We start from the raw sequence: 144,179 nt of genomic DNA on the forward strand, positions 1-144,179 counted from the left end.
TTTTAGTAACGAGGGGGCTAAAATAGGCAACATCTATTAATCTTGTGAGACATCCTTCTGTTACTGAACATAGTTATGGAAAAGCAGAATTTTTGGTACTGACTTGCACTAGGATAGACAAACATAGAGTCAGTTGTGTTTTGACCCTTTTGAAAGGCATTTGAGTCTTGGCCAAAATTCTTTTTGGGTGTTTTATATGTTAAAAAAATCCCCAAATTGGGGTTTTCACTGAGACAAAATGAAACTATTCTTTCCTGTCTGTGTCCGTGGAGTTCGAGTGTTTCCAGAGAGCGGCTCTTGTCATTCTTTGAGGTTTCACCTTCCACATTCTCTACGTTCCTGGCAGTTGCACGCCCGATTTTGATAAACGTGCTTGTCGGCATCATTCAGAAACACGTAGTAAGAAATTTATTCGCTTTGTATTTTAAAACCTGATGTACAAGCAATTCTCCCTCCAAGATGTGTGGCACCATTACATTCCAACATCCACATTTGCAATCTTTTCGCACTCAGGAAAAGGGAGGGGGGAATCACCCCGAACCTGAGGTGTGACGGGCTCACTGCAAAGCGCCCCGCGTCCGGCCTCCCCGGGGCTCCGCTCGCCCCCCGGCAGGGCCGCCCCTCGGCCTCCGCCTCGGCCCCAGCCGCCGCGGCGGGCCTGGCGCGGAGCCCCGGCGGCCCCCCCCGCGCCGCCGCCCCTCGGCCGGCAGGTGGCGCCGCCGCGCCGCCCGTTCCTCCCGCAGCCGGCGGCCCCCCGCCGCCCCGCACCCCGGCGATCGCCGCGCAGCCACTCCGGCGGTCCGCGCCGCCGTCCGCAGGGGCCGGGCCCGGAGCGGGAGCAGCGGCGACGGCGCCGCGCCTGGCTGCGTGCGCGTGTGGCAGCCCGTCTGTCCCCGTCCGCTCCCCCCCCCGCCCCCCGCTCCCTCCTCCGCGCCTTCCCCGCCCGAGCTGCCAGCAGCGGGGGAAGGCAGCCTTGAGGGCAGGGGGAAAGAGGGGCAGGAGGAAGCAAAGGCGGCGGGGAGAGCGGAGACGGGGCCAGCCTGAGGAAATCAAACGGCCCCGACATGAATTAGGCAGCGGGTGGAAGAGGGGAGGGCCCCCTCCCCTTCCTCCCTCCCCGCACGGCGCCCGGCGCCCGGCGGGAGCAGCGCCGCCCCGCACGGAGCCGGCTGCTCGGGGCACGCCGCACGCACGCACACACACACACACACACACGCACAGAGGCAGGCGGCGGGGGCGGGCGGGCCGGCCGGGGTGGGGGGGCCCGGCAGATGAAGATGGCAATGTCTGTGATCCAAGCGTGCCGCAGCCTGGCTCTCTCAACATGGCTGCTGTCCTTTTGTTTCGTGCATCTGCTGTGCCTGGACTTCACCGTGGCCGAGAAGGAGGAGTGGTACACGGCCTTCGTCAACATCACCTACGCCGACCCGGCGGCCGGCAGCGCCGAGCTCCGCAGCGAGAAGAGCGAGTGCGGGCGCTACGGCGAGCAGTCGCCCAAGCAGGACGCCCGCGGGCAGGTGGCCCTCTCCGCCTCGCCCACCGACCGCTACGCCTGCGACCCCGGCACCCGCTTCAACGCCCCGGCGCCGGGCAAGAGCTGGGTGGCCCTCATCCCGCGGGGCAACTGCACCTACAAGGACAAGATCCGCCACGCCGCCGCCCAGAACGCCTCCGCCGTGGTCATCTACAACGTGGGCTCCAGCAACGCCAACGAGACGATCACCATGCCCCACGCAGGTGAGCCCCGGCACCCCGCCCGCGCTCCCCGTGGGCGCACCCCGGGGTCTGGGCTGGGCGGGCGGATGGGCCGCTCTGCCGTCCCGCGTCCTTGGGGTGCGAGCTACTGCGGGGGAAGGTGTCCTCACACCTCCTGGCAGGGAGTCAGGTGGGCTACGGGCCTCACCGGGCGGTGGGTGCCCGTTCCGGGCACTGTGGAGCACCTCTCCGCACTGGGTGCGCTGCCATCAGCCGTGGACACTGGTGCTCCAGCGGTGAAAAGTTTGGGAGATGTAAAGTTTGGGTCTAGTTGGAGGAATGGGTGGGACCCTGCCCCCGCTGTGGGGCACCGAGGATTTGGTGTGTCCTGAGGATCCTCTGGCAGGTGCCGTGTAGGTTCAGCTGTGATTGAGACCTTCAGAAGAGAAGCGTAGTGTTTATGGTGCAGGCTTATCAGGAGGTGCAATAAAGTAGGGAACATAGCGTCCGCTGTCTTGCCTATGGTAGTGTAAAAGCTGTGGGATCAAGTAGTAGTGCCGAGTATGTGATTTGGTGAGAACATGAGGTATTTTGTCCAGGACTGTGCTTAGGGGAGGTTTCCCCTCTCCCCGGTCAATGCTCTGAGTTTGTGCTCACAGCGTCAGCATATGGGTGCTTGGGTGCCAACATGTGCTCATCAACTACAACTGAGCAGAAATCCAGTAATCGGAAACAACCCAAACCCCAGGTTATGCCCGTAGAAAACACTGGTTTTGTAACAGTGTTTGATCTGAAATAGTGTTGTTTTAAAAACAGATCACCAGATTTATATTTAGGGATGGTGTTTTCTTGCCAGAGGTCACTGGTCTTGTATACCAGCAGCCTATGCCATGGAGACTAAAATGCCACCTATTGTGAAATCTCAGTTTGGTTTGCATCCAGTAACTAATCATGCCCAGCTGTTTCATGGCAGTTGAATCTTTGAGCAGAGTTAGGGGTAAACTGAAACACAGAGAGGCTGCAAAACAGGATGTTATTCTAAAGACATTTTACATTTCCACAGTAAACTAGCGAGCATGGATGTGCTGAAAAACAATTTATTGCCCCACTATAATGCCATAATACTGCTGATGCAAAAGTAGCGCTTTTGGAACGTCTAGTGTGCAGCCTCTTTAAGAGATTAACTGTTTATTTGGACAAATTTGTGGGGTTTGTAGGATCTGTGGAGATGGGTTTTTTCAGTATTTTCCGTTGGTTTTGTGATACAAGCAACTCAAAACCTCTTGAGCTTCTTAAAACTGTGCTTTATAACCTACACATGGTTTAGTAGCAGTTCAGATCATACTTCTTGGTGCTTTAAGTATCACAGATTATATACTAAGCAGTATAAAGTAGTAGCAGCTTGGCGTCCTTACGCACCCTTAAAGTAAAGCTTAGACTGTTTCAAAACTTAAGATCGTTTGTTCTTGTCTAGTGAGTTACTCTAAAACTGCCAACATACTGGATCAATTAATGGTTTGCCTGTTTTTAGAGTATGTACTAAGCTGGTTTCCCACACAAATGGTGTTTTATTAAGAAACAGTGGGAGTAAAAAATGTGTCTAACCTTTTAAAATGTTAGAGCTTTTGTTTGTTTTAAAGTCTAAAATGAAGTAAGCCAGGAATCTTTCTACTGAAGGTGGCCTCAGCTTTCAAAAATCCGAACACTGTATCACTTATCTCGGGGGCAGCTTCTTTTATGTCATATGATTCCTTACAGTTAATGCTGAGAATCCTTTTTGAGTACGGAATTGATACTCAGCAGTGTGACTGTAGAGTACTACCAGAGGCCAAAATGAAAGGAAACTTGCAGAAAATAATCTGAACTTGTTGAATACAGTCAATGAGACCAAGGGGCTTTGGTGATTGATTGCATGAGGTTGTCTTTGTTTTAAGGATTTTTGTTCTGTGAAGTTGAAAAACAGTTGTTAGCTTTACCTTAGGGAAAACCCACCTTCTGTGTACAGTTAGAGCTCAGAGGAGTTTTTGAGCATAAATCTGCTGGAACAGGAGGAAAAATACTTAAATATTTGACAAACTAAGAGGGATTCAGAACTGGATTTGTCTTTACTCTTGCTCTTGTACTACTGTTATGCTGGGACAAAGTGAATGTACAAGCTGTGTAAAATTAACTTTCTGACTTGCAGCAGGACGTTTGCTTGGTCCCAGTCTAAATGACAGCACAAGATTCAAGGGAAGAATGAATCAGGTTCTTGGTTTCTGAGTTCAGCAGCATCTGCGGTGCTCTGCCCACGCCAAATCCTGGAGTGGGAAGAAGAAAATTCCATCCTGGAAAATACTTAGGGGGTGGGAGGGGAGAGTGAAATATGACCTAAAAAGCAATTTAAAAGTTGAAAGATATATGAGGTGACTCTGTTTTTCTTTTTACTTTTCTTTTCTCACACAGATTTTTTTTTTTTTGAGATTCCATATAAGCTTAAGTAAACTCTTTCTGTACAGAAAACAGTGTATATCCTGTTGCATAACAATGTGGCTTCTGCCCTTGCTAAAGAACTCTTACTCCTGAGAGAGATGTTTTTCCTTATGTACGTTCTTCTCTTCTGTATGCGTTGCCTTCTTTCTTTTACTGTCATTTTATCTCTCTTTGTGCTGCTTTTTCTGCTCCTCTCACCCCCACTCTCATTTCTTGATCTCTATGCCTGTGCTTCATTCCCCCTCTTGACCACATTACTGTGCTACTTCATAGTCCTTTGCCCTTGCCACTTTCTTCCCAAAGCACTCTCTTCTCCTGCCAAAGATCTTACATCACAGCTGTATGTTTAATTTTATTTCCTGTTTTCCGCTACGATGCGTGCCAATGACCCTTTGCTAACATAGTCCCTTCTCATTTTAAAATCTATCACAAGATACCATTCTTGAATTTGAAGGAGGGTTGGTAGACCTCCCTCCCTACCCGGCACCTCCACCACCCCCAAATCAAAACCAGGATGATATTATTTCAAAGCTTGTTGTGGAAATCTTCAAATATAACTTTCCAGGGTTTATTTATAGTGCAGCAGACAGAACAGGCAAAGTGTGCGATTTGAACCAGTTCAGTCACCATACTGAAAGCTTTTGCTGTCAAGGAGCTTGTACTTAGGTCACTGCTTGCACATCCAGAAGAGTGAGGTAGAGTTGTGACATCTGCGTTCACAGGGAGCACAGAGCTCTGTGGTTCTCGCGCTAGGACACACTTGGCTTTTACATCATCTGTTATAGCCTTTGCAAACCGGCATCTTTATTTTTATTGGCTTGAAGTATGGTAGGGGAGCTGTGAGTCCAACTTTGTTTGCTTTTTGACTAAGTAGGTTTTAACTAGAGAAAGACAAAAGCATCTAGAATTTCTGTTTCAGCTGCTTTTTATTTCTCCTAAATCAACTTTTCTAGTAGAAAAGTACTCTAACAATATAGAGGATGTTCTTTTTCACACTTTCCAGAGTGATAATCCATGGTGTCGGCTAGGGTTTCTGATTAGCATTTGCTCTTATTCAGAACACATTAGCTGTTGTTTAGGTGTGAAAAGGCTCTAGGCACTGCGTTTACATTTAGTAACTCAGTATTAATTTGAAGTATTCTTACTACCTGTTGTAGCACGTGTCCTAACACATCCTCTGAGCTCTGAATAAATACAGGAAGGGAGCCTTCCAGAAGATGATTCAAGGTGAGAACTTCCCTCTCTCCAACCATTATTTGAGGGAACCTAGGTTGACCACTTCTAACGGGCGTCTGTCAGGTGCTTGGGGCTAGGCAGGGATGTTAACCGCGACTCTACACACGATTTCTGTGTGGCTAAAAATCGAATCTTTAGCATTCAATACAGTTTGTAACATTCAGTTTGAATTCAGGGGTGCATTAAAATATCTCACAGAATAGATACAATTATTATGTGAAGTCAATTGCATCCTAAATGTTTTGCACCAGAAGCATATGGAGTCAGGCAGCTCTGCGTTCTCCGTATTCTGCTTTTCCAGTGAATGCCATCACAAATTTTAAGTCATGTGCTGCGCATGTGACGGCCTGTTTTCAACGCGGGGCAGATGCCTCGTTTTTTTGTAATGGCTCATACACACTGGCAGCAACTGTCAACTGTATCTTTGAGACATGAATCTCATATGTGGTCTAAGATGATTCTGACTTCTTCCTTTCCTCTTTGGCCCTAAAGTGCAGCATGCCTGTGCCAGGCTGCATGAGGAGGGCATGGCCATCCCACGGCAAAATCAGGTGTTTCCCTCCGCCCATGCTGTGAATGTGGCCAGCCTTGAACTGTGCCCTTTCAGTTCAATGAGTTTCTACCCTTGTACTCAGATTTTTGTTTGACGATCGATGACTGATCTTGCCTTTTACATATTTTAAGATGTGTCGGTAGTAGTTTTGGCTTTGGGCTCTGCTGTAGATTTGTACCAATGTACAAGTTAAACACCAAAGTTGAAGAGTTCTCTCTTTACAGAATTAATTCAGTGCTGTAGCTGCATTTGTTCCTTTACTAAATTGTTTTCCTAAACTTTTGTTGAATTCTAATGAGAAAAATGTGCTGACAGCATTCACACTGAATTTGCATATGGATAAGAGTGAATTAATCAAGGGTGGGAGATTTCAGGCTTCCAGGGCCTGCCATAATTATTTTCTGTTCCAAGCACCCAGGATTCATTCCTAATAGGAACTAACTTAGTGGGGGAGGAAGATGGAGGTTAGTGCATCTCTGAGCTTTATCCATCATGAAATTGAGGCATGGCTGGGGTGTGCTGCCATCCTGAGGAACTCAGGAGCTCATGGATCCATCATGTCATCCTGGCTTCCAGTAGTCCTTGAAAATCTGGTTCTCGATATTTACCAGGATCAAGGATTTATAACATTGGGTACAGCCAGCAGTAGTGCCCACAAGCTGTCCCACTGCGTTCGCTAGTGAGCCGCCCTTCTGCCTGCTAGTTCTGCTGTGGTTCTGTGCTAAACTTCTCTACTGAGGGTGTGTTTGGTTATGCCAAGCCAGGGAAGACTTTGTGATGTTAGGTTACCGGTTTAGCTTTAACTGAATTAAAAGGGATGCGTTTCACCTACAAGGACTAGAGCAACAAAATAATCTTAGTCTCTGGTACTACTTGGGACAGCCACTTCAGCGTTGAGGCACTGAGTTTTGTCGTTAGGTGAGACGCTTTTTGCCTTGTTTGAATCTTGCATCTTCTTTCAACCTCACAATGGCTTGTGTGTCTCCTTCAGAGCCCACTGCAGTCAGTGGAAAGACAGTGAGTCTATTGAGCTTTGGATCAAGTCGTAAGGTACGGCTTTCCCTACAAAGTGGTGAAGTATTGATTCATTGAAGGTTGCATTGATCCCCCAAGGTTACTGGCTGCAAAAGCAGTTAGATTTCTCCATGCCCCTTGGTTATCTGCAGCATTTTTTGTTTGCAGTGATATTCATAAAAGTGCTGTCTTCAGATCTGTGGAGTAAGAAGTGACACAGCAAGAAGAAAATCTTCCTCAGAAACAGATCTGTATCAGCATTGGTTCTAACTGCTGCCTGTTAATCTGAAGCACCTCATTTTGGTATACTGTCCTTAGGAGAATGGCTTGCTTTTCATAAAGTGATGGGTTGTTCTAGTCCCATTGATATTTTGGTAAGATGGTAGATGTTAGCTTGAGTGGTTAGGATCCTGTGGCAGTCTGTGGCTAATGCGTTAACTCCATTGTAGCTCACCAATTCATGCAGATGTATTTCTGTGCTGCACCCCTTCATGGTACATCACAGCACAGGAACATTTTTGGCAAAAGGGGAGAGAAACCTACAGGTAGTTTAGTGTTGCCACTTTAAGAGTCTCTTTTCTTTGTAAGAGAAGAGGAAACTTTCTACTTTTCTCATGTAAGCGAAGGACTAAAAGACCCCATTATTTTGCCGCACTTGTTTGACAGAGCTCATAGTGCGTTGTCATGTGAGATGAATTGAGTTTCAAGTGACCGCTGCCTCCCTACACCACAAGCCAGGCTGATGAAGAGTTAGATCTTTATGAAGGGAAGCCCAGTGACTTCTACAGTTCCCAATAACTTCTGCAGAGCTAACCTGCACAGGAACAGCATTCATTTCAAGACTTCTGCCCTTTTAGTTGTATTTGAGTGCTAGTCACTTGATGACTTCTTCGGTACAGAAGGGAGCAAACAATACAATCATTGACTCGTAGAAATCAGATATGGAAAAGACTGAGTAATCCATGTAATCTGTCACCTTGCTAATGCAGGACTGCTTCCTACACTGTTGCCATCTAATATCGTTGCAGTGCTTTTTGCTTATCGTCTTGCAAGGGAGAGAATTTTGGGGTGCTGCAGAACCAAATGCAGACTATGTAAGCAGCAGAATGGTGCTACGGCAAAAAATAAAAAATGTAGGAGGATATTAAATAGTGATATTATGTCTTGCAATATTATTTAATTCTCATAACTTCCACAGAGTCATCTTGGCAGAGGCATAACTGCTAAAGGGTAAGGTTTAAAACCAAATGTATCCGTTGTACCACACAGTTCAGAGAATTATATGGCAATTGCAAGAAGAAAGAGGAGACAAAATACTTTGTCAGTGGTTATGTCCAAACAGGCTTACTCTGTCCAAACAAGGCCTGTCTTGATTCCATAGTGGAGTGTGTGCCAGGACTTCTTAAGTGCCCAGCTCTCTCCTCGTTTCACCCCATACTGTTTTGGTTTCTCGGAAGAGAAAATCTAGATGGATAGGCCACATGTCAGCCACTGAACAGTTTGACCAGATCCTGAATCTGGATGACCAGGGGTCAAGGACCCCCCCAGGGTACCCACTTTTTTCATGAGTGCATTTAGATGCCGTATCACAGGAGGTAATTCTATTAAGAACTCCAGTTTCTGTTACCTAGAGCAGGAAACCAAAATCACTTAGGTGAAACCTCAACCTTTAAAATTTCCCATATTAAATCTACCAGCTTTATATCTACTGTTTGACCCACTGCCCATATTGTGGGATGCCAAGCTTCATAAACCTACAAGTTTGCTAATGAATTTGCTGTGATTTGAAGCTCATCAGTAATAGGCTTACTGTTCTTCAGTGCATTTTGTGGACCCCTTAGAAGCAATCCTCCAGCCAGGATAGGTTGAAAATTACTGATTTAGGTGAATTTACCACCCTGGTGGAAACAATGGGGTTTAGTTCAAAAATGAATGAGTGGTGAATTTTTTCACCAGTTCTAGTAGATGGAGAAAGGTTGTAAAGATTAGTTTGCTTATGAAACAACAGTACTATGCGGCTGTGTTTTACAAGAGAGGCTTAACAAGGGCATTGTTTATTTTTTTGGCTCCTCTTCAATAAATTGAGGTAAACCTTGGGAAACAGGACTGAGGAGAACTGAAGGAGATGATGAAAAGATTAACCTGTTTGTTTTATTGGTATTTTACATTGAAATATGAAAAGCGGGGATCTTTGATTCTTTGCTACTTAAAGATATAATAGCTTTTTCAAATGATTGTTCATTTCTTTTTCTTCTCGAGAGTGACTTCTAAGTAATATCAATAAAGTGCCTGTTCATTTGCTTCTGACAGTATAATCACAGTGATACTCAATTATACTGCTAGACCTAAGGGTCTGTCAAGAGTTTTGATCTCAAATTTGATGTCTTTAACTGTGTTTATGTATGTAATATTCCCTGCTGGAAATTGGAAAGGTAGCCAATTTATTTTAACCTTATTTTCAGTTTGAGACAAAATAGGAGGGAAAAAAATGTGTATCTTTTTAGTTCCCATTAGTTACAGAAATGTAAATTACAGCCCTGTAACTCCATAAAGTCCTGGTTTGAGTATATTTTGTATACTCCTTAAACAGGGATAGAAGCATTACATCTGCATATGAGTATAGTTCCTCCAGGACTCCTACATGGAATAGGATGAGTTGGCAAGTGCTCCCTTGTGCTACACGCTTAAAGAGACATAGCTCTTTAAAATTAATTTATATTCCATACTGTCTCGAAGCCTTTATCATGAGAGGGGACCCCGGCACTGGGGTGCTCCCTAACAAAGCAGTTCTCTCTGTATGCTCTTCTACGAAGACAGCCCCCTACTTCTGATGTAGTTGTGTATCAACCATCTTCATTTGTCCCTGATCACTGTCTTAATTATATAGATCTTCATAATTTGTTCCATCCCTTGGGCATCCTTCCTTTTTATATGCTCCTTGGTTTGCCTCGTACTGTTCAAATCTCTCCTTACAAGGCATCTCTTTTTTGCAAGTCATTGTAAGAACGTCTCACCAGATAATATATGTATTTTAAAAAGAATGATGCATCACACTAATCTCCGGCTTCCGTTTTATAAATCACATATCATTAATCTGTGCACTTCTACTTAGTGCTTGATCTTGCAGTCCTTGTCAAAAAATTCATTTCTAGCATGGTAACAGATTGTGTTGAATGTGTCTGACCTTACACAGCAGCACTAAGAATGGACTCAAGATCCTAGTAAGTAGATTCATTTTTAGTTAACATATATGTCTAATCTTAAGATTACTGTACAGTGTGTCAACATTAGTTGAATATGTGTTGTGGGTTGGCTGGGTTCAGACCCAGTACAATAAGCTGTATGGTTTTATCATTTTGCTTAAATTGATTTGTGGAGTACTTGAGCAACTTTTACACCTAGCTGTTACTGTTACACCAGCAGAGCAATTCCGGTTCCTCATGATCAAAGCACTGAGTGTCTAACAAGTTTCACTATAAAAGATTCCTTGCATTTTCCAATTATGCAAGAGTTCTGTATCAGTGTCTGATAAAGATCTCTGGTTTTACATCCTATGATGATAGCTAAAATGGTAGTATTCTTTTTTGTTTTTCATTTCACTGTTTTCTGTTAGAAGACAGACATTCATTTCTGCTTTTCCTTTGCCCTTTCAGAAGTCTCTGTATTAGAGAATCTTAAACGTTTGACCACATTTCTGGGGCATGTCTGTGTTTGTACTCAAAAGAAAATGCTTAAAACAGAACAGTCTGATGCTGCAGTCTCATTCATGATTGCTTCTTATACTTGTACAGAATATGCTTTCTCGTCTTGTGCCTTTTTAAGCTTTTGTTCTACACTCACGGTCTCCTAGTTCTACCTGCCAGCATCGTGTTCCCTGAGAAGAGGCAGCTTTCGCAAGATTGTGTAATCTCTGTGCCTGGTCTCTTACCGCTTTTTCTACGTCCATGTGTTTGAAGTACCATCTGGTTGTCCATGAAATTCATACCTTTACAAAAAACTGTATCAAGACTTTTCACACTGGAAAATGAGGAGCTGTCTGAGTAAAATCCATTATGTCTTGTTATAATATGGCCTTTGATGTCTCTTCTATTTTTTTTTTCCACTTTCTCCCCACCCCTTACTAGGTTGACAAAAACAACCAAAGGCTGTTGCTTTACATACAGAGCTGACTGTAAGGGGAAGCAGAGCAGGATTATCCTCTTTTGGTTGCTTTTCCTTTGCAGCTGACTCTGGGTTTAAAGAGCATCTGCTGACGGCTGTCTGCTGCTCGGGGTCAGCTTGGAGGAATGGGACACCAGCAATTGGGAAATGTGGCAGTGCAGAAGACTGCCAATCAGGCGTAGCACATTTGCTATGCATAGAATGGCTTTGTGCTGAACACTCCTAAGTCTTTTTCATGAATTCTTAAAAGACCAAATTATGGTCCCCTCTATGTAAAGAGGCCGATCCTGCTCTTTCATGCTTTTGCAGAAGAAGATTACGTTTCCCCCGCTGGGTGCTAGAAAAAACTGGCTGGGACTTTTTCCATCAAAACTGTTTTTCTTTAGTAGTGAAATGGTTTTTCAACAAAAAACAGTTTTGAATGTCTTTGCTCTCCAGAAAAGTCCTTACACTTCTGAGTTTCAAAAAAGATTTTGTTTTTGTAAATATTTAATATCTCAGAATTTCAGGTTCAGAACATTTTGGGTTCCCTTGCCTTTTTTGATGATATATTACATTTTAATCAGCTTCTACCAGCCTTAGACACTATTTCCACCCCAGAGCACAGACCTGACTTCCTCCCAACTCAGATGTTACTCTTCTCCAGGAATCAATGCATGCGTTTGATTACAAGTATTATTTAAAGAAATTGAACTCAGGTTTGCAATGCTGGATTTCTTTTCCCTATGATAATGTGCCAACAGCTTTCTGTCTTCTCATCACGCAGTCCCTAAGTTAAAAGATCTTTGGCCCTTGCTGTCTGTGTATATATCCTTAGTAGCAGGCTAGACGTGACGTCAGCACTGTGTCTAGATACACATGGGAACAATATTTGGTGTGAGATAAAGATTGCCCTCATAGACAAAGGCAAAACAAGGATCCGTAGTTGTCAGTGGAAGCGAGACAAATTCAGGCTTGTAGTAAGATGCAGTTTCCTAAATGGTTGCCCATAACTTCATGTTATTTGAATGGGCTTGGATAGCTCTCTGAAAGTCCCATCCTGGAAAAATTACACCAGTCTCTGGGAAAATTGTGGTAGTATGTGTACAAGGAAGGTTAGAGAAGGTGATCATGGTAGTTCTTTATGGTTTTAGGGACTGTACCTCCCTGGAACTACTACCCAGCTCTCTTCCACATTTGGAGACCATCAAAACAGCTCTGCAGAAGCTCTGTAAGTGGGCAGAAGTAAACACTATGGCCTGAAGCATCAGCTTTTTAAAACTGGATCTCTGCGTAGCATGACCTTTATCACCTGGAAAGAACTTAGCTGGGTGACAGTGATGAGCCAATTTCGGCTCGTTACTTCTTTGTGACTGTTGCTTATAGAAGAGGAGGCTGCAAGAAAACACACTTGCAAGAAAAGCATAGCTGAGCGACTTTTTGTGTGTTTGAAGATAGCCAACAAACGCAGAGAGCTGCCTGTAAACCTCCACAAAACAACCATTTGCTGGAGCATCTGTCTCTTATTGTAAAAGAAATTGAAAGCCTTTCTCTTCCAAAACTTCTATTTAAATGTTGAATGCCAGCACAAGGGAATAATATGATTAAATGCAATCCAGAGAGCAACAGTATCACAGGTGGGGATGAAATACTTCAAAAGCCAATAGTACCATCATTCACTTTGCCAGAGAAATGGCTAAAATAGCGATTAGATGAAAGTCATGTCAATGAACCTGAATCCTGGAGAGGTGAATTCATGTTGATGGGAAAATAATAGCCATGGAAGTAGCGTGTGACTCCTATGGCATCCTCACCAGGGAGACATTCTTCCTCTTAGAGACTATGAAATTTATGTGACTAATCCGTATATCTTAATCCCCATTTCAGGTCTGTACTGATGCCTATGTCTCACTGCTACCCACTGTCATGATCTTTGAAATTTTCTTGTTTGCTGCCTCATTGTTCTTTGTTCCAGTCCTTCCTTGCTGCCTTTACAGCTGATGGGAGCATTCCTTGAGATGATGAGGATCTTGGTCACCTTGTGCTCAAGTTTGAGCTTGTACATTTTCTAGTTGCCTTTAGCAGTTTTGCATGTTGCTTTGTGTTTGAGTATGGGGGATTGTGTTGCTCACAGAATATTGCCCAACTGGATCCATAGGTGAATTAGAGAAAGCTACCGAACACCTTAACTGCATGGGAAAGTAATGAGCTATGTCTAAGGCAGCTGGGATACTCTAATGTGTATGGATTCTTCAGAGAACTTATCTGTCCTTTTCACTCCACTGGCCTGCTAACCCCTGCTTAAGAAACCACATAGGGAAATTTCATTTCCTATGTTTTGGGGTATTTTTTTCCCTCTAGAGACATTCTCTTTTCTTTATCCATCTGAGTCCCAGACAATCTCTTTTTTTGTCTTTTTTCCCCTATCCTAGTCTACTAACCAGAACTTGTTGAAATGCAATTTATGAGAGTCCATAGCCTTTTTCTGAGAGAGAAATATGACCGTGTAACAATTTTTTTCTGAATTCATAATTTCTAATGGTTGATAGTTCAAGGAAATTTTTGGTAACAGAGAACTGGTATTATCTGGTTTCTAAATGTGCATGACCTATCACTTGTTTCTCCAATAATTAAGGGCTTCATCCTGTTAACTAATTTATATAACCGTCCTTCTGCTATTAGACTTATGAAAAATAAAGCAAGCAGTGAATTTTTGGTCTTAGAATATCTTCTACTGATTATCTTGTACATTTGATATGTAGAATCTGTTCTTATTTCTTAACCTGCATTTCTTGTACATTTGATGTGTAGAATCTGTTCTTATTTCTTAATACTGCATTGAGTCAGCACAATGGTTGCTGTTGGTCTTTTCTGGACAATTTCTTTTGTGTCCATAGATGAGAAATATTTTTCGCCAATGCAAAGATAACCCTGCTAGTTTTATCACAAAGCTGTTGTCTTTGGCTCTGACTAGCCAAATCTGTTGTGGGTTAGCCTGCAAAACAGGAGCTACTGTGCACATGTAAATCAATAGACTGTTTGGTAGTAATGATAGCAGGGAGACAAGTATAGCTGGGTCTCACCTAGACCAATACAGCAGCTCCTAAAATCCCTTGCTTGCTAATGAGACAGATGCATAAAAGTGACTTCTCACTTTACTAAGGTGGGTTTTTTTTGTTTGTTTTTTTGCTGTCTTAAAACTCACTAGTAGGTATTTCAAAATTTAGGTTAGACATTAATGTAATGTAGACATTAGAAATAAGGTAATTTGGAGAACGCTTCATGTCCCAGTTTGGGACAATGTTTGCACGAATGGTTATAGTTAAGCTTATGTTTAGTTCTTGCTAAGGGTGGGCCAGCAGTTGAGCACCTTAACTAAATGGATTGAAAGTGGTTTTATGAGAAAATGTCATCTATGAAAGAGGTAGAAGTGTCTGATGTAGACCAGAGATTACTAAGAATGTGATAATCTTGGGGGATCTTACGCCCTCCTGTAGTACTGTGAATAGTCAACGTCCTTGCAATAAGGCACTTTTATTTATAATTGTAAATGTAAGAGATATACTTTATGTATTTCATAGAATGGGTACTTTATAAACAACTATTAAAAGAGATGCTTTAAGTATTTTACGTTTCTCCACATAAATTGGCTTCTCCTTTCTGGGTTATCAGGCATGTCTGCATCACAGTGAGAAGCAAGGGTACCTCTCTCAGCTTCCAGTGACAACTGTTCCCCTTTCATCTGAGGAAAAGCTGGCCACCCAAGCCCTTTACAAGCCAGATGCTGTATCTTCTTAACTGTGATTTATTTGATGTCTGTTACCAGTGCATGCAGAGGAACAATCATAGCTGTGAGAAGTGTGGACAGCTGGTTAGTTATTTGCAGATGTCTTAGAGATTTATATCAACCAGTCAATTGCACTTGCTAGGTGAGCTAGAGGAGTTCATGGGATTTAGAATAGCCACACAGCATTTCTTGCTAATCAGGGAGTTGCCTGATTTGGAAATACATACATATCTATCAGATGCACAGCAGCTCCATACCTGATGCCCATTCCGGTTTGGGAGTAATTATTGTGATGGTTTGCAGATTTCATTCCAGTAGATAAAATTTTGCATCCTCCCTTGTGGCCTTATCAGTCTGTCGGCTTCATTTTGCTTTGAGAAATTCAGGAGAGGTTTCATTGATGTTCCCAGTGGTACATATCAATTTTGAACAGAGCTTTCAGCCTCTTGGACAGTTGTTGAGGGTATGTTGAGAGGATGGGAAACTGTAACCAAGGAGAAGCGTAAAATTGACAGATATTCCTCCATTAGACATTCCTAACAAGCTAACTGCCATATTGAGTTTGAGAGATCTGCCTGGAAATAATATTATTTTTAATAATCTTTAAGTATGTAAGCATGCCCCATGACAACTGTGTTAAAATCACAGTAAGACTTACCAGACCAGACAAATATTAATGTATAATACGCGAATATCATTGTATAATATGCAAATATGAATGAATACCTGAGGTGATTCAGTAGTGTCTTCAGTGGTCTGCAGATCTGTATTTATCAGCACAAGTCTCAGAGTTCCTCCATAATTTCAATGTGAATAGACATCAGCAGGAGTGGAAGTGATTAGTATCCTTTTGTGGGTGCTATGCTGTTCACAGGCCTGGGTCTCAGCTTGCCTTGTTTAATAAAACAGAACTGGAATCCATCCATCAGAAAATTATTGCAGGTTTGATTAATTTGAACATAAGCCAGATGTTATCCAACAGTCGTCTGCACCTATTGTCAAGAGTTTCAGGATCTGAGAGTGCGTTAGGCCTTCATTCAGGGGCACAATATTCAGTCGGCTGAAGAAAAAATAATTACAATTTCATTTGTTTTCCATCTTTAATAGTGGCAATGTCCCTATCACTGAAGGGGCTAATATACACAGCATTAAGTACTCTCAGGCTACAGCAATGAAGAGATTTTACCTGTTTCTCGTGGAAAGATGCTACGCTGTGCAGACCTGGTATCTTGGAAACTGAAGTTTTAAGGCGGATGAATTTTAGATCCACTTCTCTAGCTACTTTGAAGAAGCACACAAACAACTTGGCTGAAAAATTCACAAGAAGTTCACAGGGAAAAAATATTCTCCGACACCAATATGATGGTCTCCCTAGTTCTTATGTGGGTTATTGGCATTAGACTGGGCTTTAAAATGACTTTTCACAGGCCACATTTTCTTTATGCAGACTGCTTTCAGACCAGCTCAGATGCTGATTTCTGAACTTTAAGTTAGCCACCGTTACTTTAAGAGCCTCCCAAGTCCCCATTTAATTTATTTACATATTTTTAATGTTATTAAGAGAAAACAAATAATGATTCTGTAAAATTCCAACCCCTAAATCTTTCCTTTAGAAAAAGTATTGTTTGCTGATAGCCAGCAATGCACTTACCTGTGCCATTAATTTGTAACCTCTACTTCTGAAATCCTAACCTTGCTGAAGTCAGTCCCAAAACTGCCATGTAGTTAAGGCAAAAAGGTCATACCTGAACTCATTATACATCTTCTACTGCCCCCATAGTATTTAACGCATTGTTGTCAAGTACAGAAAAGCCCCATTCATCATAACCCAACATAAATAATACCAGTCTTTCACCAGCAATCTTGGTGAAGTATTAACAGTCTGCATTTTATGTGAATTGCACACATCTGTCGGATTCAAGTAACACAACAGACAACACCAGGGCTTTGTTAAGGTCATTTTGTAATTGAGTAAAATTATGGGCCAGCTTGTGAGTGCCTTGAAGCTGTAAGTACTGACTTGTGTGAGTTCTCCAGCTCACTTAATAAAAGGTCCACCTGGCTTCAAGTGATTGCTTAAATTATGTAGCCATTGTAACATTTATGATATAGGTAGAAGTTAATTTTCTTACTTTTTGAAGTACTTGAGAATAGTAGGTCATGTCTTACATATATTTCTGACAGTGGGCTTCAAAACGAATTTTTCTGAAATCTACTGACAGCTAAAATTTAGTTCTTGCAAGGCTTATGGCTTTTATGTGAAATGAAAGGAATCGGGGTGGGGGGGGGTGGTGTTAGAGCTGTGTTGCAGGAAGACACTGAAAAGCTTGGTTTGCAAGATACACGTACCTGCTAGCTCATCTCCAGGAACAGGGAGCAGCCAGGCTCACAAGAGCTCTGAGAAATGTTGCTGCCTGACGAAAGTCATAGTTGAAGTAAAAGCTTCTAAATCTCAAGCAGGTACTGGCTGCACGCACTGCAAAAAGACCTGTTCTATATTTGGAGGGTGAGAGCAGTATGGTTTTCACACCTTTCTTTGCTAACTGGTATGCTAAGAAGGAATGGCAATGATGACAGCCTTATCACAGGGGGGATGCTTCGGTGATGGTTGTTCAGAGAACGATCAAAATTAGTATTTGCAATTTCCAGTGAAAGAGTTTTGTACCACCCATCTATACCAAATAAATGTGGACAGTTGTCACAGAAACAGTTACAGAAACAAAGTCTATCCACATTAAGCCTAGCAGAGGTCGTTCCTTACCTATTTCTGGTTTGACCAAGTTAGGATGGCATTTAATACAGGCGAAATTTATTCCAGAGGATTAGTTGTTGGATCTTGGAATATGTGGTTGGTTGGTGTATTTTTTTTTCTTTTTTCTTAATTTTCCTGGAACTGTGGTTCAGTCAAAGAGACCACAATGCAGGCAATACTGCATGGCAATTTCAGTGCCTTTGTTTTAGCATGCATATTGTGTTTTGAGTGATGCTGATCTGTTTTGAGAGCTTGTGGGATTTTCAAAACCACTGCTATGTTAATCTCATTTGGCTCCTCTAACATGTTTCAGATCTCTCTCTCTTTTCAGGGTCTGATGACAAGATATTGAATGGTGTGATTTGTACTGCAAATGGTTTATTTTCAGTTTTCACTACACCTTCATTTTGGAAATCTGTGACCATTTAACTCCTTTGTAAGCATGCCTTATTACAGTGAATCTCTTTGCTGATAGAGATGTTTGCTAATGAGAGAGTCTCTGTCTCTCAGTTAGTGTAGGCATTGCTGTATCTTAAAGATGCTTTGCCTTTTGATCTCTTTGATCCAAATTAATTGTTAGAGGCTAAATGCAGACAGAAATATCAAATGCACAGCTATGCTTAACAGAAAAGTTACAATTAACAGAAAGTATCAGAAATGAAAGGAGAAATCTGGATAGGTGATTCAGTGTAGAAATAACAGGGTAGCTGAAGTTCATGATTTAAACTGGTAGTTCTGATCTGCTCGTACTTAGGCACTGAGTCATCCAAGGCATAAAAGCTAAATGAAGAGAGAGAACATAAGCTGTCATACAAGAACCAAGGTAAATAGAATTACCCTCTTTTCATGTCCTCTCACATGTGGGCAGAATTGGTCTCTGATGCAATTGAAACATAGGAATATTACCAGCAGAGGGAAACTTCTAATAGTTATGACTAGTATTCCTCCCTGGGAGCCTGGATGTGTTTTGTTTGTTGTTGGGGTTTTGGGGTTTTTAAAGGGAGGGGAGAGGAAACAGGCATGTAAAGTAGCATGTAAATGTCTAAACCAGCATGATACAGCATCCGAGTTACATATCCAGGGAATAAGTACAAGTTACCATTAAACTGAAGATTTGCTTAAAACAAACCTTGGTTTGGAGCCAGCTCTGTAGCTTAAATACATCTCCTTAACACCTTCAACTGTGTCTTGTGTACTAAAATTTGTTAAATTTGGTGCAAGATTTAGTTTCTGAACATCTTAGATCTGAACTGTTTCATATCGAACTCTGCAAGTCACTTAGAGTTATGAAATTCACATTAAATCTAGAACTCTAATCTGAAATTTCTGGCTCTGGTACAGATAATCAGATTTCAGTAGGCGAATATGGCACTTACCTTATCTATTGCAGATAGATCCTTCATGGAATACCCTTATAATCAGCAGGTACTGTAAAGAGATCTGCACTGATATTCACTTGAGTATTAAAAATAAAGGATTCAATTAGCAATGTACTGTAATATCAGCATTATATTAAGTGCATTTGTTTTCATCATTCTCAAAGCTTGACTGAATCTCACAGAGGAATGGTAGAAACCGTATAACAAACCATGTAAACAACATCAGTCACAGTTGTACAAAATACAGTGTGGGCAAAAATGGAAAGCCTGCAGGTACTGACAGGTAACTCTGACAAATGCTTTGTTTTAGAAATACAAGCAAATACAACACACTCTGAAGAGATTGTTTCAGTAGAGCATTGTGAATTTGCCTGGGAATTATGTGCTAAGAGGAATTTATTTACTTTTGACTGAATAGTCAGAAGCAAAGTCTGTATTGCCATGTTCCTATAAAAGGAACAGCACAGAGGAAGGACTCTGCCTGCTTAAAACAGATTTGGACCCATTTACGCACATAACTTCCTTCTAAGCATCTAAATACCATCTTTTAGGAGTAGATACCATGAATCCTTTGCCCATAGATGCAGATGTGAGCGTATGTCTATGTGTCCTTATTCACACACACGTATCTATAAAAATAGTAACTTCCTCCAGGGAGATGAGCTATAGCAGATAACCCTCACTTGGTCTTGAACTCACAGATGAGCCAAGGCATGTAGATATTAGATATGGTTATTTTGCCAATGAATGGTCAAATGATCTGTGTAGACATAAACAGCCCTATTTTGACTCCACATGGCAAGGTGGTAACACTCTTGCTGGTTGCTTTGGGGTTAATTTCAACTGCAGTTGTGCAGAATATGGAAAAAAAAAAAAAAAAACAAACCTAGAGCTTTTAAAAATTTCTAGACAGTTTTAAAGAAGCCCCCTTTCTGTGCTCTTTTTCTGATTTGGGCGGGACTGAGGAGAGAAGGTGGAAGAAAAATTATCTCAATGAGTTCTAGTCCTTAACCTTTCAGGTCTTAGAATTTAAATAAAATGTGTTATACAGTCAACTCAACGCTATCCTGCAGCTTGTCTGTGCATAGGTGTAACAGAGTAGGGGCAGGAATTTGTCTTCTATTCATTAGCATTTCAGAGTACTAGAAGCAAGAGATTCCATCTGGGGATGAGTTTCTCATAGTTTCTGGGTACAAAAATGAAATAAAAATAAATGTTGATCCCATATTGCTCCATTTGCTTGATTAGAAATGAGTCAGAGAGTGGTCTCCATCTGGACATGTATACTCTATGATAAGTTTGGATATGAAATGAAAGAATTTATTAAAGTGTTTAGCTTTTCAGCTAAAAAGACAAGGCTGGTTGTAGGAAAACTGTGGACATCAGTTTTACAGTCTTAGGCCCTCATACTGAAAATACTCATGCAGGCAAGTACTTCATGCATGTAATGAACTTGCTTGATCTATTTATAGCTTTACTCAGTGTATGTTTGTACCCAGATGGTGCTTCTTAGATTTCACTGGGCTGTGTGTATGAGCAGCAGTTCACAGTACAGATCACAATGCAGGACAGGAATCCAGGTAGCAAACAAATACACTTAATTAAGTAGATGTTGACAATTAGTTAATGCAATACTTATGACTTTTTTTACTGGTGTCTCTCTGCAAGAATGATCTATAACTGATAGAACCTGCAAAATTGCGTGTAGCTACTTTTTTAAAATTTTGGATCATTTTCTTTACAAGGGTGAATAAACAACATTCAATTTTAAGAATGCAGAAACTGACAAAAAGGGTGGAGTAGCCAAGTCTTGAAGTGTGTCAGGAGCAGATTCCAACCTTCCAGAGTCCCCTTCTCTAAGTAGTGACAGATCATTTCCATCCCCATAGCATCTTGCTTCTCCAAGCTTGTTCTTTGCCAGTTTTGGTTCTCTATTTACTCTTTCCATATACCACCAAGGTTGGTTTGGAATTCTTTTACAAGCAAGGTCTCTGAAATTTTCCTGTGATTAACTGAAGTCCATTTGTATTTGCTTCTTCCATAAGCTATTTGATTAAAAAAAAAAAAACAAAAAACAAAAAAACAACCCACAAACAACAAAACAAACAAAAAACACAACAACAAAAACCAAGCAAACAAACCCCACCAAAATAATTTTGATCTATATTATGAAATTCTACTTCAATCTACCAGTTCATAGTTGTGTAAGTCTCAAAAAAACCATAGCTGTGAAGGGGGAACATAATCCAGGCAGTGAATGCATACATTAAACTACAGTGGCAGCAAATGCGTTTCCCCTCCTATTGAAATAGATCTCATGTTAAATACAAAATTCAAATAATACACTTATTTTGGACACCTCTAGCTACTGAATGGTGTTTCATCTGCTGATATCCTGATACTTGTGAAGAGTATCTGGTACACACAAACTCACCTAGGATGGCTAATATTAACACTTGAAGGGGCAGATGCTATGACTGTGTATAAGGTTGCCTGCAGCTGTCTTTGGGAGGGTTACAAATGAGAGCTGACTCTAAGTCCAGGCTAAAAGTACAGGGGTTTTCGTTTAGTTTGGTTTTACTGTGCAGCAGCTGTCAGGAGACGGGCTTCCCTTGTGCAGTTTGTTAGTTTTAACAGCATTTGAAAATAGAAATGTAATGACTTGTTTGGGTGCAATGATTGCAAAGTATTTTCTATTACTTTTAAGAGGATAAATTCCTAGATTGGGACTACATCAGAGGAACTGTAGGATTATTAGCATGATAAATCTCCTTCTTGATCAGAACTATTCAGCACATTGCATTCGGGGTGGTGAGATTAATATATTTCTGTAACATGAATGAAACCCATCTCAGGTTCTAATACAGCCTCTTGTGCAGTGCATGTAACTTGACTCTCTAAGTAGCCAGATGCTATTAGGTGCTGATTGCCAGTTTTAAGCCAGTGGTGCCTTACTGGTTCTAACTTAGGAGACACTAAAAGTATACAGGGAAGCAGTTAAGAAGGGAATGCTGCCTCCTTAGTCATAGCACTCTGTTGTAATTTCTATACATTTGGCATAAAACCTTTATTTTTTAGAAGACCTTTTTTGTCACTGTTCTGAGAGGACAGACTTGAAATGGCAAATGTCCTTTGAAAAAAAAATCTGCAAGATCATTTTAATGAACTTTTCATTTTTTTTCACACACTTATATATATGTATGGGTTTTAATACTGTTAGAAGTTTTGCATTAGTCTGCTCTGTCTTGCTTGCTCTTCTGTCTATGGCACAGTCTCTGCTTTCTTGTGTTCATGAAGACCCCAGGTAGGCAGTATGCTGCAGACTTTCTGTGGAAAGCCTGAGACAACAGGAGAGTTAATGACCCAGTGTATTTTCTTCAGAAACATAGTTGTCTTAGCCTTTCCCCATTCTCCCTTGCTCTCTGCCTTCCTTGACTTTCTCCAAGCTACTTTTTTCCCACCCCTAATGGCAGTTTTCTGCCCTTTTAGCTGTTCCAAAATGAGCTGGGCTTTAAAAAGGTTTTTGAAAATTAAAAAAGAAACAAGTCTTACTTGGTTTTAGATCATATTGGACCTGGTTTACCCTGCAGTCCCATAGTACCATGTTGGTCCTGCTGAACGATAGGTGAGTGGTGCTGCTGCAGCAGTAGCAAGCAGCTGTTGGCGATGAGGGACAGTAACTTTGTAAAATAGCTTTGTTAACAAAGAAAGTGCATGGTGGAACTGCATATGGGTTATGTCTTGAGTTGAGCATCAAATGCAGCTGTGTTTATTACACTGTCTGCAAAATAGAGCAGTAGTGTGCAGGCAAAGCTCAAAAGCCCCTTAGCGGCTTCCTAATCTGAGGTCAGTCGAGACTTCCAGCTTAGAGGAAGGCCCTGTACGTAAATCTGCTGTATATTCAAATGTCACTTGAAGTGGTTTGGGCTACAGAAAAACAGCTGATAGCTTTGTTAGAGGACCAAGGGACTGGAATTAATGTAAATAAATGTAAATAAATTACACGTCATATGTGGGTGTGGGACTGCCCATATAATGTGTATGCCTCAGCTTCCCAGGCTCAGAGTGCTGACATAGTCCTTCCCTGCCATACATCCTTAGGCTGTTCATGTTGGGGTCTTTTCCGACAATACTTTTTACACCGGCCGCTGCTTCCTGCTCCCCAGATCTTGGCATACCCTGTGGTTTGGCTGGCTTGATGATATTCCCTGTTCCAGCAAAGCCATCTCTTTCTGTAGGACATCTATGATATTCTTGATGACTGTGCCATTATTAGTTCATCCTCACTTTTAGTCTCTTTCCTCTCTATTCTGACTGATTTTGAGTCATGTTACATGCCACACTGTTACAAGGCGTGCATTTGCTCTTTCTTAGCAATGTGCTTGCCTGACCATGTTTAATCAATGCTTTTCCTAAGGGTAGTCTTTAATCTTCTTGCACAGTTTCAGTAGCTGCGGCTTGTGATGAAACGGCTGTAATATTCTGACACGAAGTAGAACTAAATGTCTGTCTTTCTAATCAAAGCATTTTAAGGGTCAGGGGGAGACTTTCAAAGAAAAGTAGCTGACATCAGGGAAGAGCATTTACTTATGCTGGAAAACCTGTGAGTGCATCTTGGGTAAATCTGCCTGTGGCTTCCTTGTGGCAGTGGGGATGTTAATAATTCCCAATAGCATGTACAAATGCAGTGTTCATGCTCTTTCTTCACATGACATGGCTGGTCATCTCCTATCCATACTCCAGTCAGATGTGGAGGAGCTATAAGCTGTACAGTAAGTGCAACTCTTCCCAAGTAAGCTTTTCTGATCAAGGCTAAAAGTTCCATCTTCCTTCTGGCCTTTATGACTTCAGTGAAAAATCAGAAACGGTTTTCTTCAACATTTCTTTCATGTACATAACAACTTACTTCCTCATTGTAGCTTCAGAGAACCATTATGTTTTTCTGCTCCACCCTCCTCTAGTCACCAACCTCTGCAGATCATCAGATGCTCTTCAGACATACCAGAAGTTCGCTTAAATAGCAGAAACTGAACATTGCAAATTGTGTCAGGATTGTGAAAAGCTGCCTGAAGCTCAAAGTCAGGGTCAGTCCTGGCCTGGAGTTGTTGGCTGTCTCTTCTGCATAGGCCTGAACTGTTACAGGTATAGTTCAGTCAGTCTTTAAAATCAGGGTAGACTGTATTTTGTGGAGGCCTATCTAGTCTAGGTACATGAGTACTCAACTGCACATCTTTCACTAATAGCAATGAATTATCTGATTAAGTTTCTGTCCATATGACACTGTCTGGGCAGAGGACAGCATCTTCTCCTTATCGTTCTTTGCATCTCTATTTGTGAGTTTTCTTGTAAGTTTACAGAACTGATACTAAGTCACTGCAGACAATCTAGTTCTAAAGCTCTTACCCAACTTTGACTAAGACTTGGTGAATAAACATCTTTGGTTAGGATTCTGGATGCTTTTAAATGCATTTTAAATGATTAAAATCCTTTAATAAACTCCATATTTAGTCGTGCACTAGCTCCCTGTCACAGATGTACTATTAATTCATTAACATGATTTTCTCTGTAGTTTTGTTAGCACGCTTGGCAAAGGTGAAAATTGTAGCAATTGAAAAGGGGAGATAAAAAGTGAAAGTATTCACTGACCACAGTAAAGAGTGGAAAAGCAATTTTCTCAGCAAATGAAAACGGTTTTATTTTATTTTGTAGATGGGAGATGTAATATGCTAAAAATGCAACTTAATATGCTTCCACGTCTTATTTGAATAGATGTCAAGCAAAGCAGAAGATCTGTATGGCATCAGAGTACTTGGCTTTGGTACTGCATAAACATGGATTGTTATTTTTTGGCTGTTTTGGTCTCCCACAGAGTCCGGTACATACTTTACTTTTAAAATACGTGCCTGCGTTGCATTTGAGGTAGGGGTCTTTGTGTATTGGGAAAACTTACCAACAGGTCTGTGATAGCAGAGAATAGCAGCTACCTCCATTAAATGTTGCTTTTAATGCATGAAATGTTACAGAGTAGGTACAGATTAGGAGAGGAATGTTTTGTCTCTTAGGTCAGGGAGGATGGATGAGGGGTTGAAAACCTGGTACTGGATTCTTTTATCAATATAGGCTTATTGTCAGGCTGTTCATCACCAGCTGGAAAGCAGTATTGGTAAAAATATGTTATCACAAAATCTTGTTAAGATGAACATACTCAGGCTGCAATTATTATATCTTAATGCAAAAAGAATGCATTCTTTGGTTTTGGCTCTAGAAGAAGAATTAGTTACCCCATTAAAAGACACAAGGCAAGCATAATTAAATGGTATTCTGCTTCTGCATGCAGTATTAGCTTTCTAAGTGTGATAGGTACCAAAAGCATTGCGTACAGTGCTGGCAGCACTGGTAGGCTACTTGTAGGAGAGTGGTTTATGGTTCAAGACAGTTGTTTATTTTGTTTGTTTAAACTTAATCACTAGTACAGTAGACTGTCCAAGACAGACCTCAGTAAGGCTACCTGTGGCACAGCAGACTTTGAGCATTGAAATAGCCCTGTCTGAAGTCAGAGGCAGCTTGTTTCTAAGGTCAGGCTTATGGTCAAGTACCCTGTTGTATCAGGGCCTAAGGAGCCTTCTGAAGGAGGCTAATAACAAGTTTCCAGATTTCCTTATTGTGTAGCACATTGTCTCAAAATTACATGTGCTGTGCCATCGTTTCACACAGTTTCATTGACTCATCAGAGGCTTGTTGCCAACATTGTGCTTCATCTGTTACTGCCAGGAGAACAGTCTCATGAAAAGGCAGACATGCATGTTATGGAGCTATTCAGAGCTCCAAACAGGATGAGTGCTGAGAAAGAGGAAATAGAAATAGAAATGACAAAAAGCTACAGATGTTTGGAGAGCCAGAAGGCTAACGCAGGAGCTGCCAAAGAAAGAACAGCAAAAATAAGTGGAAGAGCAATACAGGAGTGTGGGATGTGGTAGAAATCCTTATGAAGGAAAAAGGTTTGAAATATTTGTCAAGATGGGAATCATCACCAGACCATGACTGGATTATGGCATTTCCTGAGGTCTTTTCTGTTTCAGCAGTTTGGTGATTTGATTATATTTGATGAGGTGAATTTACTTCTGTTTATTCTCATTTTCCCAGCTGAATGCTTGTGAGCTAGCAAAAATATCATAGGTTTGCAGCCTTACATATGATTATCTTATTGTAATGTTTGATAACATCTACATTTCAGTAGAAAAAGAAAGCTGATAGTCTAGAGTATTTGAAATATAATTTTCTACAAGTATTTTAAGTGAGGGTTTTTATCAATATTCTGAAAAGAAGTACCTGTTCTTTCCTAGATCTGTGGAAGTAAGTTCTGCTCTGCACATGCAGACATAATGCTAATACAATGAATATGCAATGACAAATCGGGGCCGAGCTTCGTCTCACAAACCAGCTTAAGGTACGCTCACCTAGAAGACAGAGGTGTATTTATAACCCCTGAGGCCAAGCAGGATTATTCTGGGCTGGTGATAACAGCAGTGAGTGCCCAACAGCATCAGTCGTGCTTGCATCAGCAGCAAGACTGCATACTCCTGGAGTCTCCTACTCTGTTTACTAATGCAGACTAACGCCCACTCCCCGTATCTTCACTGTTACTGTTATTTGTGCTAGCTGGAGTAAAGCGTGTCAAGTAGGCAGCTTCATGTCACTATATAGATGTACTTCTAGGCAAACTTTGTGGCTTGCCCAGCTGGGAGATGGCAAAAGGAGGCCATTGCAGCAGCCAAGGAGTGCCAGAGAGCACAGCTGGCTGTTAGCCATCCTCCTTTTTTCTGTATCTTCACGCTGTTGCTTCATGCTATGAAAAGGTCCCTCAGGTCGTGATTTATCCATGACTTGACCCTGACAAAGGCAAAGCACAAATAACACAACTGTCAGCATTTAGTCTTAGTATTTTTCCTTCTGTCCTGCCTGTACTTCTCATGCCAGTTGCAGAACGCTCCCTAGTGCCTGCTGAAGCCTTTGTTGAGGGCAGTGGTACAGATAGGTCCTCCAGTGCAGAAACATTTGGAAGGTGTCTGTTGTCCTCAGTGAGGAGGAAAATGCTGCAAGTCGCGTTTCCATAAAGCTAAATCCCAAACAGCAGCCACTTCAGGTTATTTCCTGTCTCTGCTGTGTAAAATATCAGTGTTGGCCAATCACAGACTCCTCATTTTCCGCAGCGCTTGTAAATATAACATGGTACATTGTTAATAAGAAGCAAATGAGTTTGAATTTCTCTGTGAAATATGAAAAGAAGGTAATCACGCAATACTTCAGAAATGGAGGGCTCTGAGATGTGCTCTAATGCTTCAGCTGTCAGCCTCTCTGTACATGTGAATGTTGTACTGTCAGAATTTAATAGGGTGAAATAGGTTTTCGTTGTAGATGAACAAGAACTCCAATTATAACCTCTTACAATTCCAGTTACTGTGCTCTGGGTGAGTGTCTTTAACAGCAATTCAGTATATGGCACAAAAGAAGTCCTTTGCGCATTGGCTGGAATTAGTGCTAGTTACAGCATCATGCTATCCATACAATAGGGTAAACAAGGCACTTTCATTAACCCCCCTGTATTTGGCTTTTGTAACTTTTTTTAATGTGTCTTTTAAGCTTCAAGCTGTCACTCTTACTCTTAGTCCAGAACTCAATTTCTCTCGATAATTGGTGAAGTTCCCACCTGGCTAATTTAGAGCTTTCCTGGTTTTTAAAAATGGAGGTTTATGATTAGCCAAAGAAAAGTAGTCTCGTTCCATGTATTTTTAACATTTCTGAAATATGTGAGATTAGAGTACTTAATATTATGAAAGAATTGTGGTATCCATAATTGTAAGCATAAAATTTCAGCTGGCATTTTTATTGTATTTCTGAAGGCGATTGCTTTGCTGAAAAAACGATGTAATTGGTAGCAAAGTCAGTAAACTGTTTCCTAAGTTGTACTCTGGTCCTGAAAAATCTGTTTTGCAAATAGGTCCTCACGAGAGAATGTTCATGCATTGAAGTTTAAAAAAAACCAACTCTGCTATTTGCATATTGAGCTAAAAAAACACAGTTCAAATATTTTAAAGAATTCCATTTCTAAAAAGAGAGCATTTCCATTTTCATTCCCTTTTGTGATAGTTTGGAATCACAATTAAAGTTTATGATAAATTTATATTTACAACCTCATGCAACTTCCTGTACTACTTGTGTAAAAACAGTGTTGTGTTTTAGCAAGATGGGCTAATTTGTTACGTTCAAATCCATGCAATTTTACGTATATATTTCTGTTGTAACAGCAAAAGAAAGCAATTTGCTTAGGAAACCCATGTACCTACTATGAGCTTGTCATTTGTATAGCCTAGCAGCCTTGGTGTGTTTGTATAGGTCTGTGGTTGGTTTGCAGAGGGTGGTTTTTTATATTATTTAGAAAAAAAAAATATAGTATCAACATTGTTTATTATGTATATATCTATTTCATGATCTACTACCTTTTTAAAAAATACATTAAATGCAATACCTATAAAATAATGTATATAGCTATAATAGATTGAAATATGTAAGAGTATTATTTATCGGACATTTCATCAAATTCAGACCTGAAAAAATAATCCATATCTGGCCTCTGTGATAAAAATAACAGTGGGACATATTTTGATCTCGAACTAAAATGAAATTCAGCAGTCTGTCAGCACTGTTGATCTATTTCTGAATGCCATTTAATCTGGTAATGAAAGCCACAGTATCTTTTTTTTTTTTCCTCCCCCATGCTTAAGTGGAACAATTTTCTCAGGTGCTAAGCACCTGTGGCTCCAAATCAAACTGTAAGTGCCTTGTCTAGCATAAACTGAGAGTTCTGCTTCAATCAGAAATGCTCTTCAACAAGTCCTTTTTATTGCAGAGATGACCGTCTGCCCTTGTATGCTCTTGACAGTGCTATTTTAGGATGGTTTCACTAGTCAGCTCTGGAATGATCGGAACACATCTTAACAACAACAAAAAAACCTGATCTAAAACAAGTGCACTTAACTCTAGCTCTGACATGCTGGTAGACAATTCAAAATCATATAATATTTACTTCAGAGGAAAAAAAACTTTGGAGAAAATAATGTGAATGAACAGTGGAAGTGGATTTAAGGCACGCTCACAGACTTTAATTCCGGATTAAGCTTTACTGTCTGAATGCCAGTGCGCTCACTTCCTTGCCATAAAAAGATCCTGTCTATCTCTTCACTTTAGTTGATTGCTGGAATGTAGAGAAAATGCTCACTGATGGAGTGAGATACAAAATAAAGTGCTGCAGATTAGTGCAGTCAGAATTTGGAGTGCATAGTGACTTCTGTATCTGAAACATTATCCTTTTAGGCATTTAAATGGGGCTTGCGGCAGAGAGGTTGTTTTTTGGTTTTGTTTATTTAATGACAGTATTCATTTTATTGATAGAGAAATATGTTTGAAAGCAGGCTATGCTTGTCACAAAATGAGTGTTTAACTTGTCCTAGAGTAATAAATGCCTGGCTTGACCATGTGCTCACACCAGTCTAAAATTACCAGGAAAAATGCAAGTGGAGTTGAGGGCATAATCTTCTGCAGATTTACCCTCCTCCTTCTACCCCCAGCTGGGGCTCTCCAGTTAAGAAATGAACACACTTGGAGAATTTGAAGAAGAAATATTAAAGTAAGAGCCAATCAAATGCAGAATGTGTCACAGAGAGTAACTGATGCTGTCTTTTAGGAACAGCTAAAATACAGCGAGTTATTGCAGCACAGATAGCTTCAGGAGAAAAAAAAAAAATAAATCCCCAAACCTGGATCATATACTTTGACATAAATGCGTTTTTTTCTAGTTACGCAGTAGATTTTTGTACATGCCGTTCCTCACTGACTCCCACTGAAGCAGGAGCTTACTCTTGAGTCTCTTAAAGTGGGAAGAGTCAGATAGGGCATCTGCTCTGAGTGGATGCTGCAGTGTGCTTCAGTTATCACTTAGAAGGGGGTATGCAGTAAGATGCATACAGCACAGCCCCTCACCACAAGTGACAAAAAGGCACATTTCGGTGACTGAACCTGTTTACACTTACAATAGGTGCTATTTTTTGTTCAGTGCTGAACTGAATCATCAGGAATACTGTCTTTTGCTGAACTGCTCTGTCCTATGGAACAGCAACCTAGTAATGAGGTATTTGGATTAGTTTGGTTTTGCTGTGGCCAAGTTCAGGTTAAAAGTTTGGCAGTTTTCTGTGTGTGGTTTTTTGGTTTTTTTTTCAGTACTGGCTGAAAGAAAAAAATAAATGCAATAAACTTTACATTTTAAGTGCACGTCCTTTTGCATAGGTGTGAATCTTCATTTGGTTTCTTTAACCACATTAAGCCATTTTAAGTTTGTTCTGTTGGATATCACTGCTCCAGATTGTGTCAGTTTTAATGAGATTTACATTACGGTGCATGGTTTAATTTGACTAAAACTTGAAAATATTTAACAGCTGTGACCGTCAGTGATTTCAGTCTGGCTGCATGCATGGTCTTTTTTGAGAGATGCTAAGTACTTGTGACTCTTCTTTTCCTTTAGTGGAAACAGTGGCTACTCAGGACCTTTGAAGAGCATGTCACAAATCTACTTGAAAATAGCCATGGTCCTCGGAAGTCCATTTCTTGTCGTTATTCAGAACTATTAACAAAGTAAAGGTGATTATCTCAGTGCAAATGCTCCAGTGTACAATTAAGGGCATAGTTTTGAGTGTTTCAATGATCAGAATGATTTTGATCCTGAAATATGCTATAGCACATCCCCAGGCTGCCTTTTCCCAGAAAGCGTCACCGTAAGTTTAATAATATCAAACCTTGAGCAACAAAAGCATTTTAAACTGTACGTTTTTCTAGCTAGTTCTTTGCGCTGTTTGGACTGAATGGCTCCTTTTTTCCCCATCCCTGAGCACACTTTCCTTAACACTACTTAGCTATAATGATGTGCTCAGTGATTCAGGCCTCCTAAGGAGGTTATTACAGCAATGGGATAATTTTCATTTGAACTTACCCAGAGGCAAATACAAACACCTATAAATAAGCAAAATTCACTTTCTTCATCTATCATTGCAGAGGCATCTAAAAGCCAAAATACAAACAAGAGTGGGTGATAGGAGACACAAGATCATTTTGTTTACTCGAATTCATGAGATTCTGCTCCACAGAACATTGAAAATAAAAAAAAAAAAAATCTAAAAAAAGGGAGTGCAGTTAACAGGAGACCAGAATGGAGATGGAAGGTTGAAAATGAACTTGACTATGTGCATGTCATTGTTGGAAGAGTTTCTGTAGATCACCAAGTTATGGACTCTTTGCATCTTTGGATTGTCCCTTTTCTTTAATTTTAACATTGACCAAATAGCCTTTTTTAGTGGGTCCAAGGAATGTGCAGTGCTTAAAATTGTTATTGAAGATGCAACAAGGCCTGTTAGTATGGAGGCCTAGCTAGGTACCAAGAACACTTGTAACATCATAGCAGTCGTAATGAATTGACCTGCATATTCCCTTCGGATGGAGTGAACACCGAGAGCTTCCCAATACTTATTGATCTGTTTTTGGAGAGTTTCCAGTGCAATAGCTTTGTCCCATTTTCAGAGTACTTCCTGGTGCATACTGAGCATCTGAGTAACAAGTAAAGTGCTAAGTGATTGCAAGCCCCATCGGGATAAAATTAAAACCTTGTAAGCCTGAGCTCCCTTGTGAGATATCCCATACTTTGAAATGGTAAGGATGAATCTGGAAAAGATTATCAAAAGGATGGGACACAGACAAGATGAGACCTTGGCCGAGAGATGTACAATATATTGATGGTCATGAATAAATGTCTTGAGTGTATTAAGAATCTGTTTTTATAACACCCTTTAAACATTATTAACATGGAAGAATAGGCAGATAGAGGTAAAGGATCTAGCCTTCTCTGAAAATGCCAAAGACATGCTATCCGTTTTTTACTGGTGGGTACTTTGTCTGATGATAGTGATGGATCCTTGATACCATTTAATTTTGCACTTTGATAATTCCTTTGAAAAGTTTGGGCAGTAGCCTGTAATCAGTAGCTCACAGAGCACCGAAAACTGGGGAGGTGTGGACTCAGGAGAGCCATTATTCCCCATATGGAGTTGTTCTCCACACATTACTCAGTTGCCAGGGGTGACTGTACAGTTGCCAGTGGTGATGATTGGGAGGAAAATCAGAGATATGCTTTTGTTTATTAACACTGAAGTTTAAAAAAAAAAAAAGTCACTCCATTATTTGTATTATGGGGAAGTATGCTGCATACAGATCAGTCAGGAGACCTAAGTACTGCTTAGCTAATGGGAACTAAGTACTTCAGGAGGGTGAACAAGGAAAACAAGACATTTCAGGCTGTAGTTTTAGGAACTACACAGATTTGCAGTCCAAAAAATCCAATTTAGGTGATGTTAAAGTGGGATCTCTCACACTGGACCTTTGTTTTCATGTCAGAGCTCACGGAGTTCCACAGTACTTCTGGTACAATCAAGGGGCTCTCCTAGCAGATCATAAGGTGGAACTGGGACAGTAGACTCAAATACTGGCTGTGGTTTGCCTCCATGTGTGTGCTATGATTTCAGTGCTGTTGGGAAATGTTTGAATTTCATTGTCTATTCAGCAATTGAATAGTATAGGTACTGGGATGTTTCATTAACCACCCTTTAAAGTCCTTTTTCAGTCTTCCCTTCTCCTTTTCTGAAAGCAGATAAAATATTTTCAACCACACCTGGCTCTCAAATTCTTATGAAGGTATATTTGGTCAAAGAAGATGTTGCATTTCCCTCAGAAAGACATTCTCTTTGGGTGAAGGTTTAATCTGAGTTGCTGGAATTAAACAGACATTATTTAGTACTGCTTAACGAGCAAAGATTGATTAGTCAGGTATAAAGGCACAGTACTCTTTCTCTGAAAGCCTATTTCATACTGAATTCCTCAGTTCAATGTAAAAGATGACTTCATCAGCTTGTAGTCAGCTGTAGCTAAATTGTACATAATGAGACAGGGAGTTGTGTGATGGAAGCATCTGTATGTGTGTACGAGTGAGATGGGAAGGAGGGAGGGATTTTAGCTTGTTTAGAAAATAAAATGCGTCATTAATCTAAATCTGACAGTAGCATAAGCTGTGAGAACTGTCTTCCAAACAGCATGCCATGAGCCTGCTTTGTTTGCTGCTCTGTGCCAGCTGCAGTCCCATTTTTGCCTAACTGCTGGGTCATTCCCTGGCGCTTGGATGGACCAGTCGCTGCCTCTGCCAGAAAAAAAGCATTGCAGGGAAAAACTGTCTGAAAAAACATCCACTGAAAGAATAGTCTGCTCGGATGCAACATGGTGGGAATGAAGGGGCAGAGAAGAGAGATGCCAGTTCATCAGAGGTCTATTCCAACCTTATGATTCTGTCACTGTTCCACGCTAAATCTGAACACCGTGCAGAGACTTCATGCCCTCTGCCTGAAGTCTTAGAAGGAGATGTATGTGTTCGGTAGTGATGTGGTAAAGGTAGTGGAAGAAAAGGATTTGATGAGAAAAATGTGGCTGCAAAAGCTGGTTTTGTTTCATTTTTATTCTTGTTGGGGTTGATCTTTAGAATAATCACCTTTCTATTTTGCTTCCCTTCTTCAAAAGCGAGATACAAAGGTAGTTACAGGGCAGAATATGAGTACCTAATAATTGCATGTATTTGTCACCATGCTGTTTTGCATACATGGCATTTTTTCCCTTCCCTCAATAGATGTTTTTCCTTTAAGCACTCTGCGAGTTTTGTTTTGTTCTGTTTTTAAATAACAAATGGGTCATGGGCGAGTGCAAAAGCTAACAAACATAAAGTAAACAGCCATTATGCATGAGAACTGCATGGGGAAATATACATAGATATACAGGAAGTTTTTAAATAAATTGAATGTAAATACAGTGGAAGTAGAAGAGGCTGAACTGCTGCCAAGCGGATAATTATATAATTGATGCGCTTGTCTATGAGACTGCTTTTTCTGTGGTTTGATAGATAGCTCCTGTAATGAGGTAGGTCTCAGTCCCAGAATTTCATCTCTTGTTCCGTGTGTAAGCTTTAGATATACTTAGACAGCTCTATGAGGAATATGACTGCAGTATTTTGGAAATGAAATGCAGCTCTTCTAGGTAATGGTTACTGTGTCTTGCTGGTTTCTGTGCCATGGTATCTGCCGCTTCCCATTCAAGGGAAGATGGCAGTGGGAGCTGGTACACACAGAAAATCAGAATCGTGTTGTGCGCGCAGCGATTCACCTCTGCTTTCCAACAGGAGTCACGTTTATTACATGTAGTTTCCTGATTGATTTGTAACTGAGTTCTCATTGAGCCTCCGTTGCAAATTAATCATACTCTTCATCTCATGCTTAAGCAGAAATTGATGTCATGGGCAGATTGATGTGCTGCTGAAGTCTGTGAAGGTCAGAAAAAAGGATGAGGTTCGTAGGTGTGTGACTGGAAGAATCAGGTTTTTTTACTGTTGTGCCACAGCAAAGTACTAGCATTTTGAAAAATAATGGAATCTTAAGCTGAATAATGCATTACCTGGGACCAATGGGATGGCTGTAGTTGAAAAAATGATTTTACTGTTCTGTTTCACTTGAAGATTATCAGATATCTTTTTTTTTCTTGTTCCCTTTGTTTCCCGCTATCTGAATTCTCATCACGTCTTTGTGCTTTCCGTGTAACTTTGTTCCCCTCGTGCGCGCACAGATGCTCATGCATACGCACTTCACAGAAGAATGTTGAGAAATTTCCAAGTTCCAGAGCTCCACTGATTTCTTTCAGAGGAGCAGGAAGATGGAACGATCCTCAAGATTTCTCTTTCCTTCTTGGCCTCTATTTCCATCTTTCTATTTCTTGTCCCAGACAAGAATCCCACAAGGCAGTACTTCTTTGCTCACAGTTGCTATTACCTCTGAAGACGTTAGTTTTGCAGCAGCCTGCTGGTGAGGGAAACTGTCTCTCAGACCCCCGTTCGGTGAGCAGTGTGTTTCTGCCACAGTCCCAGGGCTTAACACAGACAGACACATTTTTAGGAGTGTGTTTTCTGTAGTTCTTAAGAGAATGATATTTAGTAACTAAGAGCAAGACTCCAACATACTCCTGTTTCCTTGCATTCTGTTTCTTAAATCTCTGTGTATTTGTGTGCTGATTTATGTTCTTGAATGATGATTAGGAAGCTTCAGATCTGGAAATTCTGCATTTTAATGGGTAAGTTTAAAATAATTAGAATTGTTTTGCAATTGGTATGCTTTAGATGAACACACAAAGTCTAAAAGATATGGACCAGAAGTTCCAGATGTGTATCCCAGAGTTACGCGTGATTGCACAATACGTACCTGAAAAAGAGATCCCAATGAGATGGGACAGCATCTGTTCACTGAACCAAAAGGACCTGCTTTTCTGCTCTGCCAGGCTTTGCTATTTATGCATCAAAGCTGGCATTTAAACCTTTACTGGAGGTATGATTCCTTAGTTTTGAAAAGGCACAGATCTTGAAAAAACAGGTGACAAAAGGGCACTGTACTGCTAGAAAACATGGGTTACATGCATGCAGCCTCAGATGGGCAGCATGCCGCCAGGGTCACTGAAATGTTACCTGACTCTGGGAGTGGGATTCAGTCACTTAAACAGAGATTTCTCATACCCTCGTAGGCACTGTGGCGTACCCTGCTGCCCCCTGGGCTCCTGGACGTCCCGCGTCGTACCTGCTGGCCCTGTGCAGGTTTCCTACGTACCCTAAGGAGTGTAAAGCGGTGCCGGGCCCCTCTCTTCAGGCCATTGAATTTGGTTGCAGAAGGAAGTGGCTGGCAGGGGGGGGCTACTGGAAGAAATGCCAGGAGCTGGGCAGCAATGAAAGCACAGCCAGAGCACATGATAAGGGGGGTGTGGGTGAGGCAAATAAAAAGAAGAGTGTAGGTGCTGAAGAGCAGGCAGATAATTAAAGAAACTTAAAATATAAGAGCCTGATTTTTATACATTGACATGTGTTTCTTGACAGAAAATCACATAGCTGCTTTCCTCCTGCAGTGATAGAAAAGTAGTTCAGGCTGGGTTTGTCTTTGCGTAGATCTTTTCCTGTGTATAATATGTTGCTGTTCTGTGAGTTTGGTTTGTTGACAAAATTCCTCTCCAAAGGGTTTGCAGTCTGCAAACTCACTTATTTGTCCATATACAAGATAAATATGAATCAAATTGATGGTTCAAAATTGATTTGAAGTAGATTGGTCTTGGCATAAAGAGATATTTTCAAGGAAGTATAAAGCCAAAAATAGAGGTAAAGAAAATATATACAGCAGAGCCATGACTGAAGAGTCATTAGCAATGATGTCACTAACTAGGCCATGCTTAAAAAAAAAAAAAAAAAAAAAACAAGGGAAGAAATCTGGCATGTGTATGCTGCAGTGCAAAGCAATATCTGGGTAAGCTACTGGAAAGTGAGTGCCAGGTTTGTGAATTTAAACCAAAAGTTCATGCATTTAAAAATCACACTGTAGACAGAACAACTTGGGAGCAAATCAGCTTTGTGGCCAGAAGCTGAACCCAAGTGCTGCTCAGGACAGAGCTGAGCCAAGTCAGTGCTGCTCAGCGTGGCGGGCAAAACTGCGCTTCGTGGCAGCCCAGCCTGGGCAAGCCTGCCCCCTGCCCCCTCCCCCCGAAGGAAGAGTCAAGGAGAGAGCAGATGGAAAATAAGAGGCAAGGACCCCCGAGAGAGGGTTTTGCAGGACCCTAGCCGCAGAAGGCGGGCGCTTGCGCAGCGTTTGGCTGCACCTCTATGGTGGCTGCCGAGCCGCGTGCTCCGAGCCCTGCCGCAGCACCAGCAGCTGGCCTGCCTCTGCCCTTCCCTGGCCTAACGCCGTCTCAGGCATCTGCCTGGTTTGTCTAAGCCTAGAGCTGCCTCTGAGTTACCCAGTGAATTACTCACTATTATTCTTAACGAGTTGTCGAGAGCTAGGTTAGCTCAGTTCCTAGCCAGCAATATGTGGTCAGTACGTTTCAATTACTATTTTTTAACCTTGTAAAGAAAGAAGGCTGTTGGATATATTGTTTAAGTTGTGTTTCTTCTGGCGGTAAAAAGAAATTTCCCTTTTAGCACTGCCATATCTCTTAATGTCCTCCTTACCTGTTTGGTATTTTTTAGTTATAGCATCAATTACAAAATAATGTTTTAAAGTTATGCAGCTTCTTACACAATGATAAGATAGTGATTTCTTTCACCAAGGGAGTTCATTGCACTAGGAACTGATGACTCCAACTCCAGCATCTGGAAGGGAAATAGAAAACAGGCCCTTCTTGGTTTGTGAGTGGCTGCTGGTGTTCAGGCGTGCTGCGGGATATGCCCAGGAGCTGGTGTCTTGGTGTCAAATCTCACACAGGCACATGCGGTGAGTTGGTGTGCCGGCACGGTGAGCAGGCACAGGGCAGCTGGAGAGGAGGTTACTGAGTGATGGGGAGCAGGAGTACTCAAAGTCTCTCCAAGTCGGCATTTAGGTCCAAGTCTTTGCAGCCAGTGTCTTTGGTAGCTCTTGTCAAAAATACCAGTAATTTTGGCTGAGGACACTGCAGCACACGCTTGTACAACACCTCAATGTTGTCTTTTTTTCTTTTCCTAGCTCTTAAACAGCAAAGTATGTAGGACATATATACTTGAAATGCATGTTACAAAGGCTGGTATTAGCAAGGAATCATGGCTGAGGAATAATTTGCCGTGAGGAGGAAAGGCGGATTTAAACTTTTGCAGTTAATCAAATTAGTTACTTAATACAATAAATCGGCATCCAATCAACATCCATAAATAAGTATGTCACAAAACTTATGCTTATTGTAGATTGCAGGAAATAATATTTTTGAGACTACTGCTTGGGAATATAAAGGCACTAAATCGCTTTGCAAGGATGGTTTTGATACTGTTGAGTGCTATTGTTTCTTGACAAAAAGGTGTATTAGTGCCTAATATTTGTGTATCAGTGGCATTACTATCCTTGTGATATCATAAAAATAGATCTGCTTAATGTAACCACTTTTGAAGAAGAAAACTGTTTCTTTAAATTCCTTATACTGTTCTTTCATTTTTTATTAATACATTCCATATACCTTTTTTTTTTTCCTAGTCTTGCAAAGGATCAGTATGAAGCTGACCATACAGTATTTTATCCTTTCTAAATGATCATTTGATCTTACTCAACTTTGTTAATTTTGATACTTACACCTTTTCTGCATCATTTGTTACCCTCTTTGCCTGGTAATCATTTTGTTTGTTCCAGGTATATATTGAGGGAAATATTGACTAATATTCTTAGATGGTCATGAATACTTGACTGATTTTATTACGTGCTCTTGTCCAGTTTTCCCTTTTTTCCATGTTAAATGCAAGCATTATATTAATGCATGTTCTTTCTAGTGGTTACTCTTACTTCACTGCTTTGAGAAGCTCTTGCAGAAGAGCTCATTGCTGCAGCCACTACCTCTCTGACATGTCATTTGTGAAGTTCAGGTTGTTGGGTTTGATGGTTTGGGGTTTTTTTGCTAATATTAGTCATGGATAAATATCACTTACAAATTGTGCTCCTGTCCTTGACAAGGTGAAGTTATTAAGATTCATTTACAGCCTGTAAGAGGAGATGTCTGGTGATGAAGTCTAGTGCTACTAAAACATTGGTATATCTGTCTGCTTGTTAGTGATCATTGCTGTCAGGTGAGGAGACCTGTGATACATGTTCCTATCTCATCATCTAAGAATTTGTTCACATAAATCTTAACCAGCATTAGTCTGAGCTGGAAGGAGGAAGGAGACGTACACCTGCCAGAACAAAGACATGCCTGGGAAGTTCATGTTGCAATGACACATACAAAAGAAAAAAACCAAACCATTAATACAAATGGTAGACAGGTGTGAAGATCGGTTAATTGAACATTGAACTCTCCAGTTTCCACTAGCAGAAACTTAAGTATTTGCACAGAGGATGTTTTGGTTTTGTTTTCGTTTTGGTTTTTTACTTAATTTTTTTTAAAAAATAAGCTATTTTCTTGTTCTGTTTACACTAGGTTTGAACTTTCCATTTCTGGGCTTTACAGAAGCCTTTTTTCACTCTCAGTACCGCTAAGGGAAGCTGCTATAATGTGATCTTTTTAGAAACTAGGATCTGTGTGGCAGAGGACAAAACTGTTGCAATAGTCCTCTGAATTTTGACTTTTGAATAATCTCCCCAAATGGCAGAAGTAGTGTTGCTAATTAATCCTCCTTAAAATACGTTGAGAGCTCCAATTCCCATATAGTTAAGTTTCTTTAAATAAAGAAAAAGGTTGAGATACGATTTTAATTCAGTATAAGATTCATCTTCTTACTTGTCTATGCATGAATGTGTTTACATAGCATTGCTTATACCTGGAGAATGACTGCAGGAATGTCAGGAAGCAAAAGGAGCGAAGTTGAAAACTGTTTTGTTTTTCAGTGTTCTTCTCCCTTCATTACCCACTGTATTTCAGTCCCCTTTCATGAATTGTATTGTAATCCATTCATTGTATCTATTTCAAAATATTCTTTTACTTACACTGATATAGTTCATCATCTCATATTTAATTTCAAGCCTCCAGCCCTTTGAAAATGCAGTGTTTTCAGCTCTCAGCATTCAAATTTCCATCAGTTAAGTACCCGTTTATAACCCTCAAACTGAGACAAAAAAGTGCTCTAGGTTTTTTCTTTTGTCACTTTCTTGTGTGAGACTTTAAAGTGTAGACATTTTAAGCTTTCGCTTTTTTCCCTAAAGCTTTTTTTTTTCCCGAGGCTTTTTTTCCCCCCCTTTTTTCCCAGAAAAAGCTCTGAGGTCCAGAAACATTTTCTAAGGGAAGTTGAGGTTTTACTTAATTTCTCCTTCTTTCACAGTGTCCTCTCACCCCTTAGCACCCCTTAGCACCCTTCTATCTAGCTGCATGCCATTCAGATTATCTTTTATCTGAGGACTTGTTTTCAGAGAAAAGGTGGATGGCTTACCCTCAGCCCTGTCGCTGTCTTTGGACAAGCCCAGACCCTCACTGTTTTAAGAGATTGCTGGAGCATCCCACACCTGGAACATTCCACAGTTGTTGAGTGCTTTCTCATCCATCCCACAGGCACTATCCAGAGCTTCTACAAGGTGTGAGGATGTACAGCTTCTGAGGCAGGATTCTAAACATGAAATTTTATTTCAGGAAAGACTTGTAGAGCGCTCTGTCCTCCAGTTTGCTTTGTACTGACGTTCGCAGGTGGGAGGGATGGGCATATATCAAAGCCAAGAGGGAGGAATCAAACTTGCTAAATACTTTCATGAGTTTTCCAACCCTAATCAGACCCTCCATCACAGTCAGGTTTTCCAGTTCTGTTAATGAGAAGTTAATCAAGACCAATATGTGGAATTTCTGGGTACCTTCAAGATTTTCATTACTTTTCCACCGTATGATTCCGGGTCATTGGAATCATAAGATTAACTATGCTTGTTACTGAAAACCAACAGAAATTTAAGACACTAACTGTACTGTGTTGTCAGCCTTGTCTTTTTCCTCTCAGTCATTTCATCTGTTTCTTTGAAGCTATTCTTTTTTAAACCATCTTTTACATTGAGGAAATTAAACTCTCAAATTAAGTGTGAAATAGTCCCTTTCTCAACAAGTAACTTATGACAGTTCTGCTGTGTTATGATTGTATGTGTTCTTTGAAAGATGAGCTGTTGTTTTTGCTCTGAAAACTCACTCTTTCAGACTTTGTACATGCTAGGAAAAGCTCTTGTACCTCTTTCTCATTCTTCTTTTTCTTCTCCAGTGGAATATTAATGAATTATTCATCTAAAACTCTCAGAAGAAAAGGCACAGAAAGGAAGAGTACATAAATTCCCCAAGATTTTCATTTTGCACTGCTTTTCACTAAAAAAAGTCCTGAAGTGATACATAAATCCAAGTCTGCAAACAAGCACTATCAAATGTATAATATGTGATCCTGGGAAGGTACATGTGTGCTTTAAGTGCAGGAGCCATTGACTTCAAAAACACAGCTACTGGTAATAAGCATTCTGTATGAAGCCTCATACGTTGCATAAAAAAGAACCAATTCTGTGGAAAGAAGCTGGGCTTTTTTATTTTGCCAACCTATAGTTGTCTTTTCTCTTGATTTATTCCCTTATTAGCTTTCATTTTTTTGTTGTTCCTTGCTTTGTGGTGCTTGCATGTAGAAACCTGTGATAGTTAATGATGGTAATAGAGAGAAAGCAAATAACTGTGCATACTTGAAGTCTCTGTTGTTCTGCTGGGACCAACGTTTCCAATACAGCATTAGTTTCAGAAAAGCTTGCTTGATGACAGAGAAGTCTTTTAGAATATTTACTTTGAGACTTTATGCTTGGTTGTGTCCAATATGATGCCTAATGTTTTTAAGACTTTGTTAAAACAGGAGAATTGGGAAATCTGAGGGAAAAAAAAAAAAAGGAATGTAAAGATTTTTCTCATCTTGATTTAAAATATCATTTCTGATGGCAGCCTGATTTCTCTTAGTCAATAGAGCTATTGTGGAAGAAAAGTCATACCTGAAAATAAAATAAATTGTGATGTTTTTGACTTGGTGCAAGTTTTTTTGCATTTGCGTATAAATTAGTCCCAAGGTTCAAATGTGATACTTCAGAGAGTCATCAGCATTTGTACCACCCTGTGCTTCCCTCCCCCCCCCCGCCCCCCCATGTGCTTCAGAAACTAAAATAAAGGCATGGAGAATTTTATTTCTCCTAACACAAAAAACCTGAAATCCTCTCAGCTCATAAATTATACATTAGGCCTTTTCAATTTTATGGCCCTTAACTATTATTCAAGGTGATTGTGAAGAAAGTCTCTAGTATCTGAGACGGAGTCCTGTTGCTATTGAATCCTACTGCAAAGTACATTGCTTTGCTTTTTTTTCTTTTTTCTGCTCAAAACATGCCCTGTGGACGATGTAAAAATATTGGTAGAGGACTTGGTTCTAGACAGTGCAGAAAATTATTTTCCTTCTTAATGTAATTTTACAATAAATGATTCTTCTTCTCACTCATCTCATGAATTTTTTTGGCTCAGTGTTTTCAGAGTACTTCAGTTACAGGACTCAAAATTCAGCAGAGATCTTCTGCCATTAGAGCATAATGTGGTGAACCATTTTGGTCTTTAATTTGTATACTTAATGCGGTTCATAATATGTTCATTGTGAGTAGTGATCTTTGTAATTGGAATAATAGTACAGTTCCCATAATTGTTTTCTTTGTCTGGATCCATTCCTTGCTTATCTGCTCTCCACGCTGAAAAGCCTGATCTAAGCTGGTATTATAAGGCCAGGTTCTGCTGCATCTTATTTTGAAGGCTAAATGATTTAAGATAGACTAATGTTCTTTTAATCTAGAACACAGAAAACATTTTGTTTCTTCTTTTTTTTTTTTTTTTTTTTTTTAGTAGAAGACCAGAATACATTGAATGTGGATTGATTTGAGTAGGAAAACGTATGGAAATGGCAGAACGTTTAATAGAAATTTTCACGGAAGGTTTCATTTTTCATTCTCGGCAATATTTTACTAATATTTTAATAGAAATTAAAATATTATTTTTTGCATCTGTATTGGCATGGATGATTCATTCTACAAGGAACAATTTTTTAGATCTGTCATCAGATCCATGAATCCTCACAGCAGTAGTTTCTGCTCCTAGATGTTAGCTACTTTTTAGTTAGAGAAGAATGAAGAATACTGTTCTGAGCAAAAAACCTGTAATGATGATGATACAAGTTCTAACCAGGTTTCTGAGATAGGCTGTAATGAAGTTACTCATGTCTAAATGCAAGAGGAGACTAGACATCAAAGAGGAGTAAGTACACTAATACTTGAAATCTGTTTAGGAGAAAAAATTACGTGTTTACTTAAATGTATATTTTCCATTCATATGGAATGTGATTCTAATATAATGCAAACTAATACAATGTAATTTGCTACATGTGTACCAGTAGCTGGGTTAGGTATTGCTTGTTGCTAGTTAGTATAATAATTCCCACAAAATGATGCTTTTCTTTCTTCCGTACTCTTTTATGGATGCAATAAGCTGTGACCCTGCAAAGCAGCTTTGGTTTATAAATGGGCTACAGCAAAAATGCCTGGATGGTGCAGAAATGTTTGGTTTGTGCTTTGTCCCCACAGAGAAAACAGTCCTTTTAAGTCCATCTTACTAATAGACTGATGGGATGAAAGTAGGCAGAGAAATGGGAAGTATACAGGTTTTCTTTGTCCATTGTTTATTGGACATTGGAAAGCTGATTTCCGTGGCTCGTGTAGTAAATCTAGGAAAATAAATGCACACAGAACTACCTTCCATTACTCAGTTAACAACAGCATAGCAGACAGAGAAACACAAAGGTAGGGTAAGTTCTTACTAGTCATAAAATGTCATATTTACCACCTGCTTCATGCTCAGTTGATACTCAGTGTTCTTCCTGGACTACAGCAGAGGTGGCAGGATTAGGCCCAAAATTTGAATGACAACCTTATGCTCTGTTTAGCTGCAACATTATGGTTTAAATGGAAGTTGATCCATCTGGTATTTTCATCCTACATCAAGAGCTCTTTCTTGAAAACTGTTTGTTATGAGAGAGAATAATTAGACTGCCTACTTTAATACAGGGTGTTGAAATTGAAAACTGCACCAAATACTTATGTAGTTACGGAGGAGAACAAGTCTGTTGACAGTGGCCGAAGTGACATGACATCAAGGTCATTTATGAAATGCAACTTAGTAGAAGTCAGGAAGGTCTTTGCTGAGCATAGCGCTTTGGCTTTTTGCACTCTAGGGAACACTGTGCCTACTAAATGCCAGATTCCTAAACAGCACAGTAAGAAGCTTTGAAAAGTTAAACACAGAAGACATACTATATTTACAGTGGATGTTTTTAGAGAGCATAGTGTAACACAATGGGGTACAATGTGATGAAAAATGTCATTGAATATATATGTCTTGTAAATCGTTCAGAAAATGCACTCTTTCTATCTCAGAACTTCTGTCACCCTTCCATTTCCTGACTTTTAACAAAACTTCATTTACTGACATGAAACTTCTGTGTGGAGGTAATGGGCACAGGAGCAAACCCCTTTTTTTTTCCTGCTGCCTCATCCATTTACTTATTTGAAAGGCATTATGAAGAGGATCCACGAAAGCTGAAAATGTAAGAGATTTTGTACAAGGTGTGGTCCAAATCCTTTTTCAGTCCAGCTGCCTCCAGTCTAATTACCTACTTTGTCCTGCTAGGCTGTTCAGACAGGAGGAAGGAACTGAAGAATGAGGTTGAGAAGCTGAGCGGGCTGCTCCCAATTTTTTGTACTGTTGAACCAGTGCCCTGAGAGTGAGGGACTTAAACACTTCCCCTGAGACCTTGTTAAAAGGGCATGCTTCTCTGCTGTTAGGTTTTCCATCTCTATTTGGCTTTCACCACATACAAGGAGCCTCAGCACTGAAAAGATTTTTATAGTGTATTATAGAGGAAAGATAACTTTTATATGGGGATGAAGAATCCTGTGTCATAAATTTTTTTTAGCTTAGAAGAGAGGACGATGGCAGTTTTTCTACCTGTGGTGGTCCTGATTTCATTGTGAGTGTTTTGGCAGGTTAATCACTTTATAAAAAGAAAAAAAAAAAAGGCAACGCGTTAACGAGATTTGAGGTATCTTGAGAAGTTGTCTGCCAATGTTTTGAAGAAAAACTACTATAGAAAACCTTGAAGGCCACACACATACACACACAGAAGTGAGGAAGTCAAATAGTAACATGCTTTTTGGCGTTGGTGACTTACACATGGATCATCAAATGCAGAATGCCTGAGGCATGATATGTGACGTGGCAGATCTGTAGCAGGGCTTTGTCCAGGATTTCTCCTAGCTTAGTCTGAAATTAGCATAAAAATCTTTCTTGATCAAGAAGAGGTTGGATGAGAACCCCAGCTAAAATTTTGGGGGTCTACAGATATGTCTAAAATAACGTAAGAACATCTTGACTACAGAAGACATTTGATCATAAGAAAGACTGCTTTGGCCGGTCTTTGGAAATTTGGCCGCATAGGTGGTATCTTCCCCTTCTGCTTAGGTAAGGATTTAATCCTCAGAGGCTGATTGTGTTCAGATCCAAGGATTTGGCTCAGAATCCATTTTGTATGTTAATGATGCAAAAGTTCAGGACCTTTGCAGGTTCTTTGCAGCCAGGAACAACTGAATTATATACTTAATGGAGAAATCAGCCAGGCTCCTGCTAGTTAAACTATGGTGGAAGAAAAGTTGCACACATGGAACTTGACTCTGTTTCCATTGAAGTCAAGACATTTTTGTTCCAAGAAGAATAGGATCTGTTTTGGTTTTCCTTTCAACATTGGAAATGAGTGTCTCACAGATCTTTTAACTCTGTGAAGCTTTGTTAGGGATTTGTTTCCATTTAATATAATCTTTGCTTCCACTTTCTGAATCTTTTTGCTTATTTGTTCAAAATAATTATTGACGTTGTTAGAAAAAATATATATGCTACATTGGGTGGGGTGGTGGTTAGTTTTTAAAGAGCTGTTTAGTTGCCTGACATAACTGCAAGAGTATATTTCTATATCACTAAAGGCATCAGACAGAAAATTATTTACACAACTTTAGCTAGAACCAAAGAGAATGTTTTTGTGATTTCAGAGCTGATTTTATGACAGTATAAATTCATTGCTCCCCTACGAAAAAAAAATCTGAAACCATATTGTTCATTGAATGTTGCCTGTAATTTTTGTGTGGCAAAGTACCAAAACATCCCTAGGAAGCTCTATGTTTGTTTGTCTTTTTATTAACAAGCTGTTGACTACATAAATTTCCATTGTTGAATGAGTAAGACAGTCAAATATTTATGAAGCAGACATAGGGCAGTTCCTTTTAAAGGCTGTGTAAGAAATATCTGGGCAAATGACTGAACACCTTTTGTAACAAGGAATTTCTGGGTTTAATGGTCAAGGATTCTGGCTAATTGCAGGCACTAACTCTTAATGAATGCCAAATGTGCACCTGTTCACCTCTTTCTCTAGCCCCTCCGTAAATATGTTGCGTGGATGATGTTCTGATGGGCGGTTGTTTTGTACTGTAGCTTGAAGGTCATTTTTCCTGCAGCTCTTTTTTATTTCACACATCTGGGCACATCATGCACACAACAGGATGTCATCTCTGTTATTCAGCTGTAATCTGGTGGCCCTACATATGCAATAAATCAGTTCCTTAGGCTGTACCTAAAAATTATTCTTGTACTTATTGTTCTGTATTAGACAATGTAGTTGACTGTTTTGTCAGTATCTGTCAGTTCTTCAGAATTTCAGTGATTCTCTTCTGAGATGCCTTCTATGCCCTCCAGCATGTAACATTACAGCCTAAACAAAGGCAAAAGAGTTTGTACTGATGATTTAAGGTCTGGATCACTACTTTTTTAGTTTTAGGTGGATTTAATGCTACTGCAGGGAAGTGAGCTTGGGGAGGATGTCCTCTACAAATTGCAGACCATGTCTGGCAATGAAATTTGCAGAGAATAGGCATCCAATATCCCTTCCAAGCCCAGTCAGCACAGATCTCACCACTGCAACCTGCACCGATTGCTGAGGTACCTGTGCCAAGCTGTGCCTTTGCCCTCAGGGTGCTAAATAGGCTTGCAGAGTGAAAGTCCCTCATCTGCCCAGTCCCTATGGGGGCACTTGCAATGCAGGCTCCCATGCACCTGCATAGCAATAGGTCTCCTGGCTGTAGGGATCTTCAAAGATGGAGCCTCAGAGTATAGGGTTGTGAAGACATCACTGCTTGAGTCCTCAGGACAGAGATAGAGTAGTGCAGGACCTCTTACTGACAGCTTGCTTCAGGTGCAAAGTAGCAGGAACACAATCCTGTGAAAATGTTTGGCTTTAATGTTATCATACAGATATGCCAGAGAGATAAAAGTGAAGCAACAAAAGATCTAGAAAGGACAGCCTGTAATCACTTTCTGGTAAGGAAACTAATAAATGGGACATGTCTCGTATGAGGAACGGCTGAGGGATCTGGGGCTGTTTAGCCTGGAGAAGAGAAGACTGAGGGTAGACCTTATCACTCTCTACAACTACCTGAAAGGAGGTTGTAACGAGGCGGGGGTCAGTCTCTTCTCCCAAGTAACAAGTGATAGGACAAGAGGAAATGACCTTAAGCTGCACCAGGGGAGGTTCAGGCTGGATATTAGGAAGAATTTCTTTACTGAAAGGGTTGTCAGGCATTGGAACAGCCTACCCAGGGAGGTGGTGGAGTCACCATCCCTGGAGGTGTTTAAGAGACAGGTAGAGGTTGTACTTAGGGACATGGTTTAGTGGTGTTGCTAGAGCTGTGACAAAGGTGGGACTCAATGATCTTGAAGGTCTTTTCCAAACGAAACTGTTAGATGATTCTAAGATTCTATGACATTTGGTGAGCTAAAAGTAGTGGCCCTTATCCTCAGTTTAGGATTACAGTAAATGAGTTGTTGAAGTAAAAATCAATAAGGTAAAACATTCACTTAAAGAATTCTGTAATGACTGCATAAATCCATAAAAACTTCCTCCGCTGTGAAATGCGGTGTGGGATGGTCTGGGGTATGACTTTCAGAATCAGGTACTTTGCAGTACCTTTGTGCACATTTTCTTTCCCTTTTGCACTTAGGAATGTAGGCCTTACTGTACTTTATAATACTCTCAAAATACTTAGTCACACAGAATAATGGTTTGTTTCTGAAGCCCAGACAAAACAAATCAAGATTCTTAGCACCTGTGTAAATGTGATAAATTACAAAAAGCAAACCCAGGCCCTAATTGTGAAAAGCCACTGCATTGCTGTGGTGTTTTCAGCTTGTTGCTGTCCAGCTGCTCTGGAAAAGCAGCAGCTGCAGTGCTTCATTGCCCGCTCCTTTCCTGGAAGGTGCTTTGTAATTTAAATCACTTCTTTGGGTGAAGAAAAGCAGATCTCTCTAGTTCAGCCACAGCCGTTTACATAGACTTGACACCAAGAAATAAAACCAATTGAAAAGGATCACTGCAAGAATAGAGAAGAATAGGCTTAACTAATAAAAAGCTACTGAAAGCAAAATACAAAAAAAAAAAAAAAAAAAGGATGTACTACCAGGGTTTAACTCTTTACTTCAGAGCATAAAAAGCATACACACAGTTTTTTGCATTTAAAAGTGTTGTTGGGTTTGGTTTGTTTTTTTAAGGCAGGTTTTATAATATACATTGGTTATAGATCTAGAATAATCTCTTAAATCAGAGAGCAGCATCCATGTGCCATGTGGACATTTTAGGCAAAGAGCTGACTGTCAGCACATGAAATCCTTTTGCCTTTTTCGGCTGGAGAAGAAATGCTCCCACACTCGATGCAAAAGCATGAGGAGGAGCAGACTGTACAGCCTTGTATTTGTGACTCTCTATGCCATGTGCTTTTAGCAGAGTGTGGCATGGCTAGTGGGTAGCTGCCCGCCCCCCCCCGCCCCGCCCCCCAAATCAGATTATCTAACAGTTAATCTGTTTTGTTGATGTGCTGAGCGACAGCAGCTCATTCAGGAACAGACTCAGGGTGGGAGGGGGGAGCACTTCTGAGAGCAAACTGTTTCAGCCAAACATTTTCCTTTTAGTGATTCGTGGGATTAAATTTCAGGCGGTTGCCTATGGAACTTGGCATTAACAGCCAACACGTTCATCACGTTAGCTTTTCTTCTCAGCTTCCCACATGGAAAAAAAATAGAACCATAGTTTATCACCATCAGTCTCCCTTGACCAGTTTATAAGGCTGTGATTACCCTTTTTCATCACCTTTTAATACTGACCAAAAAGTAGGTTGTTAAATTCGCAATCCCCTCACCTTTTTTCTTCATATCTGTGTGTGTTTCTTTTCAGCATATACAGCATAGTTCTGAAATGAGCTGGAATTGATCTATGCTACTCTTAACCTCCTTCCTTTCTAGACAGATAACTATTATTTCTCAGTATAAGTGTGTATGTGACCGTCCATACTCAAGCTATGTAGCAAGGCTGTTTCATCCTCACCTAGAGGGAAGGTGGGAATATGTGTCTTGTTTTGTCACTATTTATTGCATTATCTTTCTCTTGTTTCAGTTAAGTCCATTAGTCTGTAGATCTTGATGTGGTTCCTGAGTACCAGTTCATACAGTGTTTGGTAGTTTGTATAATGTCTGAATGGTAAAGCCTTTTGTAGTCATCTGTCTTTTCAGGACATAAAGGAGGGAAGACCTAAGACCAATTAGAGTGAATGAATCAGTACCCTGTACGTGCTGCTCAGAGGCTTTGCTGTCTCTTATCCATATGCCTGTCGCAGCTGAGGAGCACATCACAAGGACACCCTGGTGCGGACCCTGAGTACTTTATCTGTATAGATTACTGCAGTGTGTTTGTGCAGGGTGAATCCAGACTCTGCAGCTTCAGCTTTCACAAAGCCTCTTCACAAGGGGAAAACAAATTATGTTAGCTAAAATGTAGCAACTGTCAGGAGGTAAAAGCCCAATGAAATTAAGACAATGTGCTCACAGGTTGCAGCAACTGCTGTCAGGAAGCTGAGATAATCAAGGCCTGGTAATAGGCACTAAAACTACAGATACTTTGCCTTTTCCAGAACTGCATTTCGCTTTAGTCTGTGGATAGATGGTGTAAGAACATATTTTGACATCACAGAGGTGAGATTTCAGCCAGTACAGACAGGGCTGAACTAATAACAGTGTAGGGGGCCGTGCCAAGAACCAGACAGTCTTGCCGGGATGACAGGAAACCTCAGCATGGAGTCACAGGGTCATAGTGTGTGTATTGTATTTGGGAATGCTGTGTTTGCTTAGCTGGACCTGCTGAACTTGTTGTAACCACTGTAAGGAAGCATTCTGTCTCATTATATACCTACGTTATTTATATCTGGATATTTCTGTCCATGGAGTGTATGAATTGCGTGATACTTCTCACCATGGTGTTTAGAAGATCCTGAAGGCAATAGATTGAGAGATGCCAAGTGGCCTTTTAAAAGGGCTCAGTGATGCAGAATGCTGTGAGAAGCTCTGATTGTGGTGGTGAAAGTGGTGGCATAGTGTCTATGTATGAATGTGATGGCTTCAGGGATTATCTGGGGCTGTGAGTAATCTGGGAGCCACTGTAGTAAGGAAAGAGTCCCCTCGGGCTACTAGATGGATACAGGTGGATTTTCAGCTTCTAGACAAGTGGGTGGAAGGTCATGAATAAATCTTCTCGGTGATCAAAGGTGGTAGTCTGCCATCTCCTCTCCATTCTGTTTCCAAAGGATGGCAAACAGCGGTGGCTGGAGCAGCCCAGGTTCTTAAATCTTCTGTTTATCCTCTCTGAGCTTGCTTTTTCCCCATGTTATTCTTCAGGTCTGCTCTATGATGACTCTTGACTCCTGCCCCAACCCTTAACCCTGTTGTAAATGTAACCCTTTCACTCTTCTTTGATTATCATCTACGTCAGCATCTGTCATTCTGAAGGGTTCGACGTGGAGAGACACCTTGTACAGTGCCACATCGTATCCAGCCCCAGTCCTCATTCCCTCTGATTCAGCAAGCTGCTGTGAAAACCCCACTGGAGCAAAGCACTTGTTTGGCCCTATGTGGTTCAGCACCAATTTTATTTCATATTGAAGCCAAACATCAGTATACCTTGGCCCAAGATAACAGGACTACAAAAGTCTTCTTTCTTTACAGTTCCAGATTTCTGCCTCTTTTGGGTCAGTTTCTCCGCTTCCTGCTAATTAGGCTTGTGTAACTCCAATAAAACCAGTAAGGTTGCCATCAGAGCGTTTGGCTAATATTGTATGCCAGAGACATTTTGAAGATTAACTATCTGCATGTTGTGAGTATGTAAATACTTATTATTTGTTTATGTAACAGGTTCTTTTAAGTAGTGACTTTTGACAGTTAGAGTCCAATTTTACCAATTGTGTCTTTCTAAAAATGAAGAAACTATAGGATAGCAAGAGCAGAAACAGTACCTTTTAATATAAATAAGTTGGTTTTAGGGAGCTAATGAATAAAGCAACTACTGAAAGCTATAAAAAACATTGTATTAGTGACTAGAAATGTGAAGTCATGTATAATTCAAAACCAAATCCCCCAGGAAGAGTTCACATAATGTACGTGAACTGTTGAGCAGTTTAATAAAAAGGAAACTGAAAAGGGCGGCATTTGCTGTAATCCAGATGTCTTGTTAATGCATGCAGGTATTTGCAGCCAAGCAAAGAACGTTGTATTTAACACTGAAGTGTATCTGAGTGAGAAACAAGGCAGGGAATTGATAATACCGCAGTGGTTAAGCACATTAGAGTAATACATCAGTCCTTGCAAGAAAATTTTATCAAACCTCTGAAACCTTTTGGGATTCACTTGCCCAGTCAGGAGTAGTGATACAAGAATTTGTAAACTGAATGTTTGAACTTGCTACACTCCAGGAGTATTATGTGTTAGTAACTGCAAAAGCTATTATTAGTAAACAACCTGGCAGCATTTGGCTCATTTTCAACCAGCATTATAGATATCACGTAATAGTGGTATGAGAATTTCAGTTCTTTCTGTGGTAACTTCTTCCCAGGATCTTGATAAAATGGATAGCTCTAAAAACTTCATGTTGTAGTCAAAGCTCCAGTGAACCAAACTTTGCTCCAAGTTATAAGGAGTAATGTCATTGATCCATGGAAGTCACTTTGCATCATTTGACCCAGATGTTACCTTTTTTTACAGTTAAATCTGAAATAGGAATCACCATTTCAGCAAAAGCCACTCTTGTAGATCTTCAATGTGATACCTGAACCCTTCTTTTTTGAAGGGTCCTACTGCCCTTTTGCATTTTTGTTAGCACTCTCAGTTAAGTTTCATATAGCAGCTATCATCCACTTGCATAGGCTACAGCTTCCAGTCAGAAGCAGAGGACTCCCTGCCTTGGGATGACTGCTCTGCCCAGTTTCTCTGGGACTAGTTGAAAGTCAGCTTTTGTTTGTCTTTTGGTGCTCTGCTTTGTGCTGTCTAATCTGCCTGATGTAGGAGAACTGATGTAAAAGCTGCCCACAATATTTCCTACTGGAACAAAGTCAAAAGAAATCAGACTGAAGAGAACCTTAAATTTTTGCATGCTTTGTTTGTGTGTATTTCTGGATGGCTGTGTACCCCCACACTTACGGGGAATGAAAACATAATGGACGGACGTAGATTTCAAACCTGTAGGTCAGTGCGGCTCACTGTGGTAATTGCCTAGTGACGTCCCTTTCAGATCCTTGACAAAGCCTGTCTTTTTAACAACCTGCACTTCTGCTATGACCTCTGATTATGGATATAAAAAAAGTATTCCGTTCTTGGTCTCTGGCTCACTTCTTGTAAACAAATAGGTGTTGACTAGTGTGGTCATTATTCCCTGAGGGCTTTCTGTAACCACTTTTCAAGTAAGTCTATACTGAGATGAGCAGCTTTGTGGTTAAGGGCAGCCTTTGGTGTGTGGAGATAGGGTTCCTTGGTCTCCCACAGATTTTATTTAATGACAGTGGGTGGATTACTTTGGAGGTATTCATCCTTTTTTTAACCAAAGTTATCTGAAAGTGAGGCCACTAATCTGAATGAGTCAGGTGGGCTCCATTTGTTGTTGAAGAGGAGAGCAAGGCATCTGCAGAGGGTGAATCATCTTTTTTTTTGACTGTAAGAAGAGCCTCAAGGTAGCTAACTTGTTATGAACTGAGTTGAGGTGACGTTAATTCCATGTTATGATTTTAAATCAGACCACTCATTGATTTTGATGGGAGCACACCTGAGCACCCTTTTATTTCCTTTTCTGGGCACTGACTCATCTGACCTGAGGCATCCCATATTTAGTGTTAGGTTTAACTTTTCTGTTTTTCTTGCCTTTGCTCTAATGTTTAGATTGCCATATTCAGGTTTTGAGACAAAACTCAGAAACAACCGATCTGTTGTATCTCAAGCAGAATGCATTGTTTCTATGGGGTTTTTTCCCCCCTTTTTTTGGCAAGCACATTTCCACTAAATATTTTTAGGAACTACCATGATGCCTGTAAGTGCTGCAAACTAGTAACTGAGAGAATCATGTAAAAATAGCATTGGAAGGGACCTCAAAAAGTCATTTAGGCTTCAGTGTAGAAGCAACTGTTCTTACAGGGCACAAAGTTTTTGGTTTGCATCTTTATTAACCTGAGTGCTCTTACTCGCTTATGCCCTTTCTGTACTGGCTTAAATGTTTTTCACAGTGCACCAGGATTTTTTAAAAGGCACATCCTTTATTAAGCTAGGTGCATTTTACTTTAGTTTGTTTGTAGATGGGATAAATACTGTCTGAAATAGCTGCGACATATGCGTGGGACTCCATCTTACATTGTTAGTAACCTGACAGTGCTTCATAGAGCAAACTAGTAGTCCGTCTGCAGGGAGGGAAGAATTCGCTCAGAAACCTGAAATGTTTGTTAGTCTACTTTGTATCTCAGTGCTGTGTTGAAAGAACATTAAAAAATTACTGGCAAAAAATCTGGATAAGAGAAGAATTTGGTTCAATTTTGGGTCTTTTTTATTCTTTCTCTTTTGGCTTCTGGAAGTGGCTGTCCAGGTTTAAGTGTCTGGAGTATATTTTTGGTGTAGAAGACTTGTATTTATTGACTTTTAATGTACCAACCTTTTGAGACTGCCAGGCTCACCTTCTGGGGAAATACTGTATAATTGGAGCATCTCATAAAGTGTGTTGCTTTTTTGACCAAAGTCCTTAAAGTCTTTGGTATTTCCCTCTTTTATTTCTGAAGTTCCTTCATGTCATGTCATAAATAACACTGAACTTGCTGAATCGCTGCCCATGAATTGTTTCAAGACTGGGTGAACAGAAACAAAAAGGGAAGTGAGAGAGAATTTATTCGAACTTGACATTAATGTGAGTAAGTGGCACATTAAGGCACTGCCCTAGATACTAAGAACCCCAAAACATTTACAAGAATTATGGAAAGATGCTATCCTAACTTTCAGAGTCCATATTCCTGATGACAAGGTTGAGACAATGCTGTTTTCGGACCGACTCTTACAAACCAATGTGCTACTTTAAAGCTGTCCTGAACCTAAGCAGAATCAGAAAAATTAGGAGGAAAGACGGAAGGTTAACAGTGCTGCTGTCTCATGACACAGAGATTTAAACACCCAAGCACCCAGACAGCAGAGTTTTCATTCTTAAATGTGTATATAATACAGTAACTTTGTATTACAAGAAAACGCCTGTCCTTGTGTTCTCAGACTTACCACCCTTTAGGAATGCGGGCTCTCAGGAAATCGGTTTTGCTTGCCCTGAGATTTGGCAACTCACACAGGCGCTGCTTTGATGGAAAGTGACCACGCACTCCTTAGTTTCTGCTGTCCTTGCCATGTGTTGCTGCTTTCACCAGTGGTACACCATCCGTTCTGCCTACTTGGCAGTCACTCTGTGCTCCCATGCCTTGTGCAGGCGCAGAATGATGCCATAAAAGCCACAGAACAATATTTTTGAGCCTTTTGCTTTAACTGCTGGAATAATGCTGAGGTTTTTGCAGAGGATTATTGCAGACTCTGTTTTATATTTCCAGTGAAGTATGGAAGAAACATATATATTCTTTCAGAATCTTCTATCTTTTCAAGTACTACGTGAGGACTAGGTGTTTCTTCCATGTGGTGGTGACTCTTCTCACAAAACCAGGCTAATCCTTGCATAGTAGATAGAAGTGATATAGCAATTGCCCAGTTAGTCCAGAGTACCTCCCAGTGGGACAGGAAATACTGTTTTATATCTTGATTTCGTTTCCAGCCTTTGTTTAGTAAATGTCTTGAGAGCCTCTGAATAAAGGTAATTCCAGGAGAAATGTACTAAAAGTGTTTGCAAAAAAAAAATGCCTGAAATAAAATTGTTGGCTGATATTTTCATGGAAGGAGATTGCTCTTAGCTGCCCTGGTGTTATGAATGGTGGTTTTAAGAAATACAAGATTTTCTTTGCCTAATGTAGCGTACTAACAGAAATAGTTGTGTGTATATCCTGCATTACCCTAGTGTGGCCAGAGATATCTCAACTTGATTTGAATTGTGTGTTTTCTTAAGTCTGCATTTCCAGTGAGAATACTTGAAAGGCTAAGAAGCATTACATGTAAGAATAAAGAAGATTAATTTCTCTGTATCGTTCAATTACAAAGCATACAGCCCTATAGGATTTGATAATGGTGACATAAAAATAATGGTATCTTCAAAGAAATACAGAGACATAATATCTGAAAGGCACATCAGAGCCATAACCCTTTTCTTCTCATCATGCCCACATGCTTTTGACAGTGGAAAAAGAATGCACTAAGCAGATGAAGAGGATTTGTTTGTCTGCAGGGGGAATGTTCTTCAGTAATTATAACTCCTTTTAAGCAAATCTTTGGAAGTAGCATCTCTGAAATGAAATTGTGGAGTTGTTTTAGCCAGGGCATATATCTGGCAGTGGTCCATTCAGACACTGTTTAAAATGGCATTTCATGAAGTCTGTGGGTCTACTTTGCTGACAGTGACAACCTGTAAAATGCTGGGAGGTACTGTAGGATTTTAAGAAAACGCTTTACTCTTACACCTGCCAGGACATTTGGGGCCCAGTTCCCTTTCTCCAGGATGTCTGTAACTTCCATATATAATCAATAGGAATTGCTCATATCCTGTGCTAGGAAAATAAGGCCTGTGAGCCAGTCTATTAAAAATTGCTGTCTAAAGAGCAGTGTATAAATAAAAATATCCAGCTTTTTCAGTGGTGGTAGATGTTTTTCCTTCTCTTCAGTAGCCCTTCCATAGTTGGCTTTGCATTCTAAGGGTCCAGTTCTGCATTGTTTTAAGCCAGTGGGGGATTTAAGTTTCATTTCGCTGTGGGGAGAACTGGCCTTACGGAGAAAAGATGTGTGACTTCTGCAAGGAAGCAGATACCTTTCCTCCCTGGTTGTAAGGTGGGAAAATAAGGTTTATAAGACATTTGCTTTTCCTATCTTATAAATGCGCTTTCGATTATATTACTGTCTTAGCAAGGTATTCATTAGAAAGACTTTTAAAAGAAGCTACGTATCCGAGAGCCACATAGGTTTAATAATCATAAGGTCCCAATAGCATAATTGTTTCTCTGTATTGCATTAGAAAGCATTCCAGTGACTTTCTCCACATGAAATCAGGAGAGATAATCAGTGTGCCTCTATAGAGGTATAAATATTTTTCTCCAAGACATTTAGACTTTCACATGCTGTTGAGGGTTGTTTTTCTTTTTTTCTGCTGTAAGAAGGCCTGCGTATTCAAAACATTTTGAGGCTTGATGTGTAGTTTTAGCTAAGGGTGGATGTATCTTGCAGAGCTTGAGGTTTGGTTAACACTGCCAACTATTTCTGGGTTCACACGATTCATTGGCCTAGTTGAAGCCTGAAAAAACATTTCTCCTGTGTTTCATTTGTGGAGTTTTTCCTCTTTTCAGTTTGTTTTTGTTTGTTCTGTTTCTTGTTTTGAATTAGGATTTCTGCTCTGTGCTCGAGTTGGCACATCACCTTATGAAAGATCGTGTGTGTTTTGTAATGTGCAGTTTGTGGTGCCTCTCCAGTCTTGCTCCTGGAGCCAAGGATGACCAGCTCAATAATAAATATTAAGGAATTCTTTAGTGAGACTGTCATATGGGAAAGCAACGTCTGGTGATCCTGAACTTCATCTCGTTTCAGCCCTGGGGTTACTTTAAGCTCAAATACAAATGGGAGTTACAGTTGCCATGGCAGGTATTGGTGACTGTACTGAATAAACACATGCACATACACCTCCTTGCTGAATGCTTGTTTGGACTTCTGTCCACATGGAAAGAAACCCACTGAAGTGTACATTTTGTCCAACTTTCTCCTCTAACGGCTGAGTGCATTTGAAATTAGACCAGCTATGTTTACCATCCCTAAGTTTCAAAGCTTCTGAGAAATTGGGATGTACATCTAAGAAATCACAGAGTGGTTTTTCCATTTGTCTAATCTTACCTGTTTACTAGGGATAATCAAGCTTCAGTCAGTTTCTCCTGCTCTGCCTAAACAGGTTATTCAGCTCAAATTACATGCACACTCCAAAAAATACTTTTTTCCCCTATCTAATCACCCTCACAGTTTAAAAATTGATGATTTGTTGGTGATTTACTTCTGATTTGAAAAGACTACCTTAAGACTCCAGCTATTGATTCTAGCAATGCCTTTTTCTAGGTAGACGGAGGCCCTCTCACTAAACTGTTTTCTCTCATTCAGACCGTGTGTACATATATATATATATATGTAGATTCCTATATGTGTATACATATAATCAAGTCACCTTCTGGTCCTGTTTTCAATAAACCAAGCTCCTGGCATTCTTCAGGTCCCCCCAAAATGCTTTCTCTGCAGCCACAAGCAGTTACGTTATACTGCTGTTCCTCTCAGTTGCTCTCTGCTTCTGCTCACTGTTTCCTGTTTATAAATCCCAGGATTGTACTCTTTTTTTTGCCACAAGGCTCCCCTTGAACTCTGTTCTGATGTGGCACTTTTTTGTTTGGCTGGCTGTCCTGTCAGAAGAACTGCTTTCCAGGTTTCAGTCTATGTTTTCAGGTTTATTTTCCCCTCTTTTCTTTGCCCACCCTCCCTTTATTTCTTTGCCCAGTCTGGCATCCTGGTTCCTACAAACACTACCTTGCCTCTAGGAGCGTATTAGGAAATGTGTATTGCTGCAGGGGGCCAGGTGATCTCTAGCAACCCTCCCCTGCCATTCAATCTGCTTTGTTACACTATTTCGTATAAGAAACAGGCTCTATTGTGGTATGCACATTTGGGCTGGGTTTTCCTCTGGAACATTACTAGTATGTGTCAGGGAGTTAGACAAAGTAAATGCAAGAAGATATTGCTGATTCTGAGTTGAGTCATTAGTGAGTTGGATTGCTCTCTTCTGTGCTTTAGTGGAGCCAGAAAGTGGGACTTGCAGACTAGAGCACGGGCGAGTTGGGGAAACCAGAGCTGCGTTCTCAACTCTGCTATTGATTTTTCTCTGTCACTTGGACACATCGCCCCTCTCTAAGTTGATAATATCTACCCATTACATTACAGCCACTAGAGAGATAAAATTATGGTGTTACAGCTGCAGAGAGTAACACCCAACCTTTTGATGAGATCAGAGGCAGTCACCTGTGATTTCTAGACATGGTCAAAAGCAGAAAAGCAGAATCCATGGTGCTAGCCAGGTTAGTTCAACTTGCTGGTACTGCTAAAAGCTGGCATAGAAAGTACTCAGTGGCTGTGATGGTAAAGAGGGGAATTTTAGCTATTTCCACACATGCTTTTGTTATATGACTCAGGGCTCAGGTTGCTTATTTACTTAGACTGAACAGTAGCAGACAAGGTTAAATCATCTCTGCCCTAGACTATGGAGCTGACAGTTGAATCGGTCAGTCAGAGGAATAGTAACTAACACCAAGATGGCTCACTTGGGGGGGGGGAACTCAGAACAAAAATCTAGGAGTCTACTTAAGCAAACACACTGCCGCCCCAGAACAGCGTTTTTAGGTGGCTTGTTCTCAATTTTGTCTCAATTGTTCTTAACTATGTCTCTATTCCTGTTATTCTGTTGTGGTTTTTTGTCATATAAACCAAACAGTTACTGACTTTTGTCTTTAGACACCATAGTTAAAAGGGAGTTTGTTGCCTCCCAGACCTTTTCCATGATGTACAAAGAGGCCCTGGGAGTTTTATTTTACTCTAAAAGTTCTCACATTCTCTGAAGCTGATGTTCTTAAAAATTATTTTAACCTGGTTTGCATTGGTGTAGGCAATTTAACTATACTGTGGACAGCAGGGTGACCATGAGCCGGCAATGTGCCCTCATGGCCAATAAGGCCAATGGCATCCTGGGGTGTATTAGAAGGGGTGTGGTCAGTAGGTCAGGAGGGGTTCTCCTCCCCTTCTACTCTACTCTGCCCTGGTGAGACCGCATCTGGAATGTTGTGTCCAGTTCTGGGCCCCTCAGTTCAAGAAGGACAGGGAACTTCTGGAAAGAGTCCAGCGCAGAGCCACAAAGATGGTTAAGGGGGTGGAACATCTTCCTCATGATGAAAGGCTGAAGGAGCTGGGTCTCTTTAGCTTGGAGAAGAGGAGACCAAGAGGTGACCTCATTAATGTTTATAAATACGTAAAGGGCAAGTGTCAGGAGGATGGAGCCGGGCTCTTCTCAGTGATGCCCAATGACAGGACAAGGGGCAGCGGGTGCAAGCTGGAGCATAGGAGGTTCCACATTAAGATAAGGAAAAACTTTTTCCCTGTGAGGGTGAAAGAGCACTGGAACAGGCTGCCCAGAGAGGCTGTGGAGTCTCCTTCTGTGGAGACGTTCAAAACCCACCTGGATGCATTCCTGTGTGATCTGCTCTAGGTGATCCTGCTCTGGCAGGGGGTTGGACTAGATGATCTTCCGAGGTCACTTCCAACACCTAACATTCTGTGATTCAGTGATATCAGTTTGAAATCCAATCTTAGTTGAGCTTGTGTCTGTCCATAATGTAGGAAAGACCTCACATTTATCTTCTGCTTGATTTTTTTTCTTTTTCATTAGACATTTTAAGTGTTGTTTACCCTAAGGGATTGTAGCAACAGCTGGAGAATTGCAAAATTAACAGTGTTAGAGACTAATGAAATAAAACTTGATTTCTTGAGAAAGGAGGTGAATTTTATTATCTGAATAATATGGTTTTGTCTAATTTTTGTCTGATTTATACTAGTTTTACCTTTTTGATTTCAGTATGTGGAATAGGTCCCCAGTTTCAAGTGGCTTTTAACCACGCTACCTGAAAATGGAGGCCAAAGATTCGGCAGCTCTGCCACATCCTTAGCATGGAAGGTTTCCCTGGCAAGGTTCTTGAGCGAACAAGATCTCTCCAGTAAAAACAAGAGACTATATTATTCATCTGTGTGTCTGAGGCAAAATGAAGTAAGACACATCCCCCTCTATTTTGAGATGTTTGCTTGATTTTTTTTGTTTGGTTGGTTTTTTATTTAATTCAGGAAGTCACTGGCATTTGGGTTTTTAATAGCTCATAAACAGATACAGGCTACAAATGATCCCCCCTAATTGGTGTATGGCCTTGACCGGGCTGGGGGCAGTGAAGAAACCTTCTGCAGTTCGGTTGGGTGACGTTTTGAGGGAAGCAGCTCACACTGTGCTGCATGTTTCCTCTCCTTTCTTTCCTCTGCTCCTCTTGCTGTGGCATACAGAGGGCGACTTCTTTCCCATTCCCACTGGACCTGGGAGATGTGCGGTGATGAGTGCCTGTGTTGCTGGTGGGCAGAAGGTTGCTTTGCAAACAAGATCTGAGGCTGTTGCTGGACCCGTGGGACCATGTGTTTTTCCAAGAGTTCGGAAGTCGTAAAGAGAAGGGTTACTTGAACTGAGAAATAAGGACATTTCAATATTTCTTTGCAGTTTTGTGAATGATTTTGTTATCACTGATTAAAAACAAATGAGGGCTAATTCTATGTGAAAGCTAGACTGCCAGTTTTGCAGGAGGTGCAAAGACTTGTGGCATCAGTCATCCCTGTGACGCTAAAATGAGGTGACAAAGAAGAAGGTTCAGGCTTTTGGCTACAACTTGCACTGAGCATAATGACTCAAGCCTTTTTTCTTCTTGGAAAAGTCTTTAAGATGGCAGCCACTAGAAGAAATGTTGGCAAATGTGCCACTATTAATCAAACCTATCCATCCCCTATATGGAAACGTTATGTTCAAAGGTATGGAATGGCTTCCATATGAGGAGCAGCTGAGTAAGATGGGGATCATTCAACTTGGAAGAGAGATGACTAAATATTGTAGAGGATGTACATGTTGTAAAGGTGTACAAAACTCCCATAAAAATCTAATGGTACTGAGGGCTGTTCAGCAATTTTGGACAGTTTAGCAATGTGTCAGTGATACTCTGCCTCAGATTTAGCTTGTTTCGTTCCGCTGATGTGTTCCTGGCCCTCTGCCTGAGATTTGGCTTACTTGTCCTTTTGCTTTGTTTTTACCATTTATTTTCACTCTTTTCTTTCTTTTGCTCCATTTTCATTCATTGTTCTTATCAGTTATTTTTAATCCCCTCCCCCTGCACAGAGTGATAAAAGCAGTTAGTGTTTTTGTACCTCTGGGGAAGTTTATCTGAATGAGGAAAGAGGAAATCCCCTGAAATAATTTTACAAAGTTCCTGGATTGCTGCTCTAAACCTGTTTCTTGCCCAGCTAATTCAGGGTCACTTGAACTGGAACATGCCCAGCAACGTTGCTTAAAACCACACCAGATGTGCTCTTTACTCCTTCAGTCATCCCTGCTTTTTAAACCACAAACCACTCCGGCCCACACAGAGCTGCCGGAGTTGTAGTATGTGGCTGCAACCAGAGTTGCCTTAATCTCTTGGTTTGGGGATTTTCTATGTTGGATTTGTAGGCAAAGGTGTCGTTGGGGGAGAGGAATTGTGGGGAAGCTAAGGCAGCCTTGAGCTCTCTCTGCATAGTATTTCGGGTGCCGAGGTAGAAGACCTTCAGCAGGAGCTCTGCTAACTGATGGGGTGACCTGCTGTATCTAGGAGGTGCTGGGGGAGATGGGGAGGGTGCAGGAGAAATCAAGGGTCAGAGTAGTGCCATGGCAGAGGCTCTGCAGTGCCCTAGGAGGCCCTCACCAGCCCGCAGCTGCTGCAGTACCTTTGAAGCTGCTCGGACTTGCACTGGGAACTGATGTTGTCCCAGTCATGGGGACCGGTGATGAGAACCGGTGATTAAGAAACCCTCATCTTGTCCCCATCTATTTCCTTTAATGAATAGTTTTCAGCAGGGTTGTGGATTAAGCCTCATGGGTTTAAGAGGTATTTTCAGCTGTGTTAAAAGTGTTGGAAACAACATTTTAGAACTCAGACATTTCAGATTAAATGAGATTTTTGCATATGTGTCTTTCTCTCCCTCTTTTTTTTTTTTTTTTTCTTTTTTAATGGCTTAGAAAGTCCCTAATGATACTTTACTCTCAAGGGTCAGATGTTTATTTTGCATATGGCACTAATATTTTTTTTAACATTTTCTCTGACATTTTGAGCAAATGGGCAGATTTGTCACTACATCAAAAAAAAATCACTGATTCTGTATCTAAATTTAGATTAAAAGCTGTAATTAATCTGCATAATAATGGCTACATTTTTTCTGTGTGTAGTCTCCTGCTTACTTCCTGATTTTCTGTGTGTTTTCAATATTCTTTGTTCATAGAGGTTGCAAAACACAAACAGTACATAACTCAATTAGCAGGGCATAATTACATATAGGTTATTTAATTATGCAAATAACGGCTCTAGTTACTTCCAGTCTCATTGATTTGTTTCCCTCGTTTTATCTTTGAGTATTCCATGCATCTTTGCACACCTGTACGTTGCATTTCTGCCCAACATGTTCATGTATTGTCGAGGTATGGGATTAAAGTTTGGAAGGAGGAATTGCAGGCCACTGCTGCCGTTAGCTGTGCTAGAGGTAGCTGGCATGGTGTTTGCAAGGGGAAGCTGTGCTTCTTGCCAGGGTTCACCAACTCACGTCCGTGTGTGTCCCCCCCCCCCCGGCCTCTGGCACTTCCCTGTGCGGTGTGTTGTGGGAGCAGTCACATAGTACTGCCTTCGTCAGACATTCAGGTATGATCAACCAACTGGTTTTATGCTATATTCTGTGCGAGCACCCTATTGACCCAAATACAGGCTTTCCTGGGGAGGGATCCATAGTTTGAAGGAAGGAGGGTTTAAAGGAAGGGTACAGTGACAAACTCGGCATATGTGTCCCCATGCAGGGAGTGGACAATGATGGCATCTACCAGCTCTTGCTGAATTGCCCTGCTAGCAGAGGGAAGGGCACCTAAGGCAGACAGGGCTGTGCTGAACCCTGAACTTCCAAGGAAGACATGAGCAGCTCCAACCTTTCTGCTTATTCATCCTGCCTTTTTGGAGGAGTGTTGGTCCTGCTTTCCTGTCAGGGTGAGGCTGAGTTTTAAATGCTCTGCCCTTATCTTTCAAGAACCTTTACTGAGTTATTCAACACACTTGCTCTAGTTTCCCCATTTGTAAATGAAAATATATTTATACCTGCTCTAAGAGCACCAGGTACAGTAAGTAGCTTGGGTTTGCATTGTACTCTTAACCTGGCTACGTAAGCTGCTATTTAAAACGTGCTTTTTTTTGGCACAGTTCCACTGAAGATAGCAAAGCAGCTTCTGCTTTAGACAGTGGGTGTGTTTTGCCACAACTCTGAAAAGGTTGTATTTTACTAATAAATTATCCCCATAGCATATTTTGCTATGAGTTGGAGCATATCTTGGCTGTAAGGCCTGCATGAAGGAGCCTGTCTGGTCACCTTGTACCTGAAAAAAAAAATCCTAAATCATTGCAATGCAGATTCCAGAACACAGAACTTACAACAAGTGACATACACCATTAACAGTATATATTGTTTAGAAACCAAGGGAGATTTCTAGAGACATCTTCAGTACAAGTGATTGGCAGTTACAATGAAGTACTGTCCTGTTTAAGGCAGCAGTCTCAAAAAATTGTGCCTTGGTTTGTTAGGGTCTGAGGAAACCTCTCAGGTTCTGTGATTAAGTGTGAATAAGTAACACCACGTTGGTTCATTAGCATTGGTTAGTTCAGCAAACTGATGAGCTGACGCTGTGGGAACCAAGCCCAGGAAAAATGCAGCTATCATGCTGAATTTGATTTTGTGAGTTGTAGCTTTTTACTTCTTTTTCCTTTGCAGCAGTTTCTGCATAAAATCAGAGGAAGTCAATATAGTCTGAGCTCTTACAGCCTTGGCAAGATCAGCGTTGATTACAAAAACATGAACAGAAATTTCTTTGTCCCTAAACAGTAGTAAACAGTAGCTCAGACTGCTTTTTCATAGGAAAGATCACAGCCAGAAGCATCTTGCCTCTCCTGGTTTTAGCAATGAAAGAAATGAACCGAGAACAGCTCTGCTGGAGGTTATTGTTGTTCTCTTCAGGACCAAATAGAAAACTTTTGTATCCGTCACTTAAATACTGTAGCCAGTCATTAACATCAGTAGGTCTTTTTTCTTTACAGGTCACTTAATTATCCTACTAGATATTTGTGCTTCTGCAATTAAAAGTGTTTTGTGACAATAAGGATGTCTAAGAAAAAAAAATAGTTTGCGTAAAAAAGTTTCCTTCTTTTACAAATGGGAAAAGTGCTGTAGGGAAAAGGTGTTGCTCCTTTCTCCATGGTTGCTGCATTTGCCTTTTAAGGAAACATGATTTACACTTAAATGTTTTGGAAGACGGGCAAAGGACCAAGGCGAGTGCTAACAGTGCCAAGGAGAAGCGGGAAATGAGGGAGAGGATAAGTTGAAGGAAATATCTCCCTGCTTTTAAACAGAGAAGGAAAACAAATTGGAAGTGTGGGGGAGGGGAGGATGAAAGCACCTAGGTCATTGCAAAGAGAGGGCTCTAGAGTTTAAAAAAAAAAAAAAAAAAAAAAAAAAAATATGGTGAAAACTCATGTTCTGATAACTTCAGTGGCATGATATCCACAAAAGCAGGGCTATGTGCTGCTATGCTGTATTTGCTTCTAGCCTTCCCCTGCATTTTTTTCCCTCTCAGGCTGGGCACCCTGGCAGGGTGTTAGCTCTGCCTGCCTGGAGTGTCTCAGTTTTAGCAGCGGAGACAGAGAATGGTCACACTCCTGCTTTCCTTTCCCTGCTGGCAGCTCTCTTCCTCCACCCTGCAGGGTGCGAGGGCAGCGTGGGGCTGTTGTGTGGAGGACACCTAGGGGCAGGCAGCGCCTGCAGGTCCCACAAGTGGGTGGGCAAAGACTTCTGCATCCCGCTTTGCAGCCTTTCCTCACGGTAGGGTGAAATCCTGCCCAAAACATCACCAACCCCTTGCCCTTGGTGATCGTGATACCTTTCTGGGATGGACACTGGGAGGAGTGGCCAGGCCCATCTGCAGGACCCAGGTGTGATGTTCAGCATAGGGGGTGATGCAATCCATCTCTCTGGGCCAGCAGGTACATTTCCCATCTTGCTGCTGCTTTCTTCTGCTTTGTGCCTGTGTTCATACACCTGTGGTGGCATCTGAACACTTCATGCTCATGTGTGGTGCACAGCTCTGAGCCACCAACCCACCCTCCTGCCTCCACATCGGAAACGCGCCCTTCTGCCTTGGGTCAAGCCCTAACTGGGGTTTTAAGAAGCAAGAGGCACCAGCTGTTTCAGCCCCTGTTCTTTCTTGTTCATCACTGGTCACAGGAACAAGTGTGGTTTCCTCACTCCGAGTCCCAGCTCAGAGAGGGACTTTCTGGCATAATCAGATCTCTGACTTTGGCCCTGTTGTTTCACAGTCATAACTTGACTTAATCATTCTTCTCTCTGGGGGAAATAAACTCTCAGTTCCTAGTTAGTGTGAAAGCATGTCTATGGTTTGAGACCAAAGGTACATCTGTCCCAACAATGTGTTTCTCGTGATGGCAAACAGCAGCTGCTTGGGGAAGAGTATAAGCCAAGTTGACTGTTTAGTCCTGCCTTCCAGAATCGCTCTTCCAGCCCTTTTGTACTTGGTGGCACTCTGATGTTTTGAACACCAAGGCCCTGTCTTTTAACCCCTTATTTTCTCCTGTGAAGCCCTTCCTATTTTTTTCAGCTCCACCTTTTTTGCTTTGGTGAGGAACCTCACTGAATAACAACGTGATCTGTAGTTGCCCATATCTGTTATGAAACCTCATTAGAAATTGGTGTCCTTTCTCATCCTCTGCCATTGAGACAGTCTGTGCAAGAGATTATAGATGACAGTTTGTAGTAATTTCACCTCTGATATATGATGTATTGACTATGTTTTACTGTTACTATATATTTCTGTTCTTTGCCAATTTTTTTCTGTAGTCTCATTTACTGATACTTCAATTTGAGACCAATGTTGTGAATGCCCCATAAAGGAAAGTTCCTGCAGGGAACAGTCCTTTTACCATTTTACCACTGGTAAGAATTACCATTCTTACCAGTAATGCCTCCCAGCTGGCCTACGTAAGAGTCTAGGACGTTGTTTAAACAGTATTATACTGCTTCTCCTCTGAAACAGGTGAGGCTCAGAAATCAGCTTTTCTAAATATCACTTTGGTTTCCAAAAGTAATTTTTGAATTCACAAAAATGTAATATAAGCCTATGTTTATTTTTTAAAGGAGAAAAAAAGGTAACAGCTGATATTCTGGTCAATTTATACCAATTGCACGGTATAGAACAGAAGAACTGAGATTTGAACTCTTACTGGATGGTCTTAAATACTTGGAACCCTTGTTGTAACTATGAAAGTATTAGAACAATTACAGCATTAAAATTCAGTTGAAATGCCATCTGATTAACCTATATACCATTTCCCTTTTAATTTAATTGTAAAGAAACTAAGCACAATTATAAAGCAAAAGTATTTTCAAAGAGAACAAGGTCTGTAGCAAAAGGTAGTATCTTCTCATAGCCCAACAGACTGTTCTTGTTTATAGCTTTAACAATCGCAACTACAGCACCATCACCATGGATTCCGTTTCATCCTCTTCAGTACTAATTTTTCAGCTGAGCTGCTGTTCTGGAGAAAAAAGAATAAATAGAATCACAGAATGGTTTGGGTTGGAAGGGACCTCAAAGATCATCTAGTTCCATCCCCCTGCCATGGGCAGTGACACCTCCCACTAGACCAGGTTGCTCAAAGCCCCATCCAACCTGGCCTTGAACACTGCCAGGGAGGGGGCAGCCACAGCTTCTCTGGGAAACCTGTGCCAGTGTCTCATCACCCCCACAGGAAAGAACTGCTTCTTTATGTCTAATCTAAATCGACCCCCTTTCAGTTTGAAACCGTTACCCCTTGTCTTACCACTACGCTCCCTGGTAACAAATCCCTCCCATTCTTTCCCGCAGGTCCCCTTTAAGTACTGGAAGGCCCCTATAAGGTCTCCCCAGAGCCTTCTCTTCTCTAGGCTGAACAACCCCAACTCTCTCAGCCTGTCCTCTTAGGAAAGGTGCTCCAGCCCCCTGATCATCTTCATGGCCCTCCTCTGGACCCGCTCGGGCAGGTCCATGTCTCTCCTGTGCTGGGGGCGCCAGAGCTGGACGCAGCACTGCAGGTGGGGTCTCACCAGAGCAGAGTAGAGGGGCAGAATCACCTCCCTTGACCTGCTGGCCACACTTCTCCTGATGCAGCCCAGGATGTGATTGGCTTTCTGGGCTGTGAGTGCCCATTGCTGGCTCATACTTGGTTTTTTTATCCACCAGCAGCCCCAAGTCCTTTTCCTTGGGACTCCTCTTGATCCTCTCATCGCCCAGACTGTATTTGTGTTTGGGATTGCCCCAACCCAGGTGCAGGACCTTACACTTGGCCTTGTTAAACTTCATGAGATTTGCACGGGCTCTCCAGCCTGTCAAGGTCCCTCTGGATGGCCTCCCTTCCCTCCAGCATGTCAGCCTCACCACCCAACTTGGTGTCATCAGCAAACTTGCTGAGGGTGCACTCGATGCCACTGTCCATGTCACCCACAAAGATGTTAAATTGCACCGGTCCAAATACCCACCCCTGAGGAATGCTACTTGTCACTGGTCTCCACTCGGACATCGAGCCATTAACTGTAACTCTTTGAGTATGACCTTCCAGACAATTTCTTGTTCATCCGTCAAATCCATGTCTCTCCAGTTTAAATGCAAGTATGATATGTGGGACAGTGTTGAATGCTTTGCACAAGCCCAGGTAGATGACATCAGTTGCTCTTCTGTTATCCACCAATGCTGTAACCCTATTGTAGAAGGCCACCAAATTTGTCAGGCATGATTTGCCCTTAGTGAAGCCATGTTGGCTGTCACCAGTCACCTTATTTTCTATGTACCCTAGCATAGTTTCCAGGAGGATCTGCTCCATGAGCTTGCTGGGCACAGAGGTAAGACTGGCCTGTAACTCCCCAGGTCTTCCTTTTTTCCCTTTTTAAAAATGGGGATTATGTTTCCCGTTTTCCAGTTAACGGGAACTTCACTGGACTGCCACAACTTCTCAAATACGATGGATAGTGGCTTAGCCACGTCATCTGCCACTTGTCTCAGGACCTGCAGATGTATCTCATCAGGTCCCATGGGCTTGTGCACCTTCAGGTTTCTTAGATGGTCTCAAAATACTCAATATAGTATTTTTTTTTAAAAAGTCTATGTCTTGCTCCAAATTTGCTTTAAAATGTTACACATCATCCAGATCATACCATAAAATCCATTCGCACAGACGCAGGCAAGCAGCAGGAGCTACAGCAGGAAAGCACTGCAATGGTTGGCAGCACAGTAAGTCCTTGTGCAGGGCAAGCACTGCTGAGGTCGCAGGAACCACCACCGCCAAATTGGCTTACGCTGCGTGGGGCTGGCAGGACCCACAGGCCACGGGCTGAGCTGGGCACAGGCAGGCTGTTTAGATCTGCGTTTGTGTTGCTTTTTTCCAATAGTTGCTAGTTATTGAAACTGATCCCTAAAAATGAAATTATTTCTTCAAGAGGTAAAGGAAGAGTTGCTTAGGTTCTTGCACCCTCCTGTGAGGTTTCTGTTCCTGGGCTCTGAGCAGGACTGAACACTGTCTGTTTTATCAGGGCAATTTCTAAACTCTGAAATAGTGTTTCAGTTTTCCATTACAAAATCTGTAAAAGAAAATACTTTAGTACTTGATTTTTATGTACAACATGAGAGAAATCCTTATTTATGTTTTGATAGGATATCTTGGAGAAAACTCTATATGCCTCCCAAATCGGAATTCTATTTAAATAATTCAATTAATTATTTCTCTGACTGACTTCTGGCAGTTGCCAAGCATGAAGAATTAAATCATCTCATCTGTGTCAGAAACATACCACTTTTTAGAGCGTCCATCATAAACTGACAAATCATTAAAGCAGCAGCCCACTACTGGTGGGCCTGACTGCTAATTAGGAGAACAGAGGACCATTTTCAGTATCACCCCTGAAGCTCCCGGAGCAGAATCAAGAAATATGACAGATTTATCAGCACAGCCTGCGGCCGAGGTGGAGGATTTACGTACATCTTTGGCCATAAAATTTGTTCATGTTTCTACAAAAGCCACTGTTACAGAACTGAAGTCTTTCTTTTCCTGTCACCAGTGAATAGATGGTCACACTTGAAAAAGTTTGTCGTTTTGCATAAAAGCATCCCAGCTGAAATGTATTTCCATAGCCAAGTACTGTTTGGAGAGGGTCTTCTAGGTCTTTTTCTGAAGTACGCATCTTGCTGTTGAAAACACTCTCTGACTTCATCGCTGCTTCGCAACGCTGTCATCTGCCGCCACGCAAAGGTGTCGGAGATGGCTGCCGCCCGCTGCAGACTTGATCTCCATCTTCCCTCACTCAGCGGTTCCTCCTGCTAGTAGCAGTTCATTAGGAGATGGGACTCCTTCTCCTGCGGGCTGGGGTAAGCCACAGGATGACCCACACAGGAAGGTATGTATAGTGCTCGGCGGAATCAGTATATCAAGAACTATTATTTCCAGAGCAACTCTTTGTAAGACAGCAAAGCAGCCACAGCTTGGTGCGGCTGTTATGCCGTCGATGGATTAGCCACGGGGCTACACGTTTGGCCCAGTGACTGGGAAATGAGCTGAGCCTGTCCACAGCTCTCCAGCACGGCCCTCCTGCAGCCAGCAATGCCCAGGCCTGTCCCAACACCCACCGATAACCATACCAATGGCCCTCCTGCGTAATGCCCTGGGGTGCAGAGCACAGAAGCAGAATAACTGCCTGAAGACCAGCAGCACATTTTCTCCACCCAGAAATACTTGATTAGGCGAATACACTTCAACAAGTTAAAGAGATTTAAATCCTCGCAAATGCCTGTAAGTTCTACCTTACTTGTTTTGTTATTGGCTTATAAGGAGAGAGCATGGATATGGTAAATGTTTCCTAAGCCAAAAAAAGAAGAAAAAGAATCCATTCACTGCAGCCTGAATACCTTTGAATTACGAATCTGATTCATCCTGACAGCTACATAAAAATTCGTGTCAAACTCTGCATTAATCTTGGCCAGAAAAAGAAAAGAAACGTGTTAGGTAACAAGAGTGCCACAAAATGCAGTTACCATTGTGGGTGTGTTTAATGAAAGGCATCATTAGCATTTAACTCACCAGAGAAGCATCAGTACGTATTACCAGATACTTTCTCTTTTTTGAAGTCTGCTGAACAAATGTGTACTTGGGCGTAGAAATGCATCTGTAACATTGATGTCTCGTTACATCGTTTCCCTTCTTTAGTGTGTATGGTTTTCATATATGCCGGAGCTTCTCGTGTGCCATTACATACTGAAACTAATACAAACATTTTGTTGTGTAAGGGAGGAAAGGGAAATAAATTGCTTTTTTCTTCTTTTTTTTTCTTGCCAATATTGAGCATGTTTGAGATTAAAAGCTTAGCTTAATGACTTGATTGATCAAATAGCATTCTGTATAGTGCCTTGGAGAAATTATCGTAAACTCAATAAAATGTTTAAAAAATAATAATTCCTGATTATAATTGTTGCTGATTTGGTTATTTGTTTCCAAGAATGCTTCATTAGAAATGGTAATGTTTTCCAAGAAAATAACCAGATAGGCTGAAATTTGAATATATTAAGGGTTTGAATAAATAAAAGCAGCTGCTTTTCTCTTGCAATAGCTGTCTCTTCTACTTTGCGTTTCTAAATGCAGTTTTACTTAGCATCTTGTGTTTTTTAAAGTATCTTAAAAGGCCTAGGCCCAAGGTGGCCATAGACCATCCTGGCAGAGAGAGGTAAGGAGGAAGGAGCAGAGAAGGGAGGCATGTGGCTGCGCTCCTATTCAAAACCAGTTATGTTTCCACTGTGAATTGAAGCCAGAAAGCTGCACCATAGCTTAATCAGAAAGGGCAGGTGGTGAAAAACAGGAATGAGGTTAAATTTATGCAGGAGATCACAATTTTTTTTTTCCCTCTTTTTCATTACTTTACTGTTAAAGACAGATAGGACATTACAGGGATGTGGGGTTTTTTATTATTACAAAAATATTCATTTAATAATTGAAGAAGTGATTGTGATTCTTTATTTGCAGCATGTCGTATCTGGCTTGTGCCCATTATTTATAGTTCTCCAGAAGTAAACTAAGCTATATACAATTAAACATAATTAAACACATTAAAGTTTTTTAAGACATTGAAGATTAAAGATAATTAAACAGTTAAGATACTCCTTATATTTTCTACTGAAAATGTTTTTGTCTGTATCTCCCATTTTTATAGGCTTTCAGGTAACATCATTCACACAGTGTCCCAGATTGTACTGAAGATGATGTTAGAGGTCCGTACTGGACAAGTGAGTGGGTCAGAATTGTGGCTTTTGAGAGGAGTTGATGTATTTTTGGCTGCGGGATTTTTCACTGTGGGTTCTTTTTGTGTGAGGTAGTTGCTTTGGTTTTCTTGTAGAGTGATTTTGAAATTTTTATTTTCTTTAAGGAAAGAGAAGAGGCAGGCACATGGACAGCAAAGTACTGTTCCAGACAATTTGTCTTATTGACTGCAGGAAAATTACTGGCATGGCACCAGTGCCCTTCTCAGCTGCTTTGAGACTTGGCAAATTCTCCATAGGCTGTTAGGTTAATGTTTGCATTAGCCTTTTGTGATAAACAGGTATCAGAAGAGTTGCAAAGATAGATTTATCTTGGCTGCTGAAGGTGAGCTCTTACTAGACAAATAAAGGGAAATAGCTGAAAATTATTCATGCTTTATGGAGGAGTATCAGCAGAAAGGTTAAGATTCCTATGGTGGATATCTAAAACTCTTGACTCGGCCAAACTATTGATTTTTCCCCTATTCATGACTGGGCTGTTCATAATCTGGAAAGCGTTATGATGGAAAGTCTCAGGAGAGGAAGAGTGGTGGTATTTGCACTTCTGCTCCAAGACTTGAGAGAGGAGGGTTCAGTTCCCAGCTTTGCAGCAGATTTTGTGTGTGAGCAGCAACAGTCTGTCACAGGTATTTCAGTACCTCAAATTAATCCAAGCATCCAGCAGAATTTGATAATGTTGCCACCATGGTTAGCATTTTCCGTTGAACATCACCCAGCTGTCTGCTTTAGTATATCCAAAATCCTGCTACACACCTCCTGGTCATTAGCATCTAAATACCTTTTGAAAACCTGGTTTATACCTCCCAGGGGTTTTCAGTGGAGAGATGTTTGAGCTGGACCATGAGGACCAGGGAATAGTGCTACAGCAGTGAAGCTCCAGCTGGATATCAGCTTGGAGGAAGATGCTGTTGGAAATGCAAGTTGCCCTCTCCCATCTCCATTCATGGCAGAGCAATCCCTTCCCACCTCCACGAATGTCCTGAGGCAAGCAGGACTTTGTCCTCCTGCGATAGTCAAAATACAGGTAGCCTTAGGGTTAACAACATGCTGGCTGATTTCCTGAGATTTCAGCTGAAATTCTGAAACCCCACCCCAGCATCGTCTTTCTGACCTCAGCCATCCCCAGTTTGACCTTTCTTTCTAAATGCCAGGTTGTGATCATTTCATATGCCGTTGTTTCTAGCACGTTTCTACATTAAAATACATCCTGTTTGTCCTTAGCCATTTAGTACAATTCAGGATTTGACTATTGCAAACATAGCTGTGGTGGGTTGACCCTGGCCAAAATGCCAGGTGCCCACCAAAGCCACTCTATCACTCCCCCTCCTTAACTGGACAGGAGAGAGAAGAGAAAAAAAGTAACAACAGGCTTGTGGGGTTGAGATAAGGACAGGGAGATCACTCAGCATTTACTGTCACGGGCAAAACAGACTCAACTGAAGGGAAATGTAATTTATTGCCAATTAACTCAGAGAGGAGTAATGAGATATTAAACCAAATCTTAAAACACCTTCCCTCCACCCCTCCCTCCTTTCCTGGGCATAACTTTGATCCTGATTTTCCTCCCTCCTCCCCCTCAGCGGCACAGGGGGAAAACAGGGAATGGGGGTTAGGGTCAGTTCATGACACTGTTGTTTTCTGCTGCTTCTTCCTCCTCAGGGGGAGGATTCCTCACACGTTTCCTCTGCTCCAATGTGGGGTCCCCCTCACGGGAGAAAGTCCTCCATGACTTCTCCAGTGTGAGTCTTCCCACGGGTTCAGTCCTTCATGAACTGCTCCAGCGTGGGTCTCCTCCATGGTGTGCAGTCCTTCAGGAACCGACTGCTCCAGCGTGAGCCCCCCTCACGGGGTCTCTGGCAGCAAACCTGCTCCAGCGTGGGCTTCTCTCTCTCCATGGGCCACAGCTCCTGCCAGGAGCCTGCTCCGGTGCAGGCTTCCCACAGGGTCACAGCTTCCTTCAGGTATCCACCTACTCCGGCGTGGGGGCCCTCCACGGGGTGTAGGCAGTCATCTGCTCCACCGCCCATGGGCTGCAGGGGGACAGCCTGCCTCACCATGGTCTTCACCACAGGCCGCAGGGGAATCGCTGCTCCGGCACCTGGAGCATCTCCTCCCCCTCCTTCTTCACTGACCTTGGTGTCTGCAGGATGTTTCTCTCACACATTCTCACTCCTCTCTCTCGCTGCAATTACTGCTGCGCAACAACTTTTTCACTCTGTTAAATACGTTATCACAGAGGTGAAAAACGCTGTCGCTGATGGGCTCGGCCTTGGCCAGTGGCGGGTCCGTCTTAAAGCCGGCTGGCATTGGCGGCATCTGATATAGGGGAAACTTCTAGCAGCTTCGTACAGAAGCCACCCCTGTAACACACACACACACCCCCACCCACCCACCCGCACACACACACCCCGCTACCAAAACCTTACCACACAGACCCGTTACAATAGCTTAGGTGTAAAAATTGTCTACATACTTGTTTGTGAAGTGGAAAATCAGAATATCCCTAATACTAAACCCTAAAGCAGAGATAGTTTATTTATAAAGCAGAAAAAGGCATTTAACAAGCTGCCCAATCCCAGATAATTTCAGACTAGATTTGTCACATACGTAAGGGACATAAAATTATGAAAGGAAAATAGTTTCCAGCAGCATGTAATGCAAGTAAAATGAAATAGCACTGTACAGAAAGGAAAGCTGTGGACAGCCTCTGGCAGCACGGGTCAGTGGGTGAGCTGGGAACATGTTGAGTTGCTCTTGTCCCTGCACTCTTCTCCTGTTGCCAGCCCCAGGTGAGGGCAGTGATGCTTTGGTACGTTCAGGTTGTGAAACCATCTGGGGATCTGTGATTGAAAGTATTTCTGATCTGAATGCTGAGTTTGGAGGGGCTTCTCTGTCAGACTCATGACCCTGTAAAATGGGCTCTGATAAATGTATATGGAGTGTTGGACAGAAGGATGCTGGCTGCAGCATGTCTCCCTTTCTGCAGTGCTTACAGCAATTTCATCTAGATAAGCCTCAGTAGTGCTGTAAATCTGTGTTTCTGTCAACCCATGGAACACATTTTGTGTATCTCAGTGAGATTAGTTTGTAGAAACACACTGTGAAACTGTTTGCAGTTGAAACCTTCACTAGGTCCATGTGACTTACCTCTTGGTGAAAACCAGCAGGAGAAAGGGAAGCTTTTTTGTTACTGTTTTGCAGGGGTTTTGGGGGGGTTTTTTGGCCTTGCCACATCCTCTTATTGTTTTATTATGTGGTGATCACTTGTTTAACTTACGGTTTCTTTTCTCTCTCTCTCTCTCTCTCTCTCTCCTGTCTGATAGGCCTAGAAGATGTTGTAGCAATAATGATTCCTGAACCCAAAGGAAAAGAGATAGTGAGCCTCCTGGAGAGGAACATTACTGTGATGATGTACATAACCATTGGGACACGCAACTTGCAGAAGTACGTCAGCCGGACCTCTGTGGTGTTCGTCTCAATCTCCTTCATTGTGCTGATGATCATTTCGCTGGCATGGCTGGTCTTCTATTACATCCAGCGATTCCGCTACGCAAATGCCAGAGACAGAAATCAGGTAAGCAGTGCTGGAATGGCTGTTTGCGTTTCAAAAAAATCACCATGGGATTCAGCTTAAAAGTAAAAGTTGTGGAAATTGTGAATGTGTGATAAAAAAAGATAAACGAACACAAAAAAAAACCAAGAAAGTGAAAACAATGGGGATATGAATGTGCCTGTGTTTGGGAAAAGCCAAGACTTCTGTCAGTATAAATGGGATCCAGGAAAAAATAAATTAATAAATATAATGTGTATATATATTATGATGTTTTTCTCCCATGCAAAACACAGAAGAAATAGAAAGTTGATAATTTTTATTAGTGAACAAATTGCCTTGGTACGTATAGCCAAGTGACATAGAAATGTATGTAACTAATGACCTTGAGATCAAAATGATGACTAAAATATAGTGAGGTATGTGAATGCCTGTGTGTGAAACAAGGATTCATGATAAGTGAAGAAAGAAAAAAAGAACAGAAGATGTTTGCATTTTAGGACTCCTTTAGAAGGGTCTTGGGCTTGAAAGGCAAACACGTCCCTGTTCGGTTGACAATGATCACTGAACACAAAAGTGCTGTAGTGGTAGCCACCAAGAGTATTAAACCGTTGCGTTCAATTTTGGCATCTGGTCCAAACCCTCTGAAAGCGATCCAAAACCTATAGAGCTGGAGAGAAGACAGCAGCAGTGGGAATGAGCCCTAGGTCCTGAGGCCCTCTGGATTTATAGAGCACTGTGCATCTTTATGGTAGTTCAGCAATGAATAATAATAGCAATGATAATAATAAATTTAATCTTTTCTTGTCTGGATGCAACTATCTCAGCGTCAGCAGAACTTTGAAGCTGAGGCTTCTACATTTCATTCTAATAGTACAGTAGAAAATGTCATCAATGTATGAAATCTGAGGAGATAACCAGTTTACTGCAGGGGAAAAAAATGCACTGTAATTCAGAGATGTTTCTGGACCCTTGATAAATTACTGTCAGGGCAGGAGGAGGGTTGCCTTGCTTGCTCTGCAGGAAAAGTAAAACTGAGAGTGTTAATAATCATCTTGTAGAGAAAAGTACTGCCACACATTCTGTAACATGTACTTAACATATAGGGGTCCCTTACCCTCCTCCATTGAAGTTCAGGCATTCTGTAAGATAGAGAGCAGCTGGTCTGTATTTACAGACAGAAAGAATATCTTTTCCTTTTAAATATACAGTATGAAATTTTAGATAGCCAGAATGAGACTATCCCAGCTGGAATTTGAACATCATTGGCAGCAGATTCACTGAGACTGTAATGGCTGTGATAATTTTTAGATGCTTTGACTACAGAAGCACATGTGTGCCTCATTTACGTATGTGAGTACCGTAAGTGTGCTTTTAATCAAGTAATTATACAGGCAGATTAGCAGTGTAAATAGACATATGTAAATGTGAAACCTAGCAAAATAAGAAGCTCTTTCAGGTAATATGTCATAGTTTTGAACTATAGGTTTATATGTTCAAGAAGATTTCCTTTTCAGTATTTTCTTTCCAAAGTTTGAATGAGAGTAACATGTGCACAAGTAGTTGCCCTGTGCAGAGGTTTTAATAACTTTGTTATTATACCGGTTCTGTTCTTCGGAAGAATAAGAAAGTGTGCCTCCTAAGCAATTACTTATTATTTTCTTTGCCAAAGCTGTAATAATGATATGGAGCAAGCTAGAATTTCTTCATGTTGTTTCTTCATCCAGTTTTGTCTGACATCTCCTCTAATCTCTTTGTTAGCTCTTTTCATATGAAAAATGGTAACAATATACAGATAAAACTTGACCATTTGTGTTAACGAGTTGCTGTGGTTTGTTTTTTTTTCTTTAGTCCTGGCTATGGAATATAATGATGTTGGTAGTTCAGAAGAGCTCATCTTGCTTTTTCCCTTTCCATAAGCGTTCCTCTATGTTTCCCCTAAAGTTTTGCTTGGGTGTTTTTCCGACATATTTTCTTGTAACACAAGGATGGGATCACAAAGTCCTATGTTAATATCTTTGGTGTTGAGATGTATACAATAAAAAATGTTGGTGTTGCTTTGCTGGAGCAAGATTCTTTTGTCATTGTGCTCAAAAGTTTTTGCCATTGTAACTTGTATGTGTCTATTTGTACAAAGGTATTGTGCTTACTTTTTGAAAACCTTGCGTGTGTTGTAAGCACCTTCATTGCTGGCTGACTTTAGGAAAGATGCTTCCTTCTATTTGTATTTGATGTACTCAGGCTAAAGTTTATCCAAATGTTGAAATATTTGGATAAACAGAGCATCAGATGAAGGGGGAGCCAGCTGTCCTATTCAGAGAAAGTTGTGCTATCCGTTCCTACCCCGCAGTGCGATAAAATCTAACTGTGCAGACTGACTGCCCTGTTCTGCGACTCATTTATTAGACTTCACTTAAAATGAAAAAAAAAAAAATAAAAGCTTAAATTCATTTTGACATCTGAATGATTTAAAATCCCACAGTTTTAAAACAAGGGCTTGTGACAGCCTATGTTTTCTGTGACAAATAAGAACTTACGCCTACCCCTCTGTTAACCTCTGTCATGCATGCCCTTCCTGGGTTTGGCTGATAGTGGAGTTGGTACCAGGAGCAGTTCAGCCTCCTCTGGATCGGTAGTCTGGGCACTGTGCTGAGGGAATGGGACAATGTGGCTGTCTGCAAAATATGATTGGCAGAAAAAGCTGTTATCTCCAAACAGGAGGGTGTTGCACTGTTACATGAAAGCAAGATTTCTGAACATCTTTCCTTGGTCACTTCAAGTTCTCCTTAAGTCCTCTTCCATTTTACCTCTTCCAAGCTGACCCATTGCAACTATATCTTCCTTTCATGAAAAACATCATGTGTCCTTTTGTCAAGCCTCATAACCATCTTTGCTTCCTTGTCCTCTTTTATATGGTGACCCTCCTTTCCAGGTGCACTTCTCTTCTTGTGCACAGCATAAGTTGCTGATCAAGTGGTAAACCCAAAAGGAACTGATTTAATTATCCGTCAAGAAAGCCATGAGTCCAGCTAGTGAGAGAGGCAGCTAGAAAGACTGAAGAATCTCCTGAAATCATTTCCTGTGACTCCCCAGTGAGATGAAACCTGGACGTACAGCATGTACATCTTCAGCTACCACTCTCCCTCACCATGTGTAAAATCCAGGTTCATGTGCCAGAAGGAAGACACAGCTCGCTCCAGTTAGGTGCCTGATTTTGATGAGTGGAGAATCAGGACTTCAAGGATTCTCATGGAATGCCCCGGCCCATTTGTCCCAACTTGGCTGGGAATTAATGCAGTGGAGCACAAAACTGTCTTCCGTTACAGACTTGTGCACCTGCATCCAGGGTGTCAGCTACAAATATGGTTACATTTCAATTTTTATTTTAGTACATTTAATTTTTAAGAGTATCTCTAGCACAGACGACTGTACGGTACATGTGGAAGTAGAAGATAGGTAGTAATATTCACATGGATGAAAATCCAAGGCCTCCTGTTTTTTTCCAGGAAGTAGGTGGTTGCCCTGATGATACACCCTTTTGATGTGAAAAGCGTAAATTTGTGAGAGGAAAGCATAGGCAGTCTGCTTCCTCAGCAGCTTGTTCCTGGAGCCTTCCTGAAGATGAGAGAGTTTCTCTGTGAAAGACTGTGGGAATTGTTTGCATCAAAAAACATCAGGTTGCAGAGTTAATTAAAAGCAGATTGGAGCTACATGACAAGTTAAGTCCTGCAGATAATTCAGCAAAATGTGACTTGCTGTCTCAGCCCTGTAACAGCCAGAACACAGGCTTAAAAAAACCCACCAAAACAAACCCTGTCAGTGTGTCAGATTTCATGTTTCACCAGTAATAGTAGTTTTCTTCTTGTCATCTCTGAGATAGGAAGATGGCAAGGGGATGACATTTAAGTGCTAGACTTATTGACCATATTTGTTCCATGTCATTTCTTCCCATTGGTTTCTTGTTAAGAAGAAGCAACCAGGTGGGCTCATTGAGTTTTGCGGGATAGTGAATGCCAAAGCAGGCAGCGATCGCAGTGGGGCTGAGGGACTTACGTGTCCTGGGTTAATCTCCAGTGAAGGATCAGTATGTGACTGGCAGCATGAGGAGGGTCAAGCAGTTATCTGAGAAGGAAGACTGCTGGCTGTGACTTTGAATGAGGTTTGGGCCATTGAGTAGAGGCATCAATCTTTGAAGCAGTCTTGGGAAGATGCTTCCCATGATGGAGTCCACAAACTTTATCTGTGGTACAGGAAATGCATCTGATACCTCATCCTGATGGTGTGCTTCCTTCTGTACAAGGCAATCTCCTCCCTGCAAAGGTGACAGTTTAGTAAGGCCATTAAGAGAGAAGCACTCACTATAATTTCTCTTCCACAGCATCTATGGTCATTTACTTCCTCAGGAACCGATAAGTGATGCTTTCCATGCTGTTGTCCTTTCGTTTTAACTATTATCACCGTCTCCACAAGACCACTGCATCTGATGTGCTTAACTCCTTCCAGTCCAGTACTGAATGTTGCAGCCTTGCTAATGAGATTATGAGATTTATGATTGTAAATCTCTAAGCCTCACTTTAAACCCTTTAAACTATTGTAATGCCCCTTATCTTGTAGGGGAAATCATTGGTAAGTGATAGCATGCCTTAGTATGTATGTATGGAGTAAAGTATGACTTTACTCCAAGATATTCCTGTTCTTTCAAAACCTAAATTATTCTCATTTGCATGTAAGTCATGAACTTGTCTAATTAAGATAGATAAGAGAAAGCAAATATGAAAACAAGCAGATCAGAGACGTACATGAGTCTTTAATCTTGTCCTTTCCCCTTGAAGAACGTGCAAAAAAGAACTGAGACATTTCATTAGTTTAAGTAATAATGATAAAAAGGAGTCGCAAGCAATTCCTGAAGCAAGACATAATAGCTCTCGTGTTGCTGTATGTTATCAGTCAGTCTTTGATTTACATTAAAAAATCAAATAGCTGGCAAGAAATGTTTCCAGCTCTCGTACGATCCCTTTATTTGAGGGAAACTGTGAGAAAAATGTACCACAGAAAAGATAGTGTATAACGCAAGATACTCACGTGTAATAATTAGTTATGCTGGAAAGCTTGTATTTAAATCTTGTATGATAGGCAAGATCATTTTCACCTCTTCAGCCAGATCTGAAATTGCTCTCTGCTTTCAGTACTGCATGCATTTTGTTAGTCTTCTATGTCTTTCCAGTCCAATAAGATTACTCTCTAAATTTAATCCAGTTATTTTAATTGAATCTGAATAACAAAGTGGTAATTTATTAATCCTATCTGTATGGTGATTAGGTCTCAATTTACAAACTACATCCAGCTTCCTTCTGTTTTTGGCTTCGTGCTGTCACCCTCTCCAGCTGGAAACCCTTCTTGTTGACAGGCGCCTTTGAACTCTGGCGCAGGCGGTGTTCCCAGTCTGAAAAGTTGAATGTCTTCTGAGTCACCAAAGCTCCTAAGTCTCCCTCCTATCTAACAACACATGGCTGGAAACATGGATGGGGAGGGGAAGTGAAGAGAAGAGTTTAAGTAATTTATCGGTGGCAAATTGGGCTGCACTGTATCGTGAACTGTTACAAAACTGACAAGAAGACATCAGAGTAGGTGTTGCTGCATGAAACTGTACAAGAAAGGCATGAAAAAACTGAAGAGAGCCCAGAGGGTCACCAGTGTGATCTGGGGACAGAACCACATGACCGAGGGAGCTCGGGTTGCTAAGCTGGGAGAAGAGGAAAGAAGGAGGAAGAGCTCTGCTTGCAGCCTTCAGCTGCATAACAGGTGGTTGGAGAGGAGGTAGAGTCAGACTCTTCTCGGAGGTGCACAGAGAAAGGAGAAGGGTAATGGTCACAAATTACAACAAGGGAAATTCCATTCATATGTTTGAAAAAAGAAAAAAAAAAAAAAGACTGTAAGAGTGGTTAAGCACTGGAACAAATTATCCACAGAGGTTGTGAAATCTCCCTTCCTGGAGATATTCAAAACTTGACACAGCTCTGACTTTGAAGTTGACCCAGCCTTGAGCAGGGGGTGGGTGTACGTGACCTCTCAAAGACCTTTCCAGCCTGTGAGTCTGTCTCCAGATTGCCTCGTTGTTGGGTTGGCACAAATGAGCAGCCAAGTCCTTGGAGCACTGATACAGGCACAAGCTCAATAGCAAAGGGTGCAGACATAGCTCTGCTGAGCAGTGTTTGTATCAACTGCCCCATAGTGTTCTGAACCTCTTGCAAGAGGCAGGCATCTCCATCTTCAGCATTTGAGAAAAGGGTGTTTTGTGTCAGGCTGTTATTACATACTTTAATCCTGAGTGGTTGTGACCCCGCCAGCACAGTAACAGTGTTTTGGAAATACAGGAGAACAGTCAGCAACATCACGTGGTAAGCAATTCATGGTCCACTGGAGGGAAAGACAGAAAGACAAAGAACAAGCAAATGGTTATGTATGGATAGGATGTTACTGCAGGACTATATAGTGCTTTACCTGTTAGAAACTGTAGATGCTTTCTCCTCGGTTTGCATTGTTCCTATACAGTAGGCAACCCAGTATTGCAGGAAAAGAGAACAGCAGAGAAGATTATTCACGTTTTTCATTGTTAACAAATTAGCAGCACTTGCACCTTGCTAAAGGTCATGAACTAGTTCTGGAACAATATGAGAATAAAGACCTTCTGAATCTTAAGTCCAGTGTTCACTCTGCTTACTAGCCCAGGCCTCATTTAATAATGTATTTTTTACAAGTGTTGTTAAAAAAAAGAGAGGGAAGAAGTAGGATACCCAAATATTGGACTTGTTACATACCTTGCTACTCACTGGAACAGTAAAGGTGCTGTAGTGTGGCATCATGATGGGCTCACATGCAGTCTCCTCTGCAACTTCATTAGAGTAGCTTTGCCTCATCAGCCCTGGGTTACCAGTGTGCCTAGAATACCTACTGTGCCCTTATTGTGAATAACAGTATGACTGACCTCATCGGTTTATATTTATGCAGCACTGTCCTGTTCCATGTACAGTCACTTCAGATTATTAAGAAGCCTAGGGAGAAAAGGTGATGATTTCTGCATGAAGAGATACTCTTTACTTAAAAGTGAATTTTGTATTACAGCGCCGGCTTGGAGATGCTGCAAAGAAAGCAATCAGCAAGCTACAAGTCAGAACAATCAGGAAAGGTGATAAGGTAATTTTTCAAATTGCTCATTACCAAATGAAACTCTGTGCTGAGGATTCCTTCAGACCACTGGGACAGTGAGGCAGAACAGAAATGGCAATTGCTGATTTAGCTATTATGTGTCCTTCAGATGGTGAAGGAATACTGGTAAGCAATTTATGGATGGAATGAAGTAGAGAGAGAAGGTGATTCTGTGAAGATGCAGAAAATCCTGAAAGTTAAAACATGCTAACTAAATCTGCATGCTTCCCAGGGCAAGTTTCCAACAGGAAACATGTTGGAAAATCTGACTTGCTTGTCTTGAAATGCATTATTGGATTTGCAGCATGCATCAGTGAACATTCTGCTTTGTTACATAGGCTCTTGTATGAAGAGATTAGCTGACAAAATCAAACAATGTAAATGATGAATGTTCTCTTTCTGTAGGAAACTGAGCCAGACTTTGATAACTGTGCTGTTTGTATCGAAGGCTACAAGCCCAATGATGTTGTCAGAATTTTGCCTTGCAGGTAAGTTGAAGGTGCTTTTAGCTCTGATGGTCGTTCTACTTCAAGACAGGCTCTGTTCTCACAGTATGATGCTGATGTGATTACCTGAGAGCTTGGGGAGGCAAGAGTGAGTTTATCATTTTGATTTATTCAAAATCTGTTGATAAAGATATCTGAAATGCCTCTTTATTCAACTTGAAGTGAAAGTAGTATTAATGCTGGTGAGACCCTGAGTTCAGCATGATAGAAATTTTGTCTGATCTGGACCTATTACGAATTCTTCAGTTGGACGTTTAAATTAAAGGTTTTGATTCCTCTGTTTTCCTCATTGGTTTTGTATCAGTCCAGAATAAATGCCTTAGAAGAATTTGCTCCTGATTTTAAGGTGGACACAGCAGTCGGGAGTAGAGCAGGCTCCTGCTCCCCATGGAGCTACTTCTTTTGCTGTCATGGACCATGTCCAGGCACTGAGAAAGGGATGACTGCTATCAAAAAAAAAAAAAAAAAAAAAAAAAACAGCCATAAAAAGATATATGCTGACTAGAAACAGTAAAGCAGAAAGGGAATGTGACAAAGACCATGTTATCTGTTGCTGGCATGAAAATATTCTCAGGCATGCGGGACATGGAGGTCACAAGAAGAGCTTTTGGGCTTGTTCTTTCTCTTTTTCTTCCCCTCATATGAACGTGCCCTGTGCAGCTCATACACTCGCAGTGATGTCACACAGGAGCGCAGCCTCTTGCCACCTGTAACAGCTCTATTCTTCTCTCTGTGCCATTGTATTCGTCTGTGAAGTGTTAACTAATTCAGGATTTCTCTAAAGAAATCAATTTCTTATGAAATTTTCTAGGAACAGTGAGAGCAAGAGCAAGTGTTTGATTTCCCTAGAAATAAGAATCTCAAGTGTGGTACATACAGAGCAGAGATTTATTTTTTTTTCCCCATAGTTTCTTTCTTCTCCTGCAGACATGTTCACAGGCTTGAGAAACTGAAATATTTGTTTCTTTTCCTGATGTGTTCCCTAGTAGATATTTGAATATTACAAGCTGTCTATTTCTGTTTGTTCATGTGACTCGTTAAATCTGTTTACTGTCATCCCTAAATGGCAAACAAAAACCAACAGTTTAATCATAAATTTGACCTACTGTAAATCCCTCACAATGACAAATTACACGTGAACTCTTTTTTTTTTTCTATGAGCAGACACAAACGCATCACTTCATGAAGCAGAAATACAGAAAAATGAGAAATTACCAGAAAACATGGACCTTGGTTTGACATTAAGCCTGTTTTCATAGAAGCATGGGAAATTTTGCATGATAGAGTCAGGCAGTTTTTGGAGGTAGTTATACAACAGCAAAAAGTATGTCTAAGCTCTAGCTTTCACTTGTGTCTCGCCTCATAATTCAATGAGGCTCCAGTCAGACTTTGTCATCCACAGTGTTGAGTCAAGCAGAGTGAATAGGAAACACATAGTTAACAGGTGATGTTCAGTTCTTGGCTGACTTAAAAGGTTGCCTAGAAAATGACTCATGCTAAAAGGGTAGCAGCAGCAGAACTGTGTTGCAAAATACTCACAGTTTGAGCCACAGCAGTTTTGAATTATAAAAACTCAAAGATCTTTCCCAAGCAGCTACTTCACAAACCTTGGCTTTCCTGCTACATGAATTGTGAGGGCAGTATTTTACAAATTCCAGAACAGGAAATGGTAGTCATGATTCTTTCTGCTATTGTCAGTCACATCTCCTCATCTAAAGGGAAAAAAAAAAAAAAGTGGATTCATTTCTGTTAAGTGAGTAGGAGAGTGTTATATCTTGATAAAGACCTACAGACTCTCTAGGTTTCTTCCTCCAGCATCCTCAGTTTCTAGTGCGCGGTTTCTAGTATGGGAACCTCATTAAACTGCTGTTTAATAAGAGACTGACATTTCACCAAGCCTTACACCAGTACTGGCTGACCTTGGTGTTTCTATCTGTGAGGTGCTCAAAATGTAGAGCTTTTTACCTCCAAAGCCAAATATGCCCCAAAAGCTGCACACGAAAGTTGCTGCTTTGTGCTGCAGCGGTACTGGGAAAACCACTGCTAGCTGGCACTCTGTATAAAGCCCTGTATCTCCTGAGATTTTCTTTTTAAGGCTGGTGGAGCCTGACTCTCCTAAGAAATTGGTACCAAAAATCCACCAGCCAATATTGCAGTGGTTGAGCTCTGAAGTCATATAGATAGATGTTCACCAGTACTTATGCCATTTCCCCGAATGTCTTCTCTTTTCTGCTGGCAGAGAGCCAGCACTGCGATAGCCTGTTGTTATGTATCCCACTCTGGAGAGCTAGGAGGAGAATTCCAGTTAACTTATGCTTCTTCCTTTCTGTCCACTTTATCCAGCTCCCACAACTGACTGTATTAATAAACTTCACTCCACAGAGTGTATTAAATAAGTAAGGACTGACACTTGGTAAAAAAAGTGTTGGCTGGTTTTATGTATACTGGTAGCAAGCATCATTGAAGTTATCTTTGAGGGCACTGACACAACATCAAATGTAACCAAGTTCATTGTTCCCAGAGTGACATGTCTTGTCATAGCCCTAGTTCCTTCTTGTCCTCCATTTCTAGCTTTAAAACGCCTTTGTCTTTTCTACCCTGGCTTTGGAGAAGTTACTGGTGCTGCTGCTCCTAGTGTGTAACTTTTACTAAACTTTTACTAACTTTACTAAACTTCTAGACAGGCAAGACAGTTCTTTCAACCTCATCTCTACTGAGTTCTTCATAAGCTCTTTTTTTGGTTGTTTCATTTCTGTCACCAGTAAGCGTGCTTTCTGACCCTGTTACAGCTCATTCCCTTCCCCTGAACCTTCATTCCATGAACAACTGTGATTTCAGAGACTGCTTCCCTCCTCCTTTCTCTTTTTATTAGCTTCCTGTGAAAATTACTTCGTCACACATATTCTTTCTTCTCACCCTCATCATCATCATCTTCATTTGTCCTTCCTTCTTCCTCAAAAATAACCAAACAATACTGTACATGCACCCCCAAAAGCCCAAACCTTCTCGTTGGATACTACAGTGCTGCTCTGTCTCTCACCAAAACGCTTCTCAGTCCTCTGCTTCAGCCCTTTGTCTAATCTCAGGCAACTGATGCTCTTACTCAGGGTCACTAGGGATGTACCTCTCTTTCTGCTTTTGCCTCCTTTTGCCTTAGCTCACACTTCTCTTCTGAGAAAAATTACATGACTGCTAGGTTTGTTTGTGTGCAGTTTGGAAAGTTCTTCCTAGGACTAGGAGTAGAAGGTGGGAGGAGGACAGTTTAACCTGGAAAAAAAGCTGCTCAAAGTTGTTGGCAAGCTGAAAGCTTTACAGTAGTTTTACAACAATCAAATTATTATTATAATTTTGATCTGAGCCCAAAATGAATTTTTTTTTCTTGTAAGATTAAAATTCCAGCTTTAAAGAAAATTTAAATACATTTCAAATAAAAGCAATCTCCAGTTAAAAAATATGAAGTGCTATTTAGGTAATAGTGAATGAAATGCTCTGGGATTTTGAGGTGCTTTTTCTTTCTTTGTGCTCTGTGAGCTTTATGTAGCCACGTGCAGTCGCAGAAGCATTCAGGAGGGATCCCGGGAGGCCACCACCTCTGGAACAGCACAGGGGCAGTGGCCGTGCATATGTCGTTCTTGGGACTTTTTTCCAACACACTCTGCAGTCTCCCAAGATGAAGCCTCTACAAATTCCCCTGATAATATATTGCAGTGCTTCGCTGTGCTGACTGTGGTGAAGCTTTTCCTGTTGTGCAACCTGGATCTCACTTGCTGCAGTTTAAACACATCATTGTGTCTCTTATCCCTAGGAGAGGTGAAGAACAGTTGTTTCCTTTCTCCTTATGGAAGCCTTTGTTTTGTATGAGGATTGTTACAACATCCCCTCTCCTCTTGCCTTCCTCTCCCTCAACTAATCAATTACAGTTCTTTTGAGAAACTTTTGAACCCATCCAAATCATCATAGTTTTGCAATGCATGTGGTTGCACACAAAAGAAAAAAAAAAAAAAAACACACCATATTTTTTTCTGGCTCTGACTTTGATTGTCAAAGCTATGTCCCAAGCCTGTGCTTGAAACATCTCTCTTACTGTCTCCCCGTATGGGTCATTACTTCTGAACTCATCCATGATGCCTCTACCCTCTCCTTCCTTTTAAAACTTGCATCAGTCAGAACCGCAGAGGGAGAAGGATTTTTTGTTGCAGTTCATCTTTTTACATCTTTATCTTACCATGTGATGGTGAAATACTGCAGTTGCTCTCTCATCTTACTTTGTGCTGACACTTATTTTGCCTGACTTTGGATGATAAACCTATCAGGACATCAAACCGTTCACAATCTGTTGAAAGGCGTAAGCATGTATGCAGCACTGTAGCTACCAATGAATAAAATAAACTTTCAAATCCAAATCTGCGAAGCCTGCCACCTCACTTCTCTGCACAAATGTTTACGTGTTCAAAAATAGATATTGTGAGCGCTCTAATTATGTAATGTGGTAAAAAAATTCAAATCTTTATCTGATTTCCAGTAACATTCCATTTTTCTGTAGAGCTCTGTCAAATAATCAAGCTCCTTCTGTTGTACATATTAAATCTGAAATTAATAGAGCCATAATACACTGTGCTAATTTAGTATTAAGAGAAGCAAAGTGACATCTGTCATGTATTTAAATTCCTCAGCATTGGTAGGATTTCTTTTACAATATTGTTTTTTGAAGCCATCTTTAGGAACTCTAAACTTCAGTTTTTAAAGTCTTTAAGGCATAAAAGTTCCAAGCACTTGGTGATTGACAAACGTTATGAAATGCTGTAATATGAACCACAGCTTGTCTGAGGCTTGCAAAGCTTGAACTTGAAAACAAAAGGAGACTTTCTAGTCTATGATAAAATGGCTTGATAAAAGTTACATATCTTTTATCCAAAAAGGATTTTGGAAATCTGTTTTTTTCAAGACATTAATAATTATCTCAGATTTTGTAAATGTACTGATTATTTTGGCACAGATGTGCAGTTAAACATGCTTGTTTATGAATTTGAGTATATAATTAAAGAAAACAATCACCGTCGAGAATTTCATATTTATTTCAAATAGCTGAAAAGCAAGACATTGACTTTCAGTACTCTCCATGAATGGACGCACCCAAGGAATTCTGTTGGTTAGACCTCTAAATGTAAAATTACACGTGCCTGAGGACCGTATGTTTATGCTTTCACCTATGCAGAATGCTTGCCTGGTGATGTGCTGAATATGCCCCTCCTGAGATAAAAGGAAGGAAGGAAGGGTTATGTAGAACAGAGACCAAAATTTCGTGCATTGTGTTTTTACCCAGTAAAGCAAGTCTTGTTGTGAACTTTAGTCGCCTCAGTAAAGTAGTGGTTTAAACTTCAAGTGTCACAATACTTCATTTGTCTTAATCATGTTGACATACAGGATCAGATGAGGTTTGACAAAGTTTGGTATTGCAGCCAACTGATATAATTAGACTAGGTCGAACTTCCAACAACAGATTTGCCCTTTCCCATAGGTGTTTGAAGTCAGACCAAGTACAGGAATGTGATAATTTGCCATGCAGCTTTGTTTCACAAAGGCCCTGTTTCTTCTAGAAGTAGTGAGAAAAAAACGTCGCAGTGAAAAGAAAAAGATTCTGAGATTTCACACAGTTTTGGCTTTGGATTTCTAGTGTTATTTAGGACTGAAGCCAGCTAGTAAGCCAGCCACCTAGTATGTGTTAGTGAGAGCCAGGGTTGCAAATTGATATTGGTGAAAGTGCACCTCACTATCTTCCATCAAGTTGAAAGGCTGTGTCTTGTTGCGCGAGAGAGGACACAACACAGCAGCCGGCCCATTCAGCTGCATACGTACCACTTAATGCACCAAACTAGTTTTAAATATTTCAGTGATTCCAGCTTTCTCCGAGATTGCATGTCCTTGTGGAGGCTGGTACGTGCCCTGCTCCAGGCAAAGCCTCGGGCAGCTCGGAGCTGTGTCCGCCATTGGTGTCCTGGTGGGTTTGTATGGCTGCACCATACGAGCGATGCACGTGGGGCAGAGGAGCACAGGGAAACACAGGCTGGGGACTGCTGAAATGTAAAAGTTCAAGCAAACTGAAACACGACATTCAGGCTCTGCCAAGTAAAATGTGGGACACCTGTTGCAAGCTTAGAAAGGAAATTTAGAGCTGATCTGTTTGGTGCTTCAAAACAAGCAAATTAGTCTTAGTTTGCGTCTTTTGGAGCAAAACTGTGTGTTTGAGCTGTATATTGAGCCGTATATTTCAGAATAAAATACTCTCAATTTTGCTTATTATTAGGCAGTTGGACTAAGGTCCCTTCCAACTGAATATGCTATACAATTAGTTCGTTAAAAAAGATTTTTAGGAAAGCAAGTCAATTTTCGGTTTCCTACCTGCCAGTGTAATTTCTGAGGCTGTGTGCATAGCAGGAAACTTTCCACCGTTTCTTCAGAAGGAGTGGGGCTGAACAAATTTCACTGCCTTGGGCTGAGCCCCAACTCCTCTACTTGGCCTACGCAACAGCATTTCTTAAATCCCTAGCCCCACATTCCTGCGTTTTATAACATTTGTTCTCAATAACCACAGGGTAACAGAATATGCTAGGAAGAGAAAATAAAATCTGTCAGTCAGGTACAGGCACTAAATATCTCTATATTCAGTCTCTGTTTGTGTCAAGCGAAGCTAAACAAGAAGCTTTCAGTTTCTCCACCGGGATAATGTCTAAGAAAAGTGGCCCCCAGCAGCCACAGGGCTCAGGTGGTTGCTTAGTGGTCACTTCAGACCAAGCACAGGATTAGCAACAACCACTTCAGGGCTGGAATTGTTTAGGAGCTCACTCTGATGTACAGCTTCTAAAGAGCAGGAAGGTCAGGGAGAATGTTTTAAAAAATCATCATCCTGTTTTTTCCCATTTAACTGAAAGGTAGCTTTTTTTTTAATTCACTTTATTTCCTTATACCTGCATCCTAAAAAATACCAGACCCCCAATGGCTTCACATTTAAATTATGTATAATCAGGTTTGTCTGTAGAACCATCAAGAAATACTAATGTGATTTTCACTTTTACCAGCAAGCAGATTTTGTTTACTCGCAGCCTTTAACATTTAAAGAATATGAGTTTTGCTAATGCATTTTGTGTATTTTTCCTAATTCTCTAATTGTGTACGTCATCTTTTCCAAACTCAGTTGAGCAACGCTGTGCACATGTGCTTGAGATGCTGCAGAAATAATTTTAGTCTTGTGTGCGTAGGATATAGTTTTGCAGTCCTTGCCGAGGTCACAAACCACACCATTTGAAATAATCTCACTTTACTGAATTCAGAAGAAGCATCTGGTACTAAGTGGTAAATTCTGCTGTGGTGGATTTGAATTAAAATATCCTGGTTTTCATTGCAGGCATCTTTTCCACAAGTCCTGTGTAGACCCCTGGCTGCTAGACCATCGTACCTGCCCGATGTGTAAAATGAATATTCTAAAAGCTCTAGGGATCCCGGTAAGCACGTCGCAGAGCAGCCGGTTGGGGCAGGAGGGGGAACACCAGCTACTTGGGTATATCCCTAGCCCTTTGCCTGTCTGTTCCCATCCTACTCTTCTTGCTATGTTATTGATTAATTAAGGAGAGTACAAGCTGAAATGTCTGACTTACCTCTCTTCTGCACCCCACTTTTATTAGCAAGGAAGAGTGTGCGTGTGTACGGGGGTTGGTTGGGTGTTGGGATTTGTGTACCTGTGGTTGCCTGCTTTGTGGAGCAGAGGATTGTTTGCTGGTGTTTTGGTGAGCTCTAATTTATAGGTTCTTTTACATAGCTTTTGTTTCTGTTTTAAATCAGGACTGGATTTATATTTTAATTGTACTCTGAGTTCAAATCTCAAAGCAGAAGGTCTGCAAATAAAATTTTCCCTGCTATACTAGTCAAGGACAACTAATTGCTCATTCCGGGGAGCCAAATCTTTTTTCTGTCAGATTTCTCTTAAAGTCTGTCTGTAGCTAGCTCTGTACTCCTAGTTCCAATAAGGGAGCGTTTCTCCCAGTAACTAAGCATGTGGTGGACCACATGACATACAAGAAATTGTTAAGCTCTTTGTTATTTGGAACATTCAGATGTGGTTAGAAGCTGCCAAAGCAACTGATCTTTTTAGGTTGCATGTTTACATTCAGATAGTGCATGTCTTGTCTGCCATACGGTTTCCTAACAGCAGCTATTGCTGAGATCAGGGGCTTCACCAGGAAGAAGTGAGTCACTTTCTCACACCCTGCAAGGTGTGCCACGTGATAGTGAAGTTCAGTACTGACACACCACCAGTCGATGCGTTAACAGGTGCTGTTAAGTGCCCTCCCCAGTTACAGACGGTGACATGTCAGCTCACATGTGAAAGAGCTGTATAAAGTGACAGCTCATGTGAACATGTTAGGGAAGCTGATGCAGCCAGTCCCCAAGAGTTCATTTTCATGGAGTCTAGGAAGCCAAGCAGGTTGCTACAGAAGAGGTTCCACAGCAAGTGATGAAGTATGTTTTTACTGAAGTAGGCAGTTATGTTAATTAACCTAATATAATCCAAGCTAAAAACAGGCAATTTGAAAAATTAAGTAGAGCATTATAGTTAGGGTAACATGTCATTACAGTTGGGCTGCTTTTTCTGCCATGCGTGTCGATTACCTTTGAGGTACTAAAAGATGATACAACTGTTAAATCAGTATTTGAGATGTCAGGAAAGGCCGGAATGAAGGCTGGCTCTGCCATTCAGTATCTCTGCACCTAGGCTTAAATTCAGATATTTTTTCCCAGGTTCTATGTGTCAGTTCACAGGCCTGCCAGTGAACAGTCATCTAGGATTTTGACACCTCTTCATCCTACCCAGTACATTGTTCCATGGCTTTCTTTTGCACCATGCAGGACCACACGATTTCTATTCTCACACTCGTCCATTCACATTTTTGCCCAAGCATTTCATTGACATGCTATTCATACAACTTCATAATCAGAGGGTGTAGACAAATCAGACCTCCACTTTTTGGAGGCCTGCAGGGAGATGGAATCATAGAATGGTTTTTGGTTGGAAGAGACCTTCAAGATCATCGAGTCCCACCTTTGTCCCAGCTCTAGCAACACCACTAAACCATGTCCCTAAGTACAACCTCTACCCGTCTCTTAAACACCTCCAGGGATGGTGACTCCACCACCTCCCTGGGCAGGCTGTTCCAATGCCTGACAACCCTTTCAGTAAAGAAATTCTTCCTAACATCCAGCCTGAACCTCCCCTGGTGCATCTTAAGGCCGTTTCCCTTTGTTCTGTCGCTTGTTACTAGGGAGAACAGATGTTAAGGTCTTTCCAGAAAGCTTAGTACTGTTGGTATTTACATCCTGAATGTAGCTCTCAGTGGCTTCATTGACAGCTGCTGAAGGCTAAGCCTGTCCTCAGGCTGTCTGAGGCTGGGTACATCCAGGGGAAGGGAAAACACGCCCAGAGGCCATGTGTAAAGGTTTTGGTTTACATGGCTGGCTTTTACTACATATGAACAGCTCTGTAGTGGCAAGTGTAGAACCTAATTTCCAGGAATAATTAAAAACACCATTCAGTTTCCTCAGCCATCATTTCTCTTCTCACAGCTCCCTGTCTCGTTCTCTTTGTACCACATAGCAGAAGGGGGATCCATCCTGCTCTCCTCACCAAGAGCTTTCCGCATGGAGCTTCTGAGGAAGTACTTGTACTGGGCATGTAATTAAAGATACTGCTGTAACCAACAAACGACTGGGTCAGATTAAGATTTCAAATCAGCCTTAGTGCTGGTCTGTCTTAACACTAAAAATCAAGCACCTAGATGTTAATGTTCCACTAGCAAAGGTTGTTTCGAGGATTTTATTGTATGAATTTCTGTAAAAATTTCCTTAGGTTGTTGTAAGACAACAAACTGAAAACAGCCCACTCTGTCATTTGGAGGAAACATATTGGCTCCGACCCACATGGATTATTGGTTAGGTTCGTGAAGGGAGAGCTGCATGCTAGGACCTTACCCCTCGAGGTGACTTACAGCAGGAGCTGTTTTCCATGGATACTGAGAGCAGATGGTAGCCTTCATGTCATGGGTTTCTTCTGGCTGACAGCAAAGGAAGTGGAAGTCTAAGAGCATCTGGTAGCTTGGGGGTTAAAAATTCCTATACTGCTATCAGTTGCTCCTCTTCCTCTGTTTTCTCTGTCTTCTCTTTCTAAAATATGCCTCAACTCGTGTCTCTTCCTCTCCTACCTCATGCCCTTTCCTGCTTCTCCTCTGCATAACCCCTCCTGCCCAACCTTTATCGTTTTGAGCTCCCACCCTGGTGTTGCTGCTCATGCTCCCCGCTCAGCTCACAGGACCTGTTCTCCACCCACGCAGAAATTGTGCGTCCTTGCCCTTCTTGCTGCCCAGCATCAGCTGAGGGCAACCCAAGGTGGGCATTGGTTCTGTGGGGTGCTTTCTGGTGCCACTGTGCAAAGCCCTCTTCTCTTTGGAGTGTAGTTGTCCATCTCAAATAGGGCACCAGTCTCTGTCGGCACACATGAACTGATATTTTCAGAGGCTCGTAACTTAGCCAGATGTCAGTAGGCAGTTGTGGGAAAGGACATTTCCCTGGAAGAAGCTGTAAAGCTCTAGGGCTTCTCAGTAAGAGGTGGCAAACATTTCTGTAGAGTCGGTAAAGCAAAATGCCATTCCCTAATCACATTCTTGAGTCTTGCTGAGCCATTTTAGCTGAAATTTCCACACACAGAAAAGCAGCCTTAGGCAGGCAGCAGCCTCTGATGGGAAACTTGAGTGCAAATTTGCCAAAGTCCTTTTGCAGGCTTTTACAATGGGAGGAATGAGGAAATTTTACCATAGGCAAGGCTAATGTGTTTTTTTTTTTTCCTGCCAGCTGCGTGTTTGTCCTATGGTTGTTGTGTCACTGTGGATATCTTGTGCTTCATGTAGCAGGAAGACTCAGGATTTTCCAGGAAATGATTGGTTAAAACCCAAATATCTAAATGCTTCGGTTCAGTTCACATCTAAACTCTCCATTTACTTTGTAACAAAGATTTCAAATACTATCTGCCCTAAAACCACGTTCCCCAGGCTGCCGTGAGGCACTTGTTTTCACGGTAACTGAGCTCCCTACATCTCTGCTTTTCACCATGGCTCTGTGCAGCTCCAAAGGATTATTAACTATCTATCAGCAAACAGTTGGCATAACCTTTTGCGCTGTCTCTTTGCTGGTGAATTCAGCCTCTTTTGGCTGTAATATTTGAAGTGAATTATCAGTGAAAGTGTCTTTCACTTTGAGAGCTACATTGCTATTGGGATGATCATATCACATAAAATAGTTTCCCTCTGCTTCTCCCCATTTTCTGCAAATATCTGCTGGATATGCAGACAGATGCATTTTTGGCAGCAGACTGGATGACTTGAAGCTATTCACTAAGAGCCTTAGCCAAGCCCTCAGAAGTCAATACAAAGCCTTCTCTTGACTTTAGTGGAATTGTGCCCTCAAAGCACTTACATGCAGGGAATGAGTGAAACCAATATAATTAAACTTAGCAAATGTATCTGGGTCACTCTAACAGCAAAGCCATAATGCGTTTTTTTCGATCAGTATTTCATATCATTAGTTTTATAGTACGCTGCTTAGTTTGGAATATTTTTTCCAACTACAATGGTTCAGGAGTAAAGGGATTAATTATATCGAGCAACGCTATTTTTGCATCTTTAATGTTTGGTTTGGCTTTCAATTATAATCCCCCATTTTTAAAGGTTTTAAAGTTAGTAATAAAACCCCATTCTAGGAATAACTGAAATCAGAGCAAAGGACAGACAACTAATCCCCTGAAAAAAATTTGAAACAGTTTTTCCTAGAGTAAAAAAGAAGAAAACAGGCTTTTTTCTCTAAGACACACTGCCATCAAAGCCAAATTTAAGTTAAAAATGAAATTCTGAAAGCATTTGTTATAACAGCTAAGGATGCGTGAAGAGTGCTAGATTTAAGGAATAATTTTGGATCCAAGTCCTACAGATAAACGATTTCACTTAGAAAAGTACAGGTTCAGTGAGTTTCATTAAAACCTGGTAGAGCTGAATGTGCCTTTAGCCCAGTTCTGAGGAGCTCTTGCTGCTTGTGGATTAGATTGCAGCCAGACAATGACATTTCTAATTTTTATCCCAAACTTCAGTTTGTGGATACAAGCCACCTGGGGATTGTTTAAAATGCTTGCCTGTTTCATGAGGAACACTTGTGAAAAAAATATTTATGAGGTGGCAACAATCAGGCAGGGAATGTCTGGGAAATGAGAAAACATACTAAGTTCCTGATTCTGCAAAAAATGTAAGCATATGGTAACCTTCTATGCCTGAGTTCAAAGGGATTACTCTTGTGCTTAAAGCTAAACCTCTGTTTAAGTCTTTGCTGTATCATATTTTGCTTAGTTTCTACGTGTCTGCTGTTGGAGATAGGCAGGTAGTGAGATTCTCCAAAATGCCTTAGTAAGTGAGACAGCTAAGCATCGCAAAAATCAGATCGACAGCAGAGTACACCTCCTCTGACTTTAGCCATCCAGATGTTGGATTTCCAGTCTAGCAGCTTAAGCTTCCAGTCTAGCAGCTTAAGCTTCTTCTCTGCTTAGTGCTGAGCAGTGAGAAGACAGAGGGGGCAATTCATACCACTTACCTTAGGGTGGGATGAATCACACAGAAAAACTGTCTCAAACTCTTGAAGTCAGAGGAAATCTAAGTGACTGATCCAGATTAGCTGTCTGACTCCTGGACAATAAAGATAAATGGGAACATCTTAACTTTACATTTCCTGATTTTACAAGGTAATTGCAGTTCAACCTTGCTATGTCCCCCTCTCATTTTGGAAGCTTTGCACCCTGACACGCAGCATCCTCATTTCTGAATTAGCCTTGCTTTTGTTACAATGTGTTAAAACTTCAAAACCCAATTCTTGAAAGAGTTATGCAAACATTTATTCTCCATGCCTTGAGGAGAACTAGACCTGGTTCTATGGGCAAATGGCACAAGAATCTGTTTCCTCTCAGAGGAAAAAAGCTTTTTTACTCCTGTGTTTGTCACTGATGTTTACGTGGAGCTCCACAGAAATCACTGCTGTTATGAATGGGAGCATCAGGCTTATAACAGGCACAGAGAAATCAAGTGTAGAAACTAGTCTTGGACATAGTGTCTCTGGACAAATGATCCTCCTTGCCACCCAGTGCCCACTTGAAGTCTTGAATGCTGTTTGTGAACAGACACTCAGTGCTAAGGAAACTGTGCAAAAGGCGGACACCACAGCCCCCTCTCATTGCTTCCCTTGACTTGAAGAGCTTGGCTCGTTCTGGAGGTGTTGGTGCATTCACTATGTAACTGCAAGAGAAGTGTCAAAATTCCCCAGAACTGGGTTCCATCCTTAGTCTCTCTGGATCAGAAAACGAGAAAGACTATGGAACGAATAATACTCTTCAAATACCCATTGTTGCTTGTTTGCTTGTTTTGTCATAATTTTATTCTGTAGGAAATAGCATTAACAAAGGAAAAGATCTTCTGATGTTAAAAAACTTTTCTTATAAGCAGCTTTAACTTCTATTTTTGCATGCCACACATAGATGCGCCCACAGGCAGTTCCCTTGAATTCCTATTCGTGAAAGCTCTGATATTTGCTCTATAAAATGTGTATTTAGGGAAAAGATAATAATTCCCCTTCAGCTACTGTCTCTGTTTACGTTTGTAATCTGACTCAGCAGTCTGCCTATCTTGAGCAGATCATACTAGTAAGTGAGTTACTTTTTTAGCATGCACTCTCCCAAACCCTTTAAAAAGTATAAACAAGAATATTTAGAAATTGTAGGTGACACAGTTTAATACTGAATATTTCCAGTGCGTATTTTGGGTCTCTCTTGCAACAGATTGTATTAAGAAGTTTTAAGTACATGAAAACAAACAAACTGTGCGTGTTTATTCATCATACGTTGCCATTTTCAGTACTGAAAGAAAGTGAAAAACACTGAAGTGGGAACAGGTAAATTAAGTCTTTTTATCAGGTAAAAGCTCAGTTTTCTTCTTTTTCTTCCCATTAGCCAAATGCAGATTGCATGGATGATATACCTCCAGACTTGGAAGCATCCATAGGAGGACCGCCAACCAACCAGATAACAGGAGCCAGCGATATAACAGTGAACGAGAGCTCCGTAGCCCTGGATCCCCCGGTGCGGACTGTGGGAGTACTACAAGTCATCCAAGACATAGACTCCTTTCCCCAGGTTGGGGAGGGTAACCTCACAACAAGCAGTAAGTTCCTCTTTCTGGCAGAGTTTGCACTGAAATAAATGTTTAGAAACCCGAATCACAAACCGATCTCTAGTGTGGGGAAAAATGGCCTTTGAGGGCTTTTTCACGGAGCAATGGCTTTATTTTAAGCCCAGCAGAAACCTACAGGGTAAGTAAATTTAAATATCATGTCATTCTGCTGTACTGCGAACACTTCCAGCCTGTGAACACTTCAGTATGTTGACTAGCAAACTCTTAATTGGGGTCCCCTACATGGACAGAAAAACGTATTTCAGTCAACACAAAACAGTATAAACTTATGCTCATCTTCAGATACTATTTATAATAAGTGATCCCATTCACCATGATAACCCACCATATACTATCTGACTTCTTTGTGAAGCAGATTGGTGCATGTGCGTTGGCCTGCCTTTCCTCACTGAGCAGCACGTTACCGTGTGGAAGTTATTCTTACCTGCGTATCATTAAAAAAAACAGTGAACACAGCAATCACTTTTACTGCCTTTGGTCAAGAAAAAAAGAAAGTTGAGTTCTGGTTTTGCCTTTCCTTTATCTTCTTACATCAACTGAAGCTCATCTGGTTATTTATTCATACTTGAATGTCTCATTTCAGAAGGATTGATGGTCAGAGTTCCTGTACTTGAAAACTTGAGTGTAATGAAATAACTGCCAATTTGTGCAAAAAAGGAGAATTTCGGGTGTTTTCAATGTGTTTAGTTTTCACTTGTTTAAGGGGCACCATTTGAACCAGTAACTCTGAAAATGTCTGCATGTCTCTCTGTTCCTAAAAATTATGTTCTTTGTTGAAAATCTGCTTCTGACAGTTTAAAAAGAATGTTGTCAGCTGTTTTGAGTGAGGATTGTACTAGTATAAAATTCTCATTTTTAGATAAAATAGCAGATCAGTAGAAAATACATATCTGTTTGATACCAGTTGGTGTATTAGTGTTGACAAGGCTGTTGTAAAAAATCATCAGATATACTTGAAAGGAGGTAGAAGAATATGACAAAATATAGGTTTGTGTATGGAGTTTGCCTAGGTCCTGGAAAAAATTATACATTTTCAACCATTTCTAAGGTACTACTATGGGCCTGGGCATGAAAAAGAAGGTGAGTAATAATATGATGTGTAAAAGATAGGAGAGAGATGAGGGGACTAGGCTGAAATGATTTTAAGTTAGCCTCCTTACTCTGTGGAGAGACTGGATAATCACATTTTCCCTCATATTGCAGCCAGTGTCATGGCAGCAACAATGACTTCTGGAAACACTGGACTTGCGATCTTAGCCACAAGTGACCCATAGGTGGATTTTTAAGTTCTCTCTTTGTGTATTAGGTACTAGTTTCAGGTTTGCCTCTTGTATGGTCTAAGTCCTGGATCCAGCAAGGGGTGAGCAGCAAGGTTATAGACCCAGCTGTCAACCATGGCCAGCCTGTCAGCTGGTGGCACGCAACTTTCTCAAGCCTCCTTGAGTGCTGGCAAGAGCTGTTCAAAACAAGATGTTATTTTGTTCCTTCCAGTAATTGTTTTTAAATGCATTTGATGCTGATTTAAACCATGAAGGAAAGATTTTACTTCGTGATGCCACAATGTAACCGAAGACTGGTCTCGACACTGGTCTCAGCTATACCCTCTTAACGCTCCTCAAGTGAGTAGCTCCTCTTGTAGCTCCATCCTTGTGCTGCTGTCATTTACAAGGTCCGCTTTTGAAGTTGGGAAGGAGGGCCGTGGTGTGCTCTTTACCCTCACGGCTGCATGCATATGCTGAGAAGAGCCGTCAGCCTGGTGCAAAGCCCAGCACTAGGGGTAGTCCATGCTTTTCATCCCAGGATCTTGGCACACTGAGAAGTAGTTCTTCTGGTTTGTCATCAGGGGTAACAATGGTGTTGAGGCAGCCAGGGAGCACAAGAGCTCAATAACACTCCAGACCCCTCCAGTTTTGTCTCCGGAGTCTGTGGAACAATCAGTGTCAGTCCAAACAGATTTGTTCTTGATTTTCCAAGCTGCCAGCTAATTAACTGGGTGAAAAACTTGCTCTGAGACAGCAGAGTACTGCAGGGCCTGCAGAGATGCTTTATTTTGCCTTGGTGCCCTCTGTTTTTCCCCTTACCTTTAACAACGTTGGGCAATAGACACTAACACTGGGCAACCCTGAGGGCTGACAGCAGAGCCTGTGGACAAGGAACCCGCACCAAACCGGTGGTCTGTCCAGGCACACAGGTAATGAGGCAGCAAACCATGGAGATTCAGGAGATCTCCGTGACCTGAAGAGGCTGGCCACGTGGTCTGGCGAAGGACTGCGAAAAGGGGTTTTCCCTGGTTATTTGAGAGAGGGAGAAGAGAGCAGGGAGGGGAACCTGGCGGATGACCTGAGCTCTGTGAAGGTCATGAGCTTCATGCGGTCACAAGGGTGCTGGGGACCCACTGCTAAAAACAGACCTTTCCAGTTGTTTTGTGAGGAAAGAGGAGTCATGAGTAAAGCTCAAAGGACCTTGGGAGCTTCTAAGTCGTGGAGCGTGCCTGCCTACGCTGCACCTGTCACACACAGTCTCACTCAGGGAGCTCTGGTTTAATGGTTGGTCAGCTGTTGTCACTCACCCATCATTGATACGTGGACATGAATCTTCATCTGGATTTCTCATCTCAAAGTGGAATATTTGAATATTAGTCAGTGGTAGGTGTGCAAGTTTACATGCTGTCATCACTGCATCCAAAGTGGTGCAATTTGCAGTAGTTCCCAGAAACAGGGCCGTTTCATCCCTTCTTGCAGCAGAGCTGCAGCAAAGAAGAGGTCTTTCATTGGGGATTAGGGGGCCCGAGTTCCAGCAGTGATGGAAATTTGTCCTTCCAGCTGTCTTAGGTGGATTTGGGGTGTTCAGGCACTCTGAAAGGTAGAACTTAGCATCTTAGGCAGCCAGAACTCTTAATCCAGTGAAAGGAGAACATCCAAGACCCCTATATAGTTGGAATATGGTATGAAATCAAATGCTAACTAAATCAGAGGGCAACTGTAGGCTAAATGACTGGGTCATAGCTGTCACATAGATGGGGTTACATAGGCATTGTGTCTGCTTATTGTATAGACATTGTATCTCTCCCAGAATCCTCATCATTACACAACTGCAGAGCTTGCTGAGCATGCCCTTTCTGTGAACTGTCCTGCCTGGGAATTTGTAAGCAATGGTGCTGATTGCTCCTAGGAACCTTTGCTGAAGTTGCTAGGTTCTGGGCTCTTTATATAGCATTAGTGATGGGAGCATACACCAAGGCTGAATCTGTGCTAGAAGTTTTTCTTCCTCTTGTTATTGAATCTGTGCAGACTGTCTCCAGTGCAGTCTCGACGTGGCACCCTGCACCACGATTACTCGTATGTCTCCTTATTCCTGGCAAAGTTCAGTGGTCCAGGAGGTAAAGGACTTGCCGCCTTCTTTGTACCCACTTCTGAAATACTTTTTGCTTAATTGATGTTGCATCCTTTTGGTTTGTTGATTAATCATTCTGGTGTTGTTGTCTTGTTTGAGTTTAATTTCCCTGTGTTTCCAGTGAGTATTCAGAGCCAGAAGAGCTCCCACAGTGTGTCTGGAGGGAGGATATTTCCACAAGTACTGTTCATATTGGGTGAAATTCTGTGTTCACTGAAATCTGGTGGCAAAGCTCCCACCTACTTCAGTGGGGCCAGATTTTAATTTCTGGAACTCAGCCAGTGCTTTTCTTTTTATTTCTGCATGTGTGCTCAAGCAGATATTTCCTCTTCTTTCCCTCCCTTTTTCTCCCCATGCTCCTGAATAGATAATGTCTTCCATGGGACCCTGGGCAACGTAGTGTATTATGAACATCTGGATGGGACTTCATTTGGGGGCCTGTCCCTAGGGTTCCTTGCTAAACCAAGCATCTCTTGTGTAGTAGCACTGAGCGCTTGAAAATGGACCAGCAGTTTCTCTCAGCTGGCTTCTACCAAGATCCACGCCTTCATCAAGTCCCTTGAGCTTATCTACAGCCCAAAGTCTGTTAAGTATTCAGTCTTAGTGACTGTTTGTTCTCTGTGGTGGGATTTTATGCAGGAACCTGGGATAATACCTTGTAATATGATGTTTCTGTAATCAGTTGCTGAAAATGGATGGATGGAAAAATTGAAAAACTGGAGCTGGAAAAAAAATAGGAGGGGGGGAATTTTTGTGAAATACCTAAGAGTTCATCCCAGCCCTGTTTCCTGCTTTGACCCTATTACTTTTCAGCTCTCTAAAGGGTATGAAGGAAGATAAGCTAAAGATCTTTTTCCACAGTAATGCATCATAGCAATCTGTGTTGCCTAATTGTTGGTAGTGAGTTATGCAAAATGCTAGCATCTTTGGAAATGTCAGTGCAGGTGGAATTTCCTGCTCTACAGATGATGTGAGTGTGAACTGGACTTGGCTAAGATCTGAACTTGAAGAAGCTCTGAGCTACACCAGCTTTGGAGGAGTAGAAGGTGGATTTGGGATTTGAGAAGAACATTGCAATATTCTTTGGGTCAGGCTCAGCTGAGATTGAATGATAAAAAAGGTAGTTCACTGGGAGAGTAGCATCTAAATATTTTAAAGATTGTATGGTGACACTTGAAGGGGAAACAATAGTTATTAATTTAGTTATTAATTTTTTTTCATCTTTTGTAGCATCCATGGTCATTCATCTTCCGCTACCCATGTGGCACTTGCTAATTTCCACATAATGTGCATTGCCTGAGTCTTTGCTCTCTGTTGGTAAATACCTCTAGTTTTTCAATTTAGACAAGCTTTTATATTCTCTTCAGCAGGATGTCTTGTCACACTGCATAAGGCCTCAGAAGTCCCACAAGCACTGCCTCTGTAGTTGGAGGAAGATCCATAAATAATTCTACTGCGAACATGGGCAGTTTTAGTATGAAAAACCACAGGCTCTCTCCCAAGGTGTCATATCACCTGCAAAGTCCACCAAGTTTGGCAGGCTGTGCAGCAGTGTGGGCAGTCTAGAGAATACCAGCAGTTCCTTTTCTGCCTCTCATTTTGTTCTTTCCATGAAGCCCGTGACTGTTAGGACATTTTCAAGTCTCTTTGATAGCTCATCGTTAAGTCTATTAATATAACTTCTCAAGTAATTATTTTGATCTGTGTATGTCTAAAATGTCTTTGTGAAGAATAATCAGCCTTTGGAAGTTGATGAAAGTGCACAATAAGAATTGTTGTCTTGCAACCACTTGACTGTTCCTCCTTGCTATTAATAGGGTTTTTTTTAGGCAGAATGTAAAGGGGGAGGAAAAGGTGGAAAAGCTCCCTAGACAGTCATTAATACGGAAAGTTGTTAACACTTGCATTAGCACCTAACTCTGTCCTGGAGACAGAATACTAATGGGACCTAGTTAAAGACTGAGCAGATTGGGCCCCATGTGTCTGGAGTATGACATAAGTCCTGGTGGCTCTATTAAAAGGCTGTGCAGATGTTGCACTAAATAGTTGCCATGGACTGAAAATTCCAGTGAGCTGAGGTCCTAGATTAGTTTTAAGATTCACACCAGTGCAAATATAGCATTGGTGGTTTGAAAGGCCAGCAGGTTTGAACGAGTCACCAAGTGAAACCTAACTGGTGCTAAAAACGTGCTCTGGATTATTACGTGCACCTACAAGACTTCTGCCAGGCTCTGGGAATGGACAGTGAAGTTTTCCTGTTATAAAGCTACTCTTCCTTTTCATCTGTTAAGATGGGAAATACAGACAAAGTGTTTTCTTGTACAGCAAATTGCAAAAAGGGATGTACAAAAAATGCTGTGAAACAAGGAGCAAATTTAAAGCCTGCTTGGGTTTTTTGTTTGTTTTCTGTTTCACATCTGCTATGTACATTGATATTGTGTACAGAGCAACGATGACACCGTTGGTTCCCAAATCTCCCTTCTTCCCTGCAGACACGCTGAGCTGTGTCTCTGGCTCAGTCAGGGGGCACAGCAGGTACATGCTGCAGTCTGACCTCACCTAGGATGCTAAAAAGGCTGCATATCTTAAGAAAATTGCTTAATAATTAACTCTAGGGAGAGATTTAGAAGAAAATGTTCTCCTTCAGTAGTGGGAGGTCCATTTATAAGTCCGTCCCTACATATAAATGCTGTGGCAGATGCCAGTTTGCCCCTCTCCCAGATTGTTTGTTCCTGCTTCTGTTGTGCAGCTACCTTGTAAGCCCAATCCAGAAGCTAACGAATTTCTTCCTGTTTTTTTTTTTTCATTTGGATCAGTTCCCTGATCCAGAAGTAGTTGTGCCAGTACAACAGGAGGAAAGAAATGTGGAGAGCAAGAGAAGAGAGGGCCATATAAGCCAGCTTTCACAACGCTATTGCCAAAAGCAAGCACGCTATCTCAAGCACAACTAGACCCTACACAGCTGTCTGTTTTGCCCAGAAATCAGGATAAACAAATAGGCAAAGTAAACATGACGTTTAACATCTCATTTGAATGCTCCTATCTGAGTATGCAGGCATTTCATTAATGGTTACACAGTGCAGTGTACATTTGTTTGCCTTAGCGCTGCCGTAGTGTCGTGACCACTTTGAAGGTAACTCAAATGAAGGAAATAAACCAGGCGAAATCTCTACTGATGTACTGTTTCCAGTCATTGGTATTTATGTTTTTCTCCATATTCGTCTAGGCTTTGAATCTGTGAGTGTGCAAGAGAATCATTTGCACATAGAAGCTGTCTGGTTTCTCACAAGCATTTAAACGATCATGTGCATGCTTACACATGTACTTCTTGTGTTGTAACTAGCAGTTTTGATTTCTCAAAAAGCATGAGAGAGTTGCACTTAGAAGCAGATTAAGTGAAAGAGATGTTTGTGCACATATCTGTGTGATGTTTTTTGTATGATAGATTAAAATAGTCTTGCAGGAGATGTTTAGCCTGCAGGAAGCATCCAAAGCTACTCTGCTGTAAGTTTTCTCCAGATTCTTATAGGGGCAACAGCTCAGATTTCCACATACTAGTGGAATGTAGTTCCACTAGTGGAATAGTGGAATTTCCACATACTAGTACATACTAGTACTTAGAATTTCAGCCTGGACAAAAAAAAAAATAAATAAATTGGTATTTGCTCATAAAATGCCAGTCAAGCCCTAGTGTGGTTTCGAAACAGCTCTATCTTTTGTTACTTACCTCCAGCTCTAGCAGAAATTAGGGTGCTTCAGGGATCCTTAGGGTTACTACAGTAACCAGGTCACTTCACCTGGTTCTCACTACATCTTCGGTAATTGGACCTACATCTTTATTGTTCTGGGTGTGGGCAATTTTAAATTAAGATAGTGCCTGAAACTGATATGCCAGTTGGAGAAACTGGCTTATGAGTATTTATAGCAAACATGAATGATCAGAAGAAAAGTAGGTAACAGGTCAAGCCCAATATCCGAGAGGAAATATCCAGCTACTGACATGAGTGTTAGGAGAGGATTTTCTCCTGCCTTGGAGCCCGCGGGGGACAGGAGAGGTGGGTAAGCCCTCACATTTAGGGATGCTGAAAATAGGAGCCACACGGTATATTCTAGCCTAACTAGATGCCATCTTTTCCATTCCAGTAACAAGGCTGATTTCCTGAAGAATATTCTCAGGATGTACTCAGCACAGTGCACAGTAGCGTCAGAGTTGCATTAATGAGTATCTGGGCTTCCAAAGTGCCCGGGGATACATGATGGAGTAGCAGCCCAACTTGGCCTTTTGTTGTGACTCTCATTTGCAAGTGCCAATACCTTTAACTGTTCTTTTCATTTTAACTCATGTTAACATCTGAGGCACTCAGAGAGTAGGTAAGAATATATGCTCTGTTGTGGCAATAATTAAGCCCTATGTTAATACACATACTAATGCGCAAAACTACTTACCTGGAGATCTCTGTGGTGAATTTCTGCTCTATGTGCCACTATCTAGGTAGCATAGCGCTGTAAGACAATGAAAAACCCATACTGCTGCAGGAAAAATGCATAGAACAAAGATGCCACTGGCGAAGTCAGAATTCAAAATGCACTTAGCTAAAATAGCTGTATTAAATCGTAGCCTCTCAGTGGGAGAAAAAAGTCACACAAAGGAGGTTTAAAATCTGCCAGTTCCTTATGCAGGTAGTTCAGTAACACGATGTTTTCAGCTGCCAGCATTTCTTTGGGAGACAGCCGCCAAATGTGCTAGGTCAGATACATATGACAAACTTTGCTTCAGATTTTGCCCCCATGTGCATGGGATATTGAATTCACCTGAGATGTTGCTAAACTTTATTGCCTCTTTGTAATGGCTTTCTTAAAACCTAGTGGCACCAGCAAATTGTCTCTCTGTGCCTGAAAAGCTATCAGTCTGTAAGACCAAAATAGTCTCAGAGTAGGAGCTTTTAGAAAAATGACCCTCTGCCAGCCTGCTCTGGGAGATGTAACTTGTGCTCCCAACTGCTGAGTGACCTGCAGCATAAAGATACACTTCCAAAGGAAATGGTTTGGAAGGAAAGCTATGATAGAAATATTATATTTTCAGTTGTTCACCCTCAAAAGTGCCTTGTTAAACTACTGTGATGGCTGCATATTCCACGGGATGGAAACAATGACATTTGTTTGCAGTAATTCATTCCTTCTGCATCTCTTCTTTTTTTTTTTTTTTTTTTAAATTCTTCATATTTTGTCTGATTATGACTGAAAGATGCGAGTCCACTTCCCTTGTAAAAACTGAAAAATTACTGTAAGTGTATATTCTGCTTCTAAAAGCCCTCTCTCTGGACTAGATAAATAACATAGTATTTTCATTTTTAATTTTTTGTAAAAGCTCCTGAGGTCTAAATATTCTTCTGGAACTGCCTGGGAACCTTCTGGAAACGACCACTTTTCAATGAGAGGAGTTGAAACTGAAGAACTTGAGTGGAAAAGGAAAGGCAGAAGGGATTGAAACCGAACTTTGTCACAGAATTTTGACTCTTAACTTTACAGTAGTGTTCCCAAGGGAAATAATAATGAATTAGTGCAAAGGCATTTACATTTTTTTGAAGTATATAAGGTTGGTTTCCAGGTTTTTAGAGAGCTTTTGTTATTTTTACTTTTCCAGGTACGTATTGGTGCATAGGGTAATACCTCTTTGTTCTGCCTCTCTGAAGAGTGTGAGTGCTCAGAACTCAAGAGAAGGTGGAATTGAAAAGACTGAAACAGAGACAAAGTGTTTTAATTCAGAGAAACAACATTTTAAAATTACTCTGTTCCAATTTGAGTTTCACTTGCAAAGTATTAGGGTGGTCTTGATGGTAGTGGTGGTGTCCAAGTGACCTAATGAACATATTTTCTAGTAAAATTCCAGCTGCAATTTTCTAGTAAAATTCCAGTTTGTTGAAACTTAAATTGACCTTTCCCCTTCCACAGAGAAACTCTGAAAACGGATGTCTTGGTCTTGGCTTTTCTCATGTTCTCATGACCGTTTCAGCAAAGAGTCCCTGATAAAAGCAGTAGATTGGAGGGCATTTTCTGATGCCAGAAGTTGGTCACTTGAAACTAGATTGTGACTGTAAGCTTACTTGAAAGGAAATGCTAAACAGACATAGATTTATATAGCCTAAGACCAGTTTATATTGATGTCCCTACTGCATTCCTACCAGCCAGACCCAGGCCTTCAAGGGCACTTGGCCAGTGAGAAATTATCCTGGGGGTACTAGGACTGAGGTGCCCTTTAGGCACCTTTAGTAGCCTTTAGGTCAGATTGGGTTGCCTCTTTAGTGTTAGCCTCGCTGCTTATTATCCTGGTTGCCCCTTTCTGGGTTTTAATTGTCACATCTAGCGTTTTGTAAGGAAATGGAGCTCACTTTCTTGTGGTGTTACTCATGTGAACCATGAGCAAGGGAAGCAAAAGGAGCTAGTTAACTAAGGAGGGAGCATGCTTGTACTCTTGCTTTAGACTGTGAGACAAAACTATTGGTTTCACATCCCGGGTCAAGGATTTAGATCAAGTAAAACCGTGCTGTGTTCTATTTCATAAAGGCTCTTTTATAAATGTATTTTCAGACAAGATTTGAATGTAGCAGGTCTGGCCTGTCAGAACAAAGATTTATTTTTTAATGGGAAAAAACAAAAATGTTGAGCTATTGCAGCATTGTCGAAGAAATGTTCCAATTAAAAGCAGATTGGCATGAACTGATTTAAAATTTCTTAACATAACAAGAAATAAATTGTTGACCTTTTTCCTTATGAATGCTTTTCTCGATTATTGGTCTGTACTCATGTGTTTCTCTGTGAATGTGCATTAATATACACAGCTGAGATTGTTGGAATTTTATCTGGTGCAGTAGCCCTGCTGTAGGAAACAATAACATTTTGGACATTTCTCTTCCAAATAGTCCATGGTTCTGTATACCTCCTAGTCATATTTTAATCCTCATTTCATGTGCTTGTGATGAATTTTACATGTGATTATTTTTCTTTCCTATAGAATGCTTCTGGTTACATCAAAAATTCTGCTAAATTCTTTAAGCAAACTGTGAAAGCAACCTAAAGGACACCCAAAGCACATTTAAGAGATTTTCCTTTTCCAAAAAGAAAAGGTTTTGATACAGTCTCTGTTTGGGGGAGGGTTTTTTCCTCATTTCTAAACTAGTGAAAAGAGCCACGTTTCTCATAGGAACAATTGTGGAAGACAGATTAAATCAGGTTTGTTGCTTTAAGTTTACAAGAAGTCCTGGGAAATGTTCCTGCTGGAAACTATGGGCCGTTTCTGTCTGCATAGATCTACTTTACTCTTCCTGCTAATACTTGGTCACCGTTGTACAAGATTTATAGATTATACCAGCACTGACAATGTTGTATCCCACCTGCCAATCCATAAATGTCAGCAGCAGCCTGTGCAAAATGCCAACCCACAGCTTGGCACAAGGCACATTCTTCTTACAACTGCCCAGTGGCACACAGGGATCTTCCTGAAACATAGACCATCCAGCTAATGGGAAGCTCTCATTTTAGGAAGCCTTAAGTAGAAAAGTTCAGACTTTGATAGGAAGATTTCTGTTTGTGGCCATGGTCAGATTCGCTTCTCGATCAGAGAACCGGCCACAGTTGTAGGTAGAAAATGTTACTGATAGCGAAACTATTGAGTAGGCAGCAGGGAAGATCGGAGCTGGAATAATTCTTATTCAAAAACTGCATAATTACTCTGGAATGTAGCACGCATTGCAAGGTTTGATAGGCTTGTGAGGTTTAAGAGAAAGGAGCATTAGCAGCTGAACTCATCTGTCATCGTAGGATGTAAAAAAAATTTTTTTAATCTCTGTGGGTTGTTGTATGAAGGGTTCTTTTGAAAATCAGGTATTAAAGCTTTTAACTGACATCCGGCTGCGGTTCTGCACTGGCAAAGAGATGAACTAAGTAGCTGGGGAGCCTGTACAGTGAATGATGCTAATTGCTAGCAAATCTGAAAGGGACTATATCGGGCAGCCACTACAATAGTGGAGAGTAGACTCAACTACCCAGGACATCCCTTCCAGTGCAAGTCTCCTAAGGCTTCCTCTTTAAAAGGAAATACTCCATGTGTTAAAGAAATTGTTCTACTGAAGCTATTTCAAAGCATGGTTTCTGCGCTATCCACCCTTTCTTGCTATTGTTTTAAAACAACATCGTCACTTAGACTCCAGAGAAGATGAAAAATCTGAAGACGGTGAAGCATTTCAGGTTACTTGCTTTAAAGGAGACATTTTGGTAGCTCCAGCAGTTGGTAGTGACTAATCTTAAGTGTTTGCCAGTGCTCAGTGAAGGTCAGGGCTGTCCTTTTCTGTGTGTGCATGAGGAAGGATCAGACACAAGTACCTACCAAGAGTGCATCTGAACACAGGGCACTAGAAATGAAGTGTACACTGCTTTCAATTAGGGTAGAATTTCCTTATGTAGAGATTCTGCAAAACTAGATATTAAGGAAAGTTTCCTTGCAGAATTTTTAAATTTTCCTAGAGGCCTCAAAAGAGAAGTGTATGAATGCTGGAAGAAGCCCATAGGAAGGAGATTCAAATTAGTAGAATATTTTACTTGGAAAGCACCTAGAATTTACGCAAAACAACTACTGCAATTCTGATGAAATTAAGGGGAAACACTTCAGTTTGTCACATTATTTTTCTTCATTGCTAATGCACATACAAATAGCTGAAATTTTCTTCTGTATGGAAAACCGGATGTTTTTATTTTATTTAATTGATCATTCTATTAATTCTTAAGTGTTTTGTGTAGACATAAAAAACATCTGGCTAACCAACTGAACCATCCCTTCCATGTATTCAGAAAAACGTCTATTTACCTGTGTGCCCATCTTAGCATAGCAGAAATAGCGTAGCTATAGGGCATGGTTGTAGTCATCTGTTCAGGTTCTTACTTCGTTCCAACACATGCATCAGACCTGTCTGCAGAATATTGTACTGGTGCCACACCATCAGGAATGACTACATCTTCCAGTACCTGGTGGAGTTTGTGAGACTGAAAAGCATGTGCTTTGCTTTTAAACGGGATTTTTTACAGAGTCACTGAGACACTGTACAGTTGAGGCTCCATGATTCTGCTTTTTTTTTTTTCTTTTGTTACAAGAGATTTTTCTACAGCTGAATTGCACATAAAAACAGTCTTTATCTTCTGAACCACAGTAAGTAGATAAGCCATGGCCTATGACAAAATACACAACAAAGCTGTTCAATTCCAGTTAGGTTAGGCAGTCCTGTAAAGTTCAAGAATATATTTTCTTTGGGTTGTTGTGCTGTTTCTGTCACGTATTCTCTGTTTTTGTGGACTTAGACAATTGATCTTTAACCTAAACAGTATACTTTGGTCAATTGCCTCCCGGATTTTTGGGGGCATGTACCTAACAATCCTGCAGGAGCGTGAGCATGTGACAGAAGACTAGAAACGGTCCAATCCTGCAAGTCCATGCGTGGCCAGTTGAAGACAAGACCATGATTTTGCTGGGAGGTGTCAGAGGAGAAAAAAAAGTGTGACACACAATGTTATGGTCTCTTCACATGTCTGTTGTTTGTGGGCAGCCCTTGGGTAGCGCGGAGGTTGCTGAAGCTGTGTGAATGGATGACCACTGAATGCTGTACTTAATCTGCCCAGATTTGGCAGGTGTGGTGGTCCCACAGCTATGCCTTGCTTCAGGCATTGGAGCTGTTGCTGCAACAGAGCCAGGCCTGTTCTCAGGCATGTTGTTTCCTTATACTGAACAGACAGGAAGCTTGTTTTCCCTTTAAGGTAAAAGTGACACTGTTAAAAGTTGTATTTTACTCGTGACAGCAGTAAAAATGACATATCCAGTATGCAGGTTCTTCCACCATCACTGCGTGGTTTTTCTCTTTTGGCCTTGTTACAGTGTGCATTTTTTTCATATCTAATGAGAAGACATCCCTGGGTGAAATTTTTATTATGGACATTTTTAACGGAATTAAATTTCAGCCAAGCATCGCCATCACCAACATGCATGGTGAGGGAAGGCTTCCTAGCAACATGCACAAAATTCAAGAGCCCAGGAAGTGCCGGGCTAATGACTTGCCCCTTTATCCTGAAAATGTCCTGGAGATCTCAGATGGAGTCCAGCACTAGGAGCATTGGAAAGGAAGGCTGGACCATGTGTGGGAGAGAGGAAGGAAAGATACACATGCACTTTATTCAAGTAATTCCAACTCCTTGTGTGCGTTTTCTCATTAAATCCTCTAATATATGCCTGGGCATTTTTTGTGACATCTTTGCACGAGGGTGTTCATTGTAACTGCTCTTGAAAGTTCAGTATATGATTCCTCAGTACTGTGCTTTGCTAGTGACCTGGGCTTTTTGAGAGCTTATGCAGTAGAAGGTATTTAAAGAAACAGATTTGAAAGTCATGCCATGCTGCCATGACAGACAAACTCAGCCAGAGTAACATGAACTTTTCCAACCCCCTCATTCAAAGATTAACAGGAGTTGTCTTTAAAGCAAGCTGTTGTTTTCTGTTACAGCTGTATGCATACTTGTAATTGAGGAAGCAGTTCATAGTGATTAGGCAGAAATGTGGGGGTTTTCTGCTTGTCACAGCAGCCTACGTTTCACATCAAATTCTCAGAATTAATTGCCCCCATGAAGATTTTTGCTGGCTAGTAGCCACCTTGTACATGAGCTGAAGTAGGAATGAGAAGCTTCTAACATCCTTGAAGAAAAGCTGCAGTAATCTGAGATCTCTTACAACAGCCTAGCCAGCCCGCTCTGCAGGTCCACTTTCATGTCCTAGTCTCGTTGTGTGCACTTGGTGGGTTGCTCTTCCGAGCACCAAACACCCCTTCTTGCGTTCCCCTGAGTGCCAGAGGTGGCGTTGCGACTTCCCAGGAGGGCCGCGGTCCTGGGTGCCTTTGCAGGATCCAACTGTGCCGAAGCTGTTAGGCAGAGATCACAGCGATGGGTTGCAATTTCCCCCAGGCCCTGCTGTGTGCCAGCAGACCCTGTTGAGCCTTGGTCACCACCCAGCCACAGATGATCTGAGATGGGCTGCAGTGGCAAGGAGGGTGCCTGTGGGTTGAGCATCCCTTTTCTCATTTCTCCCGGCCAGGAGTAGGGTGCAAAGCAAGAGGGCAAAGCAGAGCTGCTGTGCAGGTGGGGTCAGCAGGGCTGTGCAGTCCTGAAAAGAAGTGATCTCAGGTGGCGCTGTGCAGGTGCCTCTGCCATGGAGTCCCCCAAGGAGATGTCACAGCTCTGCAGCATGGTCAGACCAGAGAAAAGGTTTTGGAAACCACTACCTTACTGGTTTAATATTGTATCATGCCTGAGGGTATTGCAATACCTTTCCAGTGTGACTGCTCTGAGGGATTTGTGTGGTGTTGGCCAGTATATCTCTAAATCACCCCATGAAAGGATGTTTCTTCCCTATGTTCCTTAAAGACAGAAGAGAAGTTTCTCTTACCATTACGTTCTCACTTGTTCAATCCAGCGCATTATGTGTCTGAATCAGGCTGTGATTTCCTTCTCCTTTTAGGCTTGCAGGAAGCAGAGCACACTGCTGACGCAGGTTTTTAAAATACAAATAAGAAAGCTCAGTCCCAATAGCAGTCACCAGTACAGCCCATGGAAACTGAGATACACACAATTAAATTGTGTGAATCTACTTCTTGGATGTAAAAGTCTCTTTATTATGACAGCCTGCCAATAGGCTGTGTAGCATGTAACGCATGCTAGTACATAGAGCATTTAACTCTACTTTTGTGACATACCTGCTATTCCTTCAGATTAAAGGTGGTGTGAATAAAGATGTCTGCTCACTGCTCAAGGGATGTACGTCTTTCCACACTTCTAAACTTGGCTACTGGAAGAATGTTTGCAATATCTCTTACACACCATTAACGTGCCGAAGCATGGTTATTTTTAACTTCGTCACTTAATGCTATTTGTTTTGCAGTAGCACCAAGGAGCCCTGGTCATTTAGCAGCTGCTGAGAAAACCAAGTAAAAAAAGTAGTCCCCGTGCCACACCTGACGTTTTAGATGTCTAACCTCATGGAGTCACCATCCCTGGAGGTGTTCAAAAGATGTACAGATGTGGTGCTTAGGGACATGGTTTAGTGGTGGTCTTGGTAGTGTTAGGATAATGGTTGGACCTGATGATCTTAAAGGTCTTTTCCAACTAAAATGATTCTGTGATTCTATGGTACTACAGGGACAGCTTGCAGATCTTGAATGCAAGGCGGGGGCTCCCCTCCATTCCTTTCTCTCTTTCTGTATGATTCTTTCCTGAAGTTGGCTGCAGTACTTGCCTTGTGACAGAGCCAGCCTGTTCAGCCCCTAGCCTAGCAAAAAATGTTTCTGAGGTACTTTGCAGACGTATTTTTTTAAATTAAGTCAATTCCCCAGCCAACCAAAGGAATAGCAGAGCTGACTCAGGGTAGGTGGCAGGAGGGTGAGCTAGAGCACAGGAGTTGGCTTCCACTTCTGGGCTCTGTTGTGCTGTTGGTACACAGAACTACAACTAAGTCAGAAACTTGGTCTGCATGCAGAGAAATTAAACAGAAGAGTAATAGAAGTGATCAGAGAATAATACCTGCACGTGAAGTGTTTGTAGCAGTGCTTGGGACTGCACAATAATAATGATTTTAGTCCAGTCTGGGCCTTAGAGACTTTTTTTTTTGTGCATGAATTTGGTGAAGGGTTGAATTAAACTTTTTGTTTAACCTGAAATGGAAAACTTAATTTAATGTTTCTTAGGATTCTTAGAGTAGTCTAGGAAATGGCAAGATGTTACCACAAGTAGCTAAATTCTTTCAGAATTAACTGTCTTTGACTTTCTAATGTATTACCAAAGGTAGCTAAGGTACTTGAGAATCAAAACTGTCATGTAGTTACAGCCCCGTGCTTCGGTATTTTTTATTCTTTTCCCTTTTTATGGGAGATGTTGTTTTCTGATTTCCAGTCAAACACGTGAATAATTTTGGATGTTCCAAATAACAGTCATTTCTAACAGGCTGTACATTGAATGAAATGCATTCAGATTTACTTCTGAATAATGTGGGGATCAGATGTGCTGTGCTGACCAGAGGTGCATCTGGTGCAGTATTTGGGCACTAAGGATGGGCAGGGCTGAACGGTAAGGAGGGTGTGCAGCAGCATCCCACTGTCACTCTTGCCTGGGAAGGGTTGGAGTGGGAAAGGCAAAGCAGCTTTGCAAAGGTTTAAGAGATTGGATGCCCTGTTGTGAAGGAAGTAGGATGGTTCTTGTCTGGCAGTCAAACAAGAGGAGAGTGTGGGACTGAAGAGTGGGGCCTGTCAAAGATGGAAGAAAATACTTTGTTGTGAATAAGACCAGATGTGCAGATAAACTGTGGAAGGACCTTGAATATGGAGATTAGCTGATAGGAGAGCATAGAGGTCGGTGCAAGAGACCTTAGTGTGATGACTCCATTGACTGTTCAGGTAATCTTTCTGATTGTATTTTGACTGAGTTTCCAATATGAAAGAGGAGAGACTAGCCATGGGAAAAGAAAATGATATTGCAGTAGATGGGCCATGGGAGTTTCCCTGCTGGTCTTAGGGCAGGAACATGATGAGCACAACCCATAAGAGCAAGGAGAAAGAGGAAAATAGACTGAAAGCAAAAATACTAGGTTTTCTCGTGTCATACTTGGCAGAGGCATGTTCATTGTATCACAGAGAGGGCTGGCAGCTCCCCACAAAGACAGCTGATCAAGAGTTCCCAAAACATCAGCCAGCCTCTCATAGAGAGAAGGCAGATCTCCAATGTGTTGACTCCTAAAATAATTTTAATAAGTGCTGTGAATTTCAAAGGCCTTGTGTTCTGATTCATGGACAAAATTCCAAGGAGGTAGTATATGCTCATTAAAGGTAGTTATAGCTATATATAGATAGATAAAATAGAAAAAAAAATGCTTTGCTTTTCCAGCCAGTCAGATCCAACTGTCTCCATGCAATAAAATCTGGTATGTGTTCTTCCCCTTTTGCTGAGCTTTCTGAAAATGTGTTTGCTATCTGCTCCATGTGGTTTATATCATATGTCCTTATTTGGGCAGATTTCCCTGCCCCACCTTTTTTTTTTTTTTTTTTGGAAAGAGCATTTGGGAGCTGATACTTTCTACACTGTTTATGAAAATGAGTTTATTGGTCTTGCCAAAACACAAAATGTCTTCTCAGGTAACTGATGTTAAAGTTTATTGCTTAAGTACATGTTCCAAATTTAGGCTTCAGAAAATTGGTTGTATTGGTGATCGTTTCCCCTTCATTGATTGACTTGAGATACTGGGATATGATTTCCAGAAGTGCTGAGTACTTACAGCTGTAGGTGAAGTTAGTAGAAGATATGCTTGGGGCACACAATGTGCAGGTTAATGCTGTAACTGAAAAATCAGGTTTACAGTGTCTTAACCAGGCACGTAGAATCAGTGAGTGCCTTGAAGAGTTGTGACTCTCCATCTCAGTAGCTCATATCTAGAATGATGATGATGTTACCCCTTTGATGTCTGAAGACAGGGAACTATGTCTTTGGCAGTTTTCCATTAAGAGATGCTGTATGTTCTCCCAAAACATATATACTAGAGAAAGACTAAGGGAAGAAAGTTTGTTACCTTTTCACTCCATAAGAAGAAAGAGCAAGTTTGCTTTCAGAGGGACTCTAGTTTTAATGTCATATCCAGGCCCATCTATCAAGCCTATCTCTCAGCCATTTAGGGATTTGATCCAGTTTTGAAACACTGTCTTGAATGAGTCTTGCCAGGTCACGTCATTTGTTTCTTCCTGGTGTGCTAATGTTCAGGTATTCTTTGCAATGTGTTTCAGACATGGTCTTCTTTACCCTCTGGATGAAACCCTTTTGCCATTAGTACATTCACAGAGCTCTGACTTGTTATTTATGGAAAAGTCTCAAATATTTTCTTCCAAAAGCAGTTACCATGCACAAGTACTTTTTCCCCTTGCTGCTCAGGTAAGTCTCTCTGATGCTAGGGAACAGCAATAAAGTATTTCCCCAGTACTTTGTGCTCAGTTGTATCCAGACAGACTTCTTCATCCATTGTATTAGCCTCTGTGTACAAAAGGACCGCGTTAGTAACAGGTTTTTTATAACCTTTTCTCCTCAAGCATGTTCCCACTGCTTCTTTTGCATTAGAGATTTTATAGGCATTTTTTTCCACGTGTTTTATTTCAGTTCATTTTGTTAGTGCAGTTATGGCCTGTTCTAAAGTATAATTATCAAGATGATCTGGAAGGAATTTGAGACCTACTTATAAAATGATCCAGTAAGAAATATCGGATGATTAATTTGAGAATGATTTTAAGAGTTGGTAGTGTTTTTAAAGAAGAGGGTCTTAGCGATAAAATAAATTTCGTCGGTACCGTTGTGGAAGGAGTTGCCATTTGAGGTACTAGCCTCATAGGATCATGCTCCTCCTCTTAAACTATCAGCAGCAAAGTGATGCTGTGGCAAGGCTGCAATAGGAGGGAACAATAAACTCTGTAATGGTAAAGTGCATTCTTGGGCAGACAAAGAAAAATAGAGGACTCTAGAAATGTCTCTCCCTGTCAGAAATCAAATGTGATAAATAGTGTTCCGGTTGTTCTGATACTGGAAACAAAATCTGAATAGCACTGCTCACGTTGGCAGTTCGTTGTGGCTTTGCGCTGAACGGAATCCATTTTGACAAAGGTACCATATCAGTGCCTCTAATGACCCTGGGTATATTTTCTTCTCAGGTCCTCAGAGCTCCAGGAGATGGTCACATGTGTGGTTTCTTCTGGAGCAAAATGTTTCTAGACATACCTGGCTGTGTGCAATGTTTGTTTAGTAAAAGTGAGCCCCAGGCTGGAATAAGGTTCATGCTAACACGTAAATTTTAGATATTTGCCTAGATTGGAGAACATACCTGTCAGCAGGTATTTCATGTTTTGGCTTAGTTCTGTCTTCAGAAAATGAAGAGTTCTGAAATAAGGTGTTTTTCACAGTAGTGAGAATGTGAAATGAACAGTGAAATAAAGTCCCAAGTTTTGCTGTATATTTATTGTCAAAATGAGGTTTTACACAGATTCCCATTGTCTGCTGTACAATTTCTGCCAGCCAAGGATGGGATCATAACTGGTAATTTTTCACAGCATTTCGTTAGATGAAGAAATCAATAATTATTAGTTTCTTCTCAAAGCTGAGCATCTACCATCAAGAACGGAAGTTCTGCATGAAACAAGACTTGTTTCTTGTGCTAAATGCTCAACTTTATAGCTAGGCAAATAGGTTACACTTAAGTCAGTAGCACGGTAGCAGCTTTTTCTTACCCTCTGAGTCCTGTGACTGTCCTAAGATTAAGTAAACCGTTAGCAGCTGCACAGCTCTGGGTAACAGTTTAATTGTGTATGGAGCAGGACCGAGTACGCTGAATTAGTTCACAGAGAGCTGATAATAAAGGAGGGAAGGGAGACTGATGCCCAACTGAATAGTTTATTGCTGTGGCCCATGGTTTTAATCCACCAGAACAGGAGATTGCTGGCTTTAGTTACGCTTTCAGTGGATGAATTGCACACTTGGTGGCAGCTCTCATTTGACATGTAGTAATCAATAACTCTGTGCTTACTCACAAATGGATGTAATGGCAGAGAGCTACCTGAAGGTCCAGAGAAGGAAAAAAAGTCCGTCATCTTAGACAAACTTTATATGCATTCAATGCTGAGAAGCTTTTGCTGTGTAACATTTTAGTGTATTCTTATTTTTCTGCAAATTTCCTGGATGCAAATTGCTTGTGGGCTTTTTAGCCAAATGACGGGGTTCTGCAGCTTTTCCAGCTCTCTGAGCTTGGGAGAAATCTCAGGCTCTGGGGCAAACAGGAACAATTTTAGGAGACCTCCATGGCACTGCCACGTCCTAGGGACATCAGAGCACAGAGTCGGTTGTGGCCTCTGTGGGAGGAGCACAGTGGTGAGCAGGAGTGAGGCCTCCATGAGTGCAAAACCCACAACAGTTACATCAGCTTGTTCCCCATCCTTGAATGAGTCATTACAAGCCCATAAACGACTTGTGCCCCTGCCTGTATGCTTACCTACACATGGCAGATGAATGTTTTTGTAAATGCATTTTTCACTCCCTGTTGAATGCTTAGGTCCCTCCCAAGACTCTTGCAAACAGTATCAAATTCTTAGAAGCCCATCGTCTGACCTTTTCCTTTTGGAATATTTATTAGTGTACAACAGCTACAGACTTACTCAAAGTGGCAGGAGTAGCAGCAGCAGTAGATAACTATTACTGGCGTGCAGTCTTACTGTTTTTAAAGCACCAGAGTAATTAGCTATTTTCATCCTTGTTTGATTGCAATTATACTCAAATATAAACATCACTTAACCTTGCAACACATAAGGGCTTGTACCACTGTCATGTAGGGCAGTTCCATATCTACGTAGTGATATTCTTCCTGTATTAGCATAATTAGATTTAAAGTAATACTGACTGGAGAAGAAGTTGGTTTTATTGCGCCTCTCAAACGAATGTGTGTCAGGGAATATAAGTGAATGGAAAAAGACTGTCTGGAAGTAGGCAGCATGCTGTGGTGTATTGCATTTCACTGACATGAGAGGAATGTGGCAGTGAGGTCTACAGTTGCCTGCTGTAGGCACTAGCAGTCAGGCTGAAAAGCAGCTTGGGATGTGCCTTTTGCTTCATTAAGCAAAAGGCTTTATGCCTGTGGCATGAAGGGCTATAAAACACAGTGGAAGTATTATAGTGTGTGTTGTTAGGTTTACCAGTCTCAAACATCTAAAATCACAACTCAGGTATTCCAACATAAAATATGTCTAGAAATTAGGGATATGTTTTGTTAAACCCTTTATTTCCTTTTTTCTTCTTAAGATTCATTTATTTTTAAGTGAAAGCTGAGATCTTCACTGAAAGTTGAATTCCTCACTTGACTTCAGGGCTTTAGGAAAAACACCAAATTTCAAAAAACTTGCAAAAAGTCATAAAAGTTCTGAACAGTGAGTCAGGCATCTTCCATAGAAGCTGTGGGATTGTATAAGCTTTGTCATTGTAAATAGGATCTAAAAGCCAGGGATGCAAAATGCGGGCTAAGCTCCTGGCACTTGCAGTTTAGTTGAGGTTTGCTTACCTTTGTCAAATGTCACTAACTGTGCTGGCTTATGTAACTGAGCTGCCAGCCAAAATTAATTTTTTTTTTTAAAAAAAGGGAGGTGGGAACCCCACCACAGTCTAGAAAGCCTGGGTTGTGTGGGGGAGCCACGGCGAGGCAGGCGGTAGACCTTGCAGCCAGTTACCTACAGCTGATCCGTATCTGGTGTAACTTCTGCAGCCTCCCAGAGTTTCATCCTGTGCATGGTGGGGTCAGCAGTAGGACTCCTGTTCACAAGAGCGAACGTGTAGTGCTGAGGGATGCATTGATTTCCTTGTGCTGTCTGCATCTTCCAAAGGAATGTCGTGCTGATCCCGTCCCTGAGAGGGAAAGTGTAAGGAGTGGTGGTGTCCAGGTTTTTCTCCCCGCTCTGCTGAAGCAGCAGGCTGTAGCTTTAGGATTTTGAACCACTACACTGTTAGCAAGGAAAGTGGAGCATTCATGTTTCTAGGCACTTCCACAGCACTGGAAAAGCAATGCCAGGGTATAGACATGGGCGTTTTTAGGATCCTTTGTTCATTGTTCCTACTGACCTGCGCTTCAGTCCCAAAGAAAGCAAACTGCAAAGGCCAGACTTTGGAAAGATTAAGATCCAAGAATTTGAATAATTGTGTAGGATTTTTAATGTAAAACTCAAGTTTCCTGGTTTAGAAATCGGGTGCTCCTGTACATAGGTTAGACAGTTGGTAGGTGAGCTGTAAATCTGCTTCTGTTCTATCTGCCTGTCCTGAACTCAGTTGAGATCTTTTTCTGCCGTGCAACCCTAGAAGAAACAACAATTCTTGAAATAACATTTCAACACCATAAATACCTCTCATTTGACGCTCTGACATTTGATGTTGGCAGCTCAGCCTGCCTCTCCAGCATGTGTGTGGCTGTCACCATTCAGCCAGTCCTTCTCTCCTGCACAGCTAGTTCAAATGAAAATCACCTTTCTCTCAAGAGTGCTTCAAGTGGCTGTTTAACATGGCTAAGCCTCTGGAACTCTGTCATGCAAATATAAACTTGCTCTTAGGTCAGTATTTAAAGCATCATTTTCATTGTTTTTAAGAATCCTATTAGTTATATAGAGGAATGATAAATAATCCAGTGCTCTGGAACCACATCGTTCTGGCTCAGGGAGCTGTTACCGCTACAGATGATGCTTTAGGTTCGGAGGCATATGTGATGCACTTCTGTACTCTTGGATCTAGCAGTTCACCTCTTGGTTCAATATAATTGAAGTCTGCAGGAGATGTCATTCAGTTCACAAGTACTTTCTCTACCACCAGTGGAAACATTTATAGTCAGAAGCCATGCCTTGAAATGTTTTACTGCTGTCATATTGATAGGAAAAAAATAGACAGATATAAAGAGGTTGTGTGCATTAATTATTTATCTTGCAATCAAGAAAGTATGAAAATAATCCAGGGTGAATATTGGGAAGGGTTGTAAAGGAAAGCACTGGCTCTTTCAGTTTGAATAATGCAGACCCCACTCAAGCTTTCTGTGCAGAACATGAGGCCTAATCCCAGCACAAGTAAATACATGTTTTTTCTCTAAAACAGATGTAAAAATCATGCAGCTCTTGAGAGGAGACTAATTGTGCTCACTTAGCTTCAAGTGAATAATTAAACTGTGAGGAGTTATTATTCTCCTGGCTCCTCTGTAATGTTTCTTACTTATTAATTCTTAAATATTCAACTTTTAGACTTTTTAGCATCGATCAAGCTCTGCTTCCATTGTCTGAACAATAAAATACGTAAAGGAAAAACTGCCACAGATTTAAATACATTGTATTGTTACAGTATAAATACTGTCATTGTAATTAAACCACTTGAAAATATGAACCATCAGCTTTCTCTCTAGGGGACTCGGCCATCTATGGGATTTTTGCACCTTTGAAAATCTCCCCAGAGATCCAGTGTGCCTTTCTTGTGCTGTTCATTCTTGAAATAGAATCAGCTTGTAGTCTTTTAAAATCTGTTGGCTTTATCTGCTGCTAAATACACATGTAGTAACTGCTGTGGGATCAAAACAAAAACAAGTTACTCCTCCTTTGCTTGTAGGTTTGATGGGATTTACAGTTTGGCAAAAATCAATAATCTGATTTAGGATATTTGGGATCATGGTGGGTTAAGGTAGATCCCTTTGGCCTGGATCAAGAACCTGCAAGGTATCTTCAAATCAGAGGAAAGGGTGAATAGAAAAGAGACTGGAAAAGGATGAGAGAAGACACTTGAGAAGGCAGGTAGCCTGGTCCTGCATCCTGGGGCAGAACTAACAACACCCATCTTGCTCCTTCCAGACATTAGCCTGGCACCCTCTTAAAAGTCTCTGTTAACAGAGATTCTGTCAGCTAATGAGGGTTTGGGCAGATCTTTTTTCCTGTTGGGAGTGTTTTCCTGATGGCTGACTCGCTCCACCAGGTGCCTGTGTCTTTGGCCTTAACTTACTGTCTTTGTGGGGAGAGTAGGATGATGCCAGGTTGAGGAAGTGAAAGGGGACGGGAAGTGCTCAGGTGGTGGGAGGAAGGTCATGGACATGGAGAGCCCTGGGAGGATTAGGAGAAAAAGAAAGTGTTACCCATCTCGGCTCCTTGTCATTCTGTTTCTCACTTCTGATGGCTTGAACCTTCTGATATTTTAGAAATGCTTTAGACAGATACTTCATAAGAGCAAAGTTTGGAATCTAAGCACAACCTCAGTGGTAGAGTAATCTCTGGGTCTCATCTGCAGAACTAAAAAATAGTAATACATTGAGAGAAAGACATGACTATAATGCCCTTTTCCTGTCTTTTCTACCCTCACAGATGAACAGGAGCCAGCAGTCAGCAGTGATTCAGACATTTCATTGATTATGGCAATGGAGGTTGGACTGTCCGATGTGGAGCTTTCCACTGATCAAGACTGCGAAGAGGTGAAGTCTTGAAAAACAAACAGAGATCCAACACTAAACTACAGGGGAGGGTCACAGGGAGGGACCGAGTCAGCTTTATAGGGTTTGGACCAGTCATGCACATGCCTCCAGAGCACTGTCACTCCTGCATACTCCATTCTGAGATGGTCACGAAAAGCAATAGCAACAGTTGTGTCTGCCTGGATGTGGTTTGATCATCTACATACGTTCATTTTGTTCACATGGGAGATGAACGCTTCCAGTTAACCCACGTGCTTGAGAGCAGTCGTGTAACTCTTCAGCGGCTCATGAATACGCAACTGAAATGACAGCTTGAGTGTTTTTTACACTTGTTTGATTGGGGTTTTGTTTCTTTTTTTTTTCTGAAAAGATGTATGTTTGTTTATAGTTTGTTATGGATGGACACACTGTTCTTTGTTGACTGACCCCAGCTTTTTCAAGAGTTCAATCCAGAAATCTGAATTCCCGTTCACTGGTCACTTCATGATCTGACTCCAGGATTTATCATTGCCTTGCTGTTTCTGCATGAAGTACGCATGGCTTCAGAAGGATGGTGCACCAGCACCCTGCATTGATGTGAAGCCTGCATTAATTAAGTGGGAGCCTTGGAAATGGTATATTCTGAAGGCCTTTATTTGTAAAAGAGCTCTGAGTTAACAGAGTGTTATGTTGGCTTTTACTTAGAGCTCTGTTCTAGACAGGTATAGTACAGTGTGAAGGAGAGAAAGAAAAGCTTAAAGCTTCACTCCGTCCTTGTAGTCCTTTGCTGTATTTTATGCTATTAGCAGTTGTCAGTATGTTAATGGCCTTCCTTCAAGTCAGAATTTAGCAGCTGGAAAAGAAGATGTAGTATAACATCACGTCTTTTCTTAATTTTACAGACCAAAATCTGACCGGTAGGCTAAAGGGATGTCCTAGAGGTTCCCAGAGGCTGTGCATTATACAGATGACGAGAAAGTGTCTAGAGATGCTGATGCCAGTGTCAGAAATTGCTAATGAAGCAGAAGGCAGCTGGTTGAAATGTTTACTTCCTGGTCTGTTTGGGGTTTGTTTTTTTTCTTGGTGAGTTTCACTGTTTATGTTTTGACGGCAGTTTTTGCCTGCTTGTTAACCAAACACAAGAGTTCAGGTGGTTGGTTGCCCTCCAGAGTCCCTGTCAACATTGTGGCAAGCATAATGGAATACTTGCAATTTGTATATATATACACAAAAATATTTTGGCTAAAGGGAATTTGAAAAGAAACAGAACTAACATAAATCAAAACACCTAAATAATAATGACCTGTGATGATTAGGTCATCCTGAGCTCTGCTTTCCAGGGAGAAGCTGATTGTTACTTGTTCGGTGCCTGATTTCATTTTTCAGTCAAAATACTCAGCTGCGAAGAAGCATTTTTAGCTTACTGTTATACAAGAGTACATGGTTTCTGTTGACAGTCAGATGATTTGAATCACATTACTGCCTCCTGAGTAAGTCCATAGAATCAACAATTCATCTTACATTGAAATTTCCTGAAGAGGTCAAACATTTTGACTTGATGGTGTCATGGCAGCATCTCAAAATGCAACCGTTAGGGTTCTTGCTGCATTTAATCTCCTTGTGGATTTACTTGGTAGATGTGGAAACCAACTTCCAGCCAGAATTCATTTTGTCAGATCTTATTCAGGAACAACTGTGCTTAGAACTATCCCTAAAATTTTGGCCGACTTGCTTCTTTAGTACAGGAAGAAGGAAAAATTATACTCTATTTTTTTCAGTCCAGTTAGAATTCAGTTCATTTTACAGCTAAATGTTTTTTTACATTCTTAGTCCCTAAATTGCAGGGTAACTTAGAGGCAAAAGAGCACAGCCTAATCATCCTTCAAAACCATGATCCAGAAACGTGCCGTTACTTTTTTATAAGCCATTTGAAATGACATCTCTTTCAATTAAAGAGATATGGGCAGCTGGAAATCTGCTTGGTTTAAAAAGAAAGTTAGAGATCGTTCCAGAGGGCACAGCTAGGTCAGTCTTGCCAATATTTGTGATTCTGTAATCATATTTTCCATATTCTTTAGTGTCTTCTCTATTCCTTGCTGCTGTGGGAAAGGGATGCTGAAATTCACCCGTGCATAAGAGAATTTGCACAAGGTATCACATCAGCTCCACTGAAGCTCTGGAAATAATGCTGAAAGGGATTTAAGTGGTGCTTCCACCAAATACTGGCCCTTCACACAGGAATGAAATTCAACTTAAATGAAATTTGACTCAAATGACTGCAAGGGAAAGAGTGAAGCTGGTTATACACAGTCAGGTCTCCCTGTGGAAAGTACACACTGGTACAATTTCTTCCCTAGTGCTGGAGCCTGGGTGCTACATGTCACAGGAACATCACGAACACGATGTCCAAGTTGTCAGTGATCCTTTAACATCCACCCACTGCAGCCTGACACAGCCAAACTCCTGGACGAACTGTTTGGGTTTCAGAGGAGCTGTCTTGAAGTCTTTGTTATATTTCACAAACTTAATTAAGTTCATCTCAATGGATAGAATGACCAATTATCTGTTGCCGTAGCAGAGTCACCCACAGCACAGCAGAGCAAGGGAGGTCTGTGGAAAAGCAAGGCAGGAGGTGAAACTCCCAGCTGATATTGAACAGAGTCCTTTGCCCAGCATAGATGGCAACTGAGACCCTGCCCGTATTTCTAGGAGTTAGTGAAGGATTTTGGAGAGGCGTCGCACTGTGCGTGCTTTTTTCCTAAGATTCCTGTGCTAGATGTGGTCCCTCGGGGTCCTCTGTCAGATGGCTGCTGACAGAGGCAGGGTGCTAGGCTGACTGAGACTTTTTTTACATATCACCATACTGTGGTCTTTCAGAAGAGCCGTCCTAGCAAATCTGGGTCAGGAGTCTTTCTGCTTTTGGTTTCCCCGTTCTATGTGCAGTTTTGCTCAGGAAAGATGTTTTTTCCATCCATGTCCTCAGGTGTTCTACAGCTCTGAGCACTGTTAAATGATAATGAGTGCAAAGCCAGGTTACACATCACTGAAGCCAGAACTTAGGAAAGCACTTAAGTAAATGTTTTATTCCGTCCTTCTTCAGAAAAGCACTTACAACTGATTTTGGACTTGTACCGAAAAGTCACATTATTTTCAACAGGTCATCTATGAGCATAATTAAGCCCCTATGTCAAATGGAAACATTTTCCTAAAGCAGAACCTGGCTGACGATATCCTTTGTATATATATACTGTGAAATGCCTTGGGAATTTGAGGTGCTTCATAAATATTAAGACCCCCAGAGGTATGTTTGTAACATGTATGAAAGCCTTAATTCTGCAGATCTGCATGCCTCTGCACATTTTTGCTTTTACACGAGTCTCTCCACTGAGATTCCTCACAAGGTAAAATTAAACCTTCTGATTTGCAGCTTTGGGCAACACGGTTCTCATCCTGAGCAGTGTGCGAGTCCTCGGTACTGCTGCCCACTAAGCTTTGGCTCCAGCATTAAATGTGTGGGATTCAGAGGCCGGGGACACAGCACAGCCTGTTCAGAAGGGAGAGCAGCCTTTAGCATGCAGCCAGGGGGGAAAAAAAAAAAAATCCTCTGGTGCCCTCTGACGAACAAGTGCTCAAGCACATAATTCCACAGGCTCACGCCGTGACTGCCCACGGCAGCATCTCCTGCAAAGGGCCAGTGGCCAGAGGACGGTGCAGCTCTCCGAGAAGGGCGCTCTTGTCATTAAGCTGGTCACCAAGCGCTTCCTGCCCTGTCGTCTGAGGCTCTTTTCTTTTCTGTGAGCGAGTAGGAGGCGGGAGAAGCATTTGCCTTAGTGAGGCTCATCTTCACTCAGGCTGGCTTGCAGGATGAAATTTGGACAGACAGAGACTGCGCTCTGAGTATCCTTTGATTTGCACAGGTTTCACTGAACTGCCTTCCCAAAGGTCTGTTCAATAGGCAGGACACATAGAAAGTTCTAGGGGCAGAATTTTGCACTCACCAACAACCTAATGCGTGCATGCAGGTGTGCAAGGCACCAGTGCGGCATCCCCTCCCCACGGCTGACCCACTCTGGTGGGGATACAGGTCTGGCACTTGCTGAGGGTTTGGGTTTTTTATTTTCTGACTGCTTTAGAGCCTCCAAACCAGGATCAGGACAATCACAGCACCGCAGTTCATTCTTTAAGTATTCTGTGGAATTAAATTGCCACATGTGCATATAAAAAGTACATTGACACGACTATGGAAACTTGTGGAAAATTGTGGCAGTAAAGAAAAAGGCTTTATAGAGACAATTTGAAAAAAAAAAATACTGTAAGAGTTCCCTTGGATCTCACTAATTAATGACCCCTGGATCAGATCCAGAGGAAGTCATTGCAAGAAGGGCAGTACTTCAACTCTTGTTGAATGGTTCATTTGGGATACATTCTTGTCTTGTTAACAAAATGAACCCAAGCATCAGAGACGGATCCAGCTCTGACTTTAAGCTTTCTCAAAGAATATACATTTTGTGATCCAAAGTTTTTGTTGTCAAACCCGTTAACCCACCTTCTTTTCCCCCATGCTAAATAAAAAGAAATGCTTGTCCAATTTGAAGAATGTATAGCTCAGAAGACCTTTGCATATGGACAGGTTGCCCTGGCAGGTGTTTGCAGATCACTTAACACTTCTGTGTGCTTTTAGTCATCAGTACAACAGTTACAGATTTTCCTTAAAGTGTGTCTTATTTGCTGTTCCTGTTAAACCCAGAGTGCAGGCGTCACACAGGTTTTCCAGAGTTTTGCCTTACAAACTTTTTCCTTTGAATATACACCACAGCCCATCAGGTGGATTCTGTGATTAAAAGGCAAAGATCGGGGTACAAGTCTTTAGGTATAAATCTCTGGACTGCAAGTCCTTGTTGTAGCAATTGGTCTGTACTGAAATGATGATAGAGGTTGCGCCTTTCAGCCGAGGCAGCTGGGAATCTCCTGGGCTCTGTTTGTAGGAGGCTCGTTCCTTCATAGTCTCTGTCTGTAGAAAAGCTTATGGCTAAGCATATAGTTCAAAATAAGCCCGGAACAGGAGTTTATAGGCAGTGCAAACCAAGAAAACCAATAGTCATTTACTGATTTCTATTTGTCAGCAATGATGGACTTTTTTTAACCATTTGTTGTTCTTGTAGGGCCAAAGTTACCGGTCTGCTAGGAACAGGGGCCAGGACAAGCTGACTCTCTAAAGAGAAGAGGAAGGGGTTGGTTTGCTGTCAGGATGCATCCATTTCACAGGACTGAAATGGCAGGGAAATCCAGCCTGTTCCTTCCCAGCCCCTCTCACAAATGTTTGTTCTACTGTGAGCCTTTGTTGCAGGGGAAGGAGGTCGTGGGATCAAACTAATGCTGTGCCGCTTCCTCTCTTGCATTTTGTGCTGCCTAGATCTCTTGTAGCAGGTTCAGCGTGGGGAGAAGGAGCCAGCCTAAGTTCAGCTTAAGAGCTTAATGAAAGATAGGCCCAGGGGTTTTTGGCAGATTCGGGGCAGCCGAGCTCCTTCATAACCAGCACTGAGTAGGATTGCTGCTCATTGAAGAACACTGAGCGTCAACTCATTTGTTTTATAGATGCAAAATGTGTGAGCGTATATGGGGCAACCAGCGTGACAGAAATGAATCAGCTTGGTTAACGCAAGCGGTGAAAAACAATGCCATGAAATATTTTAGGGGCGAGGGAAATTGAGGGTGGAGGTGTTGTTTTCACTGACTTTTTAAATAGGGACAATTGATCCAACACGAGCACTTCTTTTCTTTTACTAAGCTGTTACCTGAACTAATTGATGGTTTTGCAGTTAAAAGAGGAATGCCAGATGGACTTTTTGGTCTGGATTTGTTTGTGTAGCAGATGGCAGCTGTGGGCTGGGACGGCGAGCAAGGGAGAAGGCTGTCCTCGGCCACGCAGCTTCCCCCGCCAGGCTGGAAACCCACTCGGCTCCCTTGCTCTTCTTTGGCACTTCTTTTTTAAACAAACAAACAAACAAACAAACAAAAAACCCTCACCTTCTGAGCAGGAGCTGTATTTCAAAAGGAGAAATAGAGAGGAAAGATGAATGAAAGATGTTGTGGATTTTGAATGAAAAGCCAACAGATTTCCATCTGAAATGAATCTTGAATCTCTCAACTATTTTAATTGTGAATCAGTGGAAGTTATTTCTTTCTGGAATGAAAACAAAACCAAAAAAAAAGGGAGCACAAGAAAAAAATAAATAATGTTTTCCCTTTCTTGTTTATTTCTTGATTCTTCAGTCCTGTGTAGCATTAAAAACAATAGCAAGATCAAGATGCTTGTTTGCTCTGAATGTATGCAGTTATTTCTGATGTCAAATATCTAAATGTTTTGTATGTGTACATAATACCATCCTTCCTCCTTGTTTCATGTTAGGAACCTGAAATGACTGTACCATTTTATAATTAGAAATGTAAAGAGGGGACGGTGGGTGGGAGGGTCTGTTATTTTTATAGCAAGATGTTCCTTGTATTTAGTGAACATTTAAAATGGTTTTGTACTTGTCAAAATATACATTCCATCCATTTCCAGAAGAGAATTATTTTTATTTAGAGTAGTTTATAAGCAAACCAAAAAAATGTGTCGTCCCATTTGTACGCAGTTCATGGCTAGAGTGGAAGTATCCTGGTTTTCAGGGATGGCTCCAAAGCTTTTTCCAGCCGTGTCTCTTCTCACACACTGCAGAGCCATACCAGCAAATGCCAGTGTTTAAAAGGGAAGAAAAATCCCAAGCGAAATCCATACCATGTGGATCAGTGCATGGCTTACCAAAATAACTTGCAGTTCGGAAACAATGGTCTGTCCCAGTGAAGTTCTCCAAGGTAATCAGTCCTGCCCTGGGCAGCAGGAGCAGACGTACCAGGAGGCCTTCAGCCCTGCCTGTCCCCCTGCCCGGTGGGGCTGCCAGCACCAGCAAGCTGCGGGGTGACGCAGGCTCATCGTGCTCGCATGCTGCATCCCTGGTTGCGCGGCGGCTCCCTCCAGGTGGGAGCCTCTTTTTGACTGAAGTTGTTTTGCTGGGAAGGCGGCCAGTTTCTGCAGGCTGACCACCTCGTGTTTCTTTTGACTGTGGAAACGTCCCTCCATCTCCAAAAAAAGAAATTCCTTTTTCCAGACAGCTGCGCTTTGGTTTGTGAAAGACCATGGCAAAATCACAGTGACTTTTGCATAGGCGGTTCTTTTTTTCTTGTAGTTGGATATTTTTCCCTGCCCCGCTACCTGTGACTTGCTGCCAAAACAGTGCAGTAGCAGTTTGTGAAGCGAGCCTTTTTTCCTAGCATTATTTTCTGTACAGCATTGCAAATATACTTTATTTCTTTGCTGATATTTTATATTGTGTACATCCTCCTCTCCAATGCACTTTATCTCTTGAAAAATGTGGGAGTCTGAGAACTACCATCTTAAAGGGATTTGCCTGAAATCATGAGGCACACACTTTTTTTTTTTTTTTTCCCCCTTCTTGCTTTTTTATATACTGTAAATGCTAAAGAGCATGGACAGTGACTCAGCTGGGGGAAGTACCGAAATGTTAAGGCTAATATTTGGAAGCATTATTCAGTAGTACAACACGGCTATTTTTGTTATATAGAGGATTATAATGTAAATATGTGAGACTGTGTTACTATGTACTAGTAAAATATTGCAACTCTCAAAGTTAAGATGGTGAATTCCAAGGAATTTTATTGCAAGTTTTTTAATAAAACAAATCTGATTACTGTGTCGTATATATTTTCTAACAGACTCTGTAAAACTGACATTTCCTGATGTGTGAAACTTGCAGATTGTTTCAACTGCAGATGTTGGCATTCACAGGAGGCGGAAGCTATAGCGGGAAGGGACCCAAGCAGCAGCCTGGCCTCCGTGCCACTGCACCAGCCCCAGTCACTGCTCCGATCCCCCCATCCTTCAGCTTCTTTTGAAGAGAAAGCAGCGGCTCTGTGGCAGGTAAATGCCTCCACTTCCCCGAGGGAGAGCTGCAGCCTCATCCCAGACACTGGGCATGATGTGTTAAAATAGCTTTGAAAGGTGATGGCCCTGCCCTGCCTCGGTGGGAGTTGCACCACCTTCGGGAGGGGTCGTCCGGCTGCTCTTCCCTCACCCAATCAGCCACTGCTCCACGTCCCGGGGAGTGGGGGACTGTGGGAGAGCCCCAGGGATTCTGTCATCTGGCATAGGCATGCTGCTTGCAAGAGGTTCAAGGCACAGTAAAAATCCTGCCTAAAAGAAACGTAAGAGACTTAAAGAAAAGTTTTCCAGTAGATGTGAAGGCAGGCAGACAGAAATCCGTGAAGGAGGGCCAAATCCTGGCTCAAGCCACAGCCCTGCCGCAGGGGCCCAGCCTGTCCCCCTCCTGGCCCACATTTTGTGCTTGCTGGCGGGTGCCGCCAGCACAGATGACTCTCTCTCCCAGCTGCAGCGGTGCGTTCAAGGCATTGGCGTGCCAAACCGGCTGGGGCCCTCACTCGGAGTTTGCCCAGGAGCGAGGAAGATGGCAGCCATGGGCTAGGTCACACCCGGCTCCCCCAGACCCCCGTGCCCCCTTGCTCCCACACGCCCACTCTCCCGCTGGGCTTTGCTCTTGCTGTTCACGACAGACGGGCAGCAAGCTGGCTCAGAGAGGAAAACCGCATGTGATTTAGCATGGTGTTATCATCAATCCTGGGAATTATTTTTCCCTTCCCTTTCCATGTCAGCCAGGAGCTCCCCATCCTACCAGACCTGCTCCAAGGGCAGAAGCCCTTTATGGTGAAACGAATCCTGGGCTGCCTTCGGAGGGAGATTTTAGGCATTGCTAGCCAGGGAATGTGGTCTCACTCTTCCCCATCCATCTCCCTCCCTGCCCGCTGCTTTGTTCTCTGCCTTCATTTAATAACTGGCCAGGGGAGCGAGCGAGTGGGGCTGGTTTTTGTTGGCAGGCAGCTGTGCGTAGTTGCTATGTGATCTGCACACACAACACAGCTGCCGCCGGTGCTGCAGATCTGCACTCAAGTAGCGCAGCAGAAGTAACGCAGCACGAAGCTGCTGGGAATGGCATCAGGGCTATAAATAACAAGGGGCGTAAGGCAATTAATTCCAGGGTGCAAGCACATACTTAGGGCTTGTGTTACATCACTCTCTACTGTATAGGGGATTTATTTCTGGTCAAAATATGGAAATAAAGCTGTCCTGCTCTACACTCTGTTGTTGGGGTTATTTCTCCAGAAGGAATAAGGCAAATTATTCTCACTGCTCTGATTCAAAGAGGTGACCTGTTACAGACAATGGAGAGGACTCGGGATTCAAAGGGAATTTATCCAGATTTGCACTGTGCAATGATCTGTGCAACCCAAGGTCCCTTCTGTCCTGTGATACCCAAACTGTGCTAGGAAAGAAAGCAGGCTTAGTACTGCAGGCCTGAGGGTGCCCAAAGGGGAGCCGCAGCTCTCTGTGCCGGGTCTTGGGGAGCCACTCTGGAAAAGCCCCTCTGAGAAGGCGGTTCTGTAACACAGGGACATCAGGTCTAGGGGCATCCCAGAGGGAATAAGAGGACTTCACGGCCCAAAAGAAATCTAATGGGTTAGCGTATTTATTATAGATAAGCCATTGAACATCAGTGCTCTGTAAGTGAGGGTGTAATTTTGCAACACATTCGCTCCTCAGCCTTTGATCCCCGTGCAAACAAGCTGCCAGCAAGCCCTGGCAGCAGGGGGAGTGGGCAAAGTGTCACCACCCTCTTGTGCCGGGGCCACACTTTGCTGCAGGCTACCACATCGCTCCTCCGGACGTCCTCCTGGACATCTCAGCAGCTTGGCTTTATAGTCTGTCCTCTCACCTGAGAGCAAAGACAGGCTCGCACAGAGAGGCCGGCAGCGACTCGTGGTGGCTGAAGCCCAGGGAGATGTCCCTCCTCCTGCTCCAGCTAGGAAGCATGGTAGCTCCTGGCAGAGAGACAGAGCAGCCATCTGGGAGCAGTAACGCCTTAGATGTGTTGGCAGAGCCCCAGAGCTCGTCTGTCAGAGCCTGTCGCTCAGATGAAGCTGTGCCTGCTTGGGGCAGCCGCGCTGGCTCGGACCAGCAGCCCGCCCAGCCCGTGTGTGGCTCAGCCGAGGCCAGGTGCAGCCGCCCACGAAGGAGCAGCACCAGGGCGGTCGCCCTGCTCCACGTCGCTCCTGGTTTTTCAGAGTCCACGCTTCCCGGCTGCTCAGTTGTGTTTGGTGGGACACCGCTCCGTGCCTCGGCGTGTCCTCGCTGCCTTGCTCCACACCCCCGCTGCCCTTTCCTTAGCGGCACGGCGTGGGGTGGTCCTGGCCGCAGCGCGACGCCGGGAAGGGAGGATGGAGACAATCCCGCTGGCGAAGACACGGCCGAGGTGTCACCCAGCGCCGTGACGGGAAGCACTCCCAGCTCCCACGGGTTCGGGTGTCACCAGGCGCCCCGGGGGCTTCCCCACAGGCCGGGGGTGCCGGCCCATGCGCTCTGTGCTCTGAGGGCTGCGGTATCTGCTGTTTTCTGCCAAGCCGCGGCTTCGGGGGGCGAAGGAGTGAGGGTTAGAGGGGAGCGAGGGCGAGGCGGGGGTGCAGCCCAGATGGCTGCGAAGAAAGCGTTTCAAAAAACAAGTGATAAAGGGCGTTTATCACTCGGGGAGGGGGGGCGAGGAGCAGCGGGGCGGAGGCAGCTGCTGGACCCCGCGCCTTGCCCTCACCGTGTCTCTCCAGCAGAGGGCGCCCCCGCCTCGCAAGTGCAGCGCCCAGCGACGGGCGGGGACGGACACGCACACATCACACCCCCACCACCACACACCCCCCACCCCCACCACCACACCTGCCCCCCCCCCCACACCCACCCCCGGGACTGGAGGTGCCGCCGGCCGATGTCACCCACCCGGCGGTGGCGGCTGGCAGGGGTTGTGTCCCCGGCTGGTGGGGTTGTCTTTGTTCGTTGAGTGAAATTAGTGACTGTTGAGTTAAACAAGTGAAAGGCACCACTGGGGAGTTTGTCCCTGCCCTCGCTTGCGCCCAGCCTGGGGTCCCCGCCATCTTCCCCAGCCCACGAAGCAGATAGGGAGCCCTGTCAGGCTTCACCCCCTCCCCATGGCCATCATATCAGTGGGGAAAATCTCCCTGTCCTTCTCAGCAGGCGTGAGGAAGCACAGGGAGCCCCCCCAGACGAGCCCCTCCAGGTTTGGGGTGGGAGTCAGCCAGTACTGGGGCAGCGCAGCACCCTGCGGGACAGTAACCCAGGGCCGGGGGTCACCTAACTGAAGGGCTGCGATTAGCCCCTGACGGCCGCTTGGAGAGGTCCCCGGGTCACCCGGGGTGCATTTGCAGGAAAACGCAGGAAAGCTGTAAAGTGCAACTGGGTTTGTGTTTGCTGGCGTGTCCGTCCGGCCCAGCAGCCAGCAGGTGCGGCAGGGGGGAGCAGGGCTGCTGCCCCAGTAGCAGGTCGGGGACAAGAGACCAGCGCTGCAGCCCCTACCACAACCCAAGCCCCTGGGTGAAGGAGATGACACATTTTTGCTACAGGAACTCGGTTGAACTTCTAGTTATGCACGCACTGACGCCATTCAAAAGCGGGTTATTTTGGCATGGCTTTGGCTACAGATAGGTCTGTGGAGGAACAGAGCCAGGCACGGACTGCCTGAGTCACTCTGCAGGGGGAACTGAAACTCAGAGTGGGACTTGGGGGCGGGGGGAATCCCAAATTGGAGCATGATGCCCGTTGTAGGGTGCTGGATCTTGTGTCCTATTCCAGCCCAACCATGAGAAACCCTTATTTCTACACAGACACCTTTAACTGGACACAATCCAACTGAAATCCAGATCTGCTTCAGTACCACTCATCCCTCGGCCAACATCGTCACCTACCCAGGCCGAGTTTCATGCCCGCTGGTGGTGCAGCTTCAAAGTGTGAATTACTTCATCCCCCCAACCCGGGTGTGCATTTGCCTGCAGGGAGATGCCTGGCAGTGACTTTCTTCTCCCAGCAGCACTGCTGGGCAGCAGGAAAGGTTGTTCACAGCCAGGCAGCTCTGGAGGAGCTTTGGGGAGGCAGGAGGTGAGCTTTGCTTTCAGCCTGGCTTGGATGTGAGTGTCAGAAAATACCAAAGAGCAGATGAGGAGAATCACACAAAGGTGTGTTGCTTACAGTGCTGAGGGTGGTGTTTTTAAAATAATTATTCCAAAGGACAATAGAGAAGAGGATTTGCTTGCAGAAAATTGACCCTGACTGACTTTCAGCTGTGAAGCTGCTTTGAAAAGGGTCATTAGTGCCAAGGAAAAAAAAAAAATTCTCTATTTACTTATGTTCGGTGAAGTCCTAAATACAAGCAGCTGCCAAAATTCCCATGTGATAACCAGCCTAAGTCATTCCTGCTGAGCCAGGTGTGTGGGAGGGGGGGATGCTCTGCAGACTGGAAAGGTGATTGCAGTACCGGGGGGGGGGGCTGGTGGTACAAAGCAAACCCACTGAGCGTGTGCAATGAAAGTGCTGCTTGTTTGTTTTTCTTTTGCTTGCTGTGCCTTTGGGGTTTTCTTAGCTGCTGCTTTGCTTTTTTTTTTTTTTTTTGGCAGAAGAAAAGGGCTTGGAGCAACGCTAGGAAACTGTTCTTCAGGGCGTGAAGAAAGGACTTGTCTGTGCCTTGACAGGTAGAAATTTATTTTTTTTTTTTCCCTGAAGCTGGTTGTCCCTTACTGAAGTGGTCCAAAATGCTCCTTGAGTGCATGTCCTGGCCGTATGGTGTTTAGTTGCTGGCTGGGGTTAAAGCATAACAGTGCACCTGGTGCATTGCTACCTGGGACCATGCGCTTTGCTTGAGTTTGACATGCATGCCTTATTAAAAGGCCTTTTTTTTTTTTTCCCAAAAAAAAAACTTGGGGTGGGTGGCTCCCTGGTGGCCAGCTCCTTGTCAGGGTGAGAAGGGAGCATTACTCTGCGCTGGGGTCCTGCTCAGTAGCATGACTCCTCTGGGCCAGCTGCAGAGCTGAGCTGTGCCTCCCCAGATCCCCCTGCAGAAGAGGGTGCTGGGGGGTGTGAGTGGGCAGAAATGAGATGGGAGAGTTTCACTCCTGCTTCTGCTAAGTGAGACAATGTTCCCCAAGCCCTCCTGCTCCCCACGAGGGAGGCGTCCACTGCTGGATGGATGGGCTGATGCAGTCCACAGCAGAAATGTCCCCTCAGGAGCAATGATGTCTTGAATGTCCTTGTGAGCGATGGTCCCGCTGCAGGTGGGTGGTGTGGGAGGGCTGTGTGGCAAGAGCGACAACGTTGCTTTTCACGGGCAGGCTGGTGTTAAAAGGCCCTGAGGCCATCAAACCCATCCCGATTTGGGGTCTGTAGGACCTCTGACAATCCTTGCATAGTAGGGGCTTACTCTGGGCACATCACTGATGAACTGACTGAGTGCATCCTCAGCTAAAGGGCACAGAAGTGGCAAATGGCCTGGGGGGTGATAGTGCCGAACATGTGTTTTGTTGGCAGCCAGACGCCATCAATGGCAAAGCAGCTTCACTCTGTAGTAGCTTCACTCTAACCACAAGAGGTTCTCTCTCCTGTGTTGAAGATGATAATCTTATGCAGCGGTGAGATCATCTCCCTTGAGAAGAAACCTCGCCAGCGAAGGAGCGAATCCATGCTACTGAATCTCGCTCCTCAGACATCCGATATGTTAAATGGAGCAATTCAGAAATGCATTCAGCCATCTCAGAGATGCAAAGTCACTCCACATGAGTGACATGTTAAATACAAACTGCACGTGGAGTGTGAATATGACTTTGACTTTCTAGAGGAAGAGTGTCATCTTGCTTTGGTTTGCCCTTGATTGTAATGCCAGAAACCTGCCTAAATTTCATTACTCTTGCTGGTGTTAGGAAACATTATCTGTCCTGTTTATTTTCTGATTTGGATGGAAACAGAGATTGCTTCTGCCTTTTGGTTTATGTAATGCTTGCTGATAGCCAGGGAGTCAAACGTTTTTCTTTTGCTCTAAATACTTTACTGTAAATGCTATCATCCTTGTTGCTCCTTTCTCACTACCTTTGTTAACCCCTTGTAAGAGTCGGTCTGGACCAGTGGTGTAAGCTGTGAGCACACAAGCTCAGCAGGGCTGTGTGGGAGGTGCTCTGTGGGACTTTCTTGCTGGAGGGACGCTGGTGGCCAAAGGAGAGGACCAACAGCTCAGGCTGGGGCAGTATCTTGGTGGGAGAGACTCATGGGACAGGATTTTTTGAGTTTGATGGAGGAGCAGGCAGCAGGAGCCAGGCTTATGAGCTGCTTGCAGACCTGCTGGCTGCCTTTGTTTTCCACACATGTAAGCCATGACAATAGATGGAGTCCCCTAAATTTCCCTTCTTTTCTATGATTTTTCAGCCTGGAGTCTTTTGGTCAGAGCCAGTTTGCTGTTACAATCCCACAGGTTTTGATGGCTTTATTTCTCACTCCTATTCAGTGAGGTTGCAATCAGGCCTCCTGTTCCTCAGGTTATGTTTATATTTTCTTTATCGCTTACTTCTGCAGAAGTCCTGATGCTCAGGAGCACTTCTGCCCCTTCCCTGCCTTTTCTCCCTTACCGCTGTAACTCTCTGCGGTGACCTGACTTTGAGCTTGTCATGTGACAACAAATTATTGTGTGAAATCACCTGCAAATGAGTTATGCCTTAATAAAATGCCTCTTAAAAACAGCTACAGTGAAGCAGGATATTTAGAAAAGTCTGATATATGCACTGTCTTTTCTGATATAGACCAACCTGCAAAGCAGAAGAAATTAGGAGGAAAGAAGGGGAAAGGACAAATGACAGAGGTGATGCTGTTGCACATGAACTGGCTGGGGAGGGAAAAGAGGCTGCAGAGCTGTACATCGGGGCTGCGGTTTGGCTGAGGGGCAGGCACAGAAAGCCCAGGTGACGGCGGGTCAAGCCTGCAGTAGTAGCAGAGCCATGTGCTCACCTCATGCAAGTGTTTGGCTTTGTGTATACAAGGGACTTGAAAGCATTTCTGGGTGCATGCATTCATGTGACAGTTATGAAAAGAAAATTAGGAAAGGAGCTTAGAAAATGTAACTGAATGGCTGTAGCTCTATGGCATCCAGGCTAGCAAGTGCTGCATCCCAGGAAGCTGCATGGCTTCTGCCCTCTGCTGCAGAGGAGTTGGCACTGCTGGGCCTGGGGATGGCATGGGGGAACCCAGCTCCAGCCTGACCCAGGGGCCAGAGTGTAGGGGTGGAGGGAGAGCTCAGTGCCAGAGAGCAACAGCCATGAAACCTGGGAATTTCAAGAGCTGGCCTCAGCCCTGAAGGCAGGGAGGGGATCCCCCAGGGGTAGGTGACCCCCTTTGGCACTGGGGGAAGGCAAACCCCTCTTTCTATGCACCATGGAGCAAGGAGGCTGTGAAAGACAGCTCTTGCCAAAGAGCCCAGTGGCACCACCAAGGCTGCTGCTGTTTGGGGACACCCTTCTCCCTTTGTGGCTGTGCTGATGGGTGCAGCAGGTGCTGATGGGTGCAGCAGGTGCTGATGGGTGCAGCAGGTGCTGATCCTCTTGGACAGGGCACATAAAGGCAAGATCCCTTAGTCTCTGCTGCTGATGCTGCTTCAGCATCTGTACATACATGTGCATCCACTGCAGATCGAATCATAGAATACCAGGTTGGAAAGGACCTCAAGGATCATCTGGTCCAACCTTTCTTGGCAAAAGCACGGTCTAGACAAAATGTCCCAGCACCCTGTCCAGCTGAATCTTGGAAGTGTCCAATGTTGGGGAATCCACTGCTTCTCTGGGGAGGTGATTCCAGTGGCTCATTGTTCTCTTTGTGCCAAACCTTCCTCTTGTGTCCAATTGGAATCTTCCCAGTAGTAACTTGTACTCATTACCCCTCATCTTTTCCATGTGACTCACTGTGAAAAGAGAGTCTCAATCTTCTTTGTAGCCACTCTTTAACTACTGGAACATGGTGATAAGGTCTCCCCTAAGCCTTCTTTTCTCAAGGCTGAACAAATCCAGTTCTCTCAGCCTTTCTTTATGTGGCAGGTTTCCCAGTCCTTCGATCATCTCTGTGGCCCTTCTCTGGACCCTCTCCAGCCTGTCCACTTTTTTTTTTTTTTTGTGTAGCAAAGGGAAGAGCCCTTCACCCTTTTGTACAGCAAACAGGAGAGCCACCTCCTCCTCCATGCAGGCCATGGGAACAACAGACAATGCTGCCTCCTCATTTCTTTACACAGTAGCAATGTTTATGTTTGTGCAACACCTTCAGCAGGGAATATGCCCCAGCTGGCAGCCAGGGCTGAGCTGTGAATAGCTGCCATAGATCACTTGCCCACCCTTGGGGATGCTCGAAGCCTGGGGCTTCCATGTGGAAGGGTTCATCTTCCCCATGTCCCAGCTGGAGGGAAGATGTCCTTCATCAGTCAGGCCTCCTGCTGCTGATGCCCACATCTGGGAAACCAGATAAATGCGAGCATTGTCCAAACCAGTCCAACAGGGCACAGGAGGCACTGTATGGACCTCCCAATGCCTTTCCCAGTCCCTTTTCCTTCGCAGGGAGCAATCCCTTGAAAGTGTTTTAGGCAGTACATGAAGGGGGAGGGCAGGATTCCTCTCTGTGGTGTCCCTCTGAGGTATCCTGGCCAGGATCTAGCAGCAAATTGCTGGCAAAAGGCAGCATGGTTGCTTTAATGAATTTTGCAGTGCATTTTCCTTTTTCTTCTAGCCTTTTAGTGCAAGTTTCAGCTGTTTGTATTCTGATCGTGCAGGAGGAGTTATTTTCTGTAGCAACACCTTTCTGTGTCGGCTGTGCTCATGAAACCCTGGCCTGGTTTTTGCCCATCACAAAAAAGGTGGAGGAGAAGGTGGTTCTCTGTTTGGAGTGTATATGAATGAGTTTGAAGTATGGTGGGTGTTTTTTGATTTGTTGGTTGGTTTGGGGTGTGTTTTCCACAGAAAAGCTTTGTGCTTTGGCTATGGGGAGTCTCTAATCTCTACAGTTTGTACCTACAGAAATTCAGGACCAGCAGCCACCTGCCTCTCACAGCGATGGTTATCATCCACCTTCACTTATCTGCTTGCCTGCATGCTCAGAGCATCATAAACCTGGGTGTCTGGGTAATGTGATGGTGGGGAAGTTTGCCCTACAGGGATACAGTACAGAACCTGTATTGGTGATGCGTGTTAGCAAGGGAAGTCACTCGCTGTGTATTGGGGGCTGTGCCTCTTGCAGCCTGTCTTCAGGAGCTGCCACAGGCCGGGGAGCCATGGCTGCCTGCTGATCTGGCTGCTGGGGTGGGCTGGAAATCACACCAGGGTGTTCAGTCCTGTGTCTGCAGTGCTTTGGGCACTCTTAGTCAGTCCTCGGAAAACTGATATCTTCCATAAGAAGCACCCAGAGAGCTGTAAATTTTGTGGGGTACAAGGCACTTTCTACTCCCATTAAAGATGGATATCAAAATGTGTGTTACTAGGTTTGTACAGGAAAATAGCATTGCAGAAACCAAATGTGTAGTTATTTACTCCTGTCTGAGATAAAGGCATGAAAGATATGAAACCTAAAAGCAATGAAAGGAAATACCATAATGCAATGTCCTATTGATCTGTGGGATTAGCTGCCGCTTAAGATGATGGTGCCACAAGTAACATTTCTAGTTGTACTAACTAGAATTAAAAATATTATAGGGTAGAAACAAATCAAAACACAAGTTTCTTAAGCATAAAACTTTCTACTGCTCACTTGTTGGCTGGTGGGGTCCAGGAGAGAGGCTTTCTGCCATCCATGCATATTACTGCAGTGCCCAGTTATGCATTCTATGAATGTTTTATGCCTTGCTCTAGAGCTGCTGGTAACATCTCCTCAGGAAGGCTGAGTGCCAGGCCCTTGGCTGATAGAAATCGATGTAGCGTCTCTGACTTTGGAGGCAGGCTGCCTCTGCCATGGGCTCAGCCAGCTCCCTCACAGCCCAGTGCTGGTAGGGATCTCATGCATGCAATGAAATCAGCTGATGTCCAAGAAGCAGGGTAAGAAATGAAGCAAAACTCTGCTTTTGCTATGGGCATCTCAAAGCAAGCAGGGGAGCAGGCATTAGAGACTTGGATAGCACAAGGTAGCAGGGCTGGGAAGGCAGCAGGAGGGATGGTGCTTTGAACAGCCCCTCTCCTGCCTGTGCCTCTACCCCCTCATACGGTGAGGTGGCTGCAATGGCTTAGTGGCTGCCTGGACTTGTACATGTGACACCCATTTGCAGTCAGGGGGTAATCAGTAGCACCATGGCACTAATTAAATTATTAATTTTAATTATGGTGTGTTACAGCCCTCTCTGAAGTGATGTGCAACATAGTTATGCATGAGAACAAGGTAGTTCACAAAAGACTGGCTCCTTTCCCCCTGCCCATTCCACAACCCCCACAGCTCCTGTATCCTTGGACCCTACCAGAGTCACTAATTAGGTCTATGGGTCTTCATGACAACAGCCCTCCTCATAGGGAGACCAGAGGAGAGCTGAGATTCAAGCAATGGATTTTCATACACATAGGGAAGCAGGGGCTTCAATTAGCCATAGGGCTGGCTGTGGGGGGAAAAAAAAAAAAGTCAAAATTTCTCTTCTGGGTTTTCAGCTGCACATCTAGGAGTGGGCACTCACAAGGCCCCAGTTTTGTTTCCACCAGCACAATAACGTGCGATGGAAATGTTCCTGTGAGAGCCAGGTAAGAGGATTTCCCTTTCAGTTCCTAATATCCCACTACGTTGCCATAACACCTTGTTTCCCCTGTTTACTTGCTTTTCTAAAGAGACCCCCAAAGGCGGGTGAACAAAAGCCTTTGCCCGCTTTGACTCCCTTTCCCTCTGGCGTGATGCTTCAGCACAGCTTTGAATGAGGCTCCGGTATCAGCCCACAGAGACTTTGCAGGCTCTGTAGCGCAGTGTCTGAGTCATACTCTAAAAATAGCCAGGAAAATGTCAGCCCAGCCAAAGTCATCGGCTGATTAACAATGAAGTTTCATGATTTCAGCTACCTCCAGATATACTCCTGATCTTAACTACATATCTGAGCATTTTTAAAAATAAATAAATAAGAAACTGTGTAAGGACTTTCTATTTAAAGAAGAAAATGTTAGAGGTAATGCAGAAACAGCTTTCCTTCTCCTCACCAGGAAGGCATGTGATTAATACAATGATTAGGTAGCAAAGGGCTAGAAGGACTGTGCAGCTGGAAGTGCAGCATGTCCCTTCTAGCAAGAAGAATGAGAAAGAAATTAAAAACTGGACAGGACTGACGATGAAGCGAATCTTTGGTCCTTGGAGGCAATGCGGTACTGTGGCCGTAGTCTCTCATGGGAGTAGGAGATGGTCTGAGACGGTTTGTGGGCAACCAGAGGCCAGCGCTGGGAGCTGACCAGGCACAGGCAGGTGGGAAGCCTCTTCATCAGGAGGAGCTGGGCTTGCCAAGGGGGCAGCTCTGCTTTACAAAGACCAATCCAGTTAAAGTCCCCCTCTAGCATTGGTGTGTGGTGTCATTGTGGGTCCTGCAGGCAAGCGGTCAGCCCCTGAGCTATGGTTAGCTGTGGGAGCTTTGCCAGAGGCGCTGACAGAGGCGGGAGGCAACACCCCAGCACCAGAAATGTCTGTTTGCTGCAAGGGCTGAGGGCATACCTGAAAGAGCCTCTGGCAACCGCTCCTTCTAGAGCCTTGGAAAATAAGATTAAACTAATAGCTCTAAAAGCTAATGTGGTGCTGCTGCAGGGGCTGCAACGCTGCAGCAGCACCTTGTGATGGCCACAAGTCCCTTGGGCCAGGCACACTGAATGGCTCGCAGTCAAAACCCTGAGGAAAGGAGCTGAAATACCTCATGTGGAGAAACAAGGGAATAAATCAACAGTGAGCAGATTGGGCACTGGTGCCTGACAGCTGTTGCCAGAGAGTGAACATTTTGCTGGCTGAGTTACCTGTTCCTGTATTAATTCTGGAGAAGTCTTTGCCCCTGGTTGCTGATTTCCTACCCGGAAGCTCAACCAAAGGCTACTGCCTGCATGGTCAAGGGGAGAAGAGGAGGGATGCTCAGACACAACCAAGGTGTTGGAAATGGCAAGGACAAGGGTGGTGACACTGACACCCTGTCCAGTAACAGTCTGCTTTCTGTGCCAGGGAGGGAGTGTCACTTTACTGCAGCTTTGGCAGTCCCATCACATCCTCCCGTGAGCACGTCACCAGTACAGTGCCCAGGTTAGTTATACTGGGAGTCAGGACCATAACAACAAAAGTATGAATGGGCACACTGCCCCTGCATACAGTCCTTAAGTCATCCTGTCAGGTAAATGAGCTTTTCTACAGCTTATTTTCAGGCAGTGAATGGGTTAAGTTATGAGAAAAATGTCTACCTTAGGTGAATAGCTAAACAAAATTGCGTAAATGGCAAGGAAAGGAGGGAGGAAGCTTTTAACCTGATATTTCTGAGGAGTTTTCCTTCAAAAGAGGAAGGAGATGCAACTCCCCACCAGCTTCATCACGCTTGATGCAACACAGCAGGATGCTCTCTGCAGGCACAGACTGCAAATATCTTTTTCCACCTCAGGAGTCACCACCTTCCCCCTGCACATCACAAGTCTGGCAGGCCCATGAGGGTGAAACCATGTAAAAGAAACTGTGGGAATGGGATCACCCTATGAGAGGCACTGGTGCCTCCATGGTGCGGATATGCCTCTAAGTCCAGGCGAGCATGCTTGTGGGAAAGCTGCTGACACCTCTAGCACCACTCCCAGTGCTCGCCTTTTAAAGGTGGACCCATGGCATTGCCTGTCTGAGCCAGCAGGTAGGAGGGCTGGGCTGCGCACACTGGGGAGGGGGTCGCATTTGCCACCCCATGGTGCTGCAGGAGTGTCCCAGCAAGGCCACAACAGTGGGCCTGCAAGTGCCAGCCCATCCCTTTGAGCTGATGGCTCTGCAGGGACGTCCTCTGCCCCCAGCGTGGGAGCTTCTTGTTCCTCCCGAGTTCACTGCCTCGCTCCTTTTAAATTTAAGGTCACTGACACGTGGAATCGGCTTGCTGAGCCTCACGGATGAACCGGCACTGCCTCCAAGGCTGACGCTCAGCTGCTTGGCGTGCGAAACCATGAGGATGCGTAACTTGCTCTCCTGGGTCCATCCTTTGCCAGGTAAAGGTTTCCATTTCTCATAGAAGAAACCTGACTGCTCTCCAAAAGCACCTCCCTCCCGCTGCACCACAAAAACCTTTGTATGCCCCGATGAGGGAAGGTGGCAGAGCTTGTCTGACCCTGTTCTGGGATTTTATATCTGTACCCCTTGTTCAGAGTGCCATAGAAAGTAATGTTTTCATGATAAGCAGAGTAGACCCCCTTTTCCAGCTCCTATCCAGGTCTAGCTGCTATTGGAGATTAAAGAGAGGTGAGAGAGCAGCTATAGGCTTCACAAAGAGGATGCAGAGGTGGGGGTGGGATGGATTGCTTGATGCACTCTGAAATCCAGATCGGCTGGAGTAAGGGCAAGGCTGGGAAATCTGGATTGAGCAGTACAGGAAAGCCTGTGGAAGTGACACAGCTGGTATTTGAACTAATGAATGTAATTATTAGAAACATCTTTAAACTTTCAAAGGGATGAAATGTTTAACTCTCTCACTGATGCTGCTTACCACTGAAACGTATGCTATGAAAAAGAAAATATTTCTGCCAAAGGACTTGTAAATAAGTATTCTTCCATGACCTCTGAGCTTTAGTAGTTGCATTTTTATAAGCTGAATAAATGCAAATTAGCAATAATGTTTCCCTGATTTGGCAGTCCTTCCTCTTGCACTGAGGACAGCGGAGGTGCAGCAGATAACGAGGTATGTTTATCTATGCTAGGAGAGGTCTCTTCCTTCTCAATAATCAAAGAATAACTTCTCGTGTCATCCTGGTGTGGTAATATGCTATCACCATCTCTCAGTCTTTCCCTGCATTGTAACCCCATCTGTCATCCCTCATAAATAAGTTTGAAGGATGTGATTGGTTAAGCAGGCAGTGCAGCTTTATCAAATAAATATTTCAGGGGCACATAATAAAGCAGAGGGAGGCAGGAAAGAAAATCTTGTTCATGATGGGCCTCACTATTCTGGCTGTTACCAGACCAGCCTCCAGCTGAACATGTGGGTGAACACATGGGAAAAAACATGTGGGCACCCCTGGCTACCCAGGCTGTCAGCATAAAGGGAGACCGGCCAAGGCGGGATGAGTGGAAACAAAATACCAAGTTGTTAAATATAGATCCTGATGGTCCAGAGACACACATCTGAAATACATTGGCATAGGACTGTTGACATGTTGATTTGCACCAGGTGAAAGCTGCTTTGCTGTTGTCTTCCCCGTGGTGTCACTCCATTTTCACCCTAGTCTGGGTCTGTTGAACTACGCGACAACTGGACATCAATGGAAAATCCCCAAGTCTCCAACTTATCCCTGCTGCTGACGTGTTTGTTACTTTAGTGGCTGCATCTTAGTTATCATTTGAAAAATATTTATAATAGCAGACTTCTTTAATTTTGTCTTTCCACAAAGCACAGGTCTACACATGAAAATTAAGGTAGGTTATGGGAAGTGTGGATTTATACTGTGATATTTGTATCTGGATGATTCCTTGG

General features: G+C 42.4%; 1 protein-coding gene across 1 annotated transcript; it reads left to right on the plus strand.

Annotated features, from left to right (window-relative positions):
* The first annotated feature begins 1,271 nt into the window (after positions 1-1,271).
* Positions 1,272-121,593, plus strand: RNF150 (ring finger protein 150). The gene is made up of 7 exons (XM_086464308.1): positions 1,272-1,737; positions 74,853-75,103; positions 82,202-82,273; positions 82,691-82,773; positions 90,194-90,290; positions 96,875-97,085; positions 121,475-121,593. Exons 1-7 carry the CDS (start codon positions 1,272-1,274, stop codon positions 121,591-121,593), a joined length of 1,299 nt encoding a protein of 432 aa, XP_086320434.1.
* Positions 121,594-144,179: the final 22,586 nt, after the last annotated feature.

The sequence above is a fragment of the Leptosomus discolor genome, chromosome 4 (assembly GCF_034619465.1).
Source record: "Leptosomus discolor isolate bLepDis1 chromosome 4, bLepDis1.hap2, whole genome shotgun sequence".
Taxonomy (NCBI): Eukaryota; Metazoa; Chordata; class Aves; order Leptosomiformes; family Leptosomidae; genus Leptosomus; species Leptosomus discolor.

What these genes read in the sequence shown, in the direction of transcription:
- RNF150 (XM_086464308.1), top strand. Translation starts at nt 1,272, where the DNA reads ATGAAGATGGCAATGTCTGTGATCCAAGCGTGCCGCAGCCTGGCTCTC. An exon ending in ATGCCAGAGACAGAAATCAG is followed by an intron (nt 75,104 to 82,201) that starts GTAAGCAGTGCT and finishes TTTGTATTACAG; the next exon opens with CGCCGGCTTGGAGATGCTGC. An exon ending in TAAAAGCTCTAGGGATCCCG is followed by an intron (nt 90,291 to 96,874) that starts GTAAGCACGTCG and finishes TCTTCCCATTAG; the next exon opens with CCAAATGCAGATTGCATGGA.